Consider the following 133,206-nt stretch of genomic DNA (forward strand, 5'->3'; position numbering starts at 1 on the left):
CTGGCAGGTACATCCTGTTGTTTAAAACCAGGCTGAGTGACTCAGCCTGGCCTCCGGAGGAGCTAAGGGAACGCGATGGGTGGGGGAGAGGGTGGGAAATAAAGGGGGGGAGGGATGGTGTGCGAAAAGAAAAGCGAGAGAGGCAGAGCTGAGCTCTGGGGCGGGCGTGCAGAGCCACTGCTCTCAACCAGCAGTTTACAGAAAGTTTATGTACACGTTGCCCACCTCCTTTGGTCCGTTTTTTGCGCCGAGGCAGTTTTCCAACATGTCTTTTGTGGGCAGGAAGCTGTCAGTGCTGGTGACAAACTGCCGTAGCGCACTCCTGCCCGACAGGCAGCATTTTTGCTCCTCCTTGGCAATGCTGTCTAGCAGGACTCCTCGGATGTCCTTGGGCTTCCCTGGCACACCAAACATGATGAACAAGCCCAGGCAGTCCCGTCCCACCAGGCGGCAGAACTCCGCCAGCTTCTCAAACCTGCTCCTGTTTCGGAAGCGCTCGTCTGCCAGCACGGCTTCCCGGCAGCAGTCCTCCACCGCCTCAGCGGGGCCGCCTTCGCTATGGAAAAGCTCGGCCAGCTGTAAAGCCTGCACGGCGATCTGAAGTTTGATTTGCTTGTCAGCCCCAGACAGAGTCCAGATCCAGTCCACCCCGAACAGAGAGGACTGCTGCTTGGTCATTTTGCTGGTTGTGATACGTTCCTCCACTCCCTTTTCCACGCAGAAGCCGATGAAGTTGACCAAAAATATCTCACTCAGCGTGTTTGTGGCTGGCTGGAATTTGCTCTGAGGATCCACGAAACCAAGATAGTCCTTCAGCCTTTGAGATGCATGGACCACACCTTGGCTGAAGACTTCACAGATGACTAGAGTTTCAGCCTTGTTCTCCTGGTTGTCCTCGTGTGAGACCTTCTGGCCCATTTTCTGTGCAGGAGGAGGTTGTTTTCTCATGCAGACTGCCTCAGGGAAGTCCCTTCCTTCTCCAGCGAAGGCTCTGTAGGCGCTGGGCTCAGCCAGAGCTATGAAGCATGCACATGGTGACCTCCCACCTCCCCGATGAAGGTCATGGCAGCCGCAGAGCTGAGCTCTGCGAGCCGGCGGAGCGTCCCATGGGGCAGACGGGCTTTCTCCTGGGTGTGTTTCTCCACAGCTCACTGAGCAGCGACCAGCCCGACAGGCCCAGTAACTTTCATACCTACTGAATTCATCTGTGCTTGTTTTCCTTATTGTTAATTCAGGCACCATTTCTTTAGCTGATGCCATCTCATTCCAGTCTGATGTTATCTATCTATCATCTCCTTCGATCTCCTTTATAGGACTGTTACAGAGAAGCCATTTTATTGGCACTGGGTGTTTCCTGGAGTCGAAACCACCTTTTTCTTTTAATCCCCCAGAGAAGGGTACGCATCTGAACCTGCAGACTTCTACGGGGTGCTTGAAATGACGTGGTGGTCTTTTCTGGTGGGCCTGTATCCCAATATTAACTGCTGCTACTGCCAGTGGCGTTAGTTGTGCCATGGCAATGCGCACGGACTCAGCTGGACTTTTGGCTCAACTGAGAAGCTTGCGCTGTTGCTGCCTGTAACTGGATTATCTCCGGGAAGCTTGGGCAGTCAGCGCACCACCACGCACAACTATCAAATACAGCCACAAATAAACAAGCTTCCTAACCTTAAAAAATCCCGTCTCCCCAGCTGTGAAAGCTGGAATGTATGTTACCGCTGCAGCAGGAGCCACCCCTGTTCAGCTCTGGATGTTTCTGGTGCCAAATGCACCACTATGGTCTCTTCATCAGCCCAGGATCTCACCACCATTCTCAAGAAACAGGCTCTGTCCTGCTGAACGCTGCCCTTCCTCCTCCTCTTCATTCTGAATGAGTGAAAAAAGCATTGAGGATCTGTCTTTCTCTGCCCTCTTTACTCTCATTGCTCAAAACATCTTCATGTGATCTCTCCTCCTGCCTACAGATGTTCACGTGCTCCTGCCACCCCAGGGAAACACCTTCTCAGGGGCACAGGCTGGTCAGTCCCGCTGCTGCCCTCGGGTCCCTCTGTCCACGGAACAGATCATGTCCTACGTATTAACGTGTCTTTTCTTCCACAGGTCTTCAAATGTGTCATGGGCCCATCTCCATTCCTTCATGGCCTTCTCACAGCTATGATTAGGGAGCACACTGCTGCTTCTCCTGTTTCTCTGACCGTAACTCTAATTTCCTTCCTATTCAAGAATTCCCCAGCACCTAATACTCTCTCCTTGCTCCATATCTACTGGCAACTCAGAAGGTTTTGCTTCTTAGCTGCCTCAAAGAGCACTATCTTCTTCCTCCCAACTGAGGATAAAGAGGCTCAGCAGGAGAAGCTCTTGCTGCAAATGAAAATGCCAAAATACTAAGGTGAAGCACAAAGTATGCACAAAACATTCATAACAACAAAGCGCTGCAAGGTATAAAAAGCATGCAAGTAGGGTAAGTACAACTTCTCTCCTAAAGGGAAAGCCAGGATGCAACAATACCTAGTGGATGGGAATCAGAAGAGTCATTCCAGAGATTATTCTGTATTACTTCTCCATTCCTAAGCATGTATGTAATTTAAGCAAACAGAAGAAAGCTGGGTTTAATCTCCATAGGCTCTTGATCGATATACATCTATCTTTTCCTCATCACTGTAAACAGACAGACAACAAAAGTTTATTATACTCCAGGTTTCAAAGTGTTTACCCTCAGTGTTCCCACTGAAATGCTGAGCTGACGAACAAAACCACAGAAATGAACGTCACGAGACAGGGGTTCTGCGTTCTCTGGGCTACCCTGGGCAAAACACCGATCATCATCTGCACCTGCACCCCAGCAACAAAATGTAGTCTGGGGAAACTCAACTCCTGTTGGCAAAGCGGGTGCAGCTCCGATGACTGCTGAGGGCTGCGAGGGCAGGGGAACGACACCTGGGACCCGAGAGACGGTTGCCCATTACAGCGAGACAGTTGCCCTTTACAGCGAGAAGGGCCAGAGCTGGTCCTTCCTGCGGCACCCTGCGAGGACTCACCCGGGAGCACACAGCGAGCAATGGGGAACCCTTTCCAATCACACCGTACCAAACAACCCAAGATGGTTCATATCTGGATCCCAGAAATAAGTAAAAACACTTGGGACGGTTGATTTCTCAGCTGTTAGCGGAGTCTTTCTGCAGGCGCTATTGACAAACAAACTAATCGGTCCACAAAAAATGTGCGATTTCGCCCCTTCTCCCTCCTTTGTCTTTTAATTAGTACAAAACAAGCTTCCTAGGAAAATAAAAAGGAAAATAAAGGACACGTTGGAAAGGAACCAGCTTCCAGAAACACTTGGCATTTTCCACAGACTTTATTGGATTTTACGTGGCAATACACAGTAGTTATGTTGCCCTCTTCAAACACGCACACATTAAAATACTCCAACGGTATCAATTGTGCACATAAACTTGCTGACTTTATCACTTGCTTTCGTATTCCACTCCCATAAAATAACCAAGGTTCAGATGATAGGCAGCTTCGAAGGGACTACCTGGTTTCCAAGTGGTAAATGCAGGGAAAGAGTTGTTTGGAGAGAACGCTACTTCCACTGGACTTAAAATAAACCATCATCTGCCGTTGCTGATACGTTTGCTAATAGCACTGGACTGAAGAGAAAATGGAAAGTATTTGTGCCTAGTTCAGCACATAATAATGTGTCACTAGCCCCCTTTTTTTTCTCCCCTGTGAATATCCAGTCATTAATTTCACTAGCCGGTGTCTAGTGAGAGTGAATCGGGAGAAATGCTTTTGCTCAGAAGCCTGCACCACATCTTCCCAGTGCTTCTGCACTGGTTAAAATAATAACCACATTGCAAAGTACTCACAGAAAGCAAGCCCTCAATTCACATCCCAAGCATTTCCACCTTAAAGCTGATGGCAGGCGTTACACAATGTGGTATTTCTGCCCGAATCAAATAGCTCCAACACCCCCAAGACTGCAGAGGAAGAAACAACAGACGGCAAATTATTTGCGGACATTACTTAGTCAGGAATTTTGAATAAAGCGTCAGTTCTGATTTGTTGGTAGACAAATGGTAAGCAGCACGAACTGTTTTGTGTATACATTATGGATTGTTTGCCTGGCTCCAGACGCTAAAGAGAAAATGGCAGCACTTGATATTATCTATAACACAACCGATCCACATAAAATTTTTCATCTTGGTACATAAATAATAGCCTACACTGCACATCCTTCAAAGAACCAGGCTGGTAGTAGCTTACCAGGTTACAATAATATAATGCTAGAATATGTCTCCGGTCTACCCCAACATCTGATGGGAGCTCCCTGGAAGCCCCTGAAAGAACCTTTCTTTCTTTCCCAGCTTTGTTAATAGTGTTTCAGAAATACCCACACAGTCAGCACGCATCTAACCTCCCTTGCACCGCACCAGCAACGTGTCGGAAACGGTCTCACTTCCAGCAAGGAGAGCGATGAAAGGAGCGACAAACGCTTGGTAAAGCAACACACCACTGCAAGGACCAATTCCAGCCGTACTTTTTTTGCCTTTACAAAGCAAAGAAGCTTCATGCCATTGTGCTAAAATACATGCAACGTTCAACACCGTACGAATGACCACTGTGATAGACAGAGTTACTTTTTTTGTTTGCTTTTGGCTAGGACACCTCACAATACTGAAAGGCTGACAAAAGATTTCCACTGGCTAGTTAGGATTTTTAAAATCTGATGATCTTAAAAAGCAGAGGAGCTGCTTTAAGAAGGTAAAATGACAAGCAACATGTTTGACATTTGAATTTTTGAGAAGTCCCACCTTAGATTTAATATTATGAAATAATATATTTCCTATACATTTCTATATATAACTTTATTTTTTTTGCAACTACACCGTCTTTACGTTAGTCACAGCACAGAAATATCCCTTCCACACACAGGGAGTACTCTCAACTTTAAGGAAATTTTTTAAGTCACAGAAGTGTTAATAACCTTGTTTGAATGCTATAAATACTGCTGCTGGGAACAAGAAAGAAGACGTTTTAAAACGTGCAGTTTCCCTAAGAGTCACTGCTAGAAGAAACATGCTTTATAATTGTTTCACCCCAAATGGAAGATCATTAAACTGTGCACTTAGTAAAAAGCAATGAAAGCAAACAGTTCCAAAGGTCAGCCTGCCTTTTCCAGTAACCAGCTGGTATGCAAACTGGCATAATCTTTTTACAACCCTCTCCCCTTCCCCCACACCTCGAACTTTCCATCACTCTATCTCACAAAATTTAAATTTTTGCTTCTATATGTACTTCATATACTTATTTTTTCTTTTTTTTTTTTTTTTATAAAACAGTATAAAAATAAGAGCAACAGTCAAGAGCTACAGGGAGCTTATGCAAGGCATGGATGACTAAAATCCTACATTGGATACTGTAGGAAGGGCAGAGCTGGTATTTGTGCTGAACAAATGTACTTGAAAAAGAGCAGTAACATCTTTTTTCAGCTGAGAGCCTAGAGAAAACTGATGCACAATATCTACAGACGCAATACTTCTACCTAACACCTTCTGTTATTTTGAAACAGTACAAAGGATTATCTGAGGCCGTGAATAAGCAAAAGGAGCACTATGATACCACGTAAATTTAAATGCAACACTCTGAAACATATCACCAGTTTGTACATTAAATATAGTAAAAACAATTACTATTCACCAGTGTCTGGGTGTTTCTTATGGCAACTTTAGAGTAGGCACCTTTTTTTTTTTTCTCCTTTTTTTTTTTTAAATTCTCCACCCCCCAATATTACTTCTAACAAACAGAAGCAAGAGCAATGTAATGTACATGATCTGCTGTCCGTCATGTATAATGATGACGATTCTTGCACATAGGAAAGTGAGCCTCTGTCAGTGCCTGGTGGTTATTGTCACACGTTGGAGTCCTCATCTGTTATACTGGTGCTAGGAGAGCGAGTCGCAAAGTCTTTAAACATTTCATCTTCTTTCAACATGTGCTAGAAAGGAAAGGAGGGAAGAGTCAAGGTTCAGGCCCTCACAACTAAAATCCAGCACCTGGGATGGTCCAGTCCTGTGCCCAGCAGCAAACAGCGCTGTCAGCCCTGCCAGCCACTGCTTCGTTCTGCTGAGGATGTTTTTCATCCGCGCGGGTTCCTGACGAGCTCGCGGCTCAGTCCCCTTTCTGCTGGCCCAAATGGCGGGGGGAGCGCAGGCTGCGCTTCTACCAATGAATCCCGCCATGACTCTCAGTTGGCAACCCATCGCCCAAGGGCAAGCCACCGGCTTAGAGCTGGGTGCTGTGTCCCCTGCCCTCCCTTGGAGGGTGGAAAGTCAGCGGAGAGGGCTGGTGACCACAGGCCACCACTCCCGGCTGGAGGAACCTCCCAGCCAGGATGGGCAGGTATCTTCCTCAACCGCTAATTTTTCTTTTCCCCTCTGTCCCTGTACAGAAACAAGGACCTCACCTGACCCCTAGTTCTGATGAGGCTTCACTATACCCATAGTTGCCACAGCATTTGACATACTTTATCCCTCAGAGACCAGTGGCGCTTCACTCTATTGAAAGACTAGGTCCCACTATGCGCTGAAATCAATCAAAGCAATTGCCCTCAAAACTACAAAACTCAGCTGCCTAACAGAGCCAGTAATAGTGAAGAAAAGTTGTACTTCGTGTATTTGTATTAAATACCAGTGCTATTTAATATTAATATTTATATTAATAGCACCGCAATTTAATACTAGCGACTGCCAAGGGGCTTATATCCATCTTACAGAAACAGAGATCTTATTCCACTCTTAAGCCTTACTGTCAAGTTGTTGATGCCTTCAGAAAATGCTCCTATTTGCCTCACTGTCCCTTCTGAATCTTCCATCTACAAAAAACAGATAATGAATAATGAATGAATAATAAATTCATTGTATGCCACAACAGAGCAGCAATTAAGCGCAGCAAATAATGCAACGGCTTGATTACACTCCATATGGTCAGAGCAAGGGAGAAGCGCGCCCTGCCAGGAGAGGAGAGGACAGTTATGCCAGAGTAGGTCCTAAAGGCACTGCATTCACAGCGTGAACCTCCTTGGGCTGAGAGACACATTTGTTAGTGGTGCTGTGTGACTGCAAGAAGTCAGGACCTTCACAGGCCAAAGCAAAAGGAAGGCTTCTCTGTGAAAAGAAAGGTTTTTCCATTGAACGTGACAGCACAGTCAAGGACTCCAAACTGCTAGAACTGGCGTACCTGCTCCAGCCTGTCCAAATCGTCATCGTCATATACTCGGATATCCAGGCCAGGCTTAAAACCCTTCTTCGACCCACTTCCAGATGTCCGCCCCAGCTCCATAGGACACACGTACTCTTCCACATCATCTTGCTTCTTCTTCCTCAGGCTCCCAAAATTGCTGAAGGCAAGTTTCTTTGGCTTACAAGTAAAGAGAAAAATGACAAGAAGTTAGAGAGTCAGCAAAGAATTAACAGATCTCTTACTCTTGCATTGGTGTTTCAATGATGAAGGGTCAAAACCCCACTGCTCTCCTAAACAAAGATCTTCTGAAGAGCTGTATTTCATGATAGTGGCATCCAAAAGAACAAGATGTGTCCCCTCATTCTACCACTGTTAAGACAACACCATTTAAAGGATCCCAAAGGAGATCAGAATCCCACTGCATTAAACCATGAGCATATAAAGAGCAAGGGCCAGTCTCCCTCCCAAACACCTTATTGTACAGACAGAAGGACAACACACAAGAGTGCTACCTCTTGTCTGTTCATATGAGAGGCTGAGATGTGGCACGTTGATGGTAGGCACAAGTGTCAAACCCAGATCTGCCGAGTCCTGCCCTCATGCTTCTTTCATCAGCAGCCAGCCCCTTTTCTCAGACCTTACTGAACTGCTCTCCGATCACGGATAAAACCAGCACACTGGGGATCGAAATGTCTGCCTGGAAGTTCATGCACCAACCCAGAACAAGTGACCTACCTTTACTTTGGCGGTTGCTGTTAAGAGGATGTAGTCTGGGGACTCCATGGCTTCACGTTTCTGCTGCTGGGCCTCCTGCCCAATGAGGAGGTTGAAATGAGTCGCCAAGTGCCGTCTCAGTAGCGTCTTGTTTGGTGGGATATTCAGCAACTGTGCCATGGTTTCTACATTGAAACGAGGCTCCAAAACCTATTAATCAAATCAGAGAGAATCCAGCTGAAGCAGTGCTGTCTGATGAGGTCTCAAGGACATCAACAGGCACACCTATCTTGGTCACTTCCTAAAGTTACTTTGGGGTTTCTGTTTGTATTTTAGAAGAAACATACAAGAAAGAGACAGAAAAGAGAGTTAACTAGTTAAAGGATTCATAAATGCTACCTCCAGGCTTTCCTTCTTGAGTTATAAATAGAAACAAATTGGCAGGTAATAGGAATAGATAAATCCACCCTTAACTCATGTAATGTGTGAAGCTGCCACAAAGTGTTTACCTACCATCCCCTTTAATTCTGGAAAACGTAGCCAGAGGAACGATGGAAAATAAGCAGACGTAAAATGTTTGGAGCAGGCATATACCTCTTAATCACCACAACAAACTCCTGTAAGTATAAGTCTCTTGCCTGGAGTATCTGATGCTAGAGCAATTAAAAATGATCCCAGTTTGACACTGAAATCACAGATTTTACAAAAGTAACATGCCTTCCTCACAAAATAAAAACGTATCCAGGTCTAGGAAGGAAGACGGTGGACGTTTAACAGCATGATAGCAGTGTACAGCATCATAGGACAGCAGGTGGAGAATGCCATACCTGAATTAAGTTGTGAGGGGGAATACAGATAATCAAACCCATTGCTGCCCACACTAATCCAGCTCAAGACATTCATGTCCTTTAAACTATGGGGTAATAAATTTTGATAGCGACTTCTTATTAAGCAGAATAAGAAGATAAGGTGTGTGCAGCAAAGATAATGTCAGAACTTTGCACTAGCAATTCTCAGCCATATTTTTTTAAAAATAAAATGGAATAAGCCAGCCTAAAACCTTACCATCAGTCCCCCATGCACGCCGCTCCCCCGCAGATTAGGAGCATACTCTGCCAGATCAACAGAGCGTAACCACTCCATCACACGATGATTAGTCCACTGGGTGACCTCAGAAGGTGTGACGTTATTCTGTGAACAGGAGGAACAGGCTGTTAAAGGGACTTCCCAACTCAGCTGCCCCAGCCCCAGTCTTTACTGAAACAAACCTCTCCTGCCCTTAATGAATGCAAGCTCGCTTTGCGCTTAAGAAAAAACTTCTTTTTAGATTTCTGTCTTGCAGCAATACCAATGTGGAGATGGATCTAGACAGTGGGCAGGTCTATATTATGCTTCATGCCATTTGATTATCCTGCTGTGCACTAAGGCTGCTTGCAATTTCTACCAGTAGAACTGAAAATTTAACTAGCTCCATGAGCCGCTGTGCTTTTCTTGCGGATACACATCGTGAATTTAAATCCAAGAGTCTGGATTGCTTCATTATACATTGCCCTATCCAGCATACGCTGCTTCCAAAACAAACTGATGGCAGTCTCTCATCTGGTAACAGGGCCAAACTCCTTTTACACAGAAAATTTTGACACAGCCACCAATTTTCCAGAGAGTTACACAAGACTCATGGCAACAGTGCACTGAGTTCAAGGTGATTTATGTTCCAGACAGCACATCAGAGACTAAGCCAAAATGGCCAGCTGTTGGCTAGGAAGCGAAGTGGGAGACTTGGCAAGAGGACACGAGTCTGTGGCCATGACAGGTGGAGGAAACATAGTGGTGTTCCAGGTAGCGATGGCAGAGCATGAGACTTGGAAGAACGACATGAGAAAAAGGAAACCGAAAATGAAACAGAATGAAATATGAAGGAGAAGAAAGGAGGAGAGGGCAGAGCAGGAATAATCAGAAACACCAGGGAAAAACCCTAGAGGATTCCTCTTCACAGTTTCATCTTAAAGCTGTACCTCATCAGATGGCCTCCTGCGCAGACAGTTGGGCTCAAAGTTATTTATTCTCAAAACTTGAATGGCTCTTTTGATGCTGAGGTGGTGGAGGACGCTGACAACTTTCAAGGACAGCAAGTCATCCTGTTGAAGAGGAAGGGGGAGTTAAAAAACATAAACATACTTATTGGTGGAACCAGCACCTGACTGGGGGAGACTGCTTCGGACCCTGGCTTAAAATGGCACATCTGACACATTCTGGGGTAAGACTTTAATATGTGAGACATGTGACTAACGTCAAATCATCTGTCCCAAAATAAAAGCTTCCCCTGTTGCTCTGTACTAGCTCCTGTGCAATGTTCTTCACATAGGGTACAGAGCCTAGTACAAGAAACCTGGGGTAACGAGGAGGGGAGAGGGTGAGATGACACATCCTCAGCGATCTGATTAGAGCCGGGACAGCTTTCCAAACACAGTGCATCAGACTCACCTGGCATTTGCATTTAATCCTGCCTAAAGTTTTAACGGCACAAACATCCAGCCAAAAGTTTAACTGAAGACAAGAAATTACGCTGAAAATTGAGGCATTCTGTATTGTTAGAATGAAAAAAAAAAAGAGGGAAGAAGAAAAATACGAAGGTGTGTCACGTTGGTCTCCCACAACTGCAAATGATAAACGTTTTTTAAAATGCTTGTCACAAGTGATGGAATGACCAGGCTGCAGAGAGGCTCACCTTAAGTCTCCTTGGCCCCAGTTCACCATCACTGTGTAGCTTGTGCAAGCACCCACTACGGTTTGAGGAAAGGAGGGCAGGTTGGCCAGGAGCGCCGATTCCCCCTCACATGTGCCAAGGGAGCTCGTTGGACACAGGGGCAGCCTGAAGGTTGGCTCCGTGACAAGGCACCACAGGGCAACCTGGCTGTGCCTTTACACCACACCATTTTCAGCATGGGATGAGCCTCTTCTCACGCATCGCAGGGCAAGAGCCTGCAAAGGCTCGGCCACACTCCTCCCTGCAATGCATCGGTGACACTAACAAAAGCAGTTGGTTCTTTCTCCAAAAGCTCAAGCCTCACAATGTTTTTTACTTAAACGTTCATCTGACAGGGGACTTATTTTATAGCTCGCACAGACCAGCTGTTTAGGCTCCCAGCAGTGTCCATGGAAAGTGTCAGGCATCTCTTAGGACAGTTTGTGCCACGCTAAGGAATGAGGTAGTGCCTCCCAGTGCTCCTCTCTCTGCACTGACCACAAGGCACAGATGACAACTACTGGCTGGACGGGTAGCTTTTGGATGGCAAAAGCCGGGAGAGGTGAGTTCCCCCCTTCGTGACTACAGTAGCAAGCAGGAGTTTTGCTTTGGCTCCATTGAAGTTCCCTCTTCTTCTTGTACTCAGGGCTCCTTCAAACCACAGAGGAGGGGAGAGACCGAGCCTTCTGGCACCCAAGGGGGCTCAACTCACAGAACACATGTGGTGGACAAGGGTGAAGGAGACACAAGGTTTAGATGAGGCTCAAAGATTAAAAAAAGCTGCTGGTGCTACCCAACACCCTGACCTGATGACAGGTTTGCAAACTAAGAAATGCAGATGTCGTCACGTTTTGCCCACCCTCTGGTTTCATTCCAACAACTAGCCCCAGAAATTTAGCATTTCAAAAACAAAATATAATATCAGATTCTCTCTCATTCAAGGAGCCAAGCCATGAAAAGGTTGTAAGGAGGAGTATGTGACAGGCCTGGCTAGACTTCCCAGCTCGCTGGCTGCTGCCACCGCTCCAGAGGAGTGCTACAAAAGAAAAACCTTCCGTGCACCACAACTGTGGTCATATGCTGCGAGACTTGCGTTCCTGCTGAGGCAGGCTCTTCAGTTGTAATTGAGTCCTAACTATGCCATTAAGTGTCCCAAAGTCCAAATCTCTGCTGGTGCAAGCTGGGTGACAGATGGCTTAATATGTTTTAGCATTACCTACATGTTACAAATACTGGACTCTATTTTGTCAGAGTATTTAAGACTACATTCTCCATTTGCCCAAATAAACTCTAAGATTACAGCTTCTATTTTGTGGTTTGCTAAGTCAGGGTAACTTCATGTGATTTTAAAAAATATTTCTTTCATTCTTTGCCTCTAGCTGTATTTAGTTGATGATTTACACCAAAACTGCTGTTATAATTTGATGGTTAAACTCTGCCTAAAAATATCCCTAGTGATCTACAATTAAAGGGAAGTAACAGAAAGAATATCTATTTAAAAGGCAAAGCTCCTGCTACAGATCCCTCCTCTGTCCACCTATTACTTTTTTTCTTTTTTAATAGACAAAAGACCGACTGTTGAATAATACAAGTTCCCTTACAATACAGCCTATGCTGCATCTTCTCCGCATTCAGTCCTCATCCAGCTAAGACAGTGGTAAAGTCTCCCAACACAAGATGAAGCTCAATGAAGCCTACTGGCATCAGATCTCCAAGACTTAAGAAGCAGGAGGAAGAAGCTGCCTCCTACTTTTATATTAATGTCCAAACACAAAAAACTCAAGGAAACAAACACCAAACCACACTATATAAGCAGCGAGTACTTAACATTTGACCAAAATGGACTCAACAGCAAAGCCATGCCAGGTAGCCAAGGCAGGTAGTCCCAGGCAGCTGCTGCAGTTCCTCAGCAGCACTGTGCTTGTCTTACAGGGGGAGAGTTAGATGGATCAACCCTAGGCTTCCTCCTGGTGTTACTGTAAAGCCTATACAAAATACATGCAAATGTGGCATAAAAAAAGTAACTTTTACTCTGCCCATGGCATAGCTTAAGAGAGAACAGGGGTGTGACTGATCTCTTCTTTGTTATATAGAAGGAATTAATATTGGTGATGCTCAATTTGCATTTGTGCCTCCAGAGAAGAACAAAGGTCTTATCTCATCTTACCAGAAAGGAAACCAGCTGGGTTGGCTTCACCTGACCAGCAGTAAAGTGGGGAGCTGATGCTGGCTCTAAGCATTTTGAAATATATTATGCAAAAGCTATTAAATGTAGCCTGTTTTCAAACAAGGTGGCTCTCAAAACTGCAATTTTCTTCAAAGGAAATTGCTTGGGTTTTCTTCACCTAAGCATCCATATGAATAGGTAAGTATACCAAATGTTTGCTCACTGAAGAAAAAAATTCCACCTACTTCTATTAATTAATAACAACCTGAAGAGCAAAGGCCCAGCTGCATGAACTGCGACCACAGAATTTGCACACTTTTGTGTACTTACAGACGCTGCCTGAGCACATCAGTGTCATGCACAACTGTTAAGCACAAGATTGCCCATTTCTCATGCATGAGTCAGGGCTCTTGCTTACTATGTTTGCTCTTCCACCTGAAGACAGTATCTTTAAAGCTTGAAAGAATATAGGAAATACTTGCAGGTGAGTGGTAGTATCAGGCCTTCTGTTTTCTACAGGTTACAGCTATTAGCATTAGCTTAACGCAGGACACCCACTACAGTTTCAAGGGGTCCTGTGTATATGGGATTCTGGCATAGCCTTTTAGTGGTAGTGATGCCTCTGATACTCTGACCTCCGTCAGCCTTCTCCCTTCAATTATCCAGAAAATTTGAAGACCCAACTTATGAACAATTCAACATCTTCAAAATTATTATCAGAAAGTTTCATGAGACACACAAGATGTTTAGCAGCTGAAGTCTCTACTTTTGGTACACTACGTGCGCATAGGTGTAGCCTCTGCAATGCTGCAAAAGCAAGTAAGAGTAAGCTCCAAGTTCAGCTTCCTTTCAGTAGGTCCAGTCATCTGGGGCAAAACTCACATGCGTAGATGGTGACCATGTGGTACTTTTATATTCCTTTTTAAAACTCTCAGCACAGGCCCAGAGTAACACACAGATGGTCTGCCGACATCCACATGGGTGCCAACCTTCTGCTCTAGGAAGCTACAAGGCAGATCACTGTGATCCAGCTCTTTGCCTCCTTGCGGACACTGGATCCCATAAGATGCCCATAAGGAACCTGAGAATGGCTGTCTGTGACACGAGAGCTGCCCAAGCACCCATAGATGCCCTTCTGCACCCCACAAGCAGGCTGCTTGTGGGACCAGCTGGGATTCGGCCAGTGGCCACTTGCACAAGAGGGCCAAGGGGAAGAAGGCTGGCGATGGTGGCTGGTGGCAGCGCCCCTTCTCCAGCCACAGCTGACCGTCTCTCAGGGCCAGCTGCTGCCTGGACTCTCCCCCTCCCCCTTACAGCAGGGGCAGGAGGGTGTGTTTGGGGCCAGGGCTGCCACTGGGGGAAGGCTTGGGGGAGTCTGACAGGAGCTGAATGTGGGAAGGAGAGAAGGCTGGTTGCAGAGGTGCATGGTAGGGCATGGATCCTGTGCTGTGGGGTGCAAAAAAGGTTGTTGCCGCTGGCTAATTGACCCAAAGGGAGCAGGAGGAAAACGGAGGCTGGAATGGAGAGGGGAGGAGGATGTTGAAAGAATATAGTATCTAAGTAGTCACAACAATAGGCACAGTGAAAGCAGGTCTCTCTAGTCTCACCTGGTCTTTAGTGAGCTATATGGAGGTACACCAGTGCACATTAAAGTGGAGAGAAACTAAGAACATAAACAGGATGTCAGGAAAAGAAATGCCATTTACTCACCACGCTCATGTAATGGAGCATTCGGCCATCCACCTTTCCTTCATCAAACTGGGTCTTATACTGGGGGAGGCCAATGTCATCCAGCCACCCTAAGGCAGAGACAGATGCTCATGTTAGTGTGGCAGCCAAGTTACCTAGCACCAGTCAGTGTTATTCTCGCTCTTTGAGCCCCAAATTAGTCATGATTAGGAACCCCAATCAAAAGTTGCTGCTTCAGCGTGCAATAAAATCTTACTGGTAACCCAGTGGTAATCCAGCTTTCCATGATTGTTTTCCTCTTCAGACCCGAGTGCCTGCAGAGCAAGCTGAAGCTTCTTCCGATGCAATGGGTGCTTTATCCCAAGCTCCTGTGAAAAGAAGGAAAGCAGCAAACCTAGAGACAATACTGTATTTTATTTCTCCCTCTGCTGAATTACAAATGGTTTCAGAGAGTCACACTGTACACAGCACTTGCTGGCGACTTGGCAGGTGTATCTTCTATTTGCTGAATATCAGCATCATTTTAGCACATGTTCAGCACTAGGGAAAGGCCCACTCACTGTGGTGGATTAATTTCAAAACGTGGTGGATTCCAAACTGTATGAAAATGTCAGCCACAATATTCTCATACCAGGTTAAAAAAAACCCTACAATATACAACATGTTAGCATTCAGAAAAACACTTGATGGGATTACTTCCTTCCCTCCCACTTAGGCAGGTAAGGTTAAAAGAATTAGTTAGTTAAGAGCACATGAAGGTCCCAGGAATTACTGACATTTATTAATACTTCCAAATGCATAACACCTTCCCCAGTTTAGTTGCTAGTGCAGCCACTCCAGGCTCTCTTCAATCCCATGTACGCTTTCACCAGTGCTTGCTAGTTAATGTTACCTCTGATAACAATATTACAAGCCACTATGTCCATATCACGCTTTCCTTATTCTGGTTGTAGTATAACTACAACTTTGAATTAGCTCACTCCCTCATTGAGAAAACAGGGTTACTATTTAGTGAATATAGTGATTTTTAAAAGCTGAAAATTCAAGTGCTATCAAATACTGTGGATTCAAAGTATAGATTGAATCAACTTTTTTAATGTTTCTAGTTTTAGAAAACAAGATGTAAAGAATTCTATAATGATTTAAGACAAAGAAACTGATCACCCTTGTGTGTAACAAATCCTCATTCCTCTTTGTGTAAAATGTGCAGAAAATATAGTCAGACCAAAACAGTAGCTTTTTACAGCTTTCTTACACAGGCATAAAATAACTGTACCATACACAAATGCTAATGAATCTACAAACCCATATGATAATGAGGCACTCTTGTGTGCATGTTTTTAAAGTGGCATAGCTGATTGATATGTCCATGCTTAATGAAGTTAAATCACATTTTGTAATTATCAGTTTCATTACAGAGCATTACATTTCTATGAAACTTCAACTAAAAAGAAGCCGATTTGGCATTGCTGCAGATGACAAAATTTTTAAAATTAATCTTTTTTTTTTTACTGGATGCACCTTACAGACATGATTTACATGTACAGAAATAGCAATTTTTTGTACATTTAATTGAAAGCAGTGTTTCCAGTATTTCTCACCTTTTCCAGATCCTGCTGAGAAGCCTGCAGAAGTGTTTGCCCAGACAGTATCCAGTGTTTGCCATTACTAATGTAAGAGCCTAGCCCCTGGTCCTGGAGCCAGTTGCAAACCTGCTCCTTCGTCCACTTTGCGAATGGCATGTCCAGGTCACTACAGAAGATTTTACCAAAAAAAGACTGATAAATCCCGTGTCTCAAATTTCCTATTCTCATACACAACAACAAAACCAAAACCTAAGCCTAATTCATGAGTATTTTGTGGGACTTGGGACAATCTCTGTTGGAGAAAGTGCACCACAGTCGGCTGTTAGCTGAGCCTCGTGAGGCACAGGGTGTCTCTACTTCTGAACTGTCAGCGCCACGAGGCGCTGATTGCTGCTGATCTCCTGCCACTATCACCATAAACACAGTCTATTAATACCACTGAAACAACCAACTCTGCTGCTAGGGTGGCTAAAACTCTGAAGTAAGACCATAATGTTTTACTTTAGTCTTTAATCCCCAGAAGTGCAGCAGAAAACGGAGCAGAGGAATATCTGTCATTGCTTTGCTATCTGACTGCTTTGCGTGGCCTCACAGCTGCACTCCTGTCAAGCCGTGGACAAGAAAGGTTCCGCTCACAGCAGGACCCCACCACTGAACCAACCTCAACCCCACAAAAACCATCTCTTGAAGAAGGAAACAGCCTGGATCTGCCTGCTTCCACTTGCCAGGAGAGGGGACATTTCAGTTTGACACTGCGCTTCTCCTTTGGACCCCGTGCTCGACGGGAGCTGCTAGGAAGGCAAGCACCAGCACACTTTGCACCACTTGTCTTACTTGTGAGACTGCCCCAGGTCTCGAGACCAGCCCAGTCGTGGCCCCGCCGTTGCTCTTGTCCCTCCTCTTTTGAACTCTGTCTCGGACATGTCATCTGGGTTGAAGGTAGTAGACTGACTTCTTTTAAGCCTAGTTTAAAGGAAGAAAGCATATTCACATTTGGCCAAGGAAAAGTCATGCTTCTACTATTGCAACCAATATAGGTAAGATCTCCTGTGGGGTTTGTAGCTCTTCCTCCACTCCCCACTGACCTGCTGTGAGCTCCCTCAAATGCCACACTGGCTCCTGCTCTTGAGACAGTAAACCATGGAGCCACAGGCTGGAGGGGGGAAAAGGGAAGATGTGTTCCCAGCAAACCCCTGTGCAAGACCCAGCCCTGGAGAACAGTCATTTCTCATCTTTTACTTACTTGCCAAATAATTTCTTGATCCCTCTGGCCTTTTTCCTGGAATCTGGAGAAGGTGGAGTCATCTGTAGACTATCCGTTTCTTTTGGGCGAGGGGGCAAGCCAGCCAGATCCAAGTGATCTGCAGATCCCTTCTCCGTTTCAGCTATTAGAAAGCAAAAACCCTGTCAAGACTCACTTGCGCAGGACTGTACAGACACACTCCTGAACTCGGGAATGACTCTTGCTAAAATTATTGAGAGCTTCATGTTAAGAAAATGGGGCAAAGAGGGATGGGAAAATCCAGGAGAAACAACACATGTTCCTGCTTCATGGGCCTGACTGGGAACACTCCAAGGCAATGCTCTGCACTGGTTAAGTGCCTTGCATCCAAGGAGGACAAAAAACACCTCATGAATCAATCAGTGAATTAAATCCCAAGTTTACTCTTCCTTGGGGAGCACTCCTACAGTCTTTTCACAGACAGAGCCGAGGCACATGGATGCCCAGGAACCATTCAGTGTCATGGCAGGGCACCAAACCACGAGTCCCCAAAGACCAGAAAAACAAATAATTTCCCTGCAGGCATCTTTCCTAATAACTTGCAGTATCCCATGAGTTCCCCATCCGGGAAATTCCATCAACAAACTCCTCCTCCTGCCCCAGGAGCGGGAGGGCCCTTTTCCCCTCACTTCGGGGAAGCATGGAGTATTTTGTTCCTCTACAGAGAAACACGAGGGAGTTTAGGCTCTGTCTGAAACAAATCTTCTCTTTCGAGGGATGCATAGAACAGCTCTGAGAGACCCTACGTATTACCACCCACTGTAAAAGCATTCCATCTTTGATCTGTAGCTGCTGTTTTCTATGACAACTAACCTGAGGGATCTTGTCCCCAAAAGGGAAGTTGTCACAAGATTGTTTAGTAAAAGCTAAACTAACAAACAAAGAAGAAAACTATTTTAAGATCATTTAAAAAGAAAACTAAAAGAATTGCAGTATCTACCAGGCTACGTAAGCAGAGATGTGCCAGCAAGTGCCAGATAGCTGAATAAAACCACCACGTGGAGTTTTTGCCACTTACTTGCTGAGGAACAGTGACAGCACGAGCCTGTTCAGATGAAGCAGCCGTGCAAGGCAGCCTGCAGCAGGCTGACAGTCAGGCCCATAACCACTTTTACTATCTTTTAACATGGCTTTGTATTTTGATGACCATCACTTGTTTTTGAAATGGACTCTCAGACTTCCAGGAGAAAACCAAACAAGTTACGTGAATCAAGGCAGAGCATATATTGCTGGGACATGCGGTCTCAGGCCACAGAGTTAACGCTGAGGCGGCCACAACGTGCCACAAACAGCAACAAACTGCAGGCTTCACCAGCCTATCTTTCTGCTGGGCAAAGTTTAGATGATTCAGCCAGAATATATTTGAACATGTCCCATTTTCCACCGATGCTTTAGATGTTAAACCTTGCAGTGAAGCAACAAGGTCACATAAAAGATTATTTCTGGGCACTTTGGTTTGACTGCTATCGAATACGGGGATTCTGCCAGTGAGAGAGAGGACTAATGTTGAACCAGGCTTTTGCATTTGTGGTTTTTGCTTTACTTGTATACGAAAAAATGCTAGCTTAGAAAAAACACATTTAAACAGCATTCTATAGAGAGAATACCAGGACAAGGTTGGGTGCATTAGTAGCAGAGATTTGCGGGTATTGCAATGTTTGCTCCTTGTACCTCGCTCCCTTTCATGCACTGACACATCCCTGTAGAACAGCCAGCATTTAAGGGGCCACGTGGGAAACTGAGAGGGCCCAGATCACTTGGTCTCTTCGGCAGCGAGGGGCACGCCGGGTGGCCGTACAACCACCCTGACTGACGCAGCTCTGCTTGCTAAGGCAGGACCCTGCAGGTCTCACCTGCCCTTGCCAGAACCACCCAGGGAACGCTCACATCACAAGACTGGTTTTTACTACGTGAATGGCTCCATCCCCATCTGCCCCAATTATTTCTCATATGTTTATTATATAATAAATGTAACTACATCTTAGAAGAGGAATTACGTATCCTTCCCCCCAGAACTCCCCTAAGCGAATGCCTGGGAAATATACCTCATTCCCTGCTTTGCCACCCTTTAAGCTCTTCCAGGGGCTCCAGGACAGACGACAGCACAAAGATGCCTCCGGTATTTCAATATCACCGATTCTCACCTGCCACCTTGGTCTGTGGGTAACTTTGTGCTCAAAGTTACCGCAAAGGTCTCTGCAAATTAACCCGCAATCTCTCTCATTAGTAGCGGTTACTAAGAAATGGCGCAGCTGACTTTTAGCAGAGGGCAGATGTTACATGAAAACTCCTTTTAGTGATGGACAAAAGTTTCAATGAAGAGCTCTGGTGTCTAGTTCTTGTTTGAAAAGTGTGTGGCAATAACCAGCTGTTAGCAGCAGTCACAACACAGCGCTGGTACAGGCAGACATGCAGGATTACTATACCTAACGTAGGTGCACTTGCACTTCGACTGCGATCTTCAGATATCCAAACAACGCACATAACCACGCGCAGCACAATGGGAGAGAACACGCAGAGGGACAAGGTAAAACACAGTTCAAAACATACATCAGCAAAATACAAGACAAAAGGAGGGAGGTACATGAGACACATGCGCCACACGCAATGCTGAATTCACAGAGAGATTAGGATTACCAATTCACTGTTAATTCCCCTCTCACAAAAAAGAGATGCAGTAGAGCTCTATGGGGGAGAGGGTGAAACAGCACCGCAGTCACTTCGGTGCAGGGAGGTCACTTGCTCCATGACACACTGCGCAGGTGACTCACGCGGGCTCCTGTGAGGTGGTTAGGGTCTGGACACCAGCTTCACAAATGGAAGCACTGAAATCTGGACAACATAAATAACTTCCTCAAATTCACAGGACCCTGATCTAGATGGCCCATCTTCCAATCCTTAACGAAAGCCACAAGTACTCCACTTTGTTAGACAAATTCATTTCAGGATGAAACAAGTGATTACACAAAAACACACATTAAATAAACCAAAGCAAAGAGTCTAACCCTCAGAATAGACTGTACATCTATTCCAAGTAAGCTAGCAAGCTCCCATGCTGTATGTCACAGGCAAATATGGGCAATGTATAATAAATGTGTAGGCATGTTATTTCATTTGAACGAAAGTCTAAAATTGTCTTTGAGTAAGTAAGAACAGGAGACCCTTCTGCTCAACAAAGCAGAAGCTATTCCCCTTCAGGGTTCTGAAAGATAGAGCTAAATTCCTAAATCTCGTGCAAGAGAAAGACAAAAACTTTAGGTGAATGGCAGTAGATCTGATGCACAGACTCACTCGATGCTTGAACTGGAGCAATGAATGCCAGTAGGATTTCAGTTGGTGGCAACAGCAACTTCTGCATTAAGCAGAACATTTTGTTTATTTCCTTGTCATGTGCACGTCATCAAATGACAATACCAAAACAACCCCCCCTCCAATACAGGTCCAAAAATCAACATGAGCTTGAATAACTTGTCAATCCTGTTCCTGTTGTCACCATCTCTTTTTCAAGGCTGCTTAAATACACATAAAATAAAGAGGAAGACTGAGTGCTGCTGCCTCATTTCTGTACATCTGAAAATCTTAGGAAAGATAAACTGAGGATGGAGCCAGGGGAAAAAAAAAGTCCACAAATTCCATGTGTGAAATACTGCCAGACAGCTAGCATTTCAAAACAGCAGCAATCCACTACAAGGTCCCAGGGGAGATATCACAGCAGAGGCTGAAACAGATCAAATACTTCATTACATAAGTGAGGTTTTTTTTCTGTTTGGGGTTTTTTTTTTTTTTTTTTTGGTTGCTGTTTGATATTTTCCAAACATTCTACTGAGAAAAGTGTCACCAAGTCACAGTGAGACTAAGGCTGGCCCTCCTGCTTCTTAAGACAGTTACAGCTGTTGTTAAGACCCTTCAAAATACACAGACTCTGCATGTAGGTGCATGATACCTACCCAGATTGGGGGCACTCGCGGTCCTCTTGTTATTTTTTATCTTGAAAAAGCCTCGTCCAAATGAAGATCTGGCTTTACGTGTACCAAAACTATCCTCATCACCTGTGCCACCATGAGGAGACTTTGGAGGGAGGGTTGCGAAATGATTACCTTCCACAGGAGGTTTAACCTGCTTAAGATAGGGAAATAAAGATTCAATATCAGGGAATTGCAAAACGCCTTTTGAGAGAGACTGCAAAGTGACTGCTGACAGATAATCTGGAGAGTCTCTCTCATTTGTTACTACAAGAATACAGAATGTAAATGCCATAAAGGAAAACATAAACAAGATCTTTATTTGAATATGTTCAGGACCCAGGATTACTATCACTACCTTCTAAGAGTAACATGTCGTCTTTCAGATGTTTCCCAGTTTCTGCAAGGTCGGCTTACAGGTATGGAAAAGGTAAAAATATAGTCCTGGAAGGCTTTGAACTTTTCCAGCTTTCCAGGGTTTCTGTCTCCCCTGCCAGTAGCTGTAGGGGCAGTGGGAAGCAAAGAGGGAGACAAGACCCCCACAGCATACTGGTTCTCTGCCAGGTGTCAGACAGCTCTTTCTGTCTATCACTGCTCTGCAATTTCAGAATTAATGGATTAATTGACTATGTCCACTGCCAAAGCTGAGAGGAAATTAAGTATCAAGCAAGGAGTATAAATGCCAGGACAGACATCAGACACACCAGTTAACCGATGTAAAGCAGTAGTTTCACCCTTGCTGGTTGTTTCACAGTCTCTTTAAAAGAAGGAGGAAGCAAACCCATTCACAATCCAAATATGATCCTTTGGCTTTTGCTGAATCGATACAGCATCCACCCTACGAGTGGTATCTGAGGTATGTTGTCTCTCCTCAGGTCTTCCTATAGGTAATAACTGTTGCATGCAAACAATGGCCATATGGTACCGCAGGGTGACTGTTCTGCAATAACAGTCCTTTTAGGAACACAGTTGCTATTCACAGAAAACAATTTGGAAAGCCAAAGGTTTTTAAAGAGACGCTAATCAAAGGTAATTACAGAGTCAGTAAAATACTTAATCATTAGCCTTGCTAATTACCTAGTGGTAGAATACATGGGGAAAGCATTAGCTTAGATGGCAGCCTTATGTTTAACCAGACTGAAAGATAATCCATGTGTGAGAGACAAGAACGTGTGAGACGCTGTAAGTCTGACACTGAAGTGATGGTGACAACCATCATACACTCCTCGCTAGCTTGTCTGCAGGTCTGCTATTCCCCCTCTGGAACTGCATGCCGCAATTTCACACAACTGAGCCTTTCAACACCTGCTCACTGTCTGTGTTTCTCCATGTACACGCACGAGCGCGCACACACACGTTACCTCTGTTGGCTTCTGCGCAGAGTCTCTGTCCTGTTAGGGAAAGATTAAGACAGACATTTAAAAAGTCATGGTTTATAGCCAGTATTCAATTCATTACGGTTACCCTGAGTTAAATTCTGACTGAAATACCCTTCCCTGCCTATTTTTTCCCCCCAAATAAATCTCTTCAGAGCTGTATTTCACACAGATTAATTCTTGCTTTCCTTGAGGTCAGTGTGCTGACACGAAAATATGGTTCCTTCGGTTTACTTTGTAAAGGATTAGCTGTGTACATAATTAGCGACATGCGGTCTGTTAAGGCACTAATGGACACAGCTGGCTGAAGGGACCCAAAGCAGGAATTGGACAGGGTAGAAGCCAAGTAGATAAAACATCCACAGCCTCCACTCCTTGGCTGTCCAAACGAACCAAAAAAACCCCTAACCCATGAACTCTAGCTCTCATCATCATGTTCTGGTAACTTTTTCAGTCCTGTCAACGTCACTCCTGAGCTGTAAGGCACAGCTGAGCAGCTTGGGTGTCAGGAAACTCAGGAGCTTTTAGGAGTTTAGGCTGTCAAAAAAGAGCACAGGAATTGCCCTGATTTAATGACGTTGTTAGAAGCTAGCTGCTTTTGGTCACTTCAAAAGAGACCTAAACTAAAGCTATCACCAGACATACAAATGCCCAGTATTTTGTTCCTGACCACCTAAAACATATAGTCACCCCACGCTGTATTTTATAATACATTAATTACACGGCCTTTCAAAATTATTCGCCTTAAACACAGGAAGTCGTTGCGGGACTTACTTTCTTCTTGTCTTAAATCAGAAAAGCATATCAACTAAAAAAAAAAAACACCTCATTATCTGAGGAAAAACACCGCAAGAGAGTCTCAGGTAAATGCCTCATTTAAAAAAAAAAAAAAAAAAGGGCATCTGTGTTTTCAAGGACAGATTTTCTCCTTTAATAAAATCTGGAAGATGTCACATGTATGTTACCATTGCCAACACATGATACGAGAAGCCCTACTCTGACTCAGAATTTCTCAGAAGGAGGCAACAGAGCGTCCACGGGGTCACTGTCACAATAGAGACATCACCCCTGTTTCTAAGGGGATAGGAGAACGTGAGAGACCAAACCAACCACTTCAGATGTCTCTTTTCTCAAACTGCTCAGACTGCTGGACTTCTGCAGCGAAGAAGTTCTGAAACAACAACATAAAAACCAAGCGAAGTTACTGGAATTAAATTTGCTAAGATAAACACCCTCTTAGGAATCAGCTTTAAAGAAAGCATTATACTACCTGATGAGATATACTAAAAACAAAAGACATTTTGAATTAAAGCAATCAATGCACTAATCAGAGCCCATGCAATCTGATGAGATACTGTAAGAACCTCCACATTGTAATTACTGCTGCTAATGCCTCAGTGACATGATGCCTACCTTTGGATATTTTTGGCTTCTTATTTAACGTTGTATTTTCAAGAAGCACAAGCAGAAGTTACACAGGCAAAGGAAGTGATATAAACAAAAGCTATGAAAAACAGTATTTTTAGCAACAGGCTTCTGACTAACTTAATCCTTAAAGAAGCCAAGCATATTAAGTCAAGCATGTGTGTTTTAGTATTTTATCTTCAGTTCCATTTTCCATTTCGGACCAGATATCCCGCAAGTTTGGGTGGGATTTACAGTCTAGAACAGTTAAGTCTGGTTGAAAAGAAAGTTACCATTAAAGTTTTTCCCACAACCAGGTATAAATTAAGAGTAACTTCACTGAATTTTACAAAGTTACCTATCTTTATACCAACATAAGGGGAGCAGAATTTGGCTTTGGGAATATTCTCGTGGCACTGACTAACTCACTCAAAATAAAAACAGCTGCTGAGCCTCACACTGCGTACCAGACAAACTCTGTTGACTTAGGCTCCTTACTCACAAATCGCTTTGACTCAACTTTGAGTTCATAAATAGTCCCACTGACTTCCCTAAGGAATATGGCTATGTGGCAGAAATTAAAATTGTTTTCTCATTGTAGTCAACTGATCATCCTTCCCCCACTATCAAAAGAAAAAAGAAAATCATGCGCACATGTACTATGGAAAAGTATAAATTTCAAAGTTTATTGACAGTCTACAACCCAATTAGAGATGCTTCACAATTCAAAAGAAATTAGCTGCACACGTGCACAGATAAAGCACTGGAAAATAATGATCACAAAAACATAGGGCATGAGCAGGAAAGTACCACCACTACATATCATCTTGGCTAGAATTAGCTGACATATTTACATGGGGGGGTGCATGGGGGAGGTTCAAGTCAACAATCACATATAAATATGTTTCCTAAACTTGTTTGATTATGATACTTACACTGGACTATCACACAGCTGAGTTTCTAGGGAGGAACCTGTTGATCTTCCTTCACTGTAGAAACAAAAAAAAGATATGAAAAAAGTAAGGCGTTTGGGGATCCCATCCAAATACCTTGCTGATACAGAAATCCTATCATCTCAGCCTGCTTTAATCCTGTTTTCACTTCAGCTGTCATGGTGCTAACACATGGCAAATTTTCCCTTCTACAGTGGCAAGTCTTGTAGAAGATGAAGGACAAAGGTGAGCTCAAGAGCCCCAGGAAAGACAACTTGCACTGTAAGTTAGTGACAATAATGCACTATTTAGCTTAAATAAATGCAGAGGTTACAGCATGTGCAGGGCCTGCAGCAGCAACAAGTAGCGGAGGCCACCAGCTCCCTGTGAGTCACCCACAGAGCGGGGCATTTTGCTGCAGGTCAGTGCTTTGTTTGGTTGCTTTCCAAGACGGGACACAGATGAAATCCCTGCTGGTGATGGCTAGAGCTGCACGAGGCACAGCACAGCAGACACCAAGCAAAGCTGGTCTTCTGGATAGGATGCTTTCCTTGACTGGAACTGGAAAAATCACACATCAACTTGTGCTTGCACTGATTTTTCACATCGAGATCGATGACGGTTATAAGCCAACAAGATTGCATTGCCTCTGGATTCTTAGTATTTGATACTCATTTAGATAAAGCCAGGGATTTGGTCCCAGAAGAAAAAACCCTAGCATAGCCTTTGTCTAGCTGTGAGTCCGGTGTGCTTTTCATTCTCCCTGCAGTGGCAGTCTAGATCTGCAGGGGCTGAGTTTCTTCACCTGGGCAAGGAGGCTGCAGGCTCAGAAACGCTGGAGGAAGCTGATGACCACTTCTCACCCAGGAGGCTGCCACTGGGTTCAAGCATGGGGGCCGCTGGGTGCCACAGCTCAGCCACAGCCCTGGGGTGCAGCCACGCACCCCCGCCCTGGCTTCCCTGGGATGCCGTGCCTACACATTTCGTCCAGCTTTCAAAATCTCAGGCAGGGCTCTCAGAAGAGTGAGTGAAGAAATATCTTTGCATTTCATCATGCCAAAGGACGGCAGCAAGGATATCTCTTTCTCTGATCTTTTGAAACACCGCTTGGCTTTCCTTCTGGGGCTCCATTAACAGCTCAAGGTTAGAGCGGGACAGTCCTTTTGTTGCAGTTTTGGCAGTGCCTTACACCAATCTTTAGCAACTGTGGAAAATGTCTGAATGCAAATCATCAGGAATGCATTTGTGCTAGCACAGCCAACACTATCTCAGCCAGACCTAGATGATGTAAACCTAGATAAAAATAATGATTGTGTGTCCTTCATTACATCAGATCAGTTTTTCTCTCCTTCTGTTCATTTCTTGCGAAGCAGCTGGTATAGAGTATCAGTGCTGCTACAAGCAACAGCAACCAAACTAATACTTGCTTACTGGAAAAGATTTAATCAATGCACTTCATGAACATAAGCTTAGTTTGCTATAGCTCATCAGGTGAATACTAGCCTTATTTAACTGACTTAATGATTGACAATACAGTAAATGACGGATTATTACTCTCATCAAATGTCACAGAATACTGGATTTACAATTGAAAAAAACATGGAAACAATAATACCTCATTTCACTTGCAGTCTCTGGCCTAGGCTGTGTTTTCACTTTCTCTGCAACAGTTTCTGAGCTCTTGGATGTTGATGAAAAAGAAGGGATTGAAATCTGTAAAATACTGGTGTGGATCTGCAAGGAATTCTAAAAAGAATGAAGAATACGTGTTACACTGTTTTGAGCTGAAATTAAGCAGTCACAAATGAAAAAAAAGTAACAGATAAACTATGAAAAGAAGGATCTGAAATAACATTTTTAAAGTGATTTTTTTCTTTCTTTCTACTGTAACACAATGATTTACTACTTGAAAGATGGCACTGAAGATAAAACATGAATCACTGCACAGATAAGCTACAGCACAGACAAAATTATCACAAGTCTCCCAAAGCTGCCTGCGAAATCTCTCTCTACCACAGACCCCATGAAGGGTAGTTCACTTTTCACGTTTACTCCTGTCCTCAGCCACTTAAGAGAATACCAAAAAGCTGCTAAACATTTAATTTAATTTGGTTTTCTTCATAGAGTGTTCATGCTGTTTAGTTAAGTAAGTCAAGTCTCTGCTCTGACTCAGAGCTTTAAGAGAAGAGATCTTTAGTTTTATTACTGCAAAATGTGATTGTAAAAATCAGAGATCCGACTACAACGTACTTACCATTTAACTGAATGGATGCAATGATGATTGCATTCTTTTAAATATGACAGGGTATATTTAAGGTCCCAACATGTTTACTTCAAGTTCCTGACAAATTAAATGCGGCTCCTAAAACAGCTGTTTGATATGAAAAGTAATTTCTAGGAAACTAGGAAAAGTATTTTAGACCCATTCTCATGATAAATACAGCTATTTGCTGTCTCCTGAAACCATTTGATGATTAAGAAAAAATAAATTTAACTGAACTCAAATGAAACTCCTCAGCAGCTTTCAGAAGAAAACTACATTCTCCAGAAGGATATGGAACATTACTAAAAACTCTGCAACCAGAAAAAATCTTTTCAGAAACTTGAGTTTTGGCACCTGCAATATGAATCCAGCATGAGCAATGTTTTCAAGGAGTGATGGCATTAAATGACGAAGGAAAAAAGATACCTCTTCGTGAATATTCACGTTAAACTCATCGTGGATCGGAGATGCTGTTACTGGGGTTGGGGATGGACTTTTCTCTGGGTCAGTCAGACTTGGTGTGTCCAATAAAACTGTGGAAACAGACCCGGAATTCAAGAAGTCTTCACTGTCACCTTCCTTGCCTGAAGGGAGAGAAGATGGAAAATTGTTGGCTTTACTTCTGGATACATGATGACCCTTGCTCCCACGCAAGGCGCAGCTGGCATGCTCATTTATGAGCCAAAAAGGGAAGAGGCTAAGATTATTTTATTTTTAGGACAGACTACAATAGAAGAAGGGGAGTCATTGCCAAGTGTCGCTTCCCAGTTCAACCACCACAACATAGCAGGGTTGGAGCAGAGGGAGGACATACATCTGACAGCAAAAAGCCCTGCAAATGCCCTCAGGGCATTTAGTGGGATCAGTTTCAACAAGCTGAATAAACTGGAGTAGTTATTTCCTGTCCCGTGTTCTGGAATTTCATACTAAATACTTCTTTTCCCTTATTCACTAGGGAAAGACCAGGGGGTCAAGTCTGCCTGAAATTTAAGATGTCTCTATGGTGTCTTCAGGTTACCCATGGGAAAAATGCAGCTCACTGCACAAGAGTCTAACACCAACTTTTAAGTGACTACATTATGTTTGCAGACTGCCACAAACTGAGTGTGTCTCATTTAGTTAATGCTGTAACCTGCACCAGCATCTGGCATCCTCTGCTCCCAATGAGCGACTTGCTGCTCCTGAACTGCCTCAGTACTACCAAAAGGCTTGGATTTCCACACTTGTCATCGATACCAGAGTACTGACACTGACAAGAAAAAGTTAAAGGCAACTAATACTTTCTAAAAAGTGAGCAGAAACGCAGCACTCATTGCCAAAGATCTGATGCAAATACAAGCCAAAGTCTGTTCACAGCAATAATCTCTCTTGGTCATTTTTCACTGCCTGAAATCTCTGTCCACGTGCCACAAATTGACCATAAAGCACAGTTCTCAGAGACTCAAGGTTCTGTTTTAACATCCTCCTGTCTTTGAAGGCAGAGCACTGCATGAAAGAGCAATACCTATTCAAAAAATGCTACTCCTCTCCTCCAACACTTGGCATAGTGTTTTGCCCTCATCACCGCCTTTCCTCTTCCCTCACTGATAATGTGCTTTCCCAGCCTTGCAGATTGAAGACATGCAGCAGTGTCCTTAGTGCCCCTCGGTGGTTTTGAGGAAGGAAAAGCCCTTATATACCAAGATCCAAAGCCCACAGGGAATTTTCAGCCCCGCGTGCTCTGAAAACCCAGAACAATTTCAGTGTAATGTTCTACATGTGTTTCTTTCGAGTTTCTTTTAAGGGAGAAAGGAGAGAGAGAGAGAGAATATTCAATGCAATTACATCAAACTGATGACCACCTCAACATTTATCACCTTTGGGGCTCAGAAGCTCCTGGCTCTGGAAACCTCCACCAGTCTTGGAACATATGGAACGGACTGTTACATGTTACGGTATGTATTATAGCTACGATTTCAGCCACACAGTTGAGCTCATTATCAGGTGGCAGAGAAGGCTTTTTTTTTTTTTGGGTGCATGTGAAAAAAGACTGGCAAGAAAAGCCAGCCTGGCCCCCTGCTGCGGTAAGGAAGGAGAACCGTTCCACAGCTGCTACACGTGGTGGTTTGTGAAGGCTTCATTACATGCCGAAGACGTGCCGTGTCATCGCAACACAGTCCTGGCAGCACGTTCGCTTTGCTACAGACATTTTTGCAGCTCTCGGGCATGGCTGTTACAGTGTGCACAGCCACTGGGGCGGTGCTGGTTTGGCTCGTAGCAACGTGCATGCTCAGGCGCTGCTCTGCTCAGCTACCAACCCCTCCCCTCCCAGGAATACATGCAAGAGAGGGGAACAGCAATTTTTAGCAGTTAATGTCGCAGCCAGCCCTGAAAGACATTTCAGGAGGTTGTGAAAAGAGCCTGAGAGCTTATCATATTCAAACTAATTTTACAAGGGGGTAATAAGCAATGTGACATTAATAGTTACTACTACCAGATGGTAAATGGGACAGTACCTAAATGTGCAGCTGCCTGGACAAAAAAGGCAATTTACCAGTTCACACCAGTTGAAGAACTGGCTTTTACTCTACCTAAGAAATGCCTCCAAAGATAGTAAGTCTAAGACTCGATATAACACTACCATAATGCACCCAGAGTTTAAATGAGAGTAGAATTTTTTTTTTTGATTGTACAATACCTTTTTTACCTTGAGCCAATATCACCATGTCTTGAACTTTCTTGTACCTATTCAGAGATTGCCGAAGCTCTTCTATCTTCCGATCCTAAAATAAAGGAAAGTTGAGACTGTGCTTCTTCCTTCAGCAAATCAAAACTAAGAAATACAAATACTAGATATGCTTCAGTTTAATTGGTTTTGAGAATAAAAGAAGTGGGAAGTGTGGATGGGACAGGACCCAGAACTCTGAGAAGCTCTGAAATATCAAAACTTGTATTTAGCAAAAACTATCATCTGGTTTATCACCAGAATTGTCCCAGCCTTGAAAGTGGATTTCAGCTCAAAGGTAGAGCATAATAAATTTGCCACGTACAAAGAAAGCAGTAATCAAAGGATTTAGGGCTTCAGAGATCAAAAGAAAACATCCTACAAAATGCACATGCATATGAATGCTCAAAACCATACATGAAAACAGTCCTAACTTTACCAAAAGCCCCTTTGGAAACGCAGCCTGTGATATCTCATGGGACTTGTATGGAGCTCTTTACATTTTCAGAACACGGTGTAAATTGCAGTCGCACTGCACTGAATGACACAACAGTGTAAGGACTCCGTGTACATGCAACAGAGCTCATAAATGCTCAGTTATAGTCCCTTAAAGGCACTGCAGTGCTTCTGACTAGAGTGAATCATTGATTCTTACAAATTTGATTTTTTAATTGAATTGTGACAAGTTCATATGTGAAGATTTTCTTAGAGATGTAACTCAATCTGATAAATGGTTACTGAAAAAATAACAACATTGCTACCTTCTCTTCATTTGCTGCCATTAGAGATTCTACCGCCTTCTTCATTTTCTGTACCTCTATATCTAAAAACACAATACAGTTCTCTAAGTCAATTTAAATAAGACAGTGTAAGGAAATAAGAAAAACAAAAAGCCTAGAAGCAACTCGGTAATATCTGAAAGTAAATTTACAAATTAAAAGATAAAACATAAGCCACTTAAATTCTATTTTAGATGGAAATATATAGAAGAAAACCCTTTTTCTTCAAAACCTATTTTCTGCCATTTTTATCAAGGAAATGATGAAATTCAGGAAATTTCCTTACCCACCCTCCCAACCTTAGGAAAATGGAAAAGTCAAGACTAAAACTACTGCTTGACTTTCACTATCTCCATCTTTCAAATAATTGCAAAACAAAAAGTCCAAAATATAAAATACTACATTCGGAGTGCAATAGAACACATCCTCATTACAACAGTCAACAAACACCCCAAATGGCGCCTCAAAAACCCACTATACAAAGCAATAGGATTAATGGATATGATGAAGAAAGCATTGTGCAGTGATGCTTAGTCTTAATTCAGTATGGATGTAGAAATGAGGACAGCACAATGGAATGATACAAGTATTTGCTGTGATGAGCAGCCATGCTAGAATACATATTGTAGTTCAGACTTGGAAAAGGTCCCTAATACAGATGACAGTGTTCTGCGCTTCATCTATAATCCTTATTTACAAAGAAGTATAAATACATGGAAACATGTATGTTCTAACAAGGTTAGATTTTGGAGGTGTTCTGGACTAGAAATTCAAGAAGAATGGAAATAATCTCAATTTTTGCTAAAAATCTAGCTTGCATAAATGAAATAAACTTTAAATTTCCTTACAAACATAGACAGGTGGCCGAATTCACAGGAAAGAAAGCATTTTTCTTTGTTTTAACTTCCTAAAATTTCTCAAAAAACAAACAGAGTGGGAAGAACATTTTCCTCCTTAATGAAATGCAAGAAGAAAACAAGCTGCCTCGGTGGCTTTCTAGATGAAAGACATTTAGACACATTGGGCTAAAACAGTAACTGATCCCGTTCCAATGATTTTCACTCAATTATGCTAACTGAAAATCTGGTTTACTGGATTGCGACTGCATTTTATTGAGAGGCAACTGTTTTGTGAGTCTCCATGAGACCAAATCTTTCTTTGTCTATCAGCTTTTCTTCAGAAAACTTTGTATTTCAAGTGTGATATATCCACCTTTATTCTCAAATTTTACTGTAAGTGTAACTAAGGGTTATAGATGATGCAACCTAACAATGTTTGTTAAAACAGTTTTGCAAACACATGCAGAAAGCTATTCTGGAAAGCACTTCTGAAATGCAAATGCTTGTGGAAAGACACCAGAAACCTTACTTTTATCTTTGAGCTTCTTTTTACAATTTTCATCTGTGCAGGAAAATCCATTGGATTTGAAATTAGCATGAAGGTTATGACATTAAATAACTTTTAACACAATATTGATACTTAAGGAGTCAACTATTCCTCACGTATTATTGCAGAAGCAAGCAGTTCACGGTTTCAACCTGCGCTCCCCTGGTGCTAACGTTCCTAATAACACAAAATAGTCTCACTTCCCTCATACACAACTACCTGTCTCAAGGATATATTTTTCAACTGCATGTTTTCACTTGTAAGGCCTCAGAGAAGGCTTATGCCAACAGATTACTCTTAAGCTAACACTTTACTGGCAAAAGCCAGCTAAGTGATAATGTATGCATATTTGTTCAGAAAGCACAATTCAGCTAATGGGGCAGATAACCTGTGTTATCTGCAAACAGCATTACTTAATATTAGTCCAAGGCAGAAAAAACATGGTTCACCACGGCAGAAGATCTCCTGCTGAGCTACACTGGAAACTAAACTAAAGTTGAGAACCAGAGGGTAATGGGAGTTCAACATAGACAGCAGCCCCCAGGAAGAAAAGCCCCATCTAAGTAGTCATAAAGGCAATAAAGTCAGACCTTGTTCACATTTACATGTTCTAAAAAAAAAAAAAAAAAAAAAGGAATCACTGTTCAGTGTGGTCACTTTTAGTGATCTCATGCAGTGGTTTTGAGAATATAATAAAATGTGACAATCTACACACAGCATTTTCCTCCTCAGGTCAGGGGAGGATATTAATTAATCTCTTGTGGCTTTATTTTTCTAAAAAACGTACTTTAAAAGCACAATCTTAAAACCAGCAATAACTATCAGTGAGATATATTCAGAAGTGATATTGCAGCAGGTCAAAAAAGTCTGCGCAAAATTTCTGTGTGGCTTTAAAGACAAATTTCCATTTTTAAATAAATTCCCGAATCTCAGTTTCCTCCAAATAAATACTGATAAAAAGAATTCTGACATGTAAAATTTCTGTGCTAATTCAAGCTTAATTAGGATTTACACATATCCAGTGCACAGATCCATAACCAGTCCTCAATTTCACCTACTTACGGCTAGGTCCACACTGAAGATTTGCTGGTACACATCATACTTCGGTTTGCAGTATGCTTTTCCCCTTCCTTACCAGTAAGGGGTGTACAAGCAAAGGCCAGCATAGATACCCACACAGAACGTTTCCTTCTCAACATAATCTTTTTGGGGAACTTGTTGAAATTAGTTTAATGATTTCTTTGCCAATATAACTGCATCTTTTGAGGCACCATGCAAGCCATGTAAAGAGCTAACTACGGATTACTTAGGCTAGTTTAAAGTTGATCAAGAACTTGCTATGACAGTAGGTTCAGCAGTTACATCATGAACACCTACTAAATATATTAAAAGAAGTAAACACGAAGACAGAAAGCATATGAAAATTGAGGCTTTTATCTGTTATTTCCTGTACAAGCATTCCTGGAAACATGACCTCAGATGAGATGACTGAGGAGGACATGGTAAGAGAGCCTCCCTTCGTCTTACCTCTGTCCAGTATTTCAATTCCTTCTCCTTTCAGCTTGCAAACCAGTTTTTCTTGCAACCTTTTTACCTCAGCTTCCTTCTGCTCTAGTTTGTCTTTCAAAGCCGCTAGTTCATCCTGTAACAGACACAGAACCACTCAGTGACAACTTCCACATGCATCTGAGACGTTTCCAAAATTCCCTCCTATGAAGCACAGTGGACAGGTCCTCAGCCGGTGGAAATGACCGAGGAACCTCTGACATTTACACTGGCTGGGGGTACACCCATCAAACTGACTTTGAACATCACAACAGACCACTGAGTCCATAAGAGGGCAAAACCATGAGGCCTATGGTCCAAAAGTGTCAGATTTTACATTTAAATTTAAAAAAGAAAGATTAAAGCAAAAAAAGCAGTTTTCTTATTTATTTAAGCTTGCAGAGACAGAAAAAGTGCAGGTGACGAGGTTGAACGCTAACATTTACGAACACTTATTTTGTTACTTATAGGGCATTTTGCATGTTCAAAGCTGGACAGTTATGGAACTGTGCTTACACCAGGCTGAGGACGGTTTCAGAAATAACCACTGCTTCTATGAAAGAAAAATCAATCACAACACCATCAAGCACAAAAACAGATACTGGAAAGCAGTTCAGACGAAAATGTGGTACCTCTGCCACAGTCTGGGTTTGCTGATCAAGCATTAAGAAAGGAAGCTTAGAGTTGAGATTCATGGGAATAAGACAGATGGTGTTTGGGGGAGTTGGGGTGTATTAGATAAATGCTGTCAAATTTTAACTTAGATCTAACCATCTGCACTAGCAAGTGACTGGCACAGATCCATGCATTTAACTTTTTAAAATTTGAGTCAAATCCTACCCAGTTTAGTAACATGTTTCTCTGATGTCCGAGGATATCTTGTGCAACAGCATCATCAAGACAGGACCCTCAGTGCAAATGTACCCAACACTGAAAATTTAATGTGTTCAGTTTGTAAACAAAACAAAACAAGGCAAGACTCATAATTTTGGCATTTACAGCTTCTAACTGAAGTTTTAAATCCTTAAAGGAATAAACCAAACTAGAATACTGTGGCTTAGGTATATTCCTGAGCTTCCCTCAAAAGATCCGCTGCAAATATATAGCAATGTCTGTGACCCAAACTATGGCCCAGACCACAGAATTTCCTGAAATTGGTTCCTGTTTGCTCTAAAGTATCATTAAAAAATAGATCAATCTTAAAATTGTTAAGAAATCAAAGCTTCTTCCAGAACAGTGGTTGGGCAATACGATCCTCCAGTACCCCAACTTGGTACTGATTTTAATGGGACTTCTGCCACTGTAAGACGCAGGCTTCTCCAAAACAAGACCATCTCTTGGTCACTTGAGAAGCTGCTGTTACACCTATGGGCAACTAGAGCTGCATGTGCTTGTTGATGTGTATTTCTTCCCCTGAATCAGAAACACGATATGTAAATTTACACGTGGGAGAGGGGACAGCATAAAAGAATCACTATTTTCTAGCTAGTTTTCATGAATAAATTTTCTCTAAAAAGGTGAGAAAAAGTTCTGTTTGAATAATGGATGTAAGCTACAGAAGAGGCAGTCTTCCCTTGGAAAGGGAATGATTTTAACACAAGTCTAATTCCATTATGTGCAACCTATGCAAAGTTCACAACACTAAAATCCTTTCTCATCCAATATAAAAGCTGTTTACAAGGAATATCTACATAAAGAGCTTTCCACATCTAATGGGAAAGGGTGCACTGCATATCAACACACAGCAATTAATGAAGAACAGAGCATGACAGCACGATGCAAGACAGACCGTAAAACGGTGGAACATGAAGGATTCAAAACAGGCCCAATGTTACCCAGAAACTACTACACCTTTAGCATCTGGCTTTTTTGCTCCATCCGCTGCTTTTCATACTGCATCTGACCCACTTTGATTTTCATACTAGAAAGTTTGGCCATTAAAGACTGGTAACAGAGACAGAGGAGTGAGAGAAAACTAAAGATAGAAAAGAGACAAGGCTAAATGGCAAAGAGAAGTTAGACACTTACAGAAACAGGCTGCTAGAATTACTTAGGTGAATGCTTTCTCTTCAGAAGTGGCTGATTTTTAGCACATTTAGGAGAAAATAAATGGTCAGCTTTGGTCTCACCTATGGCACATGCATTATGTACTGCAACTGGAGTTTCTTGACACATATATGAAACAAGGGTCTAAACAGGTAATAAATTTACTGTTAACAGCCAGCTGCATGGTAAGTTATCCTTCATAAAAAACAATGCCCAGATCTGAAAACCATAGCATGAAATTTGGAAATAACCCTTGTTGCTAAGTGAGTACCATGAAACCCTTGGGCCTGAGTGTGCTCAGGATTTTGCAGGGTGCAGGCAAGGATGGGGGACAAGAGAGTGAACTTCTAAAGCCTGATTTACACCCATCTCTCCTTCTTCCCCTCAGCCTCACTTACTTTGGTCGTTTTCAGTTTTTTCTCATACTGGAGTCTTTCATTGTCCATTTCTCCCACTCTCAACCGCAATTCATTTATTTCCTGGATCAAGTCCTGAGTGAGGGGAAAAACAAGACCAGAAACAACAAAGAAATTCAAACAGAATAATAGCTACCCATTGGTAGGACTGTAAAAACACAGCAGCAACAAAAGGCACTCCGTACACAAAACCACACTACCCAAATTCATAGCCAAGTCAAGCAATTCAGAGCTTCCTAGCTATCCAGGGACTGGATTTCTCAGTTTCTGCATTACTGCACTGAATGCAAGAGGGCAGAGGACAAAGGGAGACATAAATTGAAGTTGTGTTCCCTGTGCTGAAGGCCAAGAAAGGCCTCCTGCCCCTCTGGCTGCTCAACTGCTTGGATGTCCACCGCTATGAGTGGGTAATGGAAAACCGCGGCAGCCGTCCTTCAATACACAGCAGCTACATCCTCCCCTCCCCAGTCCCTCCCACCCCTGGCTCGCCAGCCCCCACCCGCCTTTTCAAAATATGAAGTGATTACAGTGTAAATCCACGTTTCCGCCACTCAAAAGAGCCCCTCTAACTGAGGGCTGAATGGAAGAGCCATCACTGGTTTCTACAAGCACAAAGGCATATGTGTTTAAGCATCAACGGTGCCATACATCTGAGCTTTGCAAATTCAGCCTGGTTTGGAAGAGACTTGGAGCTACCACCAACTCACATCTGAGCTCTTCCCGAGAATGGCTTGACCTCGCGGTCATCCTCCTGGAGAGACCTACCAGGTTTGGAGGTCAGCCCCGAGTGCCACCAGCTCTACAGCTCCCTTCCTGCAGTGGTCAAATGAACCCCGAGTTTGATTGCCCCACCAAGGTGCGAGGCACTGTTTCTCCAAACCTCCCTGTCCTCTAGGTGGGGAAATGGGATCTTAAGTTGCCAGCTGCAGACCTGCAGAAAGGCTGTGGGACAGCCAGGACAGAGCGTCCCTCCATATAAGAGATAAACCACAGCTTATTGGGAAAACTATCTTTTTGCTCAGCAGGGGAACACATTACCAGAAACCTGTGACTTCTGCACAACTCAAAGATGTCCAGCAAGCTTCTGCCTCATGTGTATCTCACCGACCTTTAGTTTATGTATGGACACCAGATCAGTGTTATGTTTGTGTGAAAAAAGGAAAAAAAAAAAAAAAAAGGCAAAAAAAAGCAGCTTCTCAGCAGCTACTGTAATGCTGTATCACCAGGAAACTCTTGAAAAGAGGAGATAAGCTCTTTGTGCACCCTAGAAAACATGAGAGAACTTCAACTGCAGTATTACAGCTTTTAAACTACCAAGAAGACAGTATGGTACTTAGGTTGGCTTGTCCTCCTACATGGTAAGGCAAATCCTATCCATGTCAAGCAACACTGTACATTGAGCTAACAACTGTACGCACAATTTTTCAGAGCTAAGTGTATGATTAGTAGAGGTTTATAATTTATAAATTAACAAGCCAGGAGCTAACGTTTAGAGGGTGTTCGTGGGTCCCTGGTAACACCTGCCTTCCAGCCCCACGCCACATTGTCTGAGCTTACAAGCCTCTGGTTATTATTTTGTGCTTAATGAACCTGATGGCAACAGAGCAGCATCTGTATTTCTTTAGCAAGATACAAGCTCAATTACCAGAACTACAAGGAAAATAAAAATACAGAACATTCTGATGCTATTAGTAATTACTACTGCTAACGTATGACTTTCTGATTTGGATACACCTGCAATTCCTCACTGATTCTTCAATATGTGACCTTTACAAAGCACAGTACTATATAGTATAAACGTACGTGGATGTCAGTCTGATTGAGCTGTTTCTTATCAACACCAAGTGTTCGAGATCTCTAACAAATCTACGTTCCCAGGTCTGATGGTCAGCTTTGACACTATGACAGTTGACTTGTTTGGGGTTTTTCTCTCCTGCAGCCATCGTTTTTGCTTTGGCATGATCCAATGTCAAAATATGCAGTGTAGCAATAACTGCTGAGGTTGTTGCCCACATATTTATCACGTGAACTATGTGACTTTTAAAATACTGGAGGAGGAGAGGGAAATCAGTTATCTGTATTCAAAAGGCCCCTCTAAGCAAAAGGAATAACAAAACAAAACTCTGCTCCTGTTACGAAAAAAGTTAGCACAACTCATATTGATTAACAGAAATGTCAAGACGCACTCACAACGTCACAGAAAACAGCAATCTTGCAACCAGAATCCAAGAGTGTAAGATCTTGGGGCAGAAACGAAATTCTTCTGCTTAATCTGTTATGGGCCTCATGGGTAATCGGATCCTTTACCACCTGGTAACTGGTCACCAAAAATACTGTACAATTTCCTCAAGGGTTAAGCAGAACTAAATACAAGTCTTAACAGCATGCTTTGCCCTAAAAATATTTTCAATTACTCTCTCGCAAGTGCAACATTAACTCATGTCTTAAGTTATCTACAACACAGTAACTGTAAATGACATTCATCCTCATCTTTCTGAGGCAGAGGAGTACATTAAAGATTCACCAGGTTCCATATACAGACCCTCATTAGTACAAAAGAGAGGGTCAAGCCTTGCATAAATGAACAGAGGAAAAAGAAAAGGCCCAAACAGGGCTGTCCACTCTGCTACTGAGTCACTATTTAACTTTGGGCAAGCTACCGGAGGTAGAGATGGTCAAAGGTACTGAGGTTCCCTAAGAAATCCTAATCCTCCCAGTGTTTCCTCCCATTCACTTTCCTGCGTGCTGCCCTGAAACATTTACCCTTTTCTTCTGCTATCCTCTGTTCAACTGATTTTGACTACAAACCTTTCACAGCAAGGACTGTGCCTTGTCCCCTCCTGCAGCAGCCCCAGCAAGGAGATCACAGCATTGGTGGAAACCTGAAGGTGCCAACCATTATAACTGCTTATGACCTGAAGAGCTTTTGCGATCTTGTGTGATGCTTGAGGTGTGTATGTCCCCATGGCACTCACGGTGTTGTACGGGTTCATCAGGATCTGAGATCAGACCAAAAACCCACTGAGTTCCCTGGCTGACTTGGATGAACCAGCAGTGAAACAGTCACCCACATGGTGGCCAGTGTATGGCACCCGCTCTGCTTGCATTTAATACCTCCTCTTCGTGCACCCATGAACGGGTTAAAATACCTGCCCTGGGCATAATGCATGTTCCTGTCTTAAAAACCTGCAAAACAGGAAAAAGCCATTAAATGGTCCTCTTCTGATCCAGGGTCAGGTCCCTCCATGCAGACACCCAACAGCTGTTCCTTGCACGGATCCATGAATGGAGCTGATGGGGTGGAACATGCAGACTCCTATTTCCCAAAGCCTTTTCCTTCCCTGCTCATGTTACTTGTGCTCTTCATGGCAGCGCCAGGGAGGCACAAGAAAGCAATGATAACTTTAAGCTTCAGAGGTCAGAGGCTTCCTTACTGGCACTGGAAACACAAACTACATTTGTAGCTTTGCTCCACTCAGAAATTCATCTGCACAAAGGAGACTGGTGGTTAAATTACGAAGAATTCCCCATGAGTGAGCCAGTTTAACCTCTGGCTGCTGCTTCAAAGACCATGTCTGGTTATGGACTCCTCCCTAAATAAACTCCCTCGTATGGTATTTTCTTACATAAACTCAGCCCAACTCAGACCACCCGTGCTCCTTAAGGAAAATAATACTGGTGTCTGCTGAGAAAGTGGAAAGACTGGAATGATTTAAAGAACAGAACAATTCTAAACCTCTATTAAGTATACAATTAGCTTTGAAAAAGCTGTGTATTTGTGAACATCTAGACAGGAAAGTCCTAGAGCACAAAGGAAAAAAAAAAGCTTACGCATCTAGTGAAGCATCTGTTTAGAGAAAGAATAGTGAATATGAGAAACCTACCAAGCTGGAATGGGAAGCTGCAATGACAGACATGAGCCAAAACTGGAAAATATGAAGGATTTAATCTGAATGGTAATTCTGTAGGAGACAGTAGCTCTGCACAAGTTGTTTAAAGATGTTAAGTTTTTTAAATTTTCACTTTATTTTCCCTAAATAAAAACAGAAGCAATATTCATAGTTTTTCTTTCCCAGTTTGGGTATGAAATTTTTTCCATTTTGAACACTGCATATAAATGCCATAATGTGTTTTATGGTAGAGTATTTTAAATATTCATTTAAATACTCAGCTCTGCTGAAATAATTGATCATCTATTACTTTAAACAGGAATATAATTAAATCAAGATTGAATAAAACATTGTATACTTCTGAATAAGTCCTGCCTCCAAAATACCTGTCAGAGGTTTTGCATGGCTGAGACCCTTTCAACTAATTAGCCATTCATTTTTCTACTGAACAAAATGGAAATTAAGACATATTCTCCTTTTCAGTGTCTAAGCCTAAGCCTTTTTACAGCGATAAAGCCATTTACCACTGATGTCAACTCATTTATCTATTGTTTGGGCTGCTTACGATAGGTGTCAGCGTACAGGTGAAGAGAGTTGTCTGTTGTATGCTGTAATTCGTGGAAGAGCCGAGCACTGCGTGGGCAGACAGACCTCATGGGAGCTGAGAAAGCAGCCAGCTCTTAAAACACCTCCGATGGATGCAGATGACCTTCAACAATTGCCTCCACCTGCCAATTTCTCCAGCATTGCCATGTACAGTACTTGCCTGGACTGCAAAATCAGCTGCTTTTAAGGCAACGCTGCGATCCTTCACATAGCATCTGGTATCAAACTAGAGGAAAAGGTAATGGGAGGCAACATGAATCCGATCCACAGCTTGGCAGCACCCAGATGTGCTACACTGCAGGAAGGGACACCGCCATCACTACATAAATGATCGCCACCTTTCAAAGCTGAACATGATTTGAGTCACTAGTTTTCAACCTGTGGACTTCTTTGGGTCTGCGTATTACTTCAGACAAGCCCAAAGAAAGTAATTAATAAGCAAGCCTAACTTTTGCTCTTATGCTTGCAATACAAGTGAGGAACAACACTTCACTGGAAAATACGTAGGAAACTGGAAGGGAGTTGATAAACCACTGATTGAAGTGGAAAGGGCAAATTTTGTCTCCTGTGATGACATTATAGCTTCTTCCCTTCTAGAAATGAATGACAACTGGAACATCCACAATACAAACATCCGACATTTCAGCTCATTGATGAACCCAGAATTGGAATTTTGTTCTGCTTCCTAGGCAGACTCCAAGGTATTTCTGATACGGGGTATGTCACCCTGGCAGCAAAGCTTGGCCTGATCGTTGGAGTTTCCTGGAAAAAAAAGGGTTTGCCCACCTGCTTTGAGGCTTCCTGGCTTCGAACATGAGCAAGGTTCAGCTTCACAGATCTGCAGCGCACAGAGGGCAAATGCCCCAGGAGAGCACTGCCAGGGATGGCAGCTGCAGGCTGCAGCTCTGCCTGGCACTGTACGCTGCTGGGCTGAAGCCAGGCTGAGATGAGTAACCACTGGCCTCTCAGTCCTGGGCTTCTGTGGGGTTGGGGTTTGAAGTGAGGCTTCAAAACGCCCTCACACTGAGTCACCTCATTCTCTCTGTTACTGAAACCAAAAGTTATGTCTTTTAGCGTGCCGTGTCTTTTCACGTGCGTGCTTTTTGTACCTGCAGCGGGCTTAAGCGTTTGCCTCAGACATGCCTTACTAAGACAATGACAGTTTCAAGTTGGGACAGGAGAGTGCAGCATGTTCATGATTTTATTTAAATCCAACCTAAACACTATCCCTCCTGAGATATGATGGCAAGAATCAAAAACTGGTTTTGGAAATCTTTCTGTGTAAAACCAGAGTTTACCAAAGAGGATGCTTTTTATTTCAAAAGATACGTGTTTTAAGCTTAAAGATGAATTCCCTTCTTGCCTGGCAAAAAAAAAAAAAAATTCCCAGGAAATTTTCATGTAACGTGAAGCCACATATAGCTTTCACTATTTATTCAGTTGGGTTTTACTCACCTCTGTGTCTCTGAATCTGTCCTCATAGTCCAATCTATCCTTCTCTACAGATGTAAGCTTTAACTTCAGAGTGGAAATTTCTGCCATAAGATCCAGCTTCTGAGTTTCAAGGGATGTTCTGCTTAAAAGCTCCTGATTCAAGATAAAGAGTAAGAGAACAGAATTATTCATCCAAGGGGAAGAAATCAGTGATTTATTTCTACAGCTAAAGGTCTCTTTCATGGGGAAAAGCATCACACTCTTCCTTGCACTCTCTGAAGCCCTGGGACACAGCTATTACCCATCTGACAGACTCCAGGCACCTAGGATGCATCTGAGATCACGGGGGCACTATCATGGGTTGGCTGCCAGGACGAGAAAAAAGCTTGTCTGTCATCACAGTTGCTCTGGGCAGCAAGGAGCTCTGAGGGGAACCCACCCATCCTGCCAGAGGCTTTAATCCAAGTCTCTTTGAAGTTCAGCGGGGAAAGGCTCAAAGAAGAGCAGGACTGGATTCCTACAGTGTAAAGCAGCACTGTCATCACCAAGTACAAAGACTTTAAAGAAAATATGGTAGAAAATTATCACTTAGTTAAGAGACATCAAGGGGTGCAACACCTTGAAATGCACTGCTCTCACCAAAGCCAAATGCAGTTCATTAAGACAGAATGAAGACAGACAGCGACACAGACACGCGCCTGTGAAATACCTGCTGCAGCATCTCTTCTGTGGCATTCAGCTTCTCCCTGTGCTCCTCTAGACAGAACTCCAGATCCCGAATCTTTTCTCCTTGGGCTTCCACCTGGTCCGTAAGCACACTTACCTGCACAGCGGAGAAAAAGGGATGCAAATTTAGGACCTTGCACCCATGCCATATGTGTCACCTGAAGAACTGTATGTGAGTAACAGTGCTGGCTGGGCCACAGATGAAATGGGACCACGGCGGGAGGAGGAGCAGCAGCAGAGCTCTGCAGTGGACACAGCGCGTGGCAAAGGCAACAAGAGAGGAGGGAAAGCTCTCCCCTCATGCTTACTGGGATTTCAGCCAAAGTGCTGGCGGATGCAGTGCAATCCTGCATCTCCCCTCCTGACTTGTCCTTGAAGTTTTCACAAGGGTTGGCTGCTGCATTTTACAGCCAACAATTATGCCTTTGCTGTGACAATACATTAACTAAAACCCACTAGCTCCTACCTTAACAACCAAATAGCTAAACCTCACTACATACGATTTATTCTGCTTTCCAAGTGACTGCACATGGTGTACCACAGCGTACAGCTTCTCCTTTTCAGAACAATAAAAGCAAAGGAGGTTAAAATGCAAAGACTGAGGCTAGGCAAGACCAAGACAACACCTTTGACACTGCAGACCGATTCCCATTTTGCCTTTTTTGAATTAAGTTTTTGTTTTAAACAGGCTCTTTCGAGGAAATCTGCAGTACTGCTGGGAATGAAGGCAAGCTGCCTAGAGCAGAGCTCAGCATTGTCACAGCCAGCCCTTAGGCCAGGTCCATGCCAGGGGACCACAGGACGCCTGCGCAGACCAAGGGGTGCCAGCTAGTCCCGACTCTGATGGCAAGAGTGAGCCAGCTGGCAAGAGCACTCGGGGCTGACCCAGTCCAGCCCAGCAGCAGGTGAGCAAGACCTCCAAGGAGCTGCTCATCTCCTCCCGCCCGTTGGGCAGTCCTGCAGCTTTTGTCACTTTTCAGGAGGACAGGACATCTGTCACCTGATGCGGACAGCATGTGAAAATGGTGATCTGAAGGATAAACATTAATGTCAGAAGGTGGTCACTCTGCAGACCTGCTCACCTAACAAGATCCAAAAAGAGATCGGATATACACAGAAAGAAAGCCCTTTAGATTTTTCCTGCAATCTAAATTCACACCTATCCTTAATCTGTGTTAACTCTCAGGTATCAGCAAGCCTTCTGAACACTGTCCACGATGACACAACAGCAAATAAATCCTCAGAGGTTTTAGCACATACTATTAAAAAGTCTTATGAATGCAAGAGCAGAAAAAAATAATTTAGGTGACTACTCACTTGCAGAACAAGAGATTCCTTATCATTTTCCAGACGAGCCAGCCTTTCTTGATACACATCTCCATTCCCAGATATATGTCCATTAGTCTGAAAAAGACAGCAAATATTGTGTTGTCAGCTATCGTACGACAAGCATCATTCAATGTTATCAACACACTTAAGGAGTATTTTCAGTCTGCACAGTTCAAGAACAGATTTAAAGTGTTCTTCAGCCCCCAAAGGGTTACAAATCAAATAAACTGTCAACAAAGGATACACAACCACCATTCAGGGCAAGAATTGTTCAGAAGCTTAAAGATGAGAAAGGAAGAACCTTTTGGTGACCCAATTCTGCAAAAGTCACTTACTGTGCATTCAGCATTTTGTTAACAAAATTTCTGCTCAATGATGTACTATGCTAAGCCATACTTGCGAAGACACAAATACCCCAAGACATTCAGCAAGTGAAAAAAAAAATCAATGTACAATCTACAAAATGTGCATTATGCTTCTTGCAAGTCAAACAATTTTTTCTAAAACACAGTAAGAGACATCCTTTTACATCGGGCACATTTTATTGGGTATGGGTGAATGTCTGCACTCTAAACGCATCTCTTTATAAAGCTGCCTGAGGCTAAAGAGAAACAAGAATACATGTTAATGCTATCAGAGAGTTCAGAGGAATCAGCAACTTCCTTTCTTCATAATAACTTCAATGCTTTTGAGCAGCGAGAAGGATTTTACTCTAGCCATATTCAAAGCTGTCTCTAAGCTCTTTGTGATGGACGCCACAATCAGGTCTCAGCTCAGAAAAGAAATTCTTGTTCCCATCATTGCATAAATCACTTAGAAGAGTCTGAGAAGCTGCTCTGAAATCCAGCGTGCTCAGTACAGAGGCTCCCACCAAGTCCGAGGGGCCTTGATTTCCCTCTGAATCTGGGATGAAAAGAAACCGGGTGACTGATCCTCATGCCCCGGTGAGTCTGTAGCACAACCCTGCCATGAGAGGCCACCCCCACACAGGAGCTGCAAGCCTCGGGCTCCTGCTTTGAATCTCCCTTTCAAACAGCCTGTCTCCCCTGATTGCAGAGGATGCCTCAGGAAACATGCCAGCTAAAACTCCTTTTCTAAGTTACATGCCTGACTTTGGGTGACGGGGAGAAACTGCCTTGTTTGAAACCAGAGGAATAAAATGCCCACCAGCACCACTTAAAGACTAGATGCAAAGCAAACAGGAAGGGGTGAAAAGTATTTGACTTCACCTTAGCGCTCTCCTCAAGAAATCAGGCTGTATCCTGGCAGCTTGTAAATCAGTGTGCAGTTGCAAATGTGTCTCCCGAGCATAGACGTGTAACCTTTACGAGGTGACCATAACATCTCCCCCGAAATCACTAGAGCTACAGCAGACTGAGAAAGGATGCTCTCTAGTAATTTGTACCAATACCTCACACCATAATGATACCCTGAGTCTGAATTGTTTAGCAGTAAATTACTAGGCCTTCCGACCATCAAGAAACTAAGCACCAAGGCAGAAGTACTCTAAACTTCTGAGTTTGCTCTGTTTTCCCCCTGACCTCTACCAGAATTTATCTCATGCCATAGGATTTCCATTCAGGATCAGTGAGATCTTCAGTTTTGTAACAGTTTTAATTTAGGTGAAAGAAGTCGAAGGGCTTCCAAAATAAACTTCTTAGCTGCTCAACTAGCAGATCATGCTTTAAATTTTGTAACTTGACTTGTATGCAAAACAAAAAAAATGAGGTTTTTGCATACTTTTGCTATTCTGTAGCTTCCTTCTCATTTAAAGACCTCCAACACATCTCAGGCATTTACTCAGCCTCCACGAATACAGCGTCTGTATTTTGTAATATACAACACATCTATCAATCCAGTGTGTCTCTGATGTAGGAAAGTGATATTCATCCCTCATTACAAGCCGGCAGCCAAGGTGCAAAGACGGCCCTCGATCGTGCCGGTGCTCACGTGAAAAGTCCTTGTCAAAGCACAGACTTGACTCCCTGCCTCCCAACCACCACAGAGGCGCTCTCACCACTGAACCTCCCGATACCTCTAGTCAGTGTAACCAGACACAAATTAACCAAAACCAAAGACTGCATAAAGAAAATGTCTCGAGGTAAGTATTCATTTCACACTATGATGAAAATGTCTTTACAATGCTGTGAAAACCGATGAGGTGTTAAAGCAGAATGTTAGTCATTGTGCATAGCATCTTGCCAAGACACCTTTGTTGTTAAACTCTGTTCTCGTTCCTCAAAAAAATATCCTGTTTTGCCCAGCAGATTGTACTTAGTTTTAAAATAGGAGCATTTAGAGAGTGAGAGTTCAGGCCACAGCTGCCGTTGCCATGAGAAAGAAGGAGGAGGTGATGGGAACCCCAAAGAGGAATGGAGTAAAGGTGGTTCTCCCACAAAACCAAATGCAAAGTTGTCTTTGCTGGCAGTCGCCAGAAATATTTTGTAAAATCTGCATAAAAACAGATCTCCTGTGGTATACCAAAAACAGAAAACTTTGTGTACAACTCAACAACAGTTTGCTTTTTGCCTGAAATGTTGTTAACTTCTACATAATACCTGGGACTAACTCTCCATTTTAGGTATGAAAAGGCAAGAAGTCACTGACTTTGGTTATAGTGGGGAAAAAGATGAGAGTTGGAGAAAGGATGACACAGAGGGGTCACAGCAGCTATTTCAATAGCAGCAGCCCCAGCACCTCCTATGGTGGTGCAGAGATCAGGGACCTGCAGGCAACGGCCACACGATTCCTTCCCGCATCTCTCCTCTGCGCTGTCTTCAAAGGTAAAAAGTTGATACCTGGCATGATTTTCTTCCCAGAGAGATGAGGAAAGAAGAGAGGAGATGAAACACATGAAAAGAAGAGCAGGGTAATGACGGCAGTGGGCAGGACTGAAGAGAAATGGAGAGGGAAGATGCACAGTGGATGTGGGAAAGCACTGCATCAGGAGACGGGTGGAGGGAGCCCCAACGGGGACGAACGGGCTGCAGGGAGGTCTGAAAGATGCCAGGAGACCCGGTGTGTGCAAAACCTGGGTGAACAACACTCGGTGTGTCCTTCAGGAAGAGTTTCTCTCCACCTGGGGACCTGCAGCCTCCCCCGGGACTGAGCCTGGCAACTACTCACTCTGCAGAGCAATGGCTCTGCTTTAACAACACCCACCACCACCACCACAAAAAAAGAAAAGAAAAAAAACAAAAGAAAAGAACAGTAAATATTTGACTCAACAGCAACGGCAAGAGTATTTGGGGCACTTGGTAGTCCTGGATCAAATTTGTAGCATTGAAGTCAATACAGGATTAACATAGTTTACTAGCTGTGTAAGACAAGCTTTGCCATTTTCCAAAGAAGGCTCCTCTTCATCAGCAACTTAAAACCTATGTTCAATTAAGTGGTTAGATTTAGCATGTGTTTTCAATTTAGGGATTAACTGCAAAACACTGTATGGGAAGAGAATGCAGATTTGCCAATACTGATCTTAATCCTAAAAACAAAAGAACAGTTGTCACGATGCCACTGAGGCTTCGCAGAAGTTTGAGGTTAAGCATTACTTAAAATGCCTTATAAGATCAGATCCAGTGCACTTAAAAACTCTGCAAGATCAATCCATGGCTAATCTGTTAAACACATGTGTAAGCTTTGTCTACAATCATGTAAGTGTAAAAATCCACACTGCTCTGGAGGGAATTATTCCTGTAATAAGTAGATGCATCACCAGACTTCGACAGCTTGCCTGCTTTCAGTGTTTAATCCATTTTCTCTGGAAGTGAGTTAGCATTCCAAACCACAGGAAAGTTTCTAATAGCTGCTGTTTTAAGCCTCCTAATAAAAAAAAAAAAATCCATTTCCTCTCAATTGCTGAATTCTCCTTTCAAAAATAAAACTCATTTTTAGCCTACTGCAGCTGATACCCTCATTTTCTCTTCTGCTTTTGAGACAAAATAAGCAGAACAAATCACACTGTTCTTGCTGAAGATGCAACTTGATTTGTATAGAAGGAGCTGCCACTCCACAGCATCATTTTCTTGTACGGCAGATTGCACTGACTGTTTTGACCACCACAGCCCAGTCAACAGTTGGGCAAGTGATCTGTCCCTGACATCTCTTTCCTGACCATCTGGAGTTAAATTAGAGCTCATCAACATGCTTATGTTGTTCAGATCATTACCATACACATTACCTATGCTTAGCTAAGCACAGCTACCACTGTTCTGCCTGTTCACTCAGTCTCGGTTTTAGGGAGTCCTTTGCAGGGGGGCTCCTCCAGCCTCAGCTACCTCAGCATCCCTTGGTGTGCCACGGGCAGACCCTCCAGGTTTTCCAAGCAAAGTATTCGCCACCATTTCCCGTGTCATACAGAGCCATTGACAGCCTCACCCTCCCTAAGTATTGATTCCATCCCAAATTCATACTGGTCAAATCTGCCTGAACACAATCCGTACCCGTGTTTAACCAGTTTGCATGGGAGCCCACCGCTGCCCTCCCAAGCCAGCATCTCCTGCATTTCACGCCTCCCTACTCATCGCTCTGAATATCTGCAGCCTGCTCCACATGCTCTGGCAGCAGGCAGACAGACGCGCTGCTAAGCTTTTCCTAAAGTTTACAGATTAGTTCCTCCCTACAGAACGAGTGGAGGGGGGGGGAATAAAACCCACTCAAAACCCCCGCATTATCTTTTAAAGGCTTCACTACAATAGAAGTGAATTCTGAAAGAAAGCCAGCTTAAGACTGACCTTCACTCTGAGGAATTTACCTGAAACATTTTCTAAATGTAAATAACACGGCTGTTGAATAAGGAAGATGCAACCATTTCAAAATATGCAGTTTCTTCAACAGCAGCTCAGCTGGTATCTGCTACAAGAGAAAGACAAAATGCATATTCCCTACCAGCGTTGCCCAGCTATGGCTTGTCACTCGGAGAAATGCAAGAGCCAGAACAAACACAGATACCCTTACCTTATTTAGCCAGACACAGTGTCCGTGAATGTCCCAGCTATACTCCATGCTGGTCATGACTATCTTCATGCATTCAAGGGTGCGAGTGACTGTGGCAGGCAGCCGAGGCTGAGAGCTGCAGCCCCAGCACCGCAGGCGCCTGCCGTGCCGAGCGGCGCCGTCAGGGCTCCTCTGAACCGAGACGGAGAGGTTAAGTGACAGCAGGTTTCCTCGTCTAACCAAGGACGGAGGCGAACGTGGCAGCGGAGTGGGAGATGTGGGAAGCGGAGCTGCGAAGCAGCAGCGCTCCTCAGGCGGAGCAAGCAACTCCTCTGGGGAATTAACACATCAAAGCCCGGGAAGATCAACCCTTCTTCCAACCTGAGCCTGCTACTGGGATCCCAACACACAAAGGCCAGGCAGGGAGGCGGAGGAGGATGCAGCAGGGGGGCGCAGAGCTGTGTAAACCTGATTGGGAGTAAGGGCAACCCCATGCAGGTGGCAGCTGGCCATCTTGACCCTCGCTCCTCGCTGAACAGCCCCCTGCGAGAGCAACCCCCTCCTCTGCACCCTGCCAGCACTGCAGAAATCATCCAACCCAAAAGCACACAAGAGCGATTCCGATCGCTTTACCTCACTACAATGTAGACAGAAGGGAATTTTCTTTTCTTGATGGGCTATTAATTGCAAAAGTACACATGTTAATTCACTTGTAGGTGCCAAAAAAACAGAGGAAGGAAAAAGTTGACTCAACTGTTCCAGGTCTCACGAGTGGCTTGTCTCAAGTTTGTGTCATACTTAAGAACCACATAAAATGCAACAATAACAAACAACCTCTGTCCTCACGTTTAAGTTTCAATTTACCCAGTAACAGCAGCAGCATAACAAAGCCTTGGTATTTTTGACCAGCGAGCCTGGCTCTGGGAGTCCTGTGATTATCTGAAAAAACACAGCTTTTATTATCAAAAAGAAATGTTTACAACTAACGCAGATAGATAGATAAAAATCTGAAAAATATGAATACTGAATAACCCAGAACAAAAGAGCAGACAAGAAGAAGAGCAGAAGCCGTGTGTTTTAAGCCAGACTGATGCATTTTTGATTGGGAATGGTGATTTTTGATGGCTCTGCCATCAGGGCTCCAGCACAGGACTCCATGGGTTGTTCTTAAGGCCGACAAACTCATATCCATGACACATGAAAATGCCATGCCAAGACGTGCTATAAATGAGCCCGTATTATCTTCCAGTGTTAAAAACACACCAGTCTGGATGATCACCTTTAGCAAGAAGCAGGGTCCTGTGTTTCAAGAACTTTCAGAGGTAGATCTCTCACGGACAAAAAGGATTGCCTGGAGGCACTTTATGATGACAGACTGAAAGGGTATCACAAGGCTCCTTTCATATTGCAGCTTGAGGAGGGATCTCAAACAGGTGTTTGATGGTAAACGCCTATGTACCGCACATTACCATAGGACCTTTCGATAGCTAAACTCGACATAAGCACAAGTGGAGCCAAATGAATGCACTGTACGCCCACACTAAGACAATCAAACAACAAACTTTGGTTTGAAGACAAGATTTTTACATGAATAAGAAATATGAGATGATTTCTGGCTAACCAAACCGCTTCCCCCACTTGGGAACCACCCTGTCATCCAAATAGGCCAATATATCTCTGTAACATTACAAGCTATGTTTATCCAGCAAGGAAAACTTCTCTCTGAAATCTAATATCCCTTCATATTAACTCTCATTACTCCCAGTCACTCTCTGGAAGAACCAACTTGTTGAAGAAGTGTCAAAATTGGAGGCTGGTCTGTGAAATGACAGATCTGCTATCCACAACAGCAACACTCTGGATTGCACAAGCCGCTACAGGTACCACAGCTCAAATTAACTATCATCTTCAGACGAGCTGAAAATGTTCTTCAAGAAACCTTTAGAGGCCATAAAGTTTGTTTTCCTTTAATGATCTTATAGTCAATTTCAGAAATTCACTTCTGGAGTTAAAAAAAAAAAAAAAAAATTCAAATTCAGAAAGTCACTTCTGAAGCTAAAACACCAGTTGCACTTGCTGTGGATTTAAAAAAAAAAAGTATTATCCTGGCTCTTTTGTTCCAGAAGCCCATCCTTTAAAGAGGAGAAGACACACAACAGGACCCGCATACACAAGTTCAGATCAGGAGCTTGGGGAAGCTGCCTCGGAGGTGTGGGAAGGCACTGTCCACCCACTTCTACCCTTCACCCTCCTTTTTAACAAGACACAGTTGGTTTCTTCTTTCTGGGAAGACTGTTGCATAAGATGTATTAAAAGAAAAAAAAAAACAAAAAAAACACCCCACCAAAAAAACACTGTCAAGAAAAATACGAATAACCAGAAAGAAGACTGTCTCTTGTTTGTTTCTACTGAAGAAAAACTGGAGCAACATTCATGACTGGGAGCAAGTTTTCTGAGAATTATTCTTCAAGAGATGGATCTATCAACTTCCAGCTGGACACAACGGGTCTGCCATGGTCTTGCAAAAGGCAGAGTTTCATTTAAAATGGTCTTGTTACTGGTGATGTTACAGATTACTTGCATGCTGTCTATATTCAAGCCAGAAGCTCCATTTTCACAGAGTACAGCACATGTTTTATTAAAGCACACATCAGAATATATTTATCATTTCTGTTGATCAGGAGAAACCTGAAAAAACTCCAAAAGTTTGGAATAGTTATGATCTGGCTATGGATTTCAGGTCTGGTCCCCAGTGAAAGCGCACAGTCCCTTTCCAGACTTTGAACAAATAGCCTCATTTGTAATTTTAACATTCACCTGCCATCCATTTACACATGGAGATGTGAGCAGGGTTTCAGCAACACAGAGATCAGGTTTGAGCTGTAGACGGACAACTAGAAATGACGTGTTACAGTTAAACTGGCTTGTTTGTGCAGCACAGATCTGCATTTTCAGCTTCTCCAAACTCCCCGTGGGGACCATCCGATGGATTCTCTTGGAAGAGCTCTGCCAGATGTCCGGGCGCTGTACGTGTGCTCTGGTGTCACGTGGCCATCTGGCATCCACCAGTTAAAAAAAATCAGCATGAGGCATTTTAACTCTTTGGCCCTTTTTGAGTGCTTGCATCGACTTATACACCAAGAGGAGCCGCGAGAAGCGGTACAGGGACACGGGGCAGCCAATTCTGGCATGGCAAAACTGAATGCTTTGCCCCGTTTTACAGAAGCGAGCAACTTTGGGAGATTGCTGTCAGACCCTTTTCCCAACTAGGGCATCAGCGGTTTCCCTGCAGGGGCCAGGAGAGGATTTTTCTCTTGTGACACACTGTTTGGCAGCAGCGAACACTATTTTTGTTTTCCTCTGAGACACGAGAGACTTGCTTACAGCTTCAGATGGGATGTCACGCACCAGTTCCAGCAGCTCGGAATAGCCTGGTCGATGCAACTTCTTCATGCGTGGAGGATTAAACCAATTTGAAACCAAGGAGGTGTCCTCCCTTCCTCGATAAGGATGGGCACAGTTGCAGAAAGCCTTCCTGCAAATCATCCAGCCACTTCCCCTAACACCTTCCTGCTCGGACAGGGAACTGGTGACACCTGCAAATCCCACACTTGCAGCACAGTACAAGGTGTAATGTTCAGTCTTTCCTACTAGGGGCTTTAAGGATGCCAGAGGGTACGGGGGAATAATTTCAGGCAGACTAAGGAGAAGCATAGATGGAACAGCTACTTTCTGCAACCTTTCGCACGTTTTTTCCAGTGCTCAGGAGGCACTAAGCTGAATGGCACAACAGAGCCTTTCCTCTCCCAGATTCAGCCCATGGCCGCAATGAAAACCATTACTGTCTCGTTGCCATGCGATGACCCACGTCACGCAGGTCTGAAGGACCTTGTTCCAGATCCTAATAGCCAGGCATCCCTAAATCACACATTCGCCGCCACAAGGGGCAGTGACTGGCCTTCGCCTCATTAATCTCAACAGACACTACAGCCTCTGGCCACACTGCTGGGTGCCTTCACTCCAGAATAACATATGGTGGGTGAGCATCGCTAAGCATGGACTACTGATGTCTATGCATGCCATGGGGAGAAGTTAATTTTCCAAGGCTGTTTATTTGGCATATAAACATTTTTTTATTTATAAAACCCATACTTGCATGAAACCTGTTATGTCCCTTGATTTCTGCTCCGCACAGAGCAGACTACTTACAGCGATGTTCACTGCTGTACATTAGAGAGGAAGGAAATGCTGATGTTAGCAGGAACTCTGTGTGTTTTAAAGATCTGACTTGAATGTCACTCCCATCTCCTCCTCCTGATCTCAGCGTTGGCTGCCATGCTTTGACAGCGGGGGCGAGATCCAAATCCCACTGGAGGCAGCGGGAAAGCTCCCACGTGCTTCATTAAGTTTCACGCATTTGCAAATGCGCAGTTCAAAGCGAAGGGGGAGGTGTGCAGAAAGCTCTCCCCTCAAACCTTTCCACAAGAGCTAGGCAAGCGAGCCTGGCTGTGCTAGCCCAGGTCCCCGTCTCTTCCCGCCGCACTGCGCGCAGCCTGCATGCCGCTATATGGCGCGTCGGGTCACCCAGCGCTAGCCCCAGCCCCACGCCTGCCAAACCTGTGGCTGGGGAGCACAGGCCAAACGCAGTCCCACACCCACCACTCCGGGCTGCAACTGAGAGCTGAAATAAACCTCTGTATCAAGATAAAAACATTTTACGCAAGGTCAGCCATGACTCCAGCGTGACCAAACCCTTTCTGAGGGGGTGTGATGCCCGTCCTGGGGAGGGACCAGGTGATGGTGGCTGCCTGTCCCAACAGCAGCAATGCATAGGGTGCAGCACAGGGCCACCACGGTGGCCTGTCCTGTCCTGCATCAGACCCAGCCTTCATCAGATCTGGCATCCCCATTTCAGCAGTACGGCGTTACCTTGGCCAGTGCCAAGTGTGTTAGACGGGAGGACCTGGACACTGCAGTAATACGGATTTTGCAAAACCTGCAGAAGTGCACACCCACTGCTGGTGTCACTGTTACAGCTACAGGCTGACTTAAACCCTGAAGCACGGCCTCTGGAAATAAGTCTTGACTTCCACTGCTGGAGCTTTGCTGAAAACTGTGCACACCCACACCATCACAACGCAAACCCTGCCACAGACCACGAGCACAAGGACTCCTATTTGGCCCTGCTAAGAAGTCACCGGTCACAGGGCACCTGGAGGTAAAACCAGTGGGTTCTTTGAAAATGATGCCATGTAACTCACCTTCTGATAAGCACAACATTTTATTTCCCAGCATAGCCTTCAGGTAGCCTGCACTCGAATAGTATTTCATTTTTTGGGAAAATTGAAGTCTTGGGGAAAGAACAGCCTTGTCAGGTATATTTTGGCATATTTTTAAAGTAAGGATGACAAAAACTGGTAGATTGTCACAAACAGAGAAAATAAAAATTTGGTTTGGTATCCAGGTTAAAGGGATGCTGAGCTTATAGCACTCACTTCTGTTATAAAGCAGGTAAGGAAGCTCAGCAACACCACTGGTCCCTGTAGAAAATATGCTGCCAAAAATGCTTTTTAGTGAAAAGTTCATATTGAAAACAGCTTTTTTTTCTCCCCCTTTTAAGTGTCTGATTCCTATAAAAATGACTTTCCCCAAACCTCTGAGATGAAACTCCAATTACTGAAAATTTTTCGCTCTCCAAAATGAGGCACGGTGGTACATCAAAAAAACCACAGGCCAACACACTGCACAAGGTATTTGTGCTACAGCTTTTCCAAGGCCCCACAGCATCATCTCCAAAACAAAAAAAAAAAAAAAAAAAGCCAAAAACCACCTTTGGTTCTTTGAAACCTACTCTAAAACTTTTAAATGCCCTGCATAAAATACAGCCCCGCTGCCTGAGCTGGTCTAGCTAACACACAAAACGAGCACGTTACGAGTAAAACAAGGCAAGACTGTACCATTTGACTTTGGAGCCATTCAATCAGAGTCTCTGCCGTTGAGTCTGGGACCTGGCAGCGCAGCCCCTCTCTCTCATCCGCTTCCATCATCTCCAGCAAGCCCCGCAAGTCCTCCACCAGGTGCAGCGCCCGCAGGCCCCCCATGAAGGGAGAGGTGGGGGACTGGCAGTCAAAGATGCCATTGGAGTACTCCAGCGCCTTCGAACCTGGAAGGAGCAAAATCGGACAGGGTCAAGCACGAGGCAAGCAGGTCAGACCCGCAGCAAGGCTGAGAAATGCTAGGCGGTGTTTGCTGCCAGCGGGCATTTATCTGAACCAAACTCAGCGCTGGTGCTGGATTCTGCCTGCGCCACGTGGCAATCTGGAGAAGGGCAAGCCCTTGCTAGCAGTGCTACGCGGATGGAAGCTCCAGCAGGAAGGAGGTGGGCTGATCCGACAGAGGACATGTACGCCACCACCACGCCCATGGGTTCAAGGCGCGGGCTGGGCTCCTGCTCCCTGGGATGTATTGGAGGTGGAAAGTACTGCGGGGGGAACAGGCTCTGCTAACGCTTTGAGTCACCCTGTAGGGGCTGCATGACCCAAGTCGGACACTGATGGTTTCCAGAGGAAATGGTGCTCTGCATCTTTTTTTCAGGCAGAAATACACTATGCTGTTCCAAGGCACTGGAAATTTTTTTAAAAGAATAAAGAAAAATATGAAGATAAATACGAGTGAATCACATCTATATGAGAATAAATTTTAAACCCAACAGTTTGACATGGTAGCACTGACATTTGCATGCTAATAAAGAGAAAAATCTCTTATTTGCATAAACTCACAGTATGTATATTTGACCTACATTAAAAGTTGCTATATATTAAGGAAAAAGGAAACTACAAATTCAAGATTAAGGTTGATTTAAGTCAACCTAGCTAATTCCAACTATAATTTCAGCACACTGATTTGTGACCTTAATACTGTAATGCCTCGGCACAATGAGACATGTTCATGACAGAGCATCAGCTTTTGTACTGTCAACTTTTGGAAACTACAGTGATATGCCATATATGCACTTCCATGAACTTCCATTCACCTATCTGGTAAGCCACAAAAATGCAAGTATTCTGCTAATTCCCTTTGAAAAAAATGAAGATTAAGAAATCCCCACAACAGCACAGGAGTTGATATCCCTTTGTTATATTACTTTGTAAGTCTGTTCAGACACACGGGTAAATTAAGTCTGTGGTGACTTAAACATCCCAACATGACATTTTATTTTTACATTAAACCTCATCCTGCCATAACCAACTTAGGCTCTTGGAAACACGGATACATGATTGGATCCAAATACCAGTATCTACTTAGGGAAATTTAGACTGAAGTCACAGCTTATATGTATTTTTAAAGATCATTATGATCCAACTGAATCCACTTTACATGTGTTCCTGCTATGTGTTCTTAATATCTTTAGGAAAAGTGCAGAGAAAAGTCATTGTTCAAACAAAGCATGCACTGCATGATTATTTTTTTCCCTAAGGCAAATTATTTTAAGTGGAACTATTAAAGACTTTATAACTGTTTTGCTATCCTTGCAGAATATTTTTTCAGTTTGGGCAGCTGTTTGAACAGCTCTGCTGGAATAGGATTAAACTATTCACTTCTTACTGCTTTGCTCCTCTGTGCTGTGCACTTATATTATTTTCTAACTCACTAGACTCAAAAGCAGAGGCTGTATACTTTGTGATGCCTCTCCTTAGTCTACTTACAATTTACAGGTACTTATAAAAACTCAAATGTTAAAGGCAGATCCAAGCCAAATGTTTGGGCCCAAAACATTCCAATTTTGAAAAAAGGAGAATTCAGTTCATGTTTTAACTCTTCAGAGTAGACAGCATTGGGCAAACTTACTCTTCCTGCCTTGCAGCAGCTCTTTAAACACAGTCATCTTGGTTTGAAAGGTGCCTCGTCCTTGGCTTTTGTGGTGCTGTGTGCACCAGCTGAACGGTGTCACTCAGCCACTTTGAGCAGCATTTTGATAGAGGGTAGGAGAAAAACTACAATCCCTTTAGTTGTGTCTGTGTGTGAGAGCCTGTGCAATCCCTCCACTCCATTTATTTGTAATCGCTAAGCTACAATGGAAGACACCAAACATAATTACCAGCACATTCCCTTCTAACCCTGAAACTCTGCCCTCCAGGGATGAAAAAGGAGGACTGAAACAGCTAAATGAACAAGCTGCCCCAAGCATTTACCTGCTATAATGCCATCCATCTGCTCCAGAGCCGCAGCGAGCATGTCACTTGCATCACTCATCATCTTCTCTCTTCTCAGGGACAATCACCAGCTACACTATAAGGAGCAATAAAACACTGTTAGTGTGAGGTGGATCCAGAGCCTCAAGTCTGCAATTCAATCTGCAAAAGAGAATTTCATTTCACTGCATGTTCTCTGAATTCAGACACCGCCATTGCTGGACCAGCAGGAAGACTGGGGCCGTTTGCTGACCACAACAAGACTTGGAGGTGTTCATCACCAGGCATGAACTGGCATCAAAGAATCAAAGCACCAATGTGATGATCCAGTTCCTACTGTTGGTCAGCCCGTGGCTTGTTCGGCCTGCAGGTCCATGCCACTGAAGGAGCACCCCATACAGCACCTCAGAAATCCCACACTGCACCTTCAGGGAAGCTCGCACAGAAGACACAGGCCTTCTATTGTTAAAAGGAAGCTGCAACTCAGCAATAAAACACGTGTCTATTGGCTGTATTTTTTCTCCCCAAGAATCTGCTGGTATAGAAAAAGAGGAGTCTAACCATTTGCCCAAGATTTCTGGATGTCTGACAATCCAGAAGTCCTGGGCACGCAACTATTTGCCTACAGGCAGGATATCTCAAATGCCCATGACTCACTGGACATAGCGTGCATGCACAGACTATCCCTCCGAAGATGTTGCTCTGAGCTTAGCAGAGATTCACACTGTAACGATGCAATCTGATCTTACCCTCAAACTTTTGAAAGCCAGAAGTGATCTCCAGAGGAGTATTTCCAGCAGAGTCTGGCAAAGTGAACCTGCCCGACGTGCCGCCTGGGTGGGTGAACTAGTAGACCTGAAATCCCAATGGGCTACAAGTTAAGCATGTACTTAGGCACTTTGCTGAAGTGGAGCTGCAGAGGTCAGAGGCATACCCATTCCCTCCACCCCAGCGCAATGGACGCACAAGCCACCAAAATAGCCCAGACTGCTGTGGCTTTAATCTAGGACACGCGAGACTACTTCTGCTACAAATACAGTTAGGGAACAAAGCTAAACAAACACCAGGAAGGAAAACTCACTTTAACCTTTTGCATACCCTGCCATTTGGTTTTTGTATTATGCCGCAACGCTGCTGACATTTGGCCCAACATAAGCAATTAAGAAAGTTGTTCACAGTATCTCTGGCATAAGTCCTGGAAAACAGTCTACTAAAAACCAAACCAAAACAGAATTCATGTTATAAACTGAGTTTTCCCTCCTACGAGTCACTTTATTGGTTTGACCCAGCTGGGAAGTAGCTCTTATTGGAGGCTGCCAGCTAGCTTTCCTGAAATGCTATCCTTAAAATGCCAACAAACATTTCATCTTCCATATCAAAACTTCTATTACATGAAGTAGGTCCAAACCCTAAGGTAACTTTTAAATGACACCACAAAGACTACTGCACTTTTGGCAAATGCCTTGCTTTATTATTTCGTTACCAGAGTCAGAAAAGCCAAGAGAACTTTAAGAAGGCAAAATACCTGTATGTTAAGGTGTAGCAAATCTTTAAAAATGCAGTGGCATTGTAACTGAAGACTTCCAGCCTTTAAGAAGGAAGCCCCCAACTTTAAACACAATGTAAATATTAAACTTCAAGCAGTACAATACCTGCCATAATATGCAGATCCTACAAGGCATTTGGTCCGGTGCCTCTATGCCTGATAAAAATGAGCAGAAAACACAGCTTTTGCAAACACATTCACTTGGACAATACTGAAGACCTGCTCAAATACGGGCATCTATGAACACAGAGTGTGAACGACCTGCGGTGGATTTCTCTCTGAAGGCAAAGAGCACACAGAGAAAGCCCAGGGCTGCCGCTGCCCCAGGCAAAACACTGATTCCTCACCGCTCTAAGTGGAAAAGAAGCAACAATGCAAAGCACCCACAAACCCGCAACGGCCAATTAATGTTTGGGAATCAGGAGTGCCCACAATCTTCCCAATGTGCATAAACACTTCACGGGGGAAGTAAAGAAGATGGAGCCAGACTCTTCTCAGTGGCGCCCAGTGACATGACACATTAAAACATAGGAAATTCCACTTAAGCATTAAAAAGAAAAAAAAAAAGCTTAAATAAAAGGAAAATTTAAAAAGCTTTTTTACTGCAAGGATGGCAAGCACTGGAACGAGTTGCCCTTTTAGGGTCTTCATCCTTGGAGCTACTCACAGCTCGACTGGACCGTGCATGGCACAGCCTGCCCTGGGCATTCCTGCTTTGGGCAGGGGGTGGGCTGGAGACCTCCAGTGGTGCCTTCCCACCTCAGCTATCAGTGAGCTCAGCACAGGTCACGATCAAGCATTAAATACAGTGCCGAGGAGGCTGCCTAGGTGAAGCCTACTACAGGCTAAAAATGCACAAAGGAACAGAGTGCTCCCAAATCACGTTTGTTCACTGTGCACCTCTTGTTTCTCACCTTCTGTCCAGGAAAGACATTAACTGGGGGCAAGGAACTGCTAATTTACAGTTGCATAATAAAGCCATTGCTCATAGGCACAGAAAAATCACCATCCTTGTGCTTCATCCAGGCACAAGCCACTCCTCATGTTTCCAAATAAAGCCCTTCTTGCTCTTCCTAAACAAGGGTTTTGTCCATGGTTGTCAAAAATCCCTAAGACAACTCTACTGACAAGAGCAGCAGTGGCAGATGGTGGTACCAACAGCATCCAAGAGACCGCCAGCATCTACCCCACTGTCACTTGGTCCTACCTCCAAGGAGAGCGACACGTCAGTCTCCACAGTGCTTCCTCCACTGCTACTGCAAAGGGAGATGCGCTGCTGAGAGCAGCAGTGAGAAATTTTACGAAAAAATTTAGTAAAGCAAGACCATGCAAACACACTGATCTGCAAAAACCCTTCCACCACCCATGGAGCATCTGCTAGCACTCTGACCAAGCCTACAGCTGAGAAACTCAAAGAGGTGAAATAAAAAAGAACAAAAAAACCCCAAGCCGAACAGCTGGAGATGACGCAACAAAATCCTGCTTCCCCAGTTATTCGGTCCTAAAAGTGGTCATTGAAAACCAGCCTGGAATAGCACATCCTGCTCTGGCCACCTTCCCAGCACAGTGCAGCACATCGAGCAGTCAGGAAGTAAAACTGCTATGATTGAAAAATAATATTGGAGGCATCCTTCCCCGGTAAGGGAATAGAATCGCTTTTATTCTCTGCACACCATCACCAGCACGCGGGGAACGGATGGGCAGGGGGGAAATCAAAGACCTCATACAGCAGCGGACTGAAGAACCAAACTGCATGAAACAAGAAAAGACAACAAACTGCAAGAGGAAGAGGGTGGAAAGGGGAGGTGCAGGGGGAGTCAAAGAAACACAATTATTACACAGAAGTCATAAATCAACAGCCCTTTGTGGATTATAGGAAAGAGGACAATACTGAAACATCAGCGGATTGATCCCTGCGCCTACGGAAGGGCACAGAGATTGCCTCTGCCTTCACAAACTTTGAGAGGAGCCTCGGCTGACCACTAACACAGCAGAGCTTTCCCAATAGGTGTGTTCCTTTCTCTACTCTTTGCTTTTTACGGCGTTGGTCTAATAGAAATAAAACCTAAGAGAAAACTCAAGGCTTTGTTTTTTTTTGTTGGCAGTGACTAAGGAAAACCACACAGTCAGGTAAACATGAACGAAAATCCACCTTGGAGAAGCACAACTGATCTCCTTAGGAAAATAAGGAATAGCTAATATTGCAGATGATGCCAAGCAGTTTAAATTCCTTTTATCCACAAAAGCAGAAAGGGGGAAAAAAAAAAAGGAAACATCGTTTTAACACAAATGGATCTATGACACGACAGATGAATGAGAAACCAAGGTGCACACAGGAGATAGAGAGGCAGATGGACAAAATCCACCCCTGGCATAATGCCATCGAGAACACACCTGGCAGGAAAGTACTGACAGTACCCTGTCTGACGGACCATTTAAAATAAGTTTTCTCTTGCTTTCCACGAAAACGATGACACTTACCTTCCCGTGTGCACAATCAGTGCAAGATGGGTCGGGGGTGTTGTTTTTACAGAGGCAGATCCCCCTTTTAGAGCTCCCAGCCAAATACCTTGCTCATGCAGACAAGAATAAGCATCACTTCATCAAGGCTGTATTTACAATCCACCATTAAAAAAATAAAAATAAAATACAAATGCAGCTATCTCCACTACTAGTTACAATTAATCTTATCACTAGCTGGCATTTCTACCGCATCCCTGGCCGTTACAGAGAAGACGTTATTTGGTCTTACTTGTTTAATGTCCCTTCCTCTGGTTTGAACACACCAGCCGGTTGCTAGGGCTATGCTGTTCACTTTTCAGTAGGTGGAGATTTTTTATTTTTACTTTTGAATGACATACAAACCCTCCGGGTACAGTGTTTGTGAAGATGTATTCCAAATGGCTTACAGAGAAAACAAAACACTGCCCTGCAAATAAATCCAAGGAAAGCTAGAAAAAAACAAGGGGCTTTGTGAATGGGAACTGCAGTCTGCTGGATGCAATCAGGAAAGATGCCTGAATATGGATTTCAAAATCAGATATTTAATTAAGATAGCAGACTTTAAAAAAAAGTGCTTAAACATTTTACATATGTAGGAAATTATAGTTTCCCCACCCAGAGGCTCTCTCTTTCCTAGATCAAACAACACACAGACAGGCATCTAGGGGCAACATCTTCAAGGCTATTTTTTTTTTTTTTTTTGAGGTGGTCTCATTCTGGATGTCCACCGGTAAAACACACCATGCTTTAAAACCCAGAGGTTCACAGAGCTGAGGAGAATCAGCTGCCTGCTAGCAGGTCCAAAGGCCAAAAGGACACACTGTGCCCCATGTGCAACCTCTCCAGGGAAGGGCAGGGGCTGGCCTTCCGTCCCACTTGCCTTCCTCTTCGTACACATGCTCTGCAAACACTCAGCGTTTGGAAAGAAAGCATCAGCTACAGATTATTTTTATGATATGATGCAATAAGATGGATGACTAGAGTTTCCCAGCTCTCCCATTCCTATATAACACTCCTTAAATCAGGAAATTTTGATACACAGGAATGAAAAATCTTGACTGGGGCTTGTTCCTGAGAGCTGCAGAGAATAAAAAAAGGACCCCCAAGAGCAGGCTGTTACCCCAGAGCAGTCTACCACAAAAATACAATGAAAAAACTAACAAACTGCAGACATCTTTTAAGGGGAAGGTGGAGGGAAAGAACCTGTTCCATAGCAAAAGACAGACCCCAAATTTCACCTTACTGTCAAAATTAACGTCCCTGCGTTCTCGGTCCTACACATATGAGATGACTGCGAGAGGTCTGAAGCATCTTCTGGATTCGTCTCTCTTGCCTCACAACACTGAAACAACACATTCTTAGCAATTAATTTTTACAAGGCAAAGCTCTATTTCATGAAGATTAATGCCATTCCAGACATATTATCACATCTATTTGTGCTTTTTTCTGGCTGGCCAGAAGAGAAACACGAACACACAGAGACTTATTTGCAAAATACATTTCAATCACAAATAAAATGGGCTTCAAATGAATTCAGTCTAAATCTCTGGCACAATTTCTCATGGGATGTTTTGAAGATACTCCATTATAGTGCCACCAGTCAGTAGCATTTTAACACTTAATAATGAATATATTCAGCTAATTTACACTAGAAGTCATTAACATTTCTTTTAACATAAAAAAGACTCCATTTCATACCTTCCAGCCCTGAAAGAAGAAACTAAAAAAGAAAATGGATCCTTCTTGAATATATTGCTCTGGTGTTTTGCAAGAGAAGAACAAATGACATTTAAAAAGTAAAATTAGGAAATGCTGGAAATATCTTAACGGGAATAATGTAGAGAAATATCTTAGTGCGAGGCAGGGATAGGAAACTAGCTAGGTCCCAAACATGCTTTGAGCTGCGCAATTCAGACATTGCCCCCCTTCCCTGAGGAGAGGCCCTGGCCGCCACGTGGAGGCAGGTACCTCTGCTCAGTTCCCTCCCAGGCAGCTCCTCCCGGCAGGCACGTCCTCCGGCTGGTCCTTCCACACACAAGACCTCCATTTCGGGAGGACGGCGACGAGGAGCCCCGTCCCCAAAGCGGGAGCGCAGTGGGGCCCAGGATCAGGGCCCCGCCAGCCTGCAGGCTCAGCACCCCCCAAGAGCCCAAGGCTCAATCGAGCAAAAAGGATAAACATTATCGTGAATAAAAAACAACCCAAACATTGGGAAAGGCTTACTTAAACTGATAATGTCTGTTTATTTTTATACATATAAATAAATTTCTTCTTGAATTTGCTGAACTCTAGTCAATGACATCAAAGCAATACCGTTCTCTTATTACGCAGGACTACAAAAAAAGAACAAATGTCCCTTTGTTCCTTAACTCTAGATCCTTTCTTTGTTCCCTGAATTTCATTACTTCTTTATTATACAACAAACATTATTTATTTCTTTTAACTGATAAAAACGAATGGAAGCACACTGAGGGTGAAAGCCTATCCCACAGCACATAAGGCATGTCTTGAGATAAAAGGTATCAAGCCATAGAAAAGACTTAAAAGTATTAAAAGAACATAAAGCACAAAAGTCCTTCCAAGATATAATTGTTTATACCTGGGAAAAACTTACCTCAAATCACACAACGGCTTTTATTTCCAACTAGCTTAGCTGCGTTCTGCACTTTGCCTTAACATTTGTTAAACACATTAGTCGTGATGCAAAAGCTAAGCCTTGACAAGATAAGCATCCTTCAGATACTTTGACAGAGAAGCATACACAGCAAACAGCTTATATAAACACCCAAAGTCTCTGAGTCAAGGTTTATGGCTTAGATTCATATCCAAATACAAAACAAACCATTTATTTTGGTCTGCAGTATTGAAATCATTCTGGTTGCTTATCTCTGCTACCCTATTCTCCAGCAGCTCTTTTTTTTTGTTGTTGTAATTGAAAGGAATTTAAAAAACACAGCAGGCAACAGGTTATGTTGTTTTGTGATGCACAAGCGAGCTCTGTGCTCGCTGGACGACAGGGAGGCAGCCAGAGCAGCAGGACCTTACCTGCAAAGCAGCCGTGTAAGGCAAATACCTGTCTGCAAACACTCTTCAGGCTCACTTTCACTCTTTACTCACAAGCACTCCAAGGTCAAATGGAGGCTTGCAAAAAAAACCCACAGATATACTTCACTTTAGGCTGTTCATGTTTTACTAGTTAATTATTTAGTAAATGCCTTCAACTACTCGCCTTAAGAGGGTCTGAGAAATCAATATGTTGTTTTCTCACATCTTTTGCTTGGGTCCACTGATTAGAAAAACAATTGAGATATTCATTCCTTGCTCTAACGCAAGCAAGGAAATGCCTCGCATTCCCCAGCAACACGTTATTGACATGCTGGGGCCACACAGGCTACAAAACAACAGAGGCACTGTTGGGTACGAGTCCAAAAGGTAGTTCTTCGAAATACCTTAAGAACCACCAAATCCCGAGCACAGACTCATGTTTAGATCAAATTTCATAGCTCGTGCCGCTTTCTTTTAACCGGTTGGATCCAAAGACCAAATTCACAAACTTCCAAATCTGGAAGGGTTTGGGTCTGGATTTTGTACCTTTGGGTCTAGGAGTTTCCGGATCCACAGTTACAGTGTTGTCACTACACACAGCAAAAGCAGAGGGCACCTACCATCAAAAGCCCAGAAAGTAAATAAAATATATTTAGCTTGAACACTATTTTCCTATGTTTAACTACCAACTGCCTGTAAAGAACAACAGAAAACCCAATACTTCGTACTTCCGCAGCACCAGTTGTTACATGGGGAAAGTTTTCATATAAAGTCCCAGCATTACATCCTTACCCTTCTGTCTGCCTCTGATTTTGTTATCTTAAGATTTATCTTTCCAGGAGGAATATATAAAAGAAGAGTGTGATATCTGAAGTATATGACTTGTGTGTGAGGATACTCCAGTTTTTTAAAGACTCCCGATATATGAGAACTTGAGGTTGGCAGTACAACCACCGCACCACCGATACACCAACAATCCCCTGATATAGCATGATTCGCCATCTCTCTCCTCTTAGCAATTTAAAAATTAAGCAGGGTGAAATTCAGCATGGTGAAGGACTTTCTTTTTCCCCCTCATGTAATAGGATGGGACTGAATTTTAAAGAGAAAAATATAGGGGGGGAAAAGTGAAAAATAAGACGACATAGGCCAATTTTCACTCTGGCTTTGTCTCGCTCACCTCAAAAACATGTGGACCTTCGCATTTTCTTTTCTCCTAAATTAAAGCCCTTTGCCAATAATAATAATTTCTCTTGACCGGCTTCTGTTCCCCATGTCCCTTCCTGGGATACAGCCTCCAGTCCCTAGGACAACACAGTCCTGAGTCTGATAACCAGGGATTTCGGTAATGCTGGAGTATGCAAAGTTTTTTAATTTTTTTTTCAGCCAGGGGGCAGAGTGCTGTTGATTTTGTCTTGCTTTTTTAACACCGAAGTTTCAGTGCCAACAGATGAAGGACGAAAGCCGTGCGCTCTCAGCTCGAGGAAAGGGTCCTTCTCTTCTCTCTGAATGCCACGCTGGTGTGAAGCAACACACAATTCCACCCCACACACCTTCCTATTATTACAGTGCAACTTTAAGGAGCCACACGCTGTCCTCACCGCTGTTTAAAACTCGCCCTTGCTTGGCTACTGAGCCCTGTGTCCTGCCTACCCTTGGGCCAGCCTCGCTTCTCAGCACAAAGGCAATTTTGCAGCTAGGACACAGAAACCGCCTCTCTTGCTGCCTGCTCCTTTTTCAAGAAATCCCGCAGCCAGTTCTTCAGGGTAGAGGTGTTGCCTTCTCCATCCCATCTCAACCTCCCTCCTCTTGTCAGACTGACACCTCCTCACCGTCCTTTGCAGGAATACATTTTCATGCCCTGGTGGCCTTTGGCCTCCAGCATCACCCAAGGCTAAGAAAACTCAGCGGAGCAGGAGCTGAGCTGTGCCTGGGGCTCAGAGGAGGTCACAAGAGAAGGGTATGTGTGCTAGGGGAATGGGAATGATGCTGGGGCTGGCTGGAGGGCTGCACAGATAGTAGTCATGGAGTACAGGTGATACTGAAGGGTAGGAGGGTTTTCACCAGCAAGGTGGAGGGAGGCAATAGGTCAGCATCAAGCCAGAGCTGTGACCTCTGCAGGAACAGAGCATGAAACAAACCTGGTCCCAGTCTCACTGTCTTCCCTTTCTTCTGCAGCAGGAAGAGGAGGGAAACTGGGAAGAAAGGAGGTGGCAGAGGAAAAGGTGACGTCTTTCTGCTTCTTCTCCAGTAAGAGAGAAAGACCTACGGATGGAAGTGAGCAGCCACTCTCCATCCCATGGCCAAGCCTCTGTGCATATGTAGGAGGGGGAATATCCCACCCATCACCCACGGCCCCACCAGCAAGATGAGCACAAAGTGCCAGCTTTACAACAGAGGAAGATGCAGCTCATGAGATGAAGAAAAATCTTAGCAGTCAGAAACTTAAGACGTACTTGCATCAATGCACGTTTGATGCCCAACTGGGGACAGAACAGCAGTTGCTACAAACCCACCTAGATTTCTGTGGGATAACAGTTACTGCGACTGAGTTTACTTGCTACAGATAATCTGCTAAGTGTGAAACAATTTTTTTTTAATTATATGGAACAATGCAAAATGCCTGTCTCATTAGACATAGCCATAAAGTGTGGTTTATTACTGACTGTACTGACAGTAGGCTGCCTTTAGTAGACAGGGCTATAATGCACTAGAATGGAAAATAAGATAACTTTTAAGAGCAATGCAAGAAAGTTTACAATCCAGTTGCAGCAGTACAGTGCAAACACACCTATAAACCACCTGGTTCAGGTACTCAGAGCAGCCTAACCAAAGTAAGGGGCTGCAAAGCTTTCTCAGGCAACAGGATAAGCAGTGGACGGGTTAGCACACACACACACCACCCACCCTATGCTGCCCAGGCCAGTGGTGCCATGATCCAAGTCAACCAGCCTGAAGCAAACTTAGGTGTGGCTAAATCGTACAACAACAATAATGTAGAAATATTGTCCTGTGCAAGAGCTGAATTGCCCCTCTCCATTATTAAGTACCTGCAACGTGTTTAAGCCAGTCTACAACTCTGATATGCCAGTCAGGTTTACAGACTCTGCTGGAAAGCCAGTTTTACACCATAAACCTTGCAATATCCCATTTCTCCCAAAACTCGAGATCTTACAGAGAAGTCATTCCACTAGGATCTTAGTTTTCGTTAAGAAAGAAAAAAATATTACTGAACTACATGGTTGCTGAAGGAAGTTTGATGTGATCTGAGAATATCCTGAAAGTTTGAACACAGGAAGCCCCTTATTTGACATGTAATATAGTAAGGCACAGAAGGGATGTGGATGGGGGAAGCAGGATCACCTGACTGGTTTTTTTTGTTTTTAAAGTCTGCAATAAAAAAAAAAAGCTTCAGCTGCTTAACTGTTTCCCTTCCCTCAACCTACAGATGTAATTAAAATAAAGCTTCAAAACCGATACAAATCATTTAATATTATTTTAATTAAAAGTTGTTTTTATAACATAAGAAGACCAAAAGTAACCTCATTGCTGTTTCACAGTTGTATTAGGAAAAAGTGGTTCTTGTGTAACTTCATAGTTTTCTAACTTTCCAAAGCCCCAGCGCAAGACAAGACAGCAAGGTTGGAACAATACATCTAGGATTTAAAGCTCTGCCTAACCCATGATTTATACACATCCGATTAGCTCCTCCTGCATGCACACCCACTCACCCTTGAGCTCTGGGAACTGCTAGTATAATTCCTGCAATTAAAAACTTCAATGCCAGAATCCTTGTTTGCCAAAAGGAAAAACAACCACCTCCTCATCCAGCACAGTTGGGCATGTTTTTACAGGAGTGGGTGCCCAACCGTAAGCAGCTCAGATCCAACATCTGAACTCTCCCAAAGTTCAAGATATTTATTAGAAATCTGTAGTTCACCGCCCCATTGCCTCCCAAGGACCACCATGGCCCTTCTCCAGCAGAGCGACCAATGCAAATCGGGAGTTTTGGGAGCTTAACACACTGCAGGTTTATTCGGCCATATCCAGGGATCTCTGAACATGGGGTACGAGTACTGAACAAGTCTCACGCTGTAGCAGTGTTGTGCTATGGTTTCCCCGTCAGAGACCCCGTTAACGTCTTACTGTGTCACGGACACTGGCGACACAGAGAGATGGGTGAAGGACCGCTCGCCTGCCACGATGTGAAATCAAAACTAGTACAGAACAGCTCAATGCATGCTGACTGGCAACACTCATAATGTTTTGGATGAATTAATGACCCTTAGTATTTCCATACAAATTTTCCTCTGAATACATAATCTCAAGATAAAACTTCAAAAACCTCAAGGGATCAGATACACTTTTAATGTTACATTTCTTTGAAGTAATTTCCCTTTGCATTTCAACAACACTTCAAAGATTTCTACTTACATACAAATCAAATCAGACATCGGATGCTAAAAGAAGCAGACATTAAAAGTGTTTCACACTTTCCCAACCTTTGCGTGGGGTGGGGGGGAAGACTCAGTCTTGTAGAAAGGTATATAACAACTATATGCCGATTTTCACTATACCAGCTGGCCAAGGAGTTCCTCATGTATCAAACGTCAAATAGAAACAGGGTACAGCCCCGGTCCCACCTGTGGCTGAAGATTCTGGTCCCAATGAACAACACAGGTTTAACCTGTAGGATGCAAACCGTCTTGCTGACATCAAGAGGGAATTTGTGACCGATGGGAGTGCCCAGTTCACAAGGCCACAGGAGGGAGGAGGTTGTTCATGGGAAAAACAAAGGTCCACCGGCACTGTCAAAGCCCTTATGAAGTTTAACAGGGTGAGCTGATCATCTTCAATGGTTTTCTTCAAAGGTGAGGGGGAGAACTCAACAGGACTCCCAAAACACTGTGAAAGTTGCCAGTGAAAGGGAAAGGGGGTGGCTGGCAAGATGTACCAGGTCTTCGTGCCTCAACCACGGACCTCAATGGACCAGTTGAAAAAAAGAAGGTCCTAGAAGTTGTCCTCCATTACCATGCCAAAAAACCCCAAAACCAAAAATCCACCCCAAATAAACTGAAGTAAACAAATCATTTTATTTTCTCATCATCACCATGAACTAGCAGCTACCTCAGCAACAACGCGAACATCTGGGGCCAAATCCTTCGTGGTATACGTGGAGGCTCAGGAGTTACCTACAGATAAGTCTTGTTTGTTCTCAAGCACTAAAGAAGTTTTAAAAGGTTGATTCTTGCTTCATATACAATAGATCTATAAAAATATTTTTTTTAAAAACTATTGCCTCTGTATTTCCTTTTGTTGGGGCTGACTATTTTTCATGTGCTTACTGAGCCATCACTGGAGGGACTGTTTCCAGGGGGTTATATTTAGCTCTAAAGCACTGCAGATTTTGTTTCCCTGGCTAAAGTTAGGATGGGATCCTCCCTTAGAGGAGGATCTTACTCTTACTCTGCTGAACGGACAGCAAGCACTGAGACAGTCTAGTCTGGGCTTGCAGAAGACACTGGTGATGCCAAGGCCCCAACTACAATGATCCTGCTGCATGAAAAGGGAAAAGTAAATCTGAAACTGGCAAGAATGTTTACTTTACATATACAGTAGACCTACAGCTTCAGCCCTGTTTAGGAAAAGAAACATTGCTTATTTCAGGATGCAAATCATCATACATCTTCATGCAGGGGTCCTGTCATAGTACGGCTCCTCTTGGGGACAGCTCATCATTTATTTACCGCTATACAGTAACAGCCTGCAGCAGCAGCATTTAAGCAGCTATGCGAGGTTGCCCCTTCAGTCACCGGACAGAAACGGGGGCAGCTCTAGATCACAAGTGTGCGGAACTGCTCACAGAAAGGTCCGCTGCTGCTCCCACCCCCTCCAGCAGCCCTACAAAATCCCTACCACAATTACCCTCCGTACAGCACAAAACTCTGCCCCTTATGTAGACAGATTCATCTGCTTCAAGGTTTTGCTGGTAAGATAGAACTACCATGATATTTTACTTCGTAGAGGTTCAGGTCTTGTTGACAAACTTTGTTACTTTTGCAAATGAATTACTATGCATCAATCAATGCGAGTGTGCTCACTGCTGGTACACTAGTTTTGCAAGTACTGAACACCTTGGAAATACTGTGTTACTGAAATAACACTGTTATTAGTGGGTTTCTAGCAAAGTCCAAAAAGCAAGACTACAAGAAAGCTCTAACTGCTTAAATGCTACAATGCAAGGACTTCTCTAGGAGAAACTTTTAAGACCAGCCACCGCAACCGTGCATTCAGGTTTGCATAAACTGGGTGCTCCTGCAATTCACTACACACTTGAACTGCTTTACCCAGGGAAACAGCCTTACTTGATCGCTGAAGATAAACACTGTGTGCAAATAAGCTGCAAGTCCAACAGGAAGCCCTGCTGAAGCTTGGGGAAATCCACATAAGCACAAGGATCACTTGCGTGTAACAAAGTGCAAGAAATATATTGCCATTATATTGTATTTCATTAAGAGTAAATTCCCCCAACTGGAACATACCTTACCTGAAAAAGTGACTGAAGGTAAGAAATTTAAAAGAAGGGTTTCCTTCTCATTTTCTGAGCATGACATTTATTGCAATACAATCTGAGTGGAAAATATGGATGGATAACATCAAATTGTTGCCTTCAATACAAGTTTATTACAAGTGCCAAAGTAGTGCTTTCTGAAATGGAACAGTAATAACACTCTACACAACTACTTCTGCTGTTATAGACCTTACCTAGCAAATTATCTTTTGACCTCCCAGCTTTTCCAACTCCATTTTTCAAGCTAAAGTAAAGAGTCTGTGACAGAAACCCAACTCCTTGATGTTGGGAGGTGAGAGAAAAGGAAAATACCCAGAATAACTCTCAATTCTATGAAAAAAACATTTAAAAAGCATTGTCCATATGGCAGATCCCTGAGAAAGCTGTGGTCTCCTCATTTTCAATCAATTCTTGATTACTTTTTGGAAGAGAGAGTCCACCTGGCCATACTTTTAACAATGAATAAGGGCAATCATCACTCTAGCTTATGTAAATTCTGGTTCAACAGCCAATATTAAAATAAAAAGTTTCACAGGTACATTCGGGGGGGGGGGGGGAAGGCAAGGAACAGGCATGGTAACAACCAGATCTCTGGAAGTGGAGGTGTCCGAGTTATGCAGTTGGCCTTTGGGATTTGTTTTTTTGCCCTTTAATAAAACTTTTGACAGTTCCAAATAGCAAGCTCTTGTTTCCTGCAAATGTCTCAAGGATCATAAATGCATTCAGGCCTCCCGTAGTATTTTAATGAAATATCAGTTCCTGCTCCTTTACTTGACTTGCAGGCAAAAATCTGCCATTTTAAGGAGATAATCTTAAGCAGCTTTCTGAGAAATGTCAAGAATACTAAATTGCCATTTCTGTGCTCTGGTTTAATTTTTCTTTCCCTCTATTTAAATTGTCTTTAAAAAGAAAGTGGAGCGCTATCCAAGATGAAGTAGTGTGATGTGCTGTGTTTTACAGACTGCAAGACCTGAATCAGTACTGTCAGCTAATTAAAAACCTTCAAAAAAGTAGGGTTTAATTCCTTGTGTTGCATTATTGTGTGTAAAAAAAGACTTAGGAAAATAACACGAACTAGACAACTACTAAATGGCATCCCATTTTTCTAAACCGAGGCCCAGTTAGCAATGAAACAAACACTGATGCTCAGCCATACATCTGACACTTTTGTGCCTGTTTTGAAGCTTCTGCAAACCTATTTTAATGTTACTCAGGCAAAAGATGCTTATGATTTATGGAAATGTCTTTGTTTAAGGAGAATAAACCTTAACTTGCTGTTACTACACTGCAACACCAACTCTGTCCTCAGCACTGGAGAGCATTCCCAGTTCTGGTCACCCTCTTCCAACCCACCACAGCCAAGGATGGACCCTGGGACAAATCCCGTGTCCTGTGTTGGTGCTGCAGGAGGTTCTCGCTGAAGCAGTGGTCTCACTGAGAAAAGATACCACCAGCATTCGGGGGGTTTCTTTGCAAAGACTGACTTTGTCCGTGGTCCCTTATGGCTTATAATTGGGCAGGACTAGACTGCCTAAGCTGCATACGCTGCCTAACTACCAAACCAGGAGGAAAAAGAGACAGAGGATGCTCAGGTATCTGAAATAGGGGACCCAGCAGTGGAAGGGCAAGGTCAACATTGAAGAGGTGACCTTCCATGGAAGGAAGAGATTTAGCACATGAGTGTATACTCAGCAGGGAAGAGACAGGCCTGAGTAAGGTACCTAGGACACCCCAACAGCATATGCCCCAAAGGCAGCCTGCAGAGTACATAGGTAACAAAGCCAATCTGATCTGACTATGTGCCTGGCGGCCTCGGGAGGAGACATTTACCATTGACCCTACAGTGAGTGACCACCAAAGGGACCTGTGCCCAGAAGGCAGTGCCCCAGCAGCCAGGGCTGCCCTGGGAGCTTGCAGAGGGGAGGAGAGAAACTGACAGCTCCTGGGATAGAGGACTTCTTCAGGCCTGAAACCAGTACTGAGAAGCCATGGCCAGACAGCTGTGATAGTCCTTCCAGCTAAAGGAAACATTTTCACACGGTTACGGGTGAGCTCCCATGCCACAGGCACTCCTCGGGCTATAGTCAGCAGTGCTCCCGGTTGCTGAGACCACCTGCTCCGTACTCACACCATACCTCGCACTGCGGCAGCCTGGCCCAAGGCTCTCCCGGTGCTACAGCAGTGTGGTCCAAGGCAGGAAACTTCCAGCTTAGGTGGGGACAGCAATTTTGAACATCTACACAGCAGTCTGCCAAGACAAAGGATACGCCGTGAAAAAGAGATTATTTTCCTAATTCTGGCTGCCAAACGCAAAAGAGACAACCTGACTGAAGACAGGCATAAAGATTAAGTAAACTGGGCATTAAATCAAAAGAAACAGCTTAGCTAACCCAGTTGCCCTGAAGAGCTTAGGTTAAAAGTTGTTCACCTGAGCTGGGACACCTATTACTCTGGTCTTCATGGCTATTTTAACGGGTTAGCCTACCTGAGTAGAGCACATGTTCATCTACCTGTGCGAAATTCTCACTTGTGGGAACTTCTCACCAGCAGGGAAAAAGCCAGCGACCCCCATGGAAATAGCACCCAGGAATCTCAAGCGCAGCTCCACACTGCTACTAAGGCCACACTTAGTGCGGATGGATATTCAGCTTGCAACTGAGCAATCGTTATCTCGTAAATAAGCAATGCTATACCTGTCTGCAGATCTCAAGCAATTCACCTTTAAATCCTTTAGAACCGGGCACAGTATGGGGGAGAGAAGAATCAAGTGTTATTTCCCACTAGCACTAGAAAATAATACAGTGCTCTTCCGAAGTAAGAAAATATCAAGTAACAACAAAAAAAGAGAAACATACCCAGTATGCATGCATGCCAAAACACACATGGCACCACAAGGACATCTCCAGTATCTCTGCAACAGCAGCCTGTTCCTTGGAGGTTTCTTGTCCAAGAACCGTGACCCAGCCTGGAGCTCCTTTGCTTGCAAGATCTGACAAGATCCCAAGAAGCTGATGTGGCTGCAGGCCAGCGACCTTGCGCTGTGCTGTGCTCCAAAGAGCCGTACGCAAATGCCTAATGAGAGTAACATGACTACACACGTTTCCTCTCCTATTGTAACACCAGCAAGGCTCCAAACTTGTTCTAGATAATGCAGGAGATAGCAACTCAGCCATATCTCAGTGCTCCATGGTGTGGATCACGGCATTCACTACAGCTGTCATAATACACTGTAAATTATACACAACACACACTCTTAATAATGCAAACCTCAGAACTGTCTGCATAGTTTGTGGTAGCAGAAATTAACAGACGTTGACAACTAATCAGATAGTAGAAGCATTAAAGGAGACAGACGTAGTCCATTACTACTATTTGTGGTATACATACATGGTTTCTTGCCATCATAACTGACTACACTAATAGTTTCTTCTGATGTTGTTGGGCTTCTCTTTCCCATTCTCCCAACAGGCAGTTATTTCAGTTGCTCAAAGCAGTGCTGTCCCTACCTTTAGTGACAGGGGATTATCACTGCCTGACAACTCCTCACTGAACATGGAAGCATAACCTTAACACCACACCCAGGCACCAGAAAACCCCTTGGCACCAGACATCTGATCCAAGCAAGCGCTTGCCGAAACTATCCAGAGCGCGATACCACGTTCATGCTGGTCTGTGCACATCACTCCTCCCGTCTCTGCCCAGAGAACTGCAGCACAGCTGGCAGAGGTCTTGTGAATAGGAGCACAGCTGCAAAGAAGGTCCCTAAATGAAATTGCAAGATAGGCTATAAAGGAGCAGGAACATGCAAGTGAAGGCAAGGCTAGCTACTCTAGACACTCACAGGATGCAAAAGTGTTAACTTCTGGAAGTGTCCAAAACTACAAGGGAAGCAATAAACAGTAGCAAACTGTTGTACTGAGGAGGATCAGAAGCAGAGGGAGGAGAGGAAAGGCAAGGCAACAATAATGGAAATCTGTGGCAAGGTCTTGGATAGAAAAGCACCAAATCTACAAAGAGGCTCCTGCAAGCGCTTGGAAGCTGGCAACTGCAGACTGCCATTGCCAGACTATTTTGGGGCTGAAACACTGATAGACAACAAGGCTCTCCCCCAGACAGCCAGAGATGTGGAAGAGAGTGGCATCCCCCACCTGGTGGATTTTCATCCCGTGCTGGGAGCTGGGAACAGATACAAAGGGCACCAGAGCAGCCATCAGCTCGGTTTTGACTTTCCTGGAAACGCTGTGGCGCCTGATGAGGCGTACGACCCTATTTTCTGTCTGCACATGGCCAGGAGATGGCTGTTCGCTGCCCAGATAGATGGCCCCAGCAGAACCACCACGGCTGCTTTACCATTGCCATCGCCTGGTGGACCTCGGGCAGCATGACACCCAGGGCACATCAAGTCTCGACTGCTCAGCATCAAGCCAAGCCGGCAAACGAGCAAAACACTCCTGGCACTGAGCCTCGTGAGCGCAGCCAGGAGTGGTTGCCCAGTCCCACAGCAGAGTTGAATTTTCAAAATATTTTGAGCTGCTCCTTATCAGCAGAGTGGCTTTACACCAGCTCAGCATTTCACAGTGTTTATAATCTGGTCCCCTTAAATTTGATTGACATCCTAGGTGAACCACAGCCTGAAATAGAGACAGTCTCTCCATCGGCACAGGATCTTTTCAGCAAGACCCACCCAGCAAGTTGCGTAAGCCCACGTTTGATGACAAGCATGCTCCTAATGCCACTTAAGTCAATGGTACTGGGAATGTGTTTAACGCTGGCTGCCTTGGCTAAGTGACCAAAACAGGACCTCAAAATACAGATCCTGCCAGCTTTGTGCAACCTGTGGGTGCTTTCAGTAACATCAGCCCTCTGTTATCAGGTCCACAGTAAAATACCAGCTCTCCTCACCTTGACTGACTTCAGTCCATCAGCTGCCAGACACGACCTCTGCCACAAACCAAACACAAGCGAGTCCCCACGAGCACCCTGATCGTAGTGGCTAATATCTTCCTTCCTTCTCCACGCAGAGGCACTACCAGAGCACAGCTAAGGGGGTGGGGGGCAGGTGTTTGGGCCCAAGGGAAATGCTGAAGTTACAAAACTCAAGTCAAGTCTGCAACAAAGACACGTTCTCTTCCAATACTGATCCTGCTCCAGATCACTCTGGTTCAGCGTGATGCCACCATCACACAGAAAAGGAACTTCTTTACCAAGGTATTTCTAGGTAAAGTTTACTTAAGGTTACACTGAACCACCGTGAGCCATAAGTTTGAGTCCATAGAGAAAACAAACCAAAAAATACTCAGTGAAGCAGGGCAAACAAGGGCTGCTGTATCGTCTGAGAGAGCTCACCGGGTGGGAGAGCAGGCTGCGCCTGCAGAAGGGAATGAGCCAGGGAAAGCCTCCACCGAAGCAACCGGGAGTCTGGGAGGAAGCTCACCCACCTGCCCAGCACACAGACTGCGACTTCGCTAAAAATTAACAGCCTTTGCCACTCGTGGTGAGGAGCAAAACACTGGCTACTCAGTCATCAACCTGCAGGGACAGCCTGCAATACTAGTTTTGTTAGTTTCTCAGGTACTGATTACTATTAGCTATTGATGCTTATATGATCATTAGTTTCACTGTCGTTATTTAAAGAAAACAGCTGCTAAGGGCATGAGAAAAGAAATCTCCTCCAGGCGTATAGGACTGTTGGCTTGGTTAAGAGAAGAAGGCGTTTCAGACGTCCAAGGTCTTGGATGATGCCCACCTGCCACAGCAAGGATGATTCTGCTCCCAAAATGCACATCTTGTCCTTGTCAGTGCCGCTCACTGTAGGTCTCTGAGGAACAACTTCATCTTCCTCAAACCAGGGGTTTGGTGGTAGGGGATAAGCCTAAGTCCCTACTGCTTTATGCACCTCAAATCAGTGTGCACTGATCTGCTCACGGGGCAGGAAGAAGAAGAAAGGATGCTTCCCAGCCTACCCTCTCATTACACACCTCAGTACAGGTGTGCCAGAGGAGAATCAGGCCTTCAGAAAAAAAACAAAGATAAGAGAAAATATGGCAATGGTTGTGCTATCCTAATGGAAGAGACTGAATTCTCTGTCCTTACCATTACATTAAACACCAGATGATTCAATTGAATTTGATCTCCCCTCATGAGGTAAGGCTACTTCCTCTCCTACTTTCTTACAGTAACTCAGATTTGTCTATGTCCTATTTTTGGTATCTAAATTAAGAATACTGCTCATAACCAGATTATATGGCATTTATTCTGAAGAGGAAGAGATACTGATACAGCTAAAAATTCAATATAAACACCCTGTGGATGTAAGCCATGACATTTATATACCAGATTAATAAGCACCAAGAGGAATTTCTGATGTAGGGCACATGACCCTCCCTTCATTTCAAAGGCAATTATTTTAATACCATGGTTTCGAAGCATGACGTGTCCTTGAAAACGCTTGCAGACAGACAGCTTTATCAAAAAAGCTTCCAAATCCTGAAAGGACAATTTCAGGTGCATCTCCGGTTTTGAGATAAGAGAACATCTGGGACTGAGCGTACGGGCTGGCCAGCAGATAAGCAGGCTGAGACAAACACCAATTTGATGCAGTACGGATCTGAGCCTCCCTTATACAAACAGAAAGGCTCAGGGAGATTCGCCAGAGAGCTCCTGCTTCAGCCCATCTCTAGTTGTAACCAGCACCACTCGTGCTGCCGTCGCTACCAGTGGAGCACTGCTCCGTTCCCAGTCCCCGCTCCCAGCAGGTTTCTAGAGCGGTCCCACTGCTCAGAGCAGCCCTTGCCTTTCACACCTTGTCACCTACTCCTTGGTATTTTCCAGATACCTCAACCTGGAAGCTACTGCCTTGTTAAATTCAAAAGGCCAGCTTATAGCTTTAATCACAAAAGAGAACACAGCCAGGCTCCCCGGTTATCACTTGTCAAACCTCGTCAGCATCGACTCAGCCTTTCAAAAACAGGAGAAATGGAGAATCAGCCAATTTGTTGTAAGGGGAGCTGAAAAGATGACAACAGCTGGTTTTCTATTCAAGACCTTAAAAGTTACCAGTGTTTTCTGACAGCGGTGTCATGCTCCAGGCAAAAAAAAAGGGGGCTGCTGTCCAAGCCCCTCTGGGCAAAAGCCATCCGCACACCTGGGCCACCGCCTCCCAGTCAAGGGATGCCCCAGCTGGTCCCGAGGGAAGGCGTGTGCCTGCTGGCATCCTGCACACCCCACGGCACAACACGGCTTCCTCCTGAAGCAGCAGCTGAGGTGGCCTCCCTTAAACGTCAACTCATACCGCTTAATTTTGCAATCAAAGATCATCACCTGTCACGGTAATCATAGTCATTTCCCAAATCCACCCCAAATCCCAGAGTCACATTACTATAGACATACTATGCCAAGTAAAACTGTAAGAAAGGGGGCAACAAGAAGTCCGGCTATCATGCAAGGCTTGCACGTGAGGGTGTGGGGATATGGGCTGTTGGGCAGGCAGGTTTAACATGGAAGTTGCAAATTTAAGATCTTAGAAGTGAAAAAATACTGTGTTCCCTTATGTTATTTCAGAATGGAATTTTTCAGTTATACCAATAAAACAGGGGAGGGTAGTAATCAAGTTCACCATGGGGAACCACAGTGGCTCAGGTACCCATCCCAGTACCTGCCCCCTGTTTCCCTCTGGCTGTGATCACCTTCTGGCTGCCATCTCCCACTTCTTCCTTCCTTCCATTCAAGTTGATGTCCCCTCTCCCACTACCCTTTTCCCTCTCCTGATATCTTCCTACTCCCTTGAGTGCCCATGATGTTTGTGATTTGCAATCAACCCCTAATACATGACAGCTTCTCCCTTCTCTTTGCTGCTCACAAAGAGTTAGGAGGAAGCATGAGGGAAAAAAAAACGAATCCCAAACCACCCTGCCCTCAGTTCTTGTGCTTGGCACAACCACAGCCACAAACAGGCGATGGCAGGAGAAGTCCTCTTCAGCCCCACGACTACTGTGTTGGACCTTGGGGCGATGGTGCTCCAAGGAGCAGCTGCCACACGGGGCCAGGCACAGCATCTAACTCTCAAGGCTCTGCCGAGCAGAAGGCTATGCAATTCTTCTCACAGCTGAAAAGTTACCAAATTTTGGTGAATTTGCACTGGGGGGGGAGAGAAGGAAGAAGTATCCAGATAGTCAGATAGCTCCTTCTCTCTCTTATTTCAAATACCTAAGTAACACACAGAGATACTGAAGTATCTCAAAAAAATTCCTTGGTAAGGGTATCAGCATGATCTGAGCAACTCGCCCTGAACACATTCTTGGAAGCGCTTACCATTTTTGGATGCAATGCCTTAAAAAAAAAAAAAAAAAAAAAAAAAATCACAAAACACAAAATTAAAAAAAAATAAACACAACAAACCAGCCCAAGGCAAACACACAGCTCCCCACATGCTGAGCTGCCGACGTTTCTTCTCAGCAGTGGAAATCAAACTCTAATGAGAGAAGCTGTCAGATGACAAAGGAGAGACACAAAGACACCACCACAAGTGCTCGCACCCTGCAAGTAAAGCAAGAAAGCCTGCATACCGGCTGCTCTGCACATACTGCTGCAAAGTCCAGGTACCAACCCAGCCCTGATGGCTCCCAAAGCTTAGCAAGGGAAAAACATCCACAGTTGGGAAAAGCCACATTCAGCTCCTCAAAAAGTCAGCTGACAAGTAATCAGCTATTTGGGTATCACGAGAAACACTGGATGAAACCAGAGCCCTGTGAGCATGCCGTGGCTCAGGACAGCTCTGTTCAACACTGGAAGGGAGCACGTACAAATGAGGTATCAGCTACATAAGAGATTCAAAGGAAAAGAAAAAAATACTGGCTATGATACTGCGGTGCTGCTGTCCGTCGTTGAAGGTCCCATCTAAGGCATCAGGATATCTGTCCCACTCATCAGAAACAGAAAACTAAATACAATCTTGGAGTTAAATCTTGAGCCTCTAAAAAAGGCTCAGCAAAGGTTTGCATCCCCAGATAGAGCGCATGGCTGAAGACAGCTGCTTTCTCCACCGCCTTCACCAGCAGGGCATGCCCAGAATAAAGTTGTGTTGAGTCATGCAAGACTTTCACCAGAAAGTTTATCAAAAAAGGCATCTGAAGCCAGCCAGAAGGTGGCCAGGGAACCTCTGAGAACCTGCAGAGAAGCAGCCGCAGGATTTTCCAAAGAAAGATGAAGAAATTCTTTGTGTGATTTCCGTGCTCCTCTGCACCAAGCCACTTCTCACCAAGCAGATTATCTGTCCTCCTCAAGAGGACTAAACTGTTCTAAGGCTACCTGGTGCTCCAAAGCACCTTTGTAAAAAGCCAAAATTCCTGAAAAAAGAAGTTTTAACTAACTTTGAACAAGCGGTCAACAATATTGTTACCATGACTTCCTCTGTAACAGAGTTTGTAATTCCACAGTTCACTACTTACGGCACTCCCCTTTTTTATGGCATGCAACACATTTGGGGGTCTTGTCAGTTAATTAAGCAGCTGTAAATCCACACCCAGCCCTATAGCCTAGTGCAGTTGTATAAAATTATTTCTGCAAATGGAAGTAATCCCAGACACCACTCTGAGCCAACAACTTCCAGTAGAGCTCACTAGGAAAAAAAAAAACCATCCTAGCGTGGCATGTGGTGGGTGAGACAAGGAGGATTAGTTTCTATATATGCTGCATGTTAACACAGTCCCCATTTAGGATGCCTCACTTTTCCGATCTCAGTCTCAGCTGGAAAAAAAGACTGGGGGGACACCACTTCCAAATACTACAAAAAAGGTTTCCACTGCTTCTGGTTCAAGGGGGAGGGAAGGAGCAGAGAGATCCTCCAGCCCGTGGGGTGTGAGCGACACTCTCCCCAACAACCCTAACTCAATTCACACGCTGCTTCGCCTTTATGAACTCCAGACAATTCCTCACATACCTCCAACCACACACTGAGAAGTGACAACCACATCAGTAAGTCAGACAATGTATTTAGAAACAAAGACCAAAAAGCCACCACCACCAAATGCGCTTAACCAAATAGTTAACAAGGTTAGGCAAGATTATTAAAGATAAACAGCTCTCCCTTTCTTTTTGTTGTCGATGGGAATCAAACTTTCGGTTTGTTTCCCCCCCCCCTTTAGTTTAAACAAGAAAGAGGTGTGGTGCTGTTCTAGTGCAAGTCAGAGAGCCGGGACCTCAAGTTGGTTTTGTTTCTCCTCTCATGGCCTAAGGTCACTTGACTTCTTATTCATTTTCCCCATCTGTAAAATGGGGCAAATAATAATTAGAAACCACTACACAATGTTATAGAAATTATTCCATTCATAGCCGTATAGTTCTTTGAAGATGCAAACAAAGTGCCAAGCATTATTACTAGATGATGAAATGATACATTTTCTACCCCAAGCTATATAGGAGAAGAAAAAAGCCATGCAAACATCCAACTGTATTTCTAATGAGATGCAATAGTCAGAAAGTGGGACATTTTAAAACAGACTGGACAATCTTCCAGCTCACAAAGATTATTCCTAATACATAAACCTCACAGGGTTATAAATGCAAGAAAAGAAACATATCATTTGGCCAGGTTTCTGCAGACAAAAATAAGCTTGCCTAAATAAACAGGGAAAATGTACATTCTTAGTCTTGAAGAGAGCAAAAAGAATTTCTCAAAGAAGTAAGGGAAGAAATGAAATTAGATTTGAAAGCTTTTTGGGGGATGAATTTATCTTTTCTGAATATAAAGCAACTGTCAGGACTGGGAAAGTCAATTAAATAAAAAGGGCCGGATGGGAGGGAGGCAGGGAAATGCAGTGTGCAACAGAGGTCACATGCTAGATAAGCAGTGCAATATGCTAACTAGTTACAGATAAATACAACTCCCTCTCTCTCTCCAGAGATTTATATATATTAGAGAGTCACCATCAGTACCGTGGGTGAGCATAACATTAAGTTACATTAACGTTACCCAGAAAAATCCTCCCTGCCTCCATCCCCACCAACGCCTGCCAGGGTGGCACTCTCCTCCATCCTCTCCAGTCCGAGGATCATTGCTCAGCTGATGGGCTTACATGGGACAGGAGGTATCATTCACACAAGAGAAATGTTAACTCAAAAATAAACAAACAGATCTGTGGTTTTAACTCTTACCGAACCCAGCGGGGAGTCAGGTCAAAACTGGCCTTTCATCAGTATTCCCACGTCATTTAATGCCCTAATACTGCTCCGACAACATACTGGGTTATGGCAGGGGGAGGTCTGGGCAAGCGGAGGGCACCACATTTCCTGCAAATGAGGAATTTTTACCTTGCGCTGGACCCTTTGCTGTGCAGCAGTCTCAGGTAACACGTCAACATGAAGGCAATACCCCTGCCCTACGCACCCTGAAGCTGCAGCAGTGTGAGCTGTGCCGTGCCCCACGCCTGCCCCGCTCCCGTGCCCTGGCCCTGATGGGCCTCTGCCCCATGCCTGCCCCAGCCTCTGCTCCAGCAGCCGGGCAGGGGCAAGACTGGGGGTGGCGTGGGCACCCCCTGCACCCCAACCGCAGGCAGTGTTACACCTCCCATAAACATACAGAGCAGTCACAGGCTCTGGGGAAGCGATTTAAATTACTACTATTTTGAGCACATTTCAGTATAGCATGACTATTAAAAGCCCAAGAGAAGCTATGTGTGGGCTACACCCTGCAGGACAAGTCATCAAGTGCTAATAAACGCAATAATGAGACGTACACAGAAGTAGCCTTGTACTTCTTTCCCTCCCATATTGAATGTGACATGGGCGGAGGGGGGGAGCGAAACCCAACAAATACTAATTTTTGCCTTTTCCATGCAGGCACTGTAAGAGAGTGGACTGGACATGGGCTGTTTCAGTGCTGTGTGTGCACGCTCCATCTCAGCTTTGGACACCCAGACAATCTGCCGCCAACGAGTGCCGACTTTAATTCAAAGCAGTCCCGAGAACTGGCAGAGTGAGGTGAAGAGGCACCTGAAAACCTGTGTGGATTTTGCTAGGAAAGAGCAGCAGCCGCAGGAATTATGACTGGATCTGGCTACATGGACACAGCCAAGTTTCTGTGTCTTCATGGCACCACACTAAAGCAGCTCTCTCTGCTAAGGCTTATTTTAAAAGCCTTATTTAGCTTTTCTGTATTATTTATACACACTGCCTTACTGTGGGCCACAGTTGGACTGTCAGCACCACGTTTACCACAGTTCTTGCTCAGGAGGGAACAACGGGATGGGAATCTGTGCTTCTACGGCTAAATAGAGGCAGCAGGCAGAGGCACTGAAACTCCATGTGAAACACATCGGCGTATTCTGTGTGGCGAGATCGGAGCTCAGACATCTGGGCTGAACTTGGGGCAACACAAGGAGGAAGCCCCTGTTCCTTCCCCTGGCTGGGAGAAGCAGACAGTAGCCTGAAAAACAGCCCACTGCTCCTGTCAAGGCTGAGTCAGGCACGGGGATTTCTTGCCATCTTGTTAGGAGAGGCTCTTATTTGTTTGTTTAATGGTGAAAGCAAGCAGCGGACGGAGAAATCAGTTCCAGCTTTCTGGACTGATTGCTGAGGGCAACGAGTCTGACTTGAACAGCCTGCCTCCAAATACCAGAAACATACCAGTACCAGAGCTATGGGAACGGAGAAAGGAGGACTGAGCACCTGCTACTACAGCCTAGGATGGACATGGACACACACCCCTTCCCAGGAGCAAGAGCACAAGTGACAGGGAAAACAAAGCAGATTTAGGTCCCAAAACTTCTGCTGCTCCTGGGGAGGGGAAACGAGTACAGCATCTGGAGAGCGAGGAGGTAGAGACTTCCAGCAAAGGCAAGACATCTGCATGGTGATGCCAGCAGATTGAAAGTCTCCAAATACACATCCAGCAGGAACATGGCTGCCAGCCAACATCAGACTTTTAACAGTTTTTACAGCCACGACCGACTCAAATCCAGCTGAAGTGCAGGGCCAGCTGGAGCGTAATCCCAGCAAGTCTGATAAGCAGCAATAAAACTGAAGAAATGTGACCAGGATGGGAGACAATAGGTGATAACCGCTCCTGGCGCCAGCAGACCTCTGATTAAAAACCCAGGGAATAAAGGCATTTGGCTCTGGAGTTTAGGGTTCAACAGGGAACAACACCCACTGCTTTCCAGGTCCGGCGCGAGACCCTGGGCAGCCTGTGAATCCCAGAGAGAGCTCACACACAGTGATTTACTGTGGGAAGGGTCAGAGATCCAAGAAGAGGCACTCCAAAGGCTGTGGAGACGGAAAGGGAGGAAGAGAAGGGAAATAACCTTTCAAACGAGACGCCAGTCCTCATGTACTGCAGGCCCGTGGCACAGCTAGGGATGCAGGACGGCACTAGGGAGCAGCAATGACCAAAGCCAGGAAAGCCCCAAGCCCTCAGCGGTGGCACACCATCGGTCCCGGGCAGCAGAGGAGGTGTTTGCTGTCCTCTCCAAAGCCCAGTGTCTCTCCTAGCAAACCTGTGCATGCAAGGCAGGCACCCTCTTGGGTTGCAGGCTTTTAAACGTTGTGAGGAACCGCAGCTGCCACTGACCATCTCAGCTGGCCCCCGGGCAGCGCAGGGAACATCAGGGCGTGCGGGCAGCAGCTGCACATGGCATGTGGGGGAACAGGAGGGGGACCCAGCCCATCCACCACAGAAAGCACAGACAAGAAGGCAACAAGTCCCAGCTGGAGTGGGGAGACAGCCTCATGAAGCACGAAGACAGCAGTTGAGAAGAAGCCCAGTACAGCTGTGGGACAGAAGCTGACAGCTGACATAGGTAGACTTTCAGGGGCCCTGGACAGATGAACAATAAGTGGCCAGAGCCTTATGTAGATGCATCTCAGGAAGGGAGGTATGCTTGCTTCTCCAGCGGGCTAACACACATCACCTCAGAGAGGACGGTAAAAGCAAATACCACACTCCTCATCCAGTGATAAGACAAGGATGAGGGGTTCAGAGACAAGAGCAGTTGGAGGGCAGCAAGCCAAGACAAAGGATGCAGCATACTAGTAGACACGGGTCTTGGCAGGTGTTTGTACAGAGCATGAAACAGAGCAACCACATGAGTCAGGAGAGACCCAGCAAGCAGCTGGGACCTCAGCAGTGGTGTTACGGGGCGAGCACATCCCAGCCGCAGGGTGCATGGCTGAAGTGCAGATGCAGCAACTCGAGCCAGCTCTCCACACGAAGAGCCAGCTGGAATTTAGCATGCTAAATCATGCTAGATCATACTGTAATATCCAAAACAAAGTAGATGAGGGATAACTGTTCCCAAGACAAGACTGCCAGCTCTGACATGCACTAGGCTACTTGGATCAAATCAGTCTAGACCGAATGCAAAATGCCACTCCTTAAAGTCAACTAAACTGGGCCGTTTCCAAGGGGTAATGCAACAGATAGCCTATTTTGTTCATGCACTTCCACATAAACTTGCCCCAGTAATCTGAAAGCTCTTGGCAGTTTCTCTGCACGTTGCCATAGACCTGCTGAGTCAGATTAACCGTGCACACACAGCGCAGCTGCATCACGCAGGCAGTCCAGTGGGCCTTGTACTGGAGCAATGGCACTGTTTGAGCCCATCATATGCCACAGAACAGCTCCAGTGGTCATTTCAGTTTTATTTCTTGCATAATCAAAATGTACTTCGTTACTCTGCCACAGTCCATATGTTAACTCCAAAGCCATTGTCTTTAAAATGTGGAAAGCCTCCCTGAATCTAAACAGAAGTTCAGACTGTGTTAAGTGATGGCTATCCTTTAAAAGATACCAAATAAATGAATGTCTATATAAGCAGAAGTAGCATGACATTCTTCTACAACTCCTGCTGGAAGCTGCACGCGGCATAATTTTAATGACATTTGAAATAAAAGCCTAAAGGAGCTGTTGTATAAGGTATCAAGCGAAAAAACAGCAGATACGTAGATATTAGACATCAGCAATGCAGTGGGTTAGATTACTCACCCAGAGGAGCAGACTTAATGCTGATCTCCACTGTCACTCTTGAGCAAGTACCAGTGATCCATATAAACTTGTGACACTGAAAAAGAGAGAAATAAAGAATTTAATTAATCACTACAAAGCCTGAGGCAACTTAAGAGTGATATCTTACAAAAGTTTATCATCAAGTGACACAGGATACAGGAAGCACAGTGGATAATGTACATAACAGCATTAAAAAAAAGCCAATACCAAGAGATTAAAGGATGACAACTGATGTACAAAGGGGAAATGAGCTTGTTTATTCCAAATAATTCCCAGCAACATTATCTCTCAGTATTTCTACATTATCCGGTTGGCTTGTGCCTGCCCTCCACCTTCCCAGCTGGTCACACATCTATAACACAAACAAACAAAGTGAATGATGCCTTGCAAGGCTTCCTTCTCACTATTGCAACCACCAAAAATCCCAACCAAGCATCCCACAGTGTTGAACGTCTAGAGATCAGAGCATTAAGTGAAGCCAGTGGAAGTCAGAGCAGCCCATAGCACTGAACCAATCCTACAGCTCATTCCCAACAGCTATTCCTGAGTCTCTTTGCTATGACTATTCTGGGAAATCAAAGATGTTTTCTGTTACTGTGGTCTGACAGAAAGTTTTAGTCATGGATACTCCCATCTATAGATTGTGGTCAAAATAAGAGCTATTTGGTGTGGGAAGCTTGACAAAATTGTTCCGGGAGAAGGTTCTGGCTAAACTTTGAATTTCAAATGCAAAAGGGAAGTTTGGGGAATAAAACTCCAGACCAATAACAAAAAACTTCCAAACCTAGACAATTACATAAGCTCCCATTAGAAGAGACTTAAGAATCAGTAACTCATATATGAGTCCTCAGTGAAATACGGCTGGTAGAAGGACTAAAACAACCAGGAACACTCCAGTGTACCCCCACTTGGGACGCTGTGCCAGCATGCTGAGACGCTGCTCTCCGAACAAAAAACACGCAAAAAGTGAGAAGAGATCTTGCCAAATTGATAGAAGTTTAGGACAAGCAAGCAACGTGATCAGAAAGCAAAGAATCAGATCAAAAAAAATGTAGGGCTAAAGAGACACAGACTAACTGGTTGCTGACTTGGGGCAACAAAGAGCAACTGCGAATATCCAGAAGGTGTAAACTAGAACAGAGAGAATTCAGCCCGTGCATGACTGGGAGATGGGCACTTAAAAAAAAAAAAAAAAAAAAAGGCATTTTCAGGTCTAGATACTAAAAAGCTATAATAGATGGTCTCAGGGCACACAAATGATTGGGTGCTCATTGCTTCTCAGAGCAGTTTTTTAGACTAGATTTAACAAAAACACCAGGGAAAAAAAATTACACAGAACACAAATGACAGGGATATATGAGTCTGTGCTAGCAGACTCCATCACACGATTGGGGCTTCAGGCTATTGCAACAGAATAATTATGTACTGAGCCCTGTGCAACACAGGAAAAAAAACATCTGTCAGATGGAAAAAGACGACAAAATGTGGTAGGCAGGGAAAAAAAATATTTGAGGTTTCTATAAAGGGTAGTGCAGAATGTCATGTATGAAACTACAAAGCTAGGCAAAAAAAGTTAGTTAACAGTGTTATTTTAAGTCTGCTTAAAGTAATACCAAGGGCTGAAATGGAAAACCTATAATTAGACAGAGCTTCTCCCCTTCGTTCCAAATACTCTACTCCAGCTGAGCCAGGCGAGGCTCACAAATTGACAGGATCTTTGGGATTCCCACTGCCCGGGCTGCCAGGACCCGCAGGCAGCAGTCGGGCAGAGGGGAAGGAGGTGCAGAGGGCAGCGGCTGTGGGACTTTGACGCTGCCCCCCGCCGCGTGGGGCTGGCCGGCCAGCCAGCCATCCGCTCTCACAGCTGGTCTGCCCCTCCCGATACCCGCTTCGGAGGCAGTCAACAGCCTTGCCCCCATTTCCTCATCGTCTTCCCCACCGCAGAAAGCATTTACAGAGCAGGAAAGTCCCAGCAGCTTTTCAGAACGAAGCTCCCTCCCGGCGCTGCCAGGTCTGTCTCCCTCCATCGACGCCGTCTTTAAGGATGGGAGAGTCGCACTCCCCGCGAGTGCAGATCTCAGATTGATTTGCTCTTCCCGGCGCAGGGCGCCGGCAGCACCACAGCTATTCCTGAGCCTCCCTACCATGACTATTTTGGTAAATCAAAGATGTTCTCTGTTACTGCGGTTTGACAGAAAGTTTAGTCATTTCCTTCTCAGCAGAGTCAGAGTTACACATACACAGCCCACACCTCGGGCAAGCCGTATGGCCGCTCGCTATCTAATGAGGAAGGGAACACTTGCATGCATTTCTCAAAAGTGAACTAAGTGCCCCAGACCCTACCTTGTCCGCTGTCACCACAAGGATTCAGTTTGTTTCAAAGGCTGCTAGGGAAGTGGTCTGCATTTCCCCCCTCCTTCCTTCCCTCAAGCTCAATTTAATTTTTACTCATGAACTTCCCCAGAAATGTCAGACTCCCTCTAATCCTACAGCTAAGGAAATCTCTCTTGCACAACCTCACCTCTGAAGATTGTTTTCAAAAATAATTCCCATAGGGCTGGCTGTGATGTTCATCCCCATATTTCTCCTGGCTGACCGGGGCACAGGACATAGAGACCCTGCGACCTGCATTAGGATGCCAGGAAGGCTGGCGGGAGAAGTCTGGAGCTCAGGGACAGCGGGTGAAAACTGGGACTTGTTGGACTTCTGGGAAAGGGTGGAGTTTTTCTGGTTTAGCTAGAAGGGTAAATTATCCAAGAACGGCCACCGAGGGAATAGCTGCATGTGTGATTTATCATCACACGCGATAAATGTGCCACAAAGCGCCGATGAGGGCGCGCACGGGCAGCCAGGCCTCTGGGGGATGGGAGCTCTCCAGCCTCGACAGCAAGAGCTGAGCTCTCCACAGACACCAAGTTCAATGCAAGCACCGTTTCAGTATCGAAAAAACCACCTCCTAGAAAACCGCACTCATAATCAAGAGCCAATTTTTAGGAATGATCATTTAAGAAGCATGGGACTAGGCAAACCAGGTGAGACAAAAGTTAATTGCGTTTTCGCTTTCACACAGAGAACAACGCAAATATAGATGCCCTGGAGGAACCTTTCCAGTATCCCCAGGAAAAAACAGTACTGCAAGACAAACATAAAACAAGAGAGAGGTGCAAGATGGGAATTTTTTTTTTTTTCCTTTCCAGACCATAATCTCTTAACCAGGAAGAAAACACAAATCCTAATCCTACAATCTTGCACATTCAGCAATAATATTTTACCTTGCCAGTCAAGGGTTTTCTACAATAGCCATTCTTCTTCAAATTAAAGGAGCAGGACCGCATGCAATTACACACTGTATGAATTTAAACAGGACACAACCCTGTGCCTAAAGATCTGAAAAACTCATGCGTTGCCCTGCGTTTAGTGGCATGGTTTCCCAGGAAAGCAGCAGCACCATTTCTTTGCTTTGTGCCTACTAGAAGCTTTGTTTCAGGAACATTTTTGGAAGAATGCAAGAGTACTGCAAGCAAATAATCTGGTTTACGTCTGGTTTTTACTAGATAAAAATAAAGATCTGCTTTGCCTGCGTTACAAGATCTGAGAGAGCCCCTCCTCTCTACTAAGAGCAAAAACAACTCTGTAACACGGGACTCAAGTAGTCACAGCCCAATTCAAATTACTCCTCCTTCCCACACACTTGCTTCATGTCTACGTGTTTGTGTTTTAATTAAAAAGCTACTACGACATTCGTCCTATATTTTTAAAAGAAAACGGGGAGATACATTCCACAGGCAACAGGACTCGAAACTTGTATTTAAATATCTCCCACCACCCCCTCCAGCCCCAAAGCACTCCACAAGCTAAGCCTCCTACACCCATACACATGCCTGAAACAAATGCGAGGGCCAGCCCTGCTCAGGATTACCAGGTTTTGTAACTGGACCACGTACACCTTGAGGACGTGGTCAGACTGGTGGGCCAGTCATTCGGGCAACGGACTTGGGACTTTCAGCACCAAAAAAATTGCACAGGAAGGAGGGACCTGGGCAGAAGGGCTGCGGCTGCTGAGGACAGCATCGGCCAGACAGCAAAGCTCAGCCTGCCGCAGGGGACTACTAAAGAGGGTGGCCAGAGTTTCCTCGACAGGGAGAGTTTCTTGAAATCCACGGTGAAGGTTCAGACAAGCCGCTCTGCCCTGCGACCGGAGCTGACGCTGCCTGTAACACTGACAGCTCGAAGCGGGCACGGTTGCCTCTCCAGGAAACATCTGACAACAGCCGGCGCTTCCCTGGCGGCCAGCAGCTCCGCGCCCGTCCTGACCCCTCATCCCTTCGGAGCGGGGACGCGAAAGCCTCTGCCGTCTCAAGGTAGTATCGCTTGGACCTCTTCTGACAGCCACCCCTTTCCGCAGCTCGGCTGCCAGGAGAAGAGGTGGCACGAGGCCTCCTCTGCCAAGAAGCCTCCTCTGCCTACCCCTTGTCTGCCACACGCGCTCCTCGGGGCCACAAAACGTCAGCGAGTGCTCGGCTTCTTCCAGCCACCCTCCGCCCGCAGCCAGGACGCCTCTTCCCGAAAGCCCGGCCGCACTGGCGGGAGCTCGGCCAAGCCCTGGCTCCACGCAGGCGTACACGGAGGCTCCCAGGCGGGCACAGCTCCTTCTTGTCAAGGCACGCACAGGCGCCTCTGCAAGCTCACTGTTCGGCTTCCCCCAGATCTATATGTATTAGAAATGACTTTTGCAGAACTTGGCTGCACACTTTCACCCTTTCCAATGGTAATACCCAGCTCATGCTGGGCAGTACAAAGCATCATCTTTTTTTAAATTTTTTTTAAAGCTTACGTTGAGAAGATTCTTGCTTCAGAAGCATATCTGGTGCTTGTGTACTCTGCCTTTAATCTGTGTTAATAGATCACTTTTCCTTTTAATTTTTTTTCTCTTTAAAGAATGAATCAATAGCTACTAGATGTAACTTGACTCAAAAATTTATGAAGGAAAATTAATAACATGTATACTTCCAAGGCAGTCACCAATGCAGGCTGATCATGTCCAGTTATCTTGCCTTGGAAAGGCAGGCAGAGGATTTAAAGCCAAGAAGCAAAGCAAAGATGAAACACTAATAGTTTGAATGATCTGGGGACCTAACGATTTTCCATGGAAAAAGACATTAATGCAGGTCTTTTATTTTGGTACGCTAATGGTACAATTTTTTGTAAAAGGCCTTTGGGCAAAGGCTGGTTTGAACCTGAATGGAAGTAATCATGGCTGCAGCTTGAATAATTTCCCCACATTTTTATACAACATCTATCCACACCAAGTATCACCCACCAACACCCAATCTCTTTCACATTTAAATCACCCTGTCCCCAGATACATTTTTCAACTGCTGCAGACCATGTAACAGATCTCTTACTTATGATGGGACAGGCTAGCTGCACTTAGACAAACACATAAGCCACAGATGCTTTAGCTCTTATTTTAGGTTTCTAGAAGGTTGTACATCTTTTGACACAGATGAAAAAACACACAGCATCCACATTAACAAACCAGTCTGGTTCTGGATATTACTACACCCACAGCTGAAACCCGAAACAGTACTTGTCCACCCTGCAAGTGCCAGCCTCGAGCTTAAAAACCAAGTTTCGATCCGAAACCGAGGGGGTCTGGCACACAGAGAAACCCAAAGTGAAAACTAAAGGGACCTGAGCAAAACTAACCACATCATTAACTCCAGTGACCCAAACAGCTGATATCTCATACAACCACATTTCCTACCACAAAACGGTACATTTGAACAACGTACAAGCACAAACGCCATTGAATCAACATACCAGCATTGGAGCATACAGATAACATAGCCAATTGCCACAGCAAAGAAACACTTTCTGGAAGCGTAATAAAATATTACAAATAATCTCCTGAGTCAGAGAATAACACCAGACCGACCATTTAATGAAGTACTTGTAAGATCAGTAACAAAAACAAACTGCAGAAGGTTTAAATAAAAGCTTTCAAATCACTAACTTATCAGCGTTAAGTGAAACTAGACATGATTTATGCAAGGAAAAAAATTTATGACTAATCTATGACTGATTTTATATTAATCACTGGCTGAGTCCATCTCTGAATTGGAGCACCACTCCATGCAGTTTCTGTCAGCTAGTGCTTTGTTTTTATTCTACAAGACAAAGCAACAGGTTATACGCACTTTATCATCTGTGAAAATGCAGACATCAGTTGATGGAAGACATAGAAGTGACTGGAAGACACGGAAGATTATTTTATGAACTTAATTGAAGATCTCATGCCCCCGGCGCCCATGTTATGGAAGCAGTGCGATAAGAAGTCTGTGCAATCAGATCTGAGAGAATTCAATCTCCTGGAAGACATTTTCCATAGCACAAATGTGACACCATCAAATACTGGTCTGTTCAGTATTCTGCGTCTTTCATAGTTATGTCAAGTTTGCTGACACCAAGGTGACTAAAGCCACTGATCCTGTTAATCACATGGCAACCTGGAGCGCACAGGGTGGACAGCCACCTTCAGGCATCACTTCTGTCCTTGCGTAAATACCAATAACCGGTTGGTGTCTCAAGCAGCCCTGGTTCTGAAAGCCAAGAGGCTGCAAGAGTTTTGTTAGAGGAAACTGCTTGTTTAGGGTGAGGTGATCACAAAGGGCTGTAACGCTGCTATCACTAAACTAACACAAAAAGATTATCAAAGTGTGTTCTCTCTCACAAGCATCAGTTTGGTCTTATTTCTCTACACACGCAAAAGAGCCAAGAAAAGCCTCCATGTGCCTCTTGGTTGGAGGTTTATGGGACACCTTCAACCTTGGCATGCTCCATCAAATGCAAAAGGTGCTGCTCTATTACTGTTGTTCATCTTCTTAATCTACTGGTGTTGCCACACACTGGTTTCTGTCTTCCTTCTCAACTCTACAGAAATAAGCACAAGACCTTCCTTAACAAAAAGGGATCGGGCTCACACATAACGTTTGCCATAACATTTTCCAGGGAGATGCCTGCCCTTCAATTATCCTGAATTGTTATGGGCATCCTTCACTTTGAAGTTCAGCAACAGCAATACTTTGCCATTCCTAGAAAGAACTCAAATAGATCCAACACCACAAACTTATAAAATCCTGTTAGTGAGGCACACACATCCAACCTCTGTGTTTCCAGAGCTGAGACGTGAGGTGGAAGCTATGCAAACAGCAAAAATGAAAAGCACTTACCAGGAAAAGGAACAAAATACATTCTTGTTGTTGTTGTTAATAAGAGGCAGCCAAGAAATTTGAGTTAAAAAACCCTAGAAATTAAGATCGACAACTAGATGCTTTGCCAGCTTCACAAGTAAAAGCTTTATACATTTATTTTGCTATTTCTCCATGCAGACACTTCAGTTGTTTCAGCCCTTTTAAGTTGGTTACGTGCTAATATAGATGCACACAACAGGATTCAGCTGTTGTGTTTTCATATGCACTGCAAATAATCCTGAAAATACCATTTCTACTAATCACATTGTTCCACACAGTTTTAAAGCACATGATTGCAGAATAAAACCCTCACCACATATTTTTGGCCTGGATTCTAAAGGAAATTAAGTTTATGTGGTAGTGTTCTTTGTCAGTCCTCACCCTATTAAATTTTCAACTCACTAGTCAATTTTGACCACATTTGGCAGAAGGCAAAGAGATCCGAATAGGTGTCACATTCCTACATCTTTGGGAGAAACTTGTATGTAGGTAGAGGAGACACATCCAAATTAGCCTCACACGGAGTCAAACTCTGCTGCAAGAAGTCAACAATTCCCTGCTTTGTTTGGCCCAGCAGCCGCTCCCTCAGCATCTGCACGTGGGCATCCAGCACCTGACTCCTGTGTGGCCAACAGGAGAGACACTGGAGAGAAACCACAGACCAAGCCAAAAGGGAGGGAAAAGATAATTTGGAGATAAGGAAGAGCGAAAATGAAGCGGTCCAAAGAGAAGGATCACAGGTCATGGTGGTCAGAAGGCCAGTGCACACAGGGGAAACAAAATCGTAAATAACTAGGTTTTGTCAAGTCTGCTGCCTGAGGGATAGCTGGTGGCAGCTCTTTGCCACCTCCATACCTACAAGCATGATAACGCCCTTTCCAAAGTATGATCAAATGATCCCTACTTCAGAAGAAGGGGAGGGCCAGAAACAAGCAATGCCTACCCTGAGAGGTGCCAAGCAGCCAGGACAGGCAAGGGGAGCACGCGGCAGAGCCAGGGTGGAAATCCACCCCCAGCCAGGGCCGAGCAACCCCAGGGCAAGTCCCACAGCCATCAGCAGCAAGTGAGGCTCACCCTACTCCCACTCTGCACTTAGCAGCTAGCGGACAGACAGCAGGAGGTTTTATTTGTGTTAGTTCTTAGAAACGAACGCTTCTGCACCATGAAAGCAGAGTGCAAATATCTCCTCCCCACGCCCCCACAAGCCTTTCTGGTTTAGTTTGATTTTATTCAAGAATCATCTTTATAACCAACCTATTACAGCACTTTATTTAAGGAGTAAGTAAGGATGCTGCCACCAGCATTAAATACCCTTTCACTAACAATTACAGGGCATTATCCTCAGAGGAAAAACTTCATTAGTTTTCAGTCTCTCTCCTTCTTTAAAGAGGTCAGTGTCTTGCAACAACAGAAAAAACAGTTTTTTCTCTCAGGGTAAATACCAAGGATGCAGTTCGAGACAGAAAAAAGATGCAGGCAGAGCGCAAGACTCACTGGATAAACAATGAGATGCAAAGTCACTGTCCCCTTCTAGACCATCACTTCAAGTTCAGACCGATTATACAACAATTTAAAAAGTCACCAGCAGCGGCTCTCTCCATCCCCTCCATGGTCTTAACATGCAAACCATGTCTGCAATGGCAGCCCACTTGCCAGAGGGCACTGTAGCCAGCCCTCAGACCGAAGGCCTGTGCGACCACAGCGGGCAGGCTCTGCAGGAGGCAGGGCTGGACGGCCACAACAGCCCAAACAGCTCCATCACTGCAGCAAACGCCCCGGATCAAGAGCAATGTATGTCCTGATGGCAGCATGAAGACACTGGTCCTGTCAGGAGCACTGGATCTGTCCTGGGATGAGATGCTCTCTCTCCAGCTGGAACAGTCTGACTCCTCTTATTAATAGCAGGGCGCTGGCATCTGTAGCCCAGGGCTCTGAGCCAAGGACTGCAGTGTGTCAAGAGCAAGGTGGTGAGGTTTACGGAACAGAGCTTCGAAACACTGGGGCTGGGAACAAGACAGAGCCTGAGCATAAAAATAAAGGTATCCAACAAAAACAATAAGCTTTAAACGACAATGAATTACGACCGACAAGTGGATCGTAGCAGAGCCTGAAACGGAGCCAGGTGGGGATATCTGACCCCAGAAAGCAGTATCTTCACTTATGTGCTTTCCACTCAACTTGGTCATATTAACTCTCCTACTTCACCCACCCAGATTTCACTCTCATGGAACAACAAGCAGCCCTAACCACCGTAGCAGCCAAGCAGAAACTAGTTCAGTGAAAGCTAGTTTCGTGTTTCACATGAACTATGAATAAATAAATATTTCATATTTAATTGGTTGGTTGGTTTGGTTTGCGGAAAGGAGGTTGGTTGGTTTTTTAAGGAAAGAGGCAAACTTTGGTTAGACTCCAAAATGAAAGTTGGATGTGAAAGAACTACTTAGAAGATGCTGGGGGCAAACAAGTGCACCATTAAGTATGTGTTGCGTTTTATCTTCATTTAGAAATCACCTAATAACCATCTTTCCCATGGGGGACAGTTAATATTAGAAGCCACATACATCCTACACAAGGATGTCTCTATTAAACATCCTACATAAGGATGTTCCTAGAATCCAGTAATTTCGCAAAACAGATTTTTAACTGCTCTGTAAAATTTGGGCCACAGCAAGACGACTTCAACATCACTTAAAGCTGATTATTTTCCACCATGTAAACCAGGGAAAGGACCATCTTCAGGAGCATATTCTGAGAGGTGGTGGAGCACAGGGAGACCCCATCCCCTGCGCAGAAAGTCAGGGCAAAACCTAAGCCTTTCAGCGGAAGGCTGCAGAGTCCGTCCCCTCGAGCCGCACCAAGGAGCACGTGTTGCTGTCCCATGGAGGAGATGGTGGAAGCAATCGAGACGGGAGAAGCAGACAAGGTCTTTCCAGAGAAAGTCACCATCATACCTCTCACCTTCCACAATCCAACCCATCCCCGTTACTGTACATGATGATTTACTCTCATTAAAGCCTCCTCCACAGACAATATGAGAGATTGCTTCAATGATGGTGTCAGGATATAGAGAAAAGGCTTTCAGGTGACAGCATGTTTCTGCCTCAGTTACTCTTATCCTGAAATATCCCCTAAGAATCTTATAAATTTGTGGAGAGGAAAAAATAGCCTCCCATACTTGACCAAATAGTAAAATACAGCTTCTCCTTTATCTACAGGGCAAGTCATCACTTGCAAAAACATCGGTTTTTATGGGGTACAGTACAAAGGAAGACATAAGAATACAGGTAAGTTGCTCTGAATTTGTAGGCCAGTACTTTCCAGTGGCTGCCTTAAGTGCTTTTGTGACTGTAAGCAGTCAGTTAAGATTTTCATTAGCAACAGGAGCACTGCCCCAAAGAGAGGCAAAGGCCATTTTACTTTGATTTCTACAAAAAACCCTTGCTATTGAGCTCCAACACAATTTTCACTTCCCATTCATTCCTCGTTTACTACCTTGTGCGCAGTAAATAGAGTTAAGTTTTCCATCACTGAACCATGAGCATCCTGGGGGCTTGTCACTGGGGAAAACATTTTACTGTAACAACCACCAGCACAAGAGGGTCACCTCACTGAAGTCTGCGAGAAGGCAAGCCATACTGTTACTTTTGTGTAACTTGTCAAAGTAACTCCTTAGGTATAGCACATCTGTAACGCCAGTGAAGGCAAGGTCTAGCAGATGTCAAACTTGCAGAGCCCCGAATTTAAAATAGGATGCAAGTCAAGACAAGCATCAGACAGGACTACATAAAGGCAATACTCTACAGAGGGTGATCTACGTGAACCAGAAGAGCACGAGAAACGAAATGCAGAGAAGAGACAGACGGGTTGTGAAGAGTTTGTATGAGCTGTGTGTGCAACGCTGAACAGCCTGCCGCATGGAGAAGCCAGCTAGCTCTCTTCTGCAGAGAAAAGCATCTCAAGCACAGGGCTGCCAACATGCAACACCACGTTCTTTTTTAATTCAGGATTTTTTTTTTCCCCTTCTTTATGCAAGCTGGAGACCCACAGGCTGAGAGATCACCTGCTGCAAGATGAAATTACTAAGACGGCTTACTGCAGGTCCTGCCAGGCTCATTAAACCACAGTAACCCTCACATACACGGCAGCAATGCAGCTGGTGATAACGCATTTCTCCACCCTGCTTGCATCACCGAGTCTTACTCATTAGGGCAGTTATTATAATATTTATACAGAATTCCTTTATGTAGCCTAATTTGCCAAGAAGTAATCACTCTCCTCTTCCCCTGGTAATACCAATGAGACAGAGCTGTAAAGTGATTTCATTTGCCATTTATTCCATGGCTCTCCTTTCCAAAAGTTTCTTTCAGAAGTTCTGTATGAAGCCAGACACGTTGGGCCATTAGAAAACGTCTCAGAGATATGCAATGTTTCATCAGGTTTTGTGTGGAAAAGATGAGTATTTTAGGAAGCTGTACATCTTTGAGTTTACTTGGCATTTCTTGCCAAAAGAAATTAATGAACTTCCTTCCTTAAAAAAAAAAAAAAAAAAAAAAAAAGCCGAGAAAGCACTGAAGAATTCAACTCTCCACTCGGAGCAGGGTAAATGGAGTTTATCCAGTGATAAAGGAGTCGCATCCGTGTAAAACAAGGACAGGAAAGGAAAGCCCGACAGGCACCCTCTTACGGACCCGCACCACACGCAGGAGGACAGCAATGCCGATGTCGGTCTGCCCTGACTCACTTTGCCCCCAGAGTCGCAGCAATGCTATCTGGTAATTACGCTGCAGTGTGGTCTGGCAAGCCACAGGCTTCTGGCTTCAGGTTCGGGGCTCTGCTGCCAACTCATGCAGGGGCTCCAGCACATCTCTTTACCATATTGTTTCAGGTTTCCCTCCGGGAAAGCAAGAAAAGACAGCCTAAACCCAGAGCTGTTACTCCATGCTAAGACTACCATCCTCTGCATGCAATCCAAACGTTAAAGGCCAATCTCACTATAGCCTTTTCAACATTTTGCTGGACAATAAATATTCCAGATGCCGAAGAGGTTACTGCTGAAATAATCGCTGTCCTGTACTACCACTCTCTACAAGTGAGTCGAAAACAGGGAATACAGATTTGTATCCAGCCTTCCCTGTAGTTCAAGAGTGTTCACGACAGATTATTTTGCTTCCAGCCAAGTCCCAGTCCTTGCTGAGCCCTCAAAATTTCTGTAAACGCTCACCAAGGAAGGGAAAACAAATCATTGGCTTGCAGCACCTCATTACACGCAAACCTCACTGCTTTAGCTGCTTAAAACCATCCACCCCAAGCAAAGGAATAGGCTGTAGTTACAAACTCTGAACTGCAAAAATAGTACTATTTAAGACAAAAGGGAGAAAATTTTTTTAAGAGTAGAACAATTCAGACAGTCGGTATTTGCAAAGACCTTCTTCTACTTACCTCTACGCTTCTATGTTTCCAAACAGCCTTTCCATACTGCAGTGAGTTCTGTCTAATTACTAGCTAGGTACAGAGAAACTTAATTGTACTGTATTAACAATTAAGGTTTTGACTTCCTATCCAAGGGCTCTACTACTTTTAATTAAAACTGCACATTGTAACGTTGTTAAGACCATGCAAATCCATACCGTGAAGTCAGCTCTAATCAGCACAGGTCATCTTTGAGCCTCCGTACAAGGATGCTGACACAGAGTCAAAAATAAGCTTTGTTAGTACAGAAAAAACAAACAAACAAACAAATATATGAGGGTCCAGGAAATGGTTTTGAAGGCTGAACTTCGCATAATCCATCCTCAGTGTCTTTTCAAAGCCACTACAAGTCTCCACAACTCCTTGTGTTATTAGAGCACTTTACAACATTTTCCATCAGATTTGCAGCAGATTGAGGATTGCAGCTAGGATTTCCCATATGGCAACTGCGCAAACCAAAGCCAAGGAGAGGCAAGACCCAACGGTGCTGCAATGTCAAGAAAGTGAGAGAGTGTTGAACAAGATCAACAGGACAGTCTGCTAACCCAGGCTAACACTGAGCATTTTCTCTGTCTCAACATAAAGGAGCTGGTTTTGATTCAACGGCACTTTTTACAGGGTTGTAGCACTGACTTAATGGAGCACCGCCTAAATATCCATTTCCTCAAGCCAAGGCTGAATTAGTCCCAGAAAGTCAAGTTCTGACGCTCATACTTGCACACCATGAAAGCAGAGGGAGAAGGTGCCAGGGTAGGGCTAAACCAATTTTGAGTGCTTTCTGAGTCCTTTCATGTTGGTCACAGATCCTTTATAGTCAGAGTTGTGAAGACGCAGTCTAGTCATGAACCCCGGGGGAGAACGATCCAGACATACGTGTACCCACCGATTCAGGAGCTGGAACCGTTTGCTCTCCCAAGCAGCTGCAATTAGCCCCGAGATGGTCCGAAGGGGCAGGGTGGGGTGGGAAAAGGGAGGAAGACCAAAGGAAGAGAGAGGGGCTGTGTGGCCACCTGAGAGCCATCCCCAAGGACGCTGCCTCTAACCTGGGCTGGAGGGAGAGGCTCTCCCTGCCTTGTGGCCCTCCTGCCGCTCTCCTGCTCCAGCCGCCTCAGCCAGGGAGGGAGAAGGGCTGCGTGGCAGGCAGGCACATCTCACAAGCAGCTCCCAGCTCTGCTGGGGCGAGATTGCTCTGGGCCGGACGGGGCAGCAGGGAGCTCCGCCACAACCCCTCGCCAGTCATCCCTCTGGCTTCGCTCAGTTTAAATTTGATGGGGCTGATCGTCTGGGTGAGCACCTACGTCAATGCAAACTTAAAGCCCCGTGCAGCATTATAGCTGCGATGGCTGAAAACTAATTTTGGCAAAGTGCGGGGCTTTCTGGAAAACAGAGCCAGGAAAATGACAAATAAAGGCCCATACGATTTGTCTCACTGGTCCTCCCAGTAGCCATTTCATTACATCACTATTTTCCTAACTAATAAAGGTCAAACTATAATTTTCATTATTTTAGATTTATAGTTTCTCTCAAATGAAAGGTATTCTTATGCCAGGAAGAAACAAAAAGGAGATTTATTTGCCCTACAGATACTGTAGCAAACTCAGTTCAGAAAGAAAAAAAAGAAACGTTTATTTCCCTAGTCTTTTTAAAAAGGGAGAAAACAGTGAACATGAAGCCAAGATTATTAGCAGACAGAAATAAAGAAAAAAAACGAAGAAAAAGAGCAATAAGAGCCTTTATTCCCAAGAGCTCCTTCTAAATAACTTAGGAGACTCCAAGCAATGCAGCTGTACTTCCTGTGACCTGCAGCGTTGTTTGGGAACAGGAGGAAGGTCACCGCCTTAGAACAGCTCAGTACACCCACACTGCACATGTAGAGCGCTCTACTCAGAAATGCATTACACCGGAGCAGAGAGATGGACTGAGGGATACTGCGAGAAGGTCCTTTCTCATGGCGCAGGAGCGGAGGACTGCTGGTCTGCGGAGCAGTCCTGCAAAGGGCACCCGCTCAAGCTCGTACACGGTCGCAGGCTTCTCTCAGGACTCCTTGGGAGCAGAGTCTGCAGCAGCGACGGGAGACAGAAAAGGTCGCTCACAACACACAGTTAAGAGAACGCCAACCAGGTAACACGCACGTGCTGTCCTCGCTCCCAGCTTCAGGCAGGTTGCGTACTTGTCAGAATGATTATTACTAAGTAGTAAATTCAGTTCGTGATGAAGCACACTGTATTAACAGGCTTCTTGCTATAAAAAGCATTTGGAAATGATACAAGCAGCTATACACACAACACTTTTTACAACGCATACACAGCCCGAGGAACATCACTTGATGTATTATTGATAGGCAGCCACTTCTGCGGCAAGACGGACTTTGAACAGCACTGCAGCAGGAGGGTAGGGTGCAGGGAAAGAAAATGACAGAACAAGAATGCTAAACTGCTGCAGGACTTAGATAAACAGAGTAATTAGCACAGAGTTTGTCTACGTTGAAAAATTAACTCAAGCATTGCCCCTAACTTGACCTCCCATCTGCATCTTTAATTGGAGCACGGCACTTTTAACTTGAGTTGGCAGGAAACAGAGGCAAAAGTTTTATTAAGCACATTTAAGCAACACCTAAACACCAGTGCAAGCGGGCAACACTCAGGGATCCCTAAGCCCTCCAAGTCTTCCCTGCTATTTTCCCCTTGCCACGCACACAGGTGCACAGGAACAACACCCTTGTACCCCGTGGACAAATTCAGAAAGCAACTGAACTTTTTTTATATGTATATTTTGTATATAAATATTTACATAGATTATAAATATATTTAAAGTTTAGTATATAAATATAGCAGAGCATTCAGCCTCCTTGACATCCTGCAAGCACGGATACCACTATCCAGAGCGGTATCCTTCCTTCAAAGGATGCCCAGGGTCACTTGAGCTCGACTCACTTGAGAGGGGTCAGCTCCGCTGGGATACACAGCTGGGACCACCTCTCCCCACAAGCTCTTCGCTTCGGCCACTCACCATGGGAGGGGTGGCAAGAGCACCATTTAGTATTTCAGGCACACAAGCCCTTCACTGCTAGCAGGAGCCAGTATCAAGCCCAATATGCATGGGCAAGACTGCTAGAGGCTTAACTCAGTTCTGAAGGACGTCGGTGGGCAGAAGGGAGGTGAAGTCGCCGGTCCCTGTGGAACAGGAGGGGAGGTAACAGTCACGCATGCCTAGAGCAAGGAGGCGTTGCACCCTGACTCGGGATCCCTTGTGTTGGAACACAGCCAGAGAGCCCAAATAATAGCCCTTCTGCTCACAAAATCACCGCTGAATCTTGACCATTCACAAGCTGTCTGGAATACAGTTTTAAACTCATTTAAAATACAATGGGGAAAAAAAATTCCCGCCTCCCATCACCCCAAGAAGATATTAAATTGATGCTTTCTCCATTCTTGCTTTGACTGTTTTTCATTACTCGATTCCCCATCAACAAAATGCTTTCTTCAAAATGGACAAATTTTAAAGTATTGGGGTTTTATGTATATTTTTATACTTCCTCCCTGCACATGATGCCATTGGAAACCTTTAAGTACTGCACGTGCACAGATAAGAAAATTATGCTTTTACGTGGATTAAGTGTCTGCGTTGTTTCTTTGAATCATCCAGCTTATGTCTTTTACAGGAAATTAAATTAAGACAAAGGATCTTTTAATAATTTTAAGAGCTCTCCGACAATTCAATTTGCAAAAAGACAGAGCAGCATTCTGCATTACAGTAGGCTGTTTATCAAACATTTTGACGGAAGGTCTCGTTCAAAGCCTTGTGCAGAAATTTAACGCCACCCTGTACTATTCCAGCGATGCATTCAATGAACAGAAAATGACAAGAACACAGCCAAGCAACCGCTCGCTCTGTTTGCAGGCTAAGTTGCTTCACAGTCTTAAAACCTGGAAGTCTCTGGGTACCAGCTAACGTAATCCGACTGAGCCACAGCCAGGATCAACTCCATGAAGGCAAGTTAATACTGATCTGCTTTGTTCTGTTTTCCTAACATGAAGCCAGCTTTGCACCGCCAGAGGCCCCAGCCTTTTGAAGGAGGAAGCCTGGCGGTTCCACTCCCAAAACCTGCACGGGGTCTTGGCAGAGACTCCTCAGCACAGGTCACCTCACAGGATGCACACGAGAGGGACGAGGGGAAAAGATGCAGAGAAAGACAGACAGCATCAAGGTACGGAGAGGACTCAGAGCAACAAAGAAGCCTGCTACGTGCATGCGAGCAGTTGCCCCTACCAAATACATAAAACATGGCCAGAGGCAGCAGCCCAAGCCACAGGAAAGGCCTCGCTTCGACATACCGACCTCTCCACATGCTGCTTGATCACCTGTGCTCCCTGAAAAGCGCTGCTCCCGCTCAGCTGCACGGTCTGCCCTCATACACTGCACGGGCTCTGCACGCTATGCAGTCAGGCAGCCCTGTCTTGGAGGAGGTCAGGATCCAAAAGCAGGAAGACAGACAAACGGCCTGATAGCAGGAAAGCGGCGAAAATGAGGGAGGCGATATATCCCAGCCTCAGAGGGAACAAGCAGTGGAGTTAGAAACGGAGCTTGGCCTGGCCCCGTCCGCCCAGCAGCAGCTCCAGCATGAGCACAACTAGCTTTTGTGCAAATGCCGAGACACGGAGCACATTCCAAACAAATATTCCTTAAGGGGGAAAAAGAAAAAGAAAGATGCATCGAGTGAGACTTTTGGGACAAGTACTTTTGCTCCTGGGTTCATGGGCTTTAGCCTATTTTTAGTAAGTTGTCTTTGCAGATGGCAAGATAACATCTCTCCCCCTCTGTATATACACAGTTGGACATGAATCTTTGCAGTGTGACAGACAGCATCTGCATTCAACTTCACAGATGTGAATTACAATAGGAAGTCTCAAGAGGAAGCCTCTTCTCTGGAAATCCAAACACAAGTAGTTAATATGGTCCCAATGCTGAGCATAGGGCCCATAGGAAGGAGGGACCTACAAGTGCAGAGTTAGAAAGTTCCTTCCGCACCACCAGCAGTATTTCCTCCATCCTTTATTCCTGAACAGCGTGCTTGAAAAAAAAAAAAATCAACATGAACAATTCAAACATTATAATACAGAGTTGCTCCTTTTCTCTAATACAGGTACTATTAGCACACAAGATCATCAGCATTTCACTGGGAAATTGCCTCTCCTCAGCCATCACGGCCCTGCAAAAAGGCTGCAAGGCTGTTTATATCCACTAGATCAACGCAATCTCCGTGCTGGCAGGAGAGGCAGCTGGACCATGTGGACGCTGCTTTCCCACGCAGGAACGCTCCTGTGTTCCTGTGCTGACCTGTGGTTTGAAATTCCTAGGTGGCATCCATCCCTTTCCACTCCCAGCCCTGCGAGTAGCAAGTGGCACTGCAAACCCTCCAGAGCATCATGGTGCTCTGATTGTTCAAGCCCAGCGTAAACCAGACTGTACAATTACACCGGTCCATCTCTTGCCTCCACTGCTCTTTGACACCAGCACACCCCCCAGACCATGCACATTTTTGTATGCTTTTTGTTCCTCACAAGGCCCAAAACCCTCACTGGGAGAAATCTGCCCACTCCAAAGACACGAGCCAGCACAGCCCCGTGCCCTCAGGGGCTGACTCCATCCAGGGAAAATCATCTCAGCTTCCAAGACTGTCCTCAATGCCATCACCACTGGGAAGTCCACCATACCCTCACCCCAGTGCTGGGAAAAAGGGACAAGGGCCAGAGTCAGCCCCAGAAACACGTTTTCCCACTGTCATGGGAAGTGCCAAGCTCCCTGTTGACAGTCTGGCTACCAACCAACCTCCAGCATTCCCCGACCTCCACAAGAGGCTCTGCAGCAAGAGCAGGGCTGTTGCCCACCCACTCGAAAGCTGCCCCGACCAGATTGTTTTCCCTTGCTTTCCACATCCCTGCCACACGCTCCGTCACTGCAGGGCACGAGGAGGAAGCAAGCATACCAGAATGGTGTGCAAAATCCTATCACGTACGTGAACTGGCTCGTTTGCCCACGTTAGCAGGGCACACAAACTGACCTCTCCCTCCTCTGTAGGAAGGAGCACGCGGGTCCACAACCACAGATTCACCCTCAGCAGGCATGTGTTTATCTACTTTACTTCATCTCCAGCACCCCTCTGCCTCCCTATACCCACAGTCCTCCCCCATAAATCTGCCTCATTTCTTGCAAACGCCTACGCAGTGAGCTTGGCGTACTGGCTTGTCTCAAAACTTCATCATACGGGCACAGCCAACTTTTTGAGGAGGATTCACTTCTCATTCTTCATAGTCTCAAAGTTATGCAACATGTTGAGTCCGTGCTGTAACCTCCTGTTTATCGCGGAACGCGTACAGTTTAATTTGGATTAATTTCGCGTATGGTTTCTATCAGACCCCGGCAAACCTCTGGCTGCCCTCACACTTCTGTATAAACATCAACCAGATCCAGGCATGAGGCTCTAGATATGGGAAGCAAAGTCTCTGCCTCAAAGCTTTACAGTGCAAGCTAGACAAGAAGGATTAAAGAAAGGACACCACATAAATCACAGCACTCTGAATTTCCCACGTGCCTGTGGGAGACTGCAGGCTGTGGTACAGGGGGCAGGGACGTGCGCCTAGAGGACGGACCCCAGGGCAGGTGGCAGCGCACGTAAGGAGCACGTCCTCCAAGGGGGCCCATGGAGGCCCTTGAGGGTCACACACATTTCAGCTGCCGAGGCCACCCTTCTTCCTCTTCACCGCTCTCAGAGTGGCCAACAGGACAGGGGACACTGAGTCCAGCCAGGCAGCGGCACGGCGATGTAGGCTTGCAAAACAGATAGCTGCAACACCAAGGATGGCGAGGGGCAGCCAGATAGCCGAGCACACCCAATCCAAAACTTCACAGCCTGGAAGGGTTGTCTTTCATTATATTTATGCCAAGTGACGGTATTTTGGACTGTGCTGTTGTTGCATCCTTGACCCTGTGATTTCTAACTCTTGGAGCCCGCAGGGTCACCTGTTCTGCCACAGCTGGCTCCAGAGGAGCTCGCACCACCCAGCAAGCCCACCTCTACCACCAGTAGCCCAGCCCACTCCGCCCCAGGCCCGCTGTGGGGCCTGTTTCCTTGCCTCTCACTTCCCGGCCCAAAGACTTCAGCAGCAGAGACCCCGCCGCCCCCTCCACGCAGGGAGGCAGTACCAGGATGTCCTCCTCCCTTCACCAGCCATCTCCCTAACATCTCACCCAGACAAAGAGGACAACAGCAAAGGCATCTTCATTGGGGCCATCACTGGGTCTCCATCTCTGTTAATCCCTCTCTTCCCAGAAAAAGATGGCAAGTCAGACAATGCAAAGTTGAGGTCTCACTAAAGGCAAAAGCAGGACTTTTGTTGCCTGTAGCAGGTACTTCATCCACTGTGCTGTGTTTTGTCCCTCTGCTTATGGCAAGTAACATCTTACCCACAAACGGCCCAATGTGTTAAGGCAAAAGGGACAGCAAGCCCAATGCGGCTCAGAGGAAAGGCGGTGGGGTCCCATTTCTTCCTTTTAACACAAAAACAGGGACAGCCCCCTGTCCTGGTTTCAGCTGGGATAGAGTTAATTTTCGTCTTGGTGGCCGGTGTGGGGCTGTGTTTTGGGTTTGGGATGGGGGCGGTGTCGATGATACACTGATGCTTTGGTTCCTGCTAAGTAGTGCTAAGCTGTCTCTAAATGGGTGCTGAGTGGCGCTCGCACTGGTCAGGGACTTTTCAGCTTCCCCTGCTCTGCCGGGTGCACAAGAAGCTGGGAGGGGGCACAGCCGGGGGGGGGGGCTGACCCAGACTGGCCACAGGGCTATTCCATACCATATGACGTCATGCTCAGTATATAAGCTGGGGGAAGAAGAAGGAAGGGGGGGACATGGGGCATGATGGTGTTTGTCTTCCCAAGTAACCATTACGCGTGATGGAGCCCTGCTTTCCTGGAGATGGCTGAACACCTGCCTGCCAATGGGAAGTAGTGAATGAATTCCTTGTTCTGTTTTGTTTGCGTGCACGGTTTTTGCTTTGCCTATTTGACTGTTCTGATTTATTTTACTTCAGTTGTTGGACTGTTCTTGTCTCGGCCCACGAGTTTTCTCCCTTTTGCCCTTCTGATTCTCTCCCCCGTCCCACCGGGGGGGAGTGAGCGAGCGGCTGCGTGGTGCTGAGTTGCTGGCTGGGGTTAAACCACGACACCCCCCCATTTTGCTCCTAACAACATGAACACAGCTGGATCTAAGGGAAATGTTGTTCCTTGCCATGTGCAACAGTAAAGCCAGGCCCTAATTGCCGCAGCCATAGAAAGATGATACAGCACATTTAGTAAGAAGAGGAATTAACCGCAATATCACAGCCAAATTCCAATTTAGCATGAGCAGTCCAGTTGGATACGCTGTCCTAAACAACCAGGCAGCCCCTCCTAAACTATTGCCACATGTATGTAATTTCCCTACCCCTTCAGTCCCTCCCCTCCAAAAGAGGCACTGCAATACATCGGTATATCAAAGCAAGTCCCTACAGAAACATCATCTTGTTTCAACTACTTCTGCATTTACAGATGCCCGACAGTAAGATTAGCCTTGCCTAAATGCAGCAGACCTAACTCTGCAGCCTGTTATTTTTATACCATGCCCCAAAGTGAACAGAGCGGCGTAAGGCACAGACGCAGACCAAGTACGACCTCGCATATGTTTTGACACCTGCATTTTCATACCAGCGCTGGGTTTCACTAGGAGCAAAGTGACTTTTCAGGACAGCGCAGGACAGCACGTCAAACAGTTTCTCTTCATGGAAACACAACAGGGAAAGACATTTGTTGCAAGAAACTCAAACACACACCAACCACAATCTTTGTTCATCAGATCTCCATGTATTTTTACTGATGAATGAATAAATTATCGTTTACATTGAAGGCAAGATTTCCAGTTGGAGGTTATTTACTTTCACCCCAGTCACAGCAGCTCTGGCAGGCTAACTCAAGACACAGATGATGTACAAACCAAGCAGCAAGTGCTCGCATGCTGGGAACTGTTCAAACAGGAATAATTCAATCTTTTTGTAGTCTCACCCTGGCTAATTTGCCACAAGCTGTCTCTTTTCAGATGCTACATGAAACACAAGAAAAAAAAACAAGTGGGATTAAGCTGGAACATTTAAAATCAGTTAATCTACTGAAGAGTTCAGGTCAGCTAGTTTTCTACATAAAACAAATTCTTTTTTTTCAGCTGCACAGGGTTAAAGGAACAAAAATTTATTGCAGTAAACAAACATTTCTCACTGGACAAGTGTGCAGCGATTACTTAACTAACGCAAACAATTTTCAGTCCGCATGCAAGGAATGTATAGGATAATTGTAGGGCACTCTCTTCCACCGGCATTTTACAAGTACTTTTTAGGTAGCTATGGAGACGTTGCAGCCTTTTTCATTTTGCTGTCATAACTAGACAGCTACTGATTTCTTTGTAAAATTCCTTGGAAGAGTGAGGAAGAAAGGGGGAGTTTTAAGTACCACAAGGTCTGAGAGCAAGAAGCTGAAGAAAAAGGAAACATATTTCAGATGGAGACAGCAGCATGGTGGCTCCTTGCAGGAGGCAGCTTTAGTACTTCTGAAAGTAAGGAGGTAAACATACACCACTATATAGCATGCAGGCAACAGAGGGATAGCCTCCCAACCAGGTCCAAAAGGAAAAATATTTCTAGCTACCACTGCCATCACCCTGCACAGGAGGCACCCTCCGACTGAGGGCCTGCCGCAGTTTAGCCCCGTCACAAAGCTCTCTGGAGACATGGTGGGACTCCATCCTTGCAATCATCATGCTGGGCTGCAAGATGTCCCCTCTCCCTCCAAGCAGCTTATGTGGAAGCCTCATCACTGGCAGGCCTTGCAGGTAATCAGTGCCTCCTCTCCACCTTCCCCAGGCACTACAGCCTTGCGATAGACGACTGGTCGGACAACCCTGCACTTCACCCTCCTTCCGACAGCAGCTCAAGAGCGTGCCATAAGCTGAGCAAACGCTGGTCCTCAGGGGCTGATTCCACCGTGATGCCCAAAACGATCCCGAGAGAAATGTCATTCACCATATTGACATCTCTATGATCAAATGCTTCTGCATACGTGGATTTAAGACCGCACACCATGACAAGCAAGTCTGAAACCCGAGATACCAACCTGGAAAACACTGCGTCGCACAGATAAGGACGTGCAAATAATTACATATTTAGGTCCCACTTAGAAACTCCCCCAGTAATGAGAACAACAGATCAGGCTCGTAACAGATTTTTCCCTTTGGATAAAACAGAAAGGAAAGCCTGTTTGACCAAAATATTTTTCTTAAATTCACCTTAGACCCAGTCACAACAATGGAGCCAGAACCTGCAGAATTATCTCTAACACCAAGCTGCAGGAAGTTTACCAGCACCACCCTGAAAACAAATCTCAATCTTCTCATCTCCACATTGCATTTAAAGCCTCACGGCTGTTCACCAAAAGGACGCTCTCAAGCAATACCACAAACAGAGGGAGAGCGAGCAAGACGCTGCTGCTGCAGAAGCATCTGCACCTACAACAGACCTGTTACTGCTCCCTTCAAGTAACGCCCATCTGTCTATGCAACCATATCGTCAATACTGCTTCATTAATTCGTGTGAAGGCTTGAAAGCAGAGAAGCATTAATCATCCTTTAAGCTGGCTAAGGAGTGTCATTACCGCCCTCGGGGCGTATGGGTGCCACCAGCCACTGTGGGTGGAAGCACTTGGTCTAGACAGCACGCAGACACTCTCACCGCTCTCAGAGACAGTCAGATCAGCCCACGTTCACAACGCCCTGGTCACAGCTTTGCCATGTACTTCTGTGGCTGGTGCTACTAGCCAGTGGCCAGCAAGGCCCTCCAGGCCCAGTGCCTGCCAGCGCAGGGCTGCACCGGGAGTGGGGCAAGTCAACCAGAGGGGAAACACCACGGGGCGGCCCGGGACTCACTCCATCCCACAGCTGGCTGCTCCCAGATGTTTCTGCCACCCCAACACCACCAGCAGCGTATCAGTTTTGCAGCAGTACCACAAATTCGGTCACACGCCCCACCAGGCACCAGAGGCACGCCACACAACTGCACTGTCCCCGTGCCGTGGGGCACGGCCTCGGCCGCTCCTGCCGCGTGGCTCCATGCCTCCCTCCGGGACACTGGGGCAGGAGGGGGGCACATCCACACCCCCAGCCCAGCAGCAGTCCTCCTGCTCGCTGGGAGAGCAGAGCCATGCTGCACACACTTCCCTGGGGTCCCCCACCAAAATGGGCTCCAGCCCTCCCAAGCAAGAGCGGTGGGAAGAGATGCAGGCTCCCCAGCGGTGTCCAAATTCCTGGTAGTGCTGCACGTCCTGAGGAAGCCCTGAAAATACATTTCTGTGCCAGCACCGTCAGAGGTCGTAGTGGTCCTGCCCAGCACCACCCAGGAGGTCCAACACCAGCTCCAGGAAGAGTGAGGAAACCTCCAAGAGGATACTTCTGGTTAGGACCTGTTAATTACATGTTTCACATCCAAGGGAAGGTGTAGACCAAGGTAAGCCACTATATGCTCTTTTTGGAAGAGGGGAAAAAAACCACCAAAACAAACAAACAAAAAAAACAACAAACAAACCAACCCCACAAAATATATAGGAAAAAATCCCAGCCTAAGACAAAACATCATTCTTTATTGAAATAAGAAAAACAGGTTCTTAGAGCTAAATTAAGCTTAGTCAAGAAACATAAATATGCATTTCTGAACCCTCCCCTGATGCTTCCTTTACAAATATAACAAATTAAAAGTGCTGTCACAAGTTAAACAAGCTTCAGTTAAGTGGAGAACAAAAAATGCTGATGGCTCTAAGATCCAACTGACAAGCCTTTTCAGGTCTGCTCTGAACCAAAACCAACTTCCCAGAGATTTAGTCTCCTTTTCTTAATTCTGTTTTGGAAGCAGGACAGAAGATACTACAACAAAGCTGGCACCCGCACCCACCAGGAGGCATCTAGCTATCATATGCCTTTCCTGAAGATTACTTGGTCAACACACCCACCTCTTCTTGAAGACCTTTTCTCCACTGTGCATTCAGCTGTGGGCAGGAATCTGGAACGCTCAGTGTGCCTTGGCTGCTCCAACATGTCCTTATACCCCTCCCTCTATGTAAGCCACTAACCAGCTGAAATTGTCTATAATAGGCACCCTGTTGCAGAAGAACAGCCGTTTGCACTCAGGTCCCCCCTCACAGCACAGAGAGGTCCCCAGCAGGTAGGCTACACAAAGCACTTGTCAGCTACGGTGTGGAGCACCTCGCATTTTCAGTGTACCAGCATTTTGGGGAAGATGAAATTTTTGTCTGGTTCTTAAAAAAGGAGCTTGATGTACCATCCTTCTCCTCCCATTTAACAAAAATCTATCAGAGATGCTTCCAGTGCAGGAGAGAGACCAAAAAGGCCCAAGCTGAGCAGCACAGGGAGCACAGCCATCAGACCACCACCTCCCACTGTAAAGTGTGTTTTCCAGCTTGGACATTTGGGCAGGGAAACCAATGCAGGTCACAGCACCAGGAACGCTGCCTGGTCCCACACAGCCACAGCCTCATCCACGTCCCAGCCTTTGCCTCCTCTCGCACCCTGCACACAGCAGCTCTAGCAGGCAGCGTGCTCCCCACCAGGCTTGCTCCCAGCGCTCCTCTGAGATGGACAAAGATGAACCCACGCTACATCTCAGCACAGGTTTATAAACCTAAACCAGGGTGGCAGAGGAGACACTTCAAATCCACAAGAAAAGCTTTCAAAATAAGGCAAAACAGCACAGTCACATGGCTGACACCTACGAATACCCATTCACGCTCAAGCTGAGGAGATCCCAATAGGCTGTATGCTCCTTCTCCTTGCCAACATCTTGTCTCCACAGGACTTCTTCCATATGAGTAGACTACCTGATCCAAGCCTAAGGGTAAACAGATTCTGGCAGTCTCCATATGGCAAGAGTGATTTTTACAAACCCACGCCGGCTGTGTCCTTGCTAAGCTGTACAGAACCCAAGACCAGAAGTGCTACAACTGCGTGGGATAATAACTATTTTCAGAAACACAGAAACAGCTCAGCGCTTTTTTTACAATGAAGACACTTTTCCTCACCTGCTTTTCAAGGCAGCCATTAATTACAAGCATTACACTCTGCAGAACCAGCAGAAGATCTTCAGGTAGCCAGCAGTAAACCACAGGCCACAAAAACTACCGTGAACAGCACACACAGCCTGCAAGCCATGGCTTGGTCACTCCTTTGAGCGCAAGTGTGATCATAAACCTTAACCGCACCTCACCGCTGCAGACAGAGAAGCCTGCTCTGACATTTTTGCCAAATTCTGCGTCGAGGGGCAAAGGCCAACAAAACAGCCTCCAAGTCACTCACCGAACCGCTCTTCTTTACAGCAAGGAAAGATGTTGTTATTATTAAGGACCTTCCTTCTGAATTCTGGAACTTGGTCTGAAATCCTTAGGACTCGCACTGGGCTAGACTGAGCCCCTCGGCTTGTGAACTCCCAACCGCAGAGCTGGGAGAGAACCAGATTCCCGTGACCATGCCCGCTGACAGAGCACATGGACAGCTGTGTGCACAGCTGCGACAGCATCAACCGCCCTTCCTCATCCCCAAAACCAGATCCTGGTGCTGGCTTGGCAAGAAAATGAAGTTGTTCTCCCAGATCCATCACGTTTGCAGCCACGAGAACTCTGTGATTTAAAATGTGCTGATTCATGCCAGCGGTTATCAGATTTTTCCCATCTGAGACATAATTAGGCAGCTGTCTTTGACAGCGCAAAGATTCTCCAGTTTAGAGTTCAGATGCTGCAACAGCCATCTCAGGTCTTAGCGTCAAGTTTTCCACTGAAATCTAGGAAAAAGCCTGTAAAGAAAGATGCAAGTACAAATCAACTTTTAGATCAGTGTACTTGATCTGGGAGCTTTTGTTCACAGGTGGCATTCAATGGGATTTTATTCATGCAAGAATTACCTGCAAGAGTTACAACACTGTGCCTACTGGAAGTGGTGATTACCATCAAGATGTATGCAAATGGCTGCTTAAAGTCACACTTTTTGTTATTTTTATCTTCCCTCAAACACCATGAGCCAGAGACTGCTTAAATGGCCTCTGGTCCTGGTTCTTTGACACAACCTGCACTGCTTAATGATGCAGAGCGGCAGAAGGGAAAGTGAGCATCCTTACCTTAACGCAGACTGCGACACCGGTTTCCAGCCCAGTGCTGGACAGGAGATCTAATTTCCCTTCCTAAGTATTCTTATGTGATATGGGGAAACCAGGCTTTTGCATCTCCCAGTGGTTTTAGCAAGATTCAGACTCGCACCATGCTTTCGAAGAGAAGAACGATTCTGGTCTTCACCAGGAGCCATTCCTCATGGTCCTGAGACGACATGCAGGAGTAGATCCAACATGCAAGGCACGAGGGTGAGATTTAACAGCATTCCCCCCAGACAGCACCTCTAATGAAGAGCGCTCTGACGAAGCATTAGCTCTGTCAGTCCAGAGGGGCCAAGCACTCAACAGCAAGAGGGAACACAACTCCCACCCAGGGGATATGTCGGGTTTGCAAGGCCGTAGCGCACGGCCTGAGCCCTTCCCAAGTTCTCCACCTGCCTCCCTCATTAACGACAAAAATTGCCCAGGCAGGGACAAGGAGAAGAAAGGCTACGACTGGCTTCAAGACCTGTATCTAAATATATTTCCACCGAGGAAAGAAATCAGCTCTTTACATAATTGGTTTATCTTGGCCTTTTGACAGAAACAGAAGCCCAGCCGTTGGAAAAAGGATAAAGCTTTAACCCACCACGCTTTTCTCGTGTACAGCAGAAGTCACAGAGGAACAAAGCGCTCTGGAAGCTAAAGGATATCAGGAGATCACGTATGCCCACAGCAAGGGCAATACACATCACGGGCAAGCAACTGCAAATTCAGTATGATGACTGAATTATTAACGGAAAATTCCAACCTTTAAGCACAAATAAAGTACTATCTTGGCAGCAAACACTACTAGAAAAATAACAGACGGCCACTATCCTCAGCCTGAGCTGAACCAACACAGAAGTCCATCTGTGAGAGAGAGGTGAAAAAAAAGAGGGGAAAAATGGATGCATCATTCCCTGCATCTCGAGGTGTGTTCACAGCTGAGCACTAGGGCACTCAGAACAAGGAGAGATCCAAAGCAAAGATCCCACCAGAAACCCACTGAGATAGACGTTACAACTTAGCGTGATCATCTGCTAAAGTTGCCTGAAGTTGGAGACACGCAACAACTGCAGATAATAACCCCACAGCAAGAGAAACACTGTCCTCCAAAAGAAGGACCAAGCTTAGATTCTGGATTGGATGCTGACTTTTCCAAACATTGGGCAAGAGATGTAGTCTCTCAGACTAATGCTTGTAAACCTGCCATCTTCAAAGAGCTATTTGAACGGTAAACTTCATTGATTTTTGAGGCTGTCGTTACATGGCCATCCTTTCTCCGTTCACCTGTTCAGCAGTCAACTTTTCAGCACCAGCAGTCACTTTCCTACCAAGACACAGGGAAGGCTGATGCCCTAGTCCTACTCAAACTAAAAAAAGTCAGCGCAAATGCAAAGACCGACGAAGGAAGAGACCCAGGCACAGTACCTCTGCTAAGGAGACACTGCAACGCGCCAGTTAGGTTCTGGACACACAAACATACTTAGAGTAGGACAAGACAGGGTGGGAATTTATACTAGGTGCTAAATAAATGCTAAATAAATGTCTGGGTATAAACACCAGCAGTGAACACGAGGCAAGGCAATGTAGTTTACCTCTCCTGGGCTGGATCCAAGAGCAAACTCGCTAGCGGGATGACTAATGGGATCTCACAATTACAAATGGGGGAGGGGGGCCACCATTCAGCCTAAGTACAGGAAGGTACTAAATGGTTTCATTTATGAAGGTATTAACTGGTTTTATGTATTCTTAACGCACAGCTGTATGCACAAGCTCCACACGAGAAAACCGAACACAACCAAACCCACATGAACCCTCTAATAAACCTGTTCCTTGCATTTATATATTCACAGATGTGGCTTGGCCAGATAGAAATAGGTCAGATCGTAATTGCACGGCTTTAAAGAAGCAACATAACTTGAGTTTTGTGTTGAAGCCTGAAAATAACAAAGGTAAGTATGAGAAGAAGCTGTCCCAGGTATACCAACCTAACTTGGTATCACCATTTACAAGCCGACGCAGGGGTTACCACCACCTTCTTAAGGAAGAATATGCAAATTCAGCAGTGGGACAGGGGCTTTTCTGACCACCTCTAACAACACAGGAATTTCCAGGATGCTCCATTACCTCCCTAAATCTTGCCTAATATTTGGGCTCTTACTTTCTCTGTTGAAAACTACTGCAAACCAGTGGACTCCCCACTCACCGGCACTTATTTTTTTGCGCTCCTCTTGCCCCACCCCAGGAGTCAGGGATACATTTTTGGACCACCTGTATGAGATTTGGGATCCAGCCACCCCTCCGTGTTCCCCCCACCTTCACAAAAAACACATAATGCAAAGCACAACAAAGGAAATTAGTCAGTTATTCAAATGAGTTTACAGCAACAGTATCTTGTCCTGAGTAAGCCAAAGGTATGTTTTGATGCAATCACACCACTATCAAGAAAGTGACTAAACCTTCTTTGGCTTTAAACCTCTTCAGGGGAAGGATTTTCACTTCATTGGAACTGCTCCTTGAAGCAGTGAAAGACAGAAACATCATGGAAACCCCCTTTGGATGGATTCAAGAGGCACAAGCCCTCCTGAAGGACGCTGTACCGTGCACCTCATAGCACACAGCGTTGCCTGTCCTCAGGCCATCCAGACCTGACCAGCGAGCAGGGGCCAGACTTTGCCCTCCTCATCACCAGCAAGCGATGGGACCAGACAGGCTGGCAGCACCACCTGGGAATGGCTGTATTTTCAGGAATGTTAACGTCACCCTCACGTTGACACGGGTCACAAGCAAAGTCTCTCCATACACCTCCACAGACATTCTCATCAGGACCCCACTCCTTCCTGAAAAACGTTTTACGCTGCGCAGGCAGTGTAGCCCAAAATGGAAACAGGACTTGCATCTAAATGGGAAAAAAAAAGAGATGACATTCAACACGGCTTTCTGCCCCATGTGACATCCCTGACTTAAGACACTCCACCCTGTTTCAGGGACAAGCAGAAACGTTACTCACCAATTTTTCCAGGGCACGGATCTGCTGCAGAGCACAGATCTGCTGCAGAAAACGTATGCACAGGACGCATCAATTTAAATATTCTTCAGCAGAACTCTTAAACCCAGAGCCGATCCAGCAAATGGATGAAAACCCAGGGCAAAACTCACCAAAGCTGAGAAAGCACTCGAATCTGGACCCATGTGTTTTGACTCGGCCTCTTGCTATTATCTCATTTAAGAGGGTTACAGTAGTTGCTGAACACCTAACAGCACCTCGTTCAAAGGCAGCGTGCCTCAAAGCAGGAGCAACGCTGCTGAAGAGGGAACCCGCTCCTAAGGGCCCCGCTCCACAGCCAGGCAAATACGTGGAGCTCCCGCTGCCTTCGGGGAAGAGGGAAACTTCAACGTCATACTCCAGCATGGGAACACCGACCTTAATTTATGAGCAACACGGCACACCATTGACAGTCATCCTCACCAGCAAGCCGAACAACTCCCTCTGCTTCTAGGAGCTGATCTATTTGATACAGCTTTTCAAGAAGCTGCGCTAAACCCTATTGTCAAAACTCCCCTGGGAGGGGGACTAAGCCAAACTAGGGAACACTTCGTCTCTTAATTTCTTACTGATGTGAAGGAGCTAAGAGGCCAAAATGCTTGCTGCATTTGGAACCGAGAGTTTAAGCAGATTTCAGTTTTCCTGGTTTCTGAGGTGCCTATCAAAACGACCTGCCATGCCACCTCACTGAGCGCACTGGTTTTACTGAAACCCATACTTGTGGTTTTTATTGTAATTGCAAGTCACTTTCGTCTTTCACAAAGTTAAATCCTCAAGCTACGGCTGCTACCTTTAATAGAAGCAATAAATCCGGAGCTGGCACACCGAAACATCTTCCTCTCAGATATTCGATCATGTAAGCATGGAGAATATTCTCACTCTGTGACCCATTTTTGCTGTTTACTTTTTGGAACGCAGAGACACTCATATTGCTCAATCGTGCTGCCATTGCCGTACACACCGGGGCTTACGCATTGTGCTGTTGGTAGTATCCACGCTCGGGCTGAAGTGAGGAGAGCCAGCAGAGTCTCCGAAGGCTCAGACACAGCCAAGCCCGAGTCCTAAACATTTCATCTGTGTTTCTGCACACGATCAGCAGCGCTGCACTTCCACAGGAGAGCACGCACACGCTGTTATACCACAGAGGAGTGCTTGACACTGTAGCTTACTTTCCCCCTCCCCTGAAATAACTACATGGGTATAAAGCACCTTTTTACTGCTACGGCTGCACCTCAGCCAAGGCCTGAGCTAGTACAGCTAATTCAGTTTTTTCAAAGTCACAGACCTAAAAGAAATAGAGCTAGAAGAAATAATTACAGGATGCAAGAACCCCAGGCCTTAAATCAAAACACGTTTGTTAGTTCAAGATAAAACTCACAACTGAGGTTTCACAGTACTTGTGGCCGCAGTGTCCTACTAAAGCCTGGAAAGATTAAACCGGAGCCTACCTCTCCTCAAAATTTCCCTAAAAGCTATGCCAGTTCCAGCACGTACGTGAGTTACAGAAGGCCAGACGCTAATTGCCGACCCTCTCTCTGAAGCCGCCCTCCTTCCCCCTTCCAGCCAGGGGGCCGCAAACGCAGCAGGGAGCACCCAGCGTAGCCTGGGGGCCGCGGGCCGGCCGGTTTTTGGCGGGGGGGGGGAAGCCCCCTCGCCCCGCACTGCTCGGGCCGCGACCGAGGCGGGGGCCGCAAGCCCGGGGCCGGCGGGCCCCGGCACCCCGCAGCCCCTCCCCGCCGCCGCCCCGAGAGCTGCCCGCCCCCGCGCGGGGCGCACCGCTCCGGGGGACGGGCGCCGGCGCCGGGCTCACGGCGGGCTCCCAGCCCAGGCGCGGGGCGCGCAGCGGCGCCCGGCCCGCCGCTCCCCGGGGGACAGCCGCTCCCCTCAGGCGGGGCAGGCGGCCCGGGCCCATGGCGGCGGGGAGGAGCCCGCCCCGCTGGGGCCCCTCGGCGCGGCGGGAGCCGTCGGGGCGCGCCGCCGCCCGCGCAAGGCAGCCGCGGGGAAGGGCACGGCGGGGGCTCGCCCCGCCGGGACGCGAAGTTGCCGCAGTGGGGCTCGGTTCGGTTTGCGGGCAACGGGGCCGGGCCCCGGGAGCTCCCCGGCGCGCCGCTTACCTGCGCCCAAACCCCGGCGGGCCCTCCCGGGGCGGCCGCGTCTCCGCCTCTGCCGCCTCCGGGCAGCCCCCGCCGCTGTCCGGCCCGCGCCGCTCCGCCGCCCGCCCCGTCCCGGCCGGCCCCGCCTGCGCCCCGCCCCGCCCCGCCCCGCCTCGCACAGCGGCGGCCGGGACCCAGCGGGGCCGCGCCGCGCCGGGCCGGGGCCGCGCCGGGCGCTCGCCTGGCTCCCCGCCCCGGGGCCGGGCCTCCCCGACGGGGCGGGCGGCACCGCCGGGCCGGCGCCCTGATTGGGCCGGGCGGCAGTCACTCGGCGCCGCCGGCGGGCGGAGGGCGGGGCGGGCGCGGCCCCGGGGCCCGGGACGGAGCCTCCCCGCCCCCCCACCCCCCCACCGGCGGTCCCCAGCCTCGGCCTTGCCCACGGCGGGGCGCCCGGCCCTCCCCGCCCGACGGGAGCCTCCGGCGGCGCCGCCCGCCTGCCCCGCGAAGGCAGGGCAGAGCCGGCCTCCTGCCGGCGGGGCCCCCCCGGGTTGGGGTCGGCGCGGCCGCGGGCCCCCGGGTTCCCCCGGCCCCGTGGCCCCGGCCCGCCCCGCTCCCTGCCCGCCTTCGCACCTCGGCCGCCAGCGCCGCCCTCGGAAGCGGCGCGCGTGAGCCCCCGCCGGCTCCTCGGGGAGGGCGGGAGCCCGGCCCCGGCCCCGGGCAGGGCCCGGTCCGGGTCCCGGCCCCGCAGCCGGAAGCGGGCACCGCGCCGGCCGCCAGCCCCCGCAGCGACGCCGGCGGCGGGGACCGGTGCGCTCCATCGGCTGCCTCGCCTGCCTCCCACCCCGAAAGCCAGCCACGCCGCCCCCTCAAAACGGTCGGCAAGGCCTGCGGGCATCGCTCCTCCATGCGACCCGCGGCCACGTCCAGCCAACTCTTCATTTTGGCTTGAGTGGACCCAAAACGTTGTTTTCTTTTTTTATTCTCGGAGCCCTTCCTCTCCTTCCCTCCTCCAAAGGCTGGGTTAGACAAAACTCTTCATGTAATGGTTTTGTATGTGGAAAAAATGATTTGGTTGTACTTAGTTTCTGACCATGACTTCTAAAAAAGTGGAGGTTTCCATTGAAAAGCATGCTGAAAGTAAACATTTTGAATTTTCAACAAAAATGAGAAAGTGCCCACGCTACGCTGTAGCATCGGTTTCTCCAGTCGGTCTTTTTGCCCGTTTTCCTCAAATTCTCATGGAATCTCCAGCCACTGTTCCCAGTTTGCTGTCAGCCGATGGGTAGGCGCTAGCGCCAGGCTGAACCACGGGGCTCCCGCATCCAGCGCTCCGTCCCTCCTGAGATGGCCGGGCTTGGACTTGCCCGATAACAAGCACTTGGAACAAATATTGATCCCCACCGAATCCCAATGTTCATCAGCCTTTGTTTTCTGAATCGCTTGTTCTGTTGCCTTTTTTTTTTACACTTTAATTAATTTTCACTTCAGAAAATGAAGATTCTTATTAAAGAACCCAATGCAGAAGAGCTTTGTTAGTCCAGGACGGTGTATGAGTGAGATCTCTCTGAAAACAAATCTGAGCTGACAGACCATTTCAAACAACTGTTTGAATTCTTTCATCAAAGAAAATACCTTTGCAAGTTAAGACAAACCTCTGATAAGGCTTTCTGGCTTGCTTATCTCTCATCTCCCAAAATAGCTTAGCCCTTTTTGCTCCAGGCTGGTTTGCAAGGAAAGGTTGATTTTCTCCACCTTTATGAAAATGCAGCGGCCTCTGAGAAGGCAAACATCTCGCTCGTCCCTCCCGTGAAGGCCGCAGGAGGTTACAGGGAGTAAGAGTTTTCCAGCATTCTTCACTGCTTGAGGAGGTGAAGGGAAAGAGCCCTTCCCTCGCTTTGCAACGGGAGCACGTACCGTCTCCCTGGTTACAAATCAATAAATGGCATCAAGCCTAGTATCTCGAGAGCTGTCAGAGGCATTTCGAAGGCACGGCATACACTCTCTTACATGATCTTCTTCGGCTGGTACTTTGAGTCTTCCGTGCGTTCGTGGCCTGGTACAACTGAGGGATGTGGCGTTGCAGTGCCGTTATTTTTCGGCTGGATCAGCGGGGTGAGCAGGGATGCTCCAAGCCCCAGGGATCGCTGGCACAAAGCAGGTGTCTGGGTGTCAGGGGTGGAGGCACGAGCAGGACCATCCCTCCCGCTGGCAGTGACTCTGAGATGAGACTAAGCCCCTTGCAAAACAGCGATTAATAGCACTCTTATTAAATCTGCAGTGCATCTATTCCGTGGTTTTGCCTGATCCTCATTGCTGAGTGATAAACGTAGTTCAGTTTTTAATGCAGTTATCCTTACAACATTCTCACAAGCGTTACCATCTCATTTTACACGGTTTAAGTGACTCACCTTGGTTAATTACGAGTACTAATGACTTGTAGTGATCCAGATTTCAATTTCCCTCTCCTCTGGAAGTCATCTGGTTTTAGCAGTGCAATGGTCATTAGCCCCACGCCTCAGTATCTGCACTTGCTCACAGGCAGGGCTCTGAAATACAGTAACAAGCTGTGTGCATTGCAGGCACTTTTTAAGTATTCTGTTTTAAACTTCAGCACCTTGTTGGGCCCCAGGAGTTTTCCTTTAGACCAATCCCACTCCCCAAAACGCAGCTGCTGAAAGAGCTGTGGGATCTCCTTCCCAACAGGCAATGATTTCACGCACCCGGGCTTGTGCATGTCTTTCATTTCAGGACAGCTCAGAAAGCGGGTTCTGTGAGTCGTTCTCTTTATTCCTGGCTGGGTGTTAACCCAGAAGCTGAGCCAGGGTGTTTTTAGGTCAGGTCTCTGCTACCGAGCCTCCTGGCACAGTTGTGTCAGCCAGAGCTGTGATGAGATAAGATCCTTTGAAAGCAGAGCTGTGCCAGCAAAAGCACCTTGTGCAGATGTAGGTATCAGCAGAGAAAACAGTGCTTTTGTCCGGGTAGCTCATTTTGCTTGAGAAAGCTCAGGAAAGCTTTTTGCTCTTTCAGCAAAAGCATGATTTTACTGTTAGAAACTGCATCTACCTTGGAAATGTTTGCTCTTCTGACCAACTATTGTAGCTACGCTGTCAAAGCTGTCCTGGCTTTCAGCTACCTGAAGTATCCTGACTGTTAAATACTCAGCAGAGCAAATTGTTTTAGCCAAAACCTGGAGCTTTGGTATGACATTACGTTCAGCCCTAGGACAAAGCACTGCACAAACCGTTTCTAGCTGTCAAATCAATAATTTAACCTTCCTTATGTTTAAATTCCCCTCCAATCCCTTCCTAAAAAGGAGAGGAGGAGAGGAGAGATTCAGTGCCCAAAGGATCGACTTAATCCACAGCAGCCTACGTACAAAATGCCCCCAAACCGTACCCCGCAGAACGGTCAAACTTCTGACCTCGGCTGTTCCATCCCTGAGTCTTCCCGCAGCCACGCGTTTGAAAACACGGTAAGAAAAGCCCCCCCCGCTGAACGTACTGCTGAACTGACAGAGGGGATGCTGCCTTGGCGCTGCTGCGCTGGCCAGAGAGACCTGCTCGGGGCTGAAGGGCTTCACGCGAGCAGTTTCTCTCCAGAGTTTCTAGTTTAAACCCCTCAGAAGGAAGGCGGCCACCTAAGAAATGACCGATCAGTTCCTGTGCATGGGATTGTTTCAGGTGCCCCTGATCCTCTGAGGTGGGGTTACCTGCAGGCCTGAGAGCCTCCAGCAGCAGCCAAAGCACATCACCTCTCCATTTGAGAATCTGCTATCTAGGGGTTAGCAGTGAAATCCGTCCGTGAAGAGTCATCCTGAAGGCTGGATAAACCCGAGTCTCCCAGAAAGTGCTGGAGAGAAGATGCCATTTCGCCCCTGTGTTATTCATACTGTCTTTGGCAAGGTGCTCGGTGTGGCCGTCACCAGCCTGTTGAGATGACCAGTCTTGCGTATTTTATCTGGAATCTTGTGCAATTAGCCCCCGGAAACCAGGAAAAAGCCAACTCAAGTTCTTTCTCAAGTGGGCAAGAAAGCTTCCCGCAGAACTTTACACACCCATGAGGGTGAAAAAGTAATTAGCTGCAGGAACTTCTTCAGCTGGAACACTGAGATGAACCTCAGAGATGTGTCAGTGTGTGTCTGGAAATCACAAAAGGTAACGATAATAAAGAGAAGATGCTGCACCTTTTATGTAAAACGTGAGCAAGAGAAAACCTCCTGGCATGAGGAAAGCATACACGTTCCGCGGCAATAGCGTAGCTGTTGAAAAGGTTGGGTGTTTCAGATGGGCTTTGTCTGCCCTTTATTTTGAATGATTGCAATCATTAAAAGCAAGAGAGGAGAGATTGCAGTTTGAAAGTAAGTTTACATTCTTAAATTTCTGCAGGCCTACAAAACATTGTTTTTCTTTCCCTGGAGGTCTCCCACTCACTCATTTAGCTGTAAGTGTACCTTAACTGGGCTGAAATACTCATTAAGTTCATGCACGTGCAATTTTCACAGCATTCTCTCTATTTCTGTATCGGCAGATAGTTCTTATACTTACATTCAGAAGCTGCTTTCTGGTATACTCGGTAAAGATGGCTGCTTGATCAAGAGCTAGAAAGAAGCCCTTTGGGCACTCAAAGTGTTTAGCCTCAGACACAGGAAAAACGTTCAACTTAGTGGTGTAAGAGTAGTCAAAACTAGGCATATAGGTAGTGGCACTAACTTTTACTGATAGACCTCGCTGTGGAATGTACCAAGTAAGCACATCTCCACTGAAATACAGACGCACATGGCTTGCACAATGATCAGCCAGCAAGGCAAATACCCGCGTCTATGAAGTGCTGCAAAATGTTATCAGAGGAAAGCAGGCACGGTGGATGCAGCAGGACGTAACAAACAGTGAGCATTTCTCCTGGTGCCTATGGAAAACCCTGCCAGAAACTCAGTTTGTAGCATCTGCTTAACCTGAAGGAGACTTTTCTTCTAGATGCAGCCAAATTCATCCCTTGTACAGCTCACACTGTTAATCACGTCTGACCCCACCGCTACCCTGCGCCTGTGCCTGGCCAGTGATGACACCCTGCACTGAAGCTTCTGTGCCCCAACCACTAGGATAACTCTCACTATTCATTTCCCACTCATTCTGCGCTCATATTGCTCGGGTTTGCCTGGCACTGTTTACGTACAGACATGGCCTTATCGCCCTTTCGTTCCTTTCATAATGACTTTCACATTCCCATTCCCTCGGGAAATGCGTGATGGGGGGGCTTTCCAGCCAGTGAAGCACTAGTACAGCCATAAAGGGCCCTTCATAAAAGAATCTCAAATGTTGCATACTACCACACAGAAGTTACTCTCTCCGCAGTACCAGTGAAGAAAACAAGGGATAAAGAGGTGAAGGATGTATCTCGGCTCGCAGCGTAATGCCATACAGAGTCTCCTGAGCAAACCTGTGAGCAAGAGGCATTTGCACGATACAGAGGAGCTGCATAGTTGCGTTCGCACCTTCCCGTCTCTCTGCCGTACAGCTGGCAAAAGCAGCTGCAGTGCAGTGCCAGCCCCACTTCCAGCGCTGCAGATATCTCTGCCCGGCACGCCGTAGACATAACTGTGGTGACTTACTCCAGGTCACACAATGAGTCAGTGTCAAAGCTAGCTCAGTCAGCTGGCCTCTAGGCTCAGGCTTTAACTGGCCTTCAGGGGAGGAAAACAACGCCGCCGGTTCAGACATTCCTTAAATACTCGGGCCTGGAGGGCTGTGGGGGAAGGCGACAGTATCCTGCCTAGCCGAGAGCAGGAACTGCCTTTGCTTCCCATTTCCAAGAGCCCGAGATATGTGCACCTTGTTTGTTCCTGGACTGGCTTCCTTGGAAATGCATTTTGCTGGTGACTCACGGAGGTGGGACACAAGGCCGGGCTCCCAGGCTGAGTCACCCTGGGCGCACACAGGGTAGGAAGGGATGCTTTCAGGTGGCAAGCACCAAGCAAGTCACTCACTCGAAAGTACTAAAATCTTCTGCTCTAGAGAAACAAGAAGCGGTAAGCAAAATCTTAGGGGCTGATTAGGACAGTGACCGGGCTGTCTTAGTGTATCAGTCAATGTGATACTTGTCATGTGCTAAGCAAAGTGACAGACAACCATGAAACAGGGATTATTTTATTCTGAAAGAAAGAAGAGAGAAACATGGAAAATACAGCTCAGGGAGCGCACAAGGAGATGGTGATCATCAATTTAGCTGCTATTGGTTTTGTTCTCCCTCTCTGTCTCTCCTGAGAGTTTACATCTTACAAATGAGGAAAATAAAGCTTTCATTCCTGGAAGATACCTATTTTTTAGGTTAGGAAAAACCATCAAAAAAATGATCTTTATTCTTCACATCACTTGTGAGCCCTGTCTTTTTGTGTTATGGTTAGAATAGAAGAGATGAAGGGGCTTTGTTTAAGTGGGGAGTAAAAGTCTTATCTGAGTTAGTATGGCTGATATGAACAGTTTATAAATAGAACTTCACCAAACCTATAGAACTAAAATATTTACATTATTTACCTAAAACAAACTCTTTGAGGACCATTACATGAGACAAACAATGGGAAAAAATTAAAATCACACTTTGGCATTCTTATCAAAAAGTGTGCAGGATGAACTGAATTTCAGTTATCTGAAATTTCAGGAGAAATAGTTGCTTCTTCCCGTTAAAAAAGTATCTGAATATCTTACTGAAGTTATTACACAGACAAATCTAAATGTAAAAATGCTTATTCAGATTGCATTTATTCAACAATGTCTCTATTAAGGCTGGTTAAATGTTTTAACTTCCATCCCAAGCAAAGTGTTGATTTTGAGAGAACAACATTTGGGGTGAAGAGATGAATATTTAGGCTTTTCATGAAATGAAATATTCCAAGAAGAGCAGCTAAGCAAATTAATATGAAAATCGGAATATAACTATTGAGCTATTTCATGGGAATGCACGAATGGGTCGTCCACCGTTTAGCCTGGTCAAAGCAGTGCTGGCCCAGTAAGGAGGTGAAGGCTGGGATGGGTGCCCAGTGGCAAACAAGCAGCACAGAAGCACTGCCAGGCTCTGTCTCGTTGAGCTGTACCTTCTGCATTCGTTTTAGGTATCCTGCTGCCACCGCAGCTCCTTCACAGGGACAAGACGGACAGGCTGGATGCAACACAGCTTGCAGGAGTGAGCAGGCTTGTGAAAGATGGAAGGTTAAACACGTGCAAAAGAAAAAGCAAAGCGTAGAAAACAGGCGAGCATAACAAAACAACGTAAGGGTGGGTAAGCCAATGTTTATCTCGGATGAGATTAATTATACTCTGACTCTAATCTTGCTGAAGATGGAAGGCACACCTCCTCTGGCAGCTTGGCTTCATGAAAACACCTGCGGCTGTCACGTCTGGTTGGCTAAACGCCGTTGTGCAAAATGGTTTTACTAGCCCTATCAGCTCATTAATGCACAATTTGCTAATGCAGAGGCATGAGGGCTGGGATCCTGCATCAGCGGTCCTGTTGTGGCGGTTTTGTCTTTGTGCCAAAAACTTCTGAGAACATCTTTAAAGAGACAGCTCTCCATTAATTCAGGTAACAGAGTGCCGTGCACTGCAGGTTTCATCAAGACCTCCGCGAGCTGAAGATCTGTTTCAGTGAGAACAACTATGTCCATCTTCTATAAAAATGTCTTTGGTTCCTAAAATAAATATTTTATTTTAAAATGGTTCTTAAAGAAAGTTTCAAATTTAAGTGATCAAAGTTATTGTCATTTCTTCTTAACATCTGTGAACATTTCTTCTAATCCTGGGTTCTGTAAAGAACTACTTAAGCATTTCCAAATAACTTAGTCTCCAGTTCCCCTTACTCAGATGGCTTCTTGTATAACTGCATACAGCACTGCTATATTTGTACATAAACTGCCTTAAAATTCAAAGAAAAATGTCAGGAAGGTCAGATATGGGGCCTTCAATTCATATACAAAGCACGTGCAAGGAACACTCAAAATAAGTTTCAATCCATCTTAGGCATCCGAGGAGTGATGTTTTCACATTTAAGATAAAACAGGAGTCAGAGGTAACCATTATCTTTTGGCAAATGTTTTCCGAACATGAATGTCCCCCTTAATCTTTGGAAATCAGGACTTTAGACTGCATGATATTTAAAAATCTTGTTTTCTTTTAAAGTATATGCATATACTTTTACATATACATAAGTAAATACTTAAGCTGGATTCATTAATAATTCAATAGCCTAATTAAGACGTAAGCCTATTTAAAATAAAGCATGACATTCTTATACTGGGTATTAAAATGTAAGTAAGTTTCATATATATTTTTTTAAATGAATGAAATAAAATTCAAGGTGAAAACCATAAACGTTTGCTGTTAAAGTTTTAAAGAACATAAAATCACTGAACTGATGGAATTACCATCTGAACATCTGGAACAAGAATTGGCTGAACTGAACCAGCTTTTGATAAAAGTGATTTTTCTACATGTGCAGAAAGAATATTGGAGCAGAACAAGTTGAATAATCTGAAACAGAAATAGCAATAAGTTCAAAGCCGAGAAACTGACTGGGAACTAAACACCAAAAAGGCTGTGTTCCTCGCTAAGCCGTGAATAAAGGCGAGGAATGAAAGCGGCACCTCTCTTCGTGCTTACATTTTGAGGGACACTCAGCAGCAGCCAGCACTTCAATTCACCAGCTGCAAATGATCCTTCTAAGCCAGTTACATTTTAATGAAAAATACACTATGATGATCTTTGCATTGTTTCTTCCATGGACAGCATGCTTGTAATGGTCTGAGTTAAAAATACTGAAGGAGAGAGTGGTTTTAAACAGTGTGTGCACACTGAGAACCGAGCCATGAACTGAGCCAGAGGCTGAGCGTGTGGGGCACCCACCCAGGCCGCTTGGAAGCAGCGGGCTTCCACCCCTGCACATGGGCGCTGCAGAGGTAAAACACCAACCGCTGCCACGTAAATTCTCTGTTTTCTCACTCCTGCATGAGAAGGGTACATATTTTTCTTTGCCTCCTTTGGCCCAGGCTTAGCTGGATTAGCCGTGCGCTGGTGCGGGCAGGCTGGCTTCAGGCTGGCTCCTCTTCACTTATCTTCTACAGCCCACGCTTATTTTTAGTCTCAGGACCCGTACACGTGTAAGCAATAGTACCTTTGTTAGGGGAGAACGATATATGTGAAATAAATGTGATACATACGCTCTTAAAAGGCGCTTCTGAACGATGCGCTGCACTCACAGCAATGTATTTTCCGCGGCAGCAGGTGACGCCTCCGGCGTACGGCACAGTTCGTCACGTCTCCTCGAGCCAGGACGGCAGAGAGCAAGTTACTGAAACGCACGGCCAGCAGTGCACGGCGGTGGCTCAGGAGCGCCGGCGCCTCGGCCGGGGCCTGCCGTGCCACCCCCCCGCCTGTTCAGCCTCGTGGGGCTCGCTGACCGCCATGCCGGACAAACCTCTGCTAAATAAACAAAGCGAAACAAAACTTTCCACTCAAGTGAGCTGGAAAATGAACTTAAGGAGCCGCTTAAAGCTCCCAACACCTGCCCCAGCCCCGAGGGGGGGGCCGTGAGCAGCTGCAGCGGGGACGGGGCTGGGCAGAGGCATGGCCGAGGCCGAGGATGGCGCCAAAATGGTGCCCTGGGCTGTGGGGCCGGGGGGAAGGGGTTGGGGTGGATGAGGCCTGCTGGTGCGCCTGGGGCACGGCGTGGCCCCCAGGCAGGAGGTTTGGCTGTGCGTGGCCGGGGCAGGGGTCCCGCCAACCCACCGGAGCAAGCTCATGGCGAAAGTGTGGCTTGGGGGCACCTCTCAGCCACCACGGTTCAGCAGATGATGGCAGTTTAACCAGCTCTTCCTTGCCACCTCCCCTGCAGATGCCCAGGCCCAGGTCCCGCCATGGCGGCCAGCCTCTGTTCTTCAGCTGCCGCCAGAGCACCTGCTGTCCCTGCAGGGGACCGGCAGGGGCCTGCTGCCACCTGGGCTGGCTGGGGACAGGCCGCGCGTGGCCACCCGGCTCCCCTGTCCCCTGTCTCAGGTGGCACCCGCAGGCTGAGGCAAAGCAGCCGCCGGTTGAGCGGCTTTGAACGGGGTTGAGCGAGGTCTCCGCAGGCAGCTCTTTCAGGGCCCGTGGTCTACCTAAGCTCTGCTGCAGGCACCTGCCCGGGGGGGGTCTGTACCACCTGGGCCACAACGCCTTTCCCCTGGGGCAATCTTGCTGCTGCCTTACCGGTAAGGCCGAGCAAAAGCGAGCAACTTAGGCAAGGCTTTTGCCAAGGTTAGGAATCAGCAGCAGAAGCCAGCAGCTCTGCTCTCCAGTCCTCCAGCCCAGCACCACGTATCCCCCAGACCCTGTGTGCTGGAAGAACATCGTTTGGCATTTCATCATCAACTCCTGTTAACAAAACTCATTACAAGAAAGTTACTGCAAAATTTTTCAAATCCTGACGGAGCCCTCCCATCCCCACCCCGAGCGCAGGAGATCACGGAGAGAGTTACAGTAATGCAGGACAGAAACTGTGCTGCATTTCTTATTATAAAGTACAATGGAAAAACAGACTTAAAAATCACAGGCCTTTCACGTCCTCTATCGTCATTCAGCCCACAGGATCCCTATCAGCTGCGGTAATCAGTTTGGGCTGTCAGCTACCAAAGCTGCATTAAGTATGCGGTGGTATTTTTAAATTAAACGTATCTTATTTTACATATAGAAGGACATTAAGGCAAGCTGCTCTCCCGCTTTTCATAAAAATTATGCAGCTGATTGATTGCTCCTGCATTAACTGGGAGACACACATCAAAGGAGAACTGGGAGACTGACATGGGCCCCCAGTGACTTCAACCAAAATGAGTTTCAGGCAGTTTCAAAAAATTTGTCTCATCCAACCTGAATGTAGCCACGGCATTTCCAAGAAAGGGATGTCGGAAGCGAGTTCTCGCTCTGCTTAGAGTTCACATCCCCTCCCCTGTGTCAGGTCCCAAGACTGATTTAACCTGGAATCTGCTTTCGGTGGGGAAGCAGCTAGCCTGAGCATTATGCAGGCCTGCCGATAGCCTTTGGAGTTTTGCAGGGGGAAATAATCTCTGTAAATAATGATTTGAACTGCCGGCATCAATAAAGTATTATGGTGAAAATGGCTGAATGAGACGCTACAGCCTATTGCTATGGGAAGCAGGAGAATGAGAGGAGGTAGCCTGGGAAATGTTGTCTTATCCCTCACTGTGCCTGGGCCGGAGGGCGGCAGCTCTTCCGGCAGGGCAGTATAAGGAGGAGGATTGAGGAGGCAAGGACGGTGTCATTTTGAACACAAACCAGAAATGAACCCTCACCGAGGAGAGATGCCAAGAGACACAGTGGCAATCTCCAGTCGTCTTACCCTTGTCTTTCTCCTCCATCCCTTGCTATAACCTGTTGCAGATACTTGCCTTCTGTTTGAAACTACGTAAACGGCTTCTGGAGGCAAGCACCTATAATATAACCACAGGACACCCCAGAGCTGTGCCTGCATCTTCGGGAGGTATATACCCTGATGGCGCAGAAGGAGCAAGCGTATCTCTGACAGCTGAAATTTGCATCGGCACTATGGTCAGTGAGGGTTGGTACCATTTATTTGTTGGTGCCCCACAGCAGATCTGCCAGCTGCTTGAATGCTCCCGCTTCATGATAAAAGCCCCTCCAGCTTTTTAGACAAGCTCTGTAGCTTGCAGGAGGGGGAAATGTCAAAACAGCACAGAATGGTATTTCAAGCAAAGCATTACCTGCCAGAGCAGGCACATCTGGAGGGGACGTTTCCGAACCCAAGCTAGCACAAACTTAGTTTGGAATAACTTGTTCTGCTGCACATGCACTGGTGCACTCACTGAGGACTTACCGGGCTCTGTGGCCATCGATATCTGTCAGTGAAACCAAAGATTTCCCATAGTGACATATTAGGCCAGATGCTGAGAAAGACAGTGTCATTGCTGTGATTTTGTGTGGCTGTGCAAGCTGGGGAGCAGGCGCGGTGTCCAGGCAGGATCCTCCCGGCAGCCACTGGGGTTCCTTGCACGTTCCTGGCGTCTGCTACGCACAGAAGATGGTGAATCTTCTGTTCCCATCTGCTTTCTAGTAATCGGAACCAACATTTTGCAGAATTTCGGAGAAGCCTACGTGCTGCTTCTGGCCTAATCTGAGTGCTGTCTCTGGGGTGGGAATGACTCTGGGTGACTCTCTCAGCGACAGCACTGCTCAGCTCAGTCACTGGCAGTAAACAAGGCACTGCAAGTCCTGACTTTGGGAATCTCATTTAACTAAAGGTGGGATTTTTTTTTAATAGAATCCCTTAATGCTAGATATATCTCAAAGTAGGTGACTTGGCAGTAATATCTGATGATGAAGAATCTATCATCAAGGTCAGGTGCAAAATAGAGGTTAGCCACATCTGATGGAGAAGTGTGTAGGTTCAGGTACTTCTATGCATAGCTTTCTCTTAGGAATTTCAAACCTCTCTCAGCCTTAGGGAATAACATCAGTTTACACTTTGCACGCTACAGGGAACATGTGCTAAAATCACCTAAGGGAAGAATTACAAGTACAAACTGAACAATCCCACAGGTAAATCTGCAATTCCCAAGCAGCATGTTTTGGCCGCACAATTCTTTCCAGTGAGACACTAAAGCCTCTGTAGTCTGTATTAACGTGCGGGGATAGCAAATCTACAGCTGCCATTGGCACCGTGCTGCATTGCAGAATTACGTCGTCTGTGCATCATTACTTAGGGTTGAATATTCAGCTACAGAGGAGACAGCTGGGTGGGCTATTGTGAGACAGGAAAAGCTATAGATAGCAACACAGCGCTGGATTCACTTTTAGCACAAAGCTCATCTTCACATGCCATTTTCTCCGAAACCTTAAAAAGTCAAGTCACAGTAAGAACTCAGACTTACTGTCAATCTGGCGAGATTTAAATATAAACAGCAATTGCCGTAACAGAAGCGTAGGGCTAATGTGCGTACAAGTTCTTATTTTCTTCAGACAATCACAGATCAGCTCCATATGCTGGTTTTCTAGTCAACAGCTGTGTCCCAGCTATTGATTAAACTTTAATTAATCAAGCTGAAAAATGGCGTCGCTGCTTGCAAGTGCAGCTTCTCATATGCAACTCAAGTTTGGTTCATCACGCTTATTCTGCTTTTCAAGAAGAGCTACCAACAAAAGCATTACTTTACGGCTGCAGCGTTCCTCATCAGGCAAGGAGAGCCAACAGCAGGAGACAAGAGACTTCTCGAGGTCTTGAAGTCCAGCCACTCCGGCGTTCTGTGATAATCCTCTTCTTGGTTTTAACCTCATGGTATACTATTTCATTAAGAAATTGGCAAGAACTTTCTGTCTCATCCCGGAGCTACAGTACAAGCTACAACACTGATTTCCTTATACTGGCGTAGCATTAGCTATCTACTCTATATATTGTTCAGAAATGCAGCCTTATCTTGACAATAATTACATTTGGCAATTATTAACTCTCCATATGTGCTGTTTTCCCAGGAAAACTAGCAGAGTATCACTAATGAGTGGTGTCCCTCTGCCTTGTGCACTTTATGATTGTTCTCACCGTAACAGTAAAGCAATTATCCTCAAAAAAAGGCCTTTGAAGTGTGGAGTACTTTGAGCCTTATTTTCACAGGTGGGAAACAGAGACAATGGTATTAAGTGAAGTCCAAAGGTCAGGCAGGTTGCCTGTAGCAAAGCAGCAAAACTAGACACAGATATCCCAAACACCAGGCAAGTTGTTTAAAATGCATGTTTGTTGAACTCTGTACTCTTGCGCATGTGATGTAAGGCTGAATAAAAATAGCCATGGAAGCTCCCTCCTATTTTCCTTCTCTTTCATGGGTTTAGAAAAATTTCTGCATCGATACACGTCTTTGAATGCAATCTTCAGTGTGTCTAGAGAGCCTGCCCTAGCTCCTTGCGAGGCTGAGGAAAAACTCTCAGTAGCTGTCGTGAGGGCAAATTAAGTTGTAGGCACTGATGTTAAAGCACTGGAGTCCATCCATCTGCCCAGCCATTGCCAAAGCTACTGCAGTCAGGATGGTTCACTCATGCCCTTTACCCAAAAGCATGGGATTTTATGAGCAATATAATTTCACACAGCTGATGGTCTCAACCTTATCATGCCAATGAAAACAGCAAGTAGGTTTTTGACTTTGGCTCTAGATCCTGACTGGTTTTGGAATAAAGATCTGAGGAGTCGTGGACCCAACAGTTTTCCTAATTTGTTTTGTTTCAGCTCAGCGTTTTCTGTTTCCTGCCTGCTGTCATAAGCCCCCGTTGTGGGGATCACCCTTTACCTGGAGGCTCTCGGAGCTGAGAATTACAAACATCTCTCATCTGCACAGTCCCTTTTGACTACAAAGTGGAAACCTACTAAATCCACGAGGATCAAAACCTGTGAGTAGGGCCACCCCAGCATCTGAGGCATAAGCATTTACGTACTACAGAACAAACAGGATCACAGCTGGTGCCACGTTATAACCTGGGTTTGCAAACTTGGCAAAGCAGCCGAGGAAGCTGAAGGTGAACTTGATGCATCCTCTCAGGCTGAGGAAATATCTCGGCATCCAAGTTGAGGTGTGGAGAGAGAGCACAGCATCAAACAATATCTACGGACTAGGATCTTTTAGCACAGCCTCGGGACAAAGGCATTTGATGTCTATATCCAAGTTTCTACTTCTGTAAAAAGACTAACACCTAGGTTCAGGCAGTAATGTTTGAAGTTGCACAGCATCTAAATGTACACAAACCTATACCTACAAATACCTATGCTAAGTATTTTTGTTCTACTTCGTGACAGTCCTTGGTGCAGACACATTTCACTGGTAACATTATTAATCCACATTATTTTAGCATTAGTAAAATATTAAGAAAAAAGACCCCCTTTTCAAAACTACAGGTAAAAAACCCACAGCAGTGGACGTTGGTGAGCTCCAAACAGCAGTAACACCTATGCTCTCCCAGCAGGGTTTCAGATTCGATGATCCAATTCATCTTCTCAGCATTAAACTCATTTAAGTGATGCAATTC

The 133,206-nt window shown here is 45.6% G+C and overlaps 2 protein-coding genes across 9 annotated transcripts; both read right to left on the reverse strand.

Annotated features, from left to right (window-relative positions):
* Positions 1–195: 195 nt before the first annotated feature.
* On the reverse strand, positions 196–948 carry REP15 (RAB15 effector protein; the record flags this gene model as incomplete). The annotated part of the gene is made up of 1 exon (XM_082309770.1): positions 196–948. One exon carries the CDS (start codon positions 946–948, stop codon positions 196–198), a length of 753 nt encoding a protein of 250 aa, XP_082165896.1.
* Positions 949–3,345: 2,397 nt separating this feature from the next.
* Positions 3,346–118,255, reverse strand: PPFIBP1 (PPFIA binding protein 1). 8 transcript variants are annotated; one of them, XM_082310845.1, is made up of 31 exons: positions 118,163–118,255; positions 85,993–86,068; positions 57,352–57,448; positions 55,117–55,322; positions 44,213–44,299; positions 42,879–42,992; positions 42,191–42,322; positions 36,222–36,314; positions 35,629–35,721; positions 33,760–33,874; positions 32,215–32,247; positions 30,829–30,890; positions 30,041–30,125; positions 27,790–27,947; positions 26,716–26,846; positions 25,104–25,157; positions 23,875–23,935; positions 22,750–22,779; positions 21,374–21,542; positions 19,853–19,885; positions 17,388–17,529; positions 16,979–17,107; positions 16,160–16,310; positions 14,815–14,926; positions 14,580–14,668; positions 9,972–10,094; positions 9,022–9,147; positions 7,978–8,166; positions 7,240–7,419; positions 6,809–6,874; positions 3,346–5,998 (listed from the first exon to the last, which is right to left on the reverse strand). In XM_082310845.1, the coding sequence occupies exons 3-31, from the start codon at positions 57,413–57,415 to the stop codon at positions 5,912–5,914; spliced, it is 3,114 nt and encodes a 1,037-aa protein (XP_082166971.1). In that variant the 5' UTR covers positions 57,416–57,448; positions 85,993–86,068; positions 118,163–118,255; the 3' UTR covers positions 3,346–5,911. The 8 variants fall into 8 exon arrangements, with proteins under 8 accessions (XP_082166971.1, XP_082166970.1, XP_082166974.1 ...); XM_082310844.1 differs by having other exon boundaries at positions 21,374–21,545; XM_082310848.1 differs by lacking the exon at positions 35,629–35,721 and having other exon boundaries at positions 21,374–21,545.
* Between the last annotated feature and the right edge of the window lie 14,951 nt (positions 118,256–133,206).

Source organism: Platalea leucorodia (genome assembly GCF_965183815.1).
Source record: "Platalea leucorodia genome assembly, chromosome: 4".
Lineage (NCBI taxonomy): Eukaryota > Metazoa > Chordata > Aves > Pelecaniformes > Threskiornithidae > Platalea > Platalea leucorodia.

Excerpts from the sequence above, each read along its gene's own strand:
- PPFIBP1 (XM_082310844.1), bottom strand. The coding sequence starts at position 57,415 with ATGATGAGTGATGCAAGTGACATGCTCGCTGCGGCTCTGGAGCAGATG. Across the intron at positions 42,323-42,878 it reads CAGAAGAGATGCTGCAGCAG|GAGCTTTTAAGCAGAACATC; the intron begins GTATTTCACAGG and ends ATCTTGAATCAG. Across the intron at positions 22,780-23,874 it reads GAAAAGAGACATCTGAAGTG|GACAGAGACTCTGCGCAGAA; the intron begins GTTGGTTTGGTC and ends TTTCCCTAACAG.